Source organism: Vipera berus, assembly GCF_964194415.1.
Source record: "Vipera berus genome assembly, chromosome: 6".
NCBI lineage: Eukaryota > Metazoa > Chordata > Lepidosauria > Squamata > Viperidae > Vipera > Vipera berus.
In genome coordinates, this window is record NC_138208.1 from 45,380,331 (window position 1) to 45,524,509 (window position 144,179).

The 144,179-nt window shown below is 39.6% G+C and overlaps 3 protein-coding genes across 12 annotated transcripts; 2 read left to right on the forward strand and 1 right to left on the reverse strand.

The window, feature by feature from the left end:
* Positions 1 to 15,351: 15,351 nt before the first annotated feature.
* ZFC3H1 (zinc finger C3H1-type containing) lies at positions 15,352 to 73,342 on the reverse strand. 6 transcript variants are annotated; one of them, XM_081331190.1, is made up of 35 exons: positions 72,641 to 73,342; positions 68,762 to 69,175; positions 66,743 to 66,789; positions 66,287 to 66,485; positions 65,948 to 66,174; positions 63,443 to 63,566; positions 59,146 to 59,243; positions 57,994 to 58,197; positions 55,347 to 55,511; positions 54,908 to 55,045; positions 54,123 to 54,241; positions 53,181 to 53,327; positions 50,689 to 50,863; positions 50,418 to 50,549; positions 48,932 to 49,480; positions 48,595 to 48,704; positions 47,488 to 47,619; positions 44,176 to 44,297; positions 43,021 to 43,122; positions 42,790 to 42,906; positions 41,954 to 42,137; positions 41,184 to 41,370; positions 39,954 to 40,145; positions 38,636 to 38,873; positions 34,307 to 34,409; positions 31,750 to 31,948; positions 30,321 to 30,415; positions 29,313 to 29,423; positions 28,586 to 28,690; positions 27,920 to 28,085; positions 23,558 to 23,658; positions 22,025 to 22,126; positions 21,393 to 21,432; positions 16,435 to 16,497; positions 15,352 to 16,305 (listed from the first exon to the last, which is right to left on the reverse strand). In XM_081331190.1, exons 1-35 carry the CDS (start codon positions 73,194 to 73,196, stop codon positions 16,171 to 16,173), a joined length of 5,898 nt encoding a protein of 1,965 aa, XP_081187316.1. In that variant the 5' UTR covers positions 73,197 to 73,342; the 3' UTR covers positions 15,352 to 16,170. The 6 variants fall into 6 exon arrangements, 2 of the variants coding, with proteins under 2 accessions (XP_081187316.1, XP_081187315.1); XM_081331189.1 differs by having other exon boundaries at positions 15,352 to 16,308; XR_014026928.1 differs by having other exon boundaries at positions 16,269 to 16,308; positions 21,393 to 21,684.
* A 6,546-nt stretch (positions 73,343 to 79,888) lies between these two features.
* On the forward strand, positions 79,889 to 113,238 carry TMEM19 (transmembrane protein 19). 4 transcript variants are annotated; one of them, XM_081330190.1, is made up of 7 exons: positions 79,889 to 79,941; positions 94,195 to 94,348; positions 96,974 to 97,087; positions 102,161 to 102,298; positions 103,293 to 103,544; positions 105,924 to 106,133; positions 109,547 to 113,238. In XM_081330190.1, exons 2-7 carry the CDS (start codon positions 94,216 to 94,218, stop codon positions 109,708 to 109,710), a joined length of 1,011 nt encoding a protein of 336 aa, XP_081186316.1. In that variant the 5' UTR covers positions 79,889 to 79,941; positions 94,195 to 94,215; the 3' UTR covers positions 109,711 to 113,238. The 4 variants fall into 4 exon arrangements, with proteins under 4 accessions (XP_081186316.1, XP_081186314.1, XP_081186317.1 ...); XM_081330188.1 differs by lacking the exon at positions 79,889 to 79,941 and adding an exon at positions 91,864 to 92,123; XM_081330189.1 differs by lacking the exon at positions 79,889 to 79,941 and adding an exon at positions 91,889 to 92,160.
* A 17,231-nt stretch (positions 113,239 to 130,469) lies between these two features.
* On the forward strand, positions 130,470 to 143,870 carry RAB21 (RAB21, member RAS oncogene family). Of its 2 annotated transcripts, XR_014026955.1 has the most exons (8): positions 130,470 to 130,979; positions 134,817 to 134,876; positions 134,991 to 135,098; positions 137,628 to 137,691; positions 138,473 to 138,527; positions 139,668 to 139,756; positions 142,114 to 142,743; positions 143,499 to 143,870. XR_014026955.1 is itself a non-coding variant. In XM_081331382.1 (7 exons), exons 1-7 carry the CDS (start codon positions 130,782 to 130,784, stop codon positions 142,251 to 142,253), a joined length of 714 nt encoding a protein of 237 aa, XP_081187508.1. In that variant the 5' UTR covers positions 130,470 to 130,781; the 3' UTR covers positions 142,254 to 143,870. The 2 variants fall into 2 exon arrangements, 1 of the variants encoding a protein (XP_081187508.1); XM_081331382.1 differs by having other exon boundaries at positions 142,114 to 143,870.
* Positions 143,871 to 144,179: the final 309 nt, after the last annotated feature.

Here is a 144,179-nt window from a genome sequence, read left to right on the forward strand (position 1 = left end):
GCAACTGAGCAGGGACAGATTCTCCTATCTTTATAAGCAGATGACCTGACTTCTGATTGGTCTTTAGCTGAGCTTGTTTCAGTTTAGTGCAGGTGATTGGTCTTCACTAATGTGCTGATCAAGTAAACACTACCACATGTATATAAAAAAATTTCCTTAAAGACACCACCAACATATGCATTACACTAGTATATTGTTCACCTCTATGGGGAGAATGTTTTCTAACAAGTACATGACTGGAAGCTCTCAGAAGCAAGAAAACATATCTTATTTGTTCCCTCACATTTTTACTTCAATGCAAAGACTGCACAACAATTCTAAACTTCCTGAAAATGAAAAGAATTTTCAAGGATCCACAATCTCTTTTTTTTATTTAAAAAGTTTTACAATACATTTTAACTTTAATCCCCCCCTCCCCCACCCCTACCTAACCCTCCCTATCCCTCTCCCCCATTCCCTCCTCCCCCCCCCGACTTCCCAGAGCTAAATACAGGGTATAAAATCAAAAAACAAACATAAGCACCCCTATGTTATCAGCAATAAACTATTAATTCTATCTCCCTCTAGCTCATATAAAATGAATACAAACAATATTGATATTACAAATAAAGTAAAAAAGAAAAAGAGGAAAACAAAAAAAGAGCTTTACTCAAAATAGATTTTCTTAATCCCAGTCCTTATTCATATTAATTTCAAAAAAAAGAAAAAAAAACTTTCACCTACTATTTACATTCTCCAACCTTTCTCTAATTTCTAAACAAATTCTCAGTTACGCGCCAAAAGCACCTATCTCTATTAACCTTAATAATCTCCAACCAAACTAAACTATGATCAAAAATAGTTCTTGCATGTATCACGCCAAATGTCTCACAGTTCCAAATCATCCTTGAGTTCAAATAAAAAGAGTAAAAAAAAAAAGTTTAGGCAGTCTGTAAGACAACTTGTTGTTAATTAGGAGCTTGCATACCCATTCTTAGTTCAACACATACTTTTAGTCCATAACCCTAATATACTTTTCTAACAAGCAAATAACATCAATCTTAAATTGTGTTAAATATTTTAAAAAAAACTTTCTTTCTCCTCTATGATAAATTTAATCCATTGACATTCTAATTTAAAAATTTAATCACCAATCTTAACGCTCCAAAGCTTTTGGAGCACGTCTGTCATGACCCCCAAAACTTCTTTGGACCACGCCCCTCCCACAGCTTCACTGTAAGTACACTTTGGAGATTCCATAACTTTCTGCTGGTCTTGCTCTTGCTCTCGTCTCGCTCTTCTTAGGGCGGCACGCGTCATCCTCTGGCCTCCTGCAACATCCGATGAAACTGTATCTTGATCCCCTCCAACACCATTGTCCTCTATCTGTCTATCTGCAACATCTTGAAGCTTTCCCTCGCCGTATCCCTTTACAGCTTCCAAAAATGATAGGGGGGTTGCTTTTAACACATTGCTATAAAAATCACGTGCCTGGGCCACAGTAACCAGACGATGTCTTTTACCTTCATGCGTCACCACCAGTCCAACTGGAATCTCCCATCTAAACTTAATATCACATTTCTTAAGTTCCTGTACTAGAAATGCAAAATCTTTCCTTCTCCTTAAAATCTTCGGAGGAATCTCTTTTAAAACCAAGACTTCTTGCTCAGCCACTACCAATTTAGTATCATAAGCAGCTTGAATGACTTCATCTCTAATTACTCTCTTTGTAAAATAGACCACCACATCTCTGGGTAACTTCCTCTGTCTTGCAATCCATGAATTTACACGAAAAATTTTGTCCATATTTCCCTCAATTTCAGATGCTGGCTGGCCCAATACCCCTTCCAGAGCCTCAGAAATCAGCTGCTTTAAATCTTCTTTACAATTCTCCTTTAAACCCCTGATTCTAATAGCATACTGCATCTGATGATACTGAACAAGGCTCAATTCTCCGTCCATTTTATCCCTTATATTTTCATTTTCTAATACCTTTGCTTCTAATATAGAGTTCTTTTGACTGAGATCCTTCACTTTTACATCCAGCTGTTGCACACATTCAGCTACAGATTCAATCATAAACAACATGTCCACCCTCATTGCTCTAAACTTCTCTTCCATCTTCTTCTCCAATTTCTCCAATTTCTCCTCCATTTTCTCCTCCAGCTTTTTCAACTTTTCATCCATCATGTCAGACATCAATTGTGAATGCTTTCCAAGAGCATCTATGTAAATCCTTAAGCGTCAATGCCGGAGGAGGTGCAGGAGGAAGCAAAGCTTGCAATGAGGTCTGTTGCACCAGGGAAGACCCCGCACTCCGAAGAGCTTTAGAAGTTTTAGCCGCCATCTTCCCCCACTTTCACTTATTGCGCACTTTCACTTTAAAGCTATAAAATCCATTGAGCTAGAGAGTAAAGATAAGAGTCCACATCACCTTGACCTCCTGTACCGCTCTGCCTGCATCTTGACAATCAAAAGTATTTCCTTTTGGCAGGGGTGGTTGCTAACGCCTGGCCCTGGCTCCATAAATCCTGGAGCAGGGGCGCTGCGCAGCTCGGAGCAACCCAGGCTTCGGGGGGGCTCAATCCTTCAGCCGCCCAAACTCTCAGCTCAGGCAGCCCCGGAGAGCTCAACCCCTACCTGGGGCCTCACCCCCTCCTCTTCTCCCGAGGAGGGGGCTTCAAATCCATCTAAACAGCTGATCGGCGCTGTTTACGATGGAAAAACACAGCTGTGGAGCGGGCAGCCCGAAAACGGCTGTCCTCGACGTCGCGTCGCCACCGGAACAAGGATCCACAATCTCATCATATATACAGCCACATTGTAGTGCTGCCCTGCTCAATTGCCTGTGGTCTACATAACAGGTCACCTTGCATCTGAACATGTAACATTCCCTTGGTTTAGTATATTCATGGATATCTTCAGTGCAGGGAGATTGACTACGTGTGCATAATTGCATCTTCTAAATGCCTCAGTTTATATATTTGTATTAGACATTATGTAAGCATGTAATTGTATTGACATGAGATGATATCATTTCTGTTCAGATGTGTATTTCTAGGCACTAGAACAAATGAAATTGTAAATCTTTTCCCTTTGCAAAAAGCCCAGATACTCTGCAGGAAGTCACACTACAGTACATAATATTTTGAAAGCAGAATCTTAAGTGCAATAATGATACAATTCAGTTTCTTTCGGTCTAGAGTTTTATTCTGGCTATGCTATCTATTTCAGCTGTAGTCCTATAGTTCTCACTAGATGCTGCAGAGGAAGAATTTTCCTTTGGGGTAAAACAAGTGCCCAACCTTGGGGTTTATATTCTTAGTTTTCTTAATATCTGTGAAGTGAACATTGGCCAGTCCATGCTTTTTTACCTCTAGAAATCTTACGCTGAAGTACAAAAACAAAGCATTTCAGAATACTATTAGTTTCCGCCTAGCATCAGTAAGACAAATAAGTTAAAGAAATAACAAAATAAGCCATGCCCTTTGGAGTAAAAGTTGTCTACACCCCTCTGTCAAAGAGGTTAATAACCTAGAATCTTCAAAATGAATAATGTTGCTTGCGAACAAATTACTGAGTCCACACTGGAAGCACAATAGAACAATTTTATCAGATTTGGAATAGGAACAGAACAAACGGATTGGTAGCTTGATATGAAAAAGTATGCCTTTTCTGTTACATCCCCCTGCCCTCTGGAATACTCCCTCCTGGGGGGCTGACAGGTCCCCACTCTAACCTTCCACAGAGCATTCAAGACCTGGTGGGCACAAGTGCACGTTGCTTGTGCAAATGGAGCTGCATGCACATGTGTGCTTGCCCGCTGCTCGCGCAGAACCATCCCCTTCCCCACCTCACCGATCCACAAAGCCGGAAAGGTTGGAGAACTCTGATGTATTGTATGTTTTAAATTTCCTCACATCATACAGCATCACAGTCTGGTTTGGAAGCATCACTGCTTCAGACAGGAAGGCGGTGCAGAGTGGTGAGGATGGCCGAAAAGATCATTGGCAATTCCTTCCCTCCCATCCAGGACATAGCACAGAAGCGTTGTTTGAACAGGATCCGTAAGATTATCTGGGACACTACTCATCCTCTTCACAACCTGTTTTCCTTGTTACCTTCTGGGAGGAGGCTTCATGGTATCTGTAGCAGAACATCCAGATTCAGCCATAGTTTCATTCCATACAGCAGTAACCTTGTGAACTCTCAGGATTCCTCCTTCCGTTATATATTCAAGTTGGCCAATATTTAATATTTTATTGTTATGTATATGTAGGGGTGTGGGTCTACACATATGTTGTTCATAGTATGATTTAGGTGTGTGTCATGTATGTGTTTCACTTTGAGAGTAGGCAACTAAATTTCATTTTTGCTGGTGATGACCTATAAAGCCCTAAATGGCTTTGGTCCGGATTATCTGAGGGAACACCTGCTGCTGACTTTAACTCCCCATCGTCCTGTGCGCTCCCACAGGGAGGGCCTTCTTAGGGTACCGCCAGTGAAGGATTGCCGGTGGGTGACTCCCAGAGAGAGGGCCTTCTCTCTGGGTGCACCTGCCCTTTGGACAGTGGCGTAGCGTGGGGGGTGCAGGGGGGGCCGGCCGCATCGGGCGCAACATCTGGGGGGGCGCGCTCGACGGTGCCGGGATCCGGCACGGCGGAGGCACCGGAGCCCCAGCCGGGAAGGGCCTGACGCCCCACGGCACGCCACACACACACACACACACACAAACACACAACCACACAGCGTGACTCCTCCTTCGGGCCACTCCGCCTTCGCTCCGGCGCTGGACGGAAGCCTTCTCTCCCTCCTCCCCCCCCGCAAAGGAGAAGGCGGCTCCTGAGCGTGCACAGAGCGCGGCCCTCCTGCAAGCCCGGGGCTCCGCTGCGGAGGCTCTCCCAAGGCGCTCCCGGGGTTGCCAAAGGCGGGGGGGGCGCGGCAGGGCTTGAAAGAGGGTGGATTTCCCGCTGGGGGAGGATCGCTGCAGCGTCTCTCCGGGGGTCCCTGCTCTGGAACGAAAGCTGCGTCGGCAGGTTGCCGATCCAACCGTGCATCGGCGATCGGGACCGCCCCCCCGACACACGTCGCCAGCAGCGAGAGTTTCCAGCCAGGCCGGCGAATCTTTGGGGTGAGGTGCCAAAGAGAAGGAGGCGGCTTGGCTTGGATAAGCAGCGTCTGGGCAGAAAATAGGTCGGGCGCCGCAGCAAGTATGAATTCCTGGGGTTCAGCCTAAGCAGGCAAAGCTGCAGGGTGGGTTGGTTGGCTTTTCCGGCTTTGGAATAACCTTGGGAAGCTGAGGCATTGTAAGTTGGAAGTCATTGTTTGTCGCCTAACATGTTGGGTCAACCCCACGCCACATGCTAAGCCATAAACCGTGGTTGGTATCCAGGGTTTAGGACAAGATGGAGAAAACTAGCCAATTGTGGGATCATAAATCTTGATGAAGCCCATCATCGCTCCATGTGATGTATGCACTCAATCTACAAACGTAGTCCAAGCCTATTCACATCTGTTGTAAGGTCATTCTCTCGTGGGGTTTATCCTGACGTCCACTAAGAGTGGAACAAACATGCCCCATTAACCATTTTCAACGCCATGTCCTCTCTTTGTCTCATCCTAAAACACAGCTGAGGCACCTTAAAGTTGCCTTGTTTCAGTTTTAAACTAGCATTTTCCCTCTTCTCCAGAGACCCTTTTTTGCCTTGAACCTAACTCAGGGGTAGGCAACCTTGGCTCTTTTATGACTCATGGACTTCAACTCCCAGAATTCCTGAGCTAGTGGAAGAGACTCGAGTGCTAAAATCCACAGGTTAGGGGGCGCAAATTACTTGCCTTGCCCCGGGTGCTGACAACCCACGCTACGCCACTGCCTTTGGAACCAACTTCCTATGGAACTTAGGACTGCCCCCGACCTCCGTTCATTTCGCCGGGACCTAAAAACTTGGCTCTTTGAGCTGTCTGGCCTAGACTGAGGGGTTTTTAATTGGGTTTTAAAGTTTTAACTTTTGGGCTTAAATTTAATTATTTTAAATTTATTTTAACTTTTGTATTGTATGGTTTTAATTGCCCTGTAAATCGCCCTGAGTCCTATGGGAATAGGACAAGTCAAATTAATAATAATAATAATAATAATAATAATAATAATAATAATAATAATAATAATAATAATAATAATAATAATAATAATGTGTGCCATTGTGCCCAAAGTAAAAAATGACAATAAAGATTATCTTATCTTATATTCTTATATTCCTCTCATATTCAAATTTGGGGGCTGTGAAGGCCATTCAAAACCTTTATTCTGAGCTAGAAAAGTTCTGCAAAGTTGGGGGGGGGGCTGAAAATAAGAAAGCAAGAATTGATTGTAAGCTAGCAAAAGGAAATATTTGAAAACTGCTATTCCTGCCAAAAGTGGCGGTATAAAATTTTAACCAAAGAACTAATTATTTTGTCATCATCAAACTGAAAACAACCATACATAAAGTTTGTATTCAAATTTGTAGAGAATTTGAAGACATTCAACTTTCCTCTTGAGAAGGCCCCTATCTTTTCACTTTCTTTCTGGGCCACTTTAAAATGTTAATCCAACATCAGGTCAATTATCAAAGAAATAACTTCTTCTCAAGTAAAACGTTTGTTCTAGGTTTGAAATAGTGGCTATTTTGGAAAGAGTGTCTTGGTAGTATCCCTTGACATAGAACAGCTTGGTTGGCATTTTATGTGTGATTTTCCAGGCTTTGAAAATTGTGAGTATTAATATTTTTAACTGTAATATTTAATAACATACTAGCTTTCTGTGCTTTCCTTGATTTTTCTGCTGCAGACTTTTATATTTGAAATACATTTTTATTTTTGTTTTTTTAAGTATGGTGCTTTCATTTCACATTGGCTGTATACTGAGTAATAAGTTACTCGGTATATATCAATGCTATATTAACAATAAAGTTATAATTTTTTTCAGCACATACAATATTGTTTTTTAAATGATGAATGTGTTTAAAAATGAAATAACACTTGCAAGAGTATAGCTAGAAATTTTCTACTGTTTCCTGGGAAACAAAGGAAAACTCTTAAATGCTTCTTGGTCAATTTTGCTCCACATCAACAGGTGCAAATATGAAAGGATTTTATGATCTGAGATGACACTCCCTTCAGTGGAAAAGTAAATAAATCACAGAGCTCTTTGACAACAATTGCACAAAGACTGATTTCAGTTACAAATAATCTTGCTTTATTGTACAAGATAGGCAGGAGTTAATATATCCCCAAGTGCAATAAGTTCTAAAAAAAACCTTGCCCACCAAATCTTTCTACTTTACTTGAAACCCAAATCAGGACACAGCCCTTTATTTAAGAATGTAAGCCTGAATTATCTTTGGCAAAGAAAATTGTTTTTGAAAATTAGCACTTGATTTTTTTCAACTTTTCTACAACTGTGAGTTGTTTTCTCCAATGACTTAAAAATCAAACAAGAAAGGATTAAGTGATCTTGAAAATGATCTGAATTTTTGTTTCTTAGATTCTACTATATTGTACAGGAGCTAAACATAATGTATGTAGCAACCTTTTTCTATTTTTGGTAACAACCCTGAAAGGTAATATAGCTCCATTTCTTAGCATATCTTGTCACCTTGCACAAATTTTGGTGTGGCATGTGGACCTGCTTTTACATTACCAACAATGCTGCAAAGAATAGCATTGTGACAGGTCTACTGTTCTGACTTTACCTTTCCTACCTGTGCTGACTCTGTAATTTAAGCTGATTGAAATGTGATGACTACTTTTTTCAGGCAGATCCTTTATGTGATTATCAACCTTATTATCTGGGAGGAGTTTGATTCTGTGACCCCTGAGGAAGTGGACAGGATTATGGGGAGGTTGAGCTCCACCACATGTTTATTGGACCCGTGCCCTTCTTGGCTGGCTTATGCAGCTAGGGAGAGGACACGAGGCTGGTTCCAGGCAGTTATATCTGCTTCTTTGAGTGAGGGTAATTTCCCCACCATCTTGAAGGAGGCGGTGGTGAGACCTCTCCTCAAGAAGCCTGCCTTGGACCCAGCTGTGTTAAACAACTTTCATCCAGTCTCCAACCTTCGCTTTCTTGCGAAGGTTGTTGAGAGTGTGGTGGCGCATCAGCTCCCTCTGGTCCTGGATGAAGCGGATTATCTAGACCCGCACCAATCGGGTTTCAGGCCTGGGTACAGCACGGAGACTGCATTGGTCGCTCTGGTGAATGATCTCTGGAGGGCCCGGGACAGGGGATATTCCTCTGTCCTAGTCCTATTAGACCTCTAGGCGGCTTTCGATACCATCGACCATGGTATCCTGCTGCGGCGTCTCAGGGGATTGGGAGTGGGAGGCACAGTTCTTCAGTGGTTCTCCTCCTATCTCCTGGGACGCTCGCAGTCGGTGTTGGCAGGAGGGCAGAGGTCGACCCCTAGGTCTCTCGTTTGTGGAGTTCCTCAGGGGTCGGTCCTCTCGCCTCTCCTGTTCAACATCTACATGAAACCGCTGGGTGAGATCATTCTTGGTTTTGGAGTTGGGTATCATCAATACGCCGATGATACCCAACTTTTCATTTCGACCCCAAACCACCCCAGTGATGCCCTTGCTGTGATGTCCCGTTGCCTGGAGGCGGTTCGGGTCTGGATGGGGAGGAACAGACTTCAGCTCAACCCTGACAAGACTGAGTGGTTGTGCATTCCGGCATCCCGGGACATTCAAAATGTTCCATCTCTTTCTATGGGGGGGTGAGTTTTTACCCCCCGTGGATAGGGCTCGCAACTTGGGAGTCCTCCTAGATTCACGGCTTACTCTAGAAGATCACGTAGTAGCCGTGACTAAAGGGGTTTCGCTCAGGTTCGCCTGGTGCATCAGTTGCGGCCCTATCTGGACCGGGATGCCCTGTGTACGGTCACTCATGCGCTCGTGACCTCTCGTCTGGACTACTGCAATGCTCTTTACATGGGGCTTCCCTTGAAGACCACTCGGAGGCTCCAACTGGTACAGAATGCGGCCGCGAGAGTTGTCTTGGGAGTTTCCCGGTACTCCCATGTTACACCTTTGCTCTGCGAGCTGCATTGGTTACCAGTTGTCTTCCGGGTGAGGTTCAAGGTCTTGGTGATGGTTTTTAAGTCCTTACATGGCATGGGTCCGGAATACCTCAGGGACCACCTGCTGCCGGCGTCGACCCCCCTCCGCCCTGTGCGTTCCCACAGAGAGGGCCTCCTCAGGGTGCCTCCGGTCAGAGAATGCCGACTGGTGGCCCCCAGGGGGAGGGCCTTCTCTGTGGGCGCCCTGGCTTTATGGAACCAACTGCCGGTTGAGCTCCGGATGGTACCGGATCTTCGCTCCTTCCGGCGCGGGTTAAAGACCCATCTATTCGAACAAGCTGGCCTGGCCTGATGGGGGGAATGTTAGGGTTTTAATGTTTTTTATACTATGATTGTTTTAATCGGGCAATAATTTAATCCTTTTTTAACTTTTGTATTTCTATTTATATGCCCTGTTCACCGCCCTGAGTCCTTCGGGAGAAGGGCGGTATAAAAATTCAATAAAACTAAACTAAACTAAACTAAACTAAACCTGAATTTTTCTCTTTTCTCATTTTTTGCCCAATTTCAATTAATACTCCTCCCCCCATATTGTATAGGGTTAAATTTGCCAGCATACGAAGAACTAGCCCATGTAGAGATATATGCCTAATGTCATGTTAGTTATTTGTAACCCACCTTTATCATTTTTACAAATAACTCAGCAAACATATCCAACATACCTTCCTTCTCCTATTTTCCCCACAACTCCCCAAACCCCCATGAGGTGGGTTGGGCTGAGGGTGGCCCAAGATCACCCAGCTGGCTTTCATGGCTAAGATGAACTCACAGTCTCTTGCTTTTTAGCTTGGTGCTTTGACCACTAGATCAAACTGGCTACAGTATTTGGCACCATGTCAGACCTCATTATCATGACTAGTCCCTGAAAAAATATACAGAGCCAATTTGGTCTGGAGTAAGGTGCTGGCTTAGAAGCCAGGAGACTATGAGTTCTAGTCCCGCATTAGGCCTGAAAGATGTCTGGGTGTCCTTGAACCAGTCACTTTCAGACCAACTCACAAGGTTATTGTGGAGAAAATAGGAGGAAAGAGAAAGGTTATGTTTATGATGTTATTTATACAAATAAAGGCAGGATATAAATAAGTAAAAATACACTTTTCCAAGGATGTTCTATTATCCAAATCCTCCATTTTTATTTTATAATTCTAGTTTTTTAAAGTGTATTTTGGTATCTTCAAAATACTTTTTCAATATCTTTTCTACACTACCAGAAACAAACCAGAAATTCTAATTCTGTTAGGAATGCCAAAGGTAAAATCTGAAAGACACCAGAAAACACATCTGTTTTGTGAAATTTAATCAATAAAATTTTTATCCAAATTTTCTTAGACAGCTTTCAACCCAACTAAGATACACATAGAACAGTTTCTGGTATTTATTTCTACTTACAATGGGACTATACGTAATGCTATACTAGCTCCCTTGCTAATAATCAATTGTATAATTACCTTTCTCTGGAATAGCATCCCTTGAGAGATGACTTGGTACATTATTGGGATTTTAAACACCTTTTTTTTTTAAAGACGACCTTTGAATGTAAGATGAGATTTCTCCTGTGTAGGAATATACCACTCTACGAGTATTTGATTTTTTGTAAGTAAATTACAGGGGAACAGTGAAGGAAAGTGTAGCATAGAATAGGAAGCCCCAAGTACTGCTCTCTACTGTCAACACACTACTTCAGGATATGTTAGGAAAGGCGTACCAGTTGTGCTAAAAAATCAATTTCAATTAAAATTGATATGTATTAACTACGGTATATTACAAGTCGATTGCATTTTTTTGCAGCTGCTGTTAAAAATATGAGTGGATGATTGGTTTTGAATAGTCATACTTGAAGGATCACCACTCCCCAGTTATATCTACCATCCTAGCAGGTCTGGCAGGAGGATTCCTTCTCCTAAGGCAGTGGTTCTCAACTGTGGTCTGCGGACCACTGGGGAGTCATGATGTCTGCAAAAGCTTGAACAAATGTTATGATTTAAACCTTGAGTTAACTCTTGGTCTTCCGGGCCATGGTCCATAGCTCAAAAGATATTTAAAGAGGATCTGTGGTGAAGAAAAGGTTGAGAACCGTTGTCCTAAGGCATTCCATCTGACAGGACTCAGCATGCGAGTTTTATTCCATCTATGGATTATAACCCTGAGGTGAGATTGGTTCCAACTCTACTTATTTTCTGGAAATCGCTTAAAAGTGGGGGGGGGGGGGTTTCCCAGCAGACTTAAGAATACTGTGAAATGGCTACAGTGAAGGGAAAAAATATTTGATCCCCTGCTGATTTTGTACATTTGCCCACTGACAAAGAAATGATCAGTCTATAATTTTAATGGTAGGTTTATTTTAACAGCGAGAGACAGAATAACAACAACCCAGAAAAACACATTTCAAAAAAGCTATAAATTGATTTGCATTTTAATGAGTGAAATACGTATTTGATCCCTTTGCAAAACATGACTTAGTACTAGGTGGCAAAACCCGTTGGCAATCACAGAGGTCAGACGTTTCTTGTAGTTGGCCACCAGGTTTGCATACATCTCAGGAGGGATTTTGTCCCACTCCTTTGCAAATCCTCTCCAAATCATTAAGGTTTAGAGGCTGATGTTAGGCAGCTCGAACCTTCAGCTCCCTCCACAGATTTTCTATGGGATTACCGTCTGGAGGCCACTCCAGGACTTTAATGCGCTTCTTCTTGAGCCACTCTTTTGTTGCCTTGGCTGTGTATTTTGGGTCATTGCTATGCTGAAATACCTATCCACAATCCATTTTCAATGTCCTGGCTGACAGAAGGTTTCTCACCCAAGATTTGACGGTACATGGCCCCGTCCCATCATCCCTTTGATGGGAAGTTGTCCTGTCCCATTAGCAGAAAAACACCCCCAAAGCATGTTTCCACCTCCATGTTTGATGGTGGGGATGGTGTTCTTGGGGTCATAGGCAGCATTCTTCCTCCTCCAAACCTGGCAAGTTGAGTTGATGCCAAAGAGCCTGATTTTGGTCTTATCTGACCACAACACTTTCAACCAGTTCTCCTCTGAATCATTCAGATGTTCATTGGCAAGCTTCAGACGGGCCTGTACATGTGCTTTCTTAATCTGGGGGACCTTGTGGGTGCTGCAGGATTTCAGTCCTTCACAGCATACTGTGTTTCCAATTGTTTTGTTGGTGACAATGGTCCCAGCTGCCTTGAGATCATTGACAAGATCCTGCTATGTAATTCTAGGCCGATTCCTCACAGTTCTCATGATCACTGAAACTCCACAAGGTGAGATCTTGCATGGAGCCCCAGACCAAGGGAGATTGACAGTTATTTTGTATTTCTTCCATTTGCGAATAACTGCACCAACTGTTGTCACCTTCTCATCAAGCTGCTTGGCAAGTCTTGTAGCCCATTCCAGCCTTGTGTAGGTCTACAATCTTTTCCCTGACATCCTTGGACAGCTCTTTGGTCTTGGCCATGGTGGAGAGTTTGGAATCTGATTGCTTGCTTCTGTGGACAGGTGTCTTTTATACAGGTAATACATTGTATAAAAGACACTTGGGAGCCAGCTGATAGGGGATCAAATACTTATTTCACTTATTAAAATGCAAATCAATTTATAACTTTTTTGAAATGTTTTTTTCTGGATGTTTTTGTTGTTATTCTGTCTCTCACTATTAAAATAAACCTAAGAATTAAAATGATAGACTGATCATTCTTTGTCAGTGGGCAAATGTACAAAATCAGCAGGGGATCAAATCATTTTTTCTCTCTCACTGTATAACATATTTAAGATCTTGAAGGCATTCTCCCCTGGTTTTAGATAACGATTTTGATTTTATTGTGTGCTGCCAAATGTCACATTTGTGAGGTGGGGGCAGCTATATTTGATAAATATTCAGCAATAGCTCCTTCAGATTTAGAATTTTTTTTAATAGGATTTCTCCATTGTTATATACTACTCAAAAATTGCAAGTGTGTACTGGTGCTGTTCCACTACCCTCTCTCAGGCTTGAAAAAGTATTTTCCTTTGTTCTCTCTTCCATTCAACCTGTGCTTGAAGTTAATGTTTATGCCCCCCACCCCACCTTCAATACATACCTTTTGGGGTGATGGAACTATTAAAAATATATGGACTCTTGATAGCTTTAGTTAAAAAAAATCTGCTCAAGTGATACTTCACATTATAATCACCAGTTTTTGTGAAGATTTTTATTCAGGAGGAGGCTTAATTAAGGGAAACAGATACTTGAAAGAGTAACATAGTTGGGACTTAAAATATCCAAACTGAATTTGGGCATTCTTCTGCACCAAATTCACTTTTGAAACATTACCAATTTTATACATGCAGGCCCAGTTTTAAATGGGTTCCCAATCAAAATTATAGTATTTTGTGAGACTATTCAGACTGGTTTCTCTGGGAACAAACAGAAATAAGATGTCAAAGGTTTTATAAAGTAGGCTCAGTTGCCTGAAGAAAAGTTACAATTCTTTGTATTTATTAACCCTAACTGTTGCATTCACATTTCCGGTAAATACAATTCCATTTATGCACATAATCTTAATTGATGGGATAATCTGGATAAAGTCAGTTTAACTGAAGTATATTTGTTGAATGTTTAAATTAATAAACAATTGCCAATAAACAAAAAGGACTATACTTGGATCATCAGGCTATGAAACAAAGGACTCTTTTTCTAACTATAATTCCATGCTGAGTATACCAGTACACTTTGTATATCTCCGTGCTGCTGGGATGCAGGCAAGCTAGTAGTTTGCAAAGTAATGTCTAGAGATTTTAGTTGCATTGAACTAAACTAAGCATGAGCACACTTCAATAAAATTAGACTTTGGTTCCATTTGTGGTACACTGGCCCAAATAGGACTCTTAAGGAATGATGCATGTAAGCATGGGTAATACATCTGATAATCTGCAATGCACTGGATATAAAGTTGCACTGCCTCAGTTAGGACCAGTACAATACATAATCTTGGGTGGGTGGGTGGGTCCTCCTAGACCAGACATGTCAAACACAAGGCCCGGGGGCCGGATCCAGCCTGCGAAGTGGTTCCATGTGGCCCGCGAAGCCATCCTGGAAACAGTGAAGGAACGGCCCCCATTGCCTTGGCCCTGGCCCAGAGACCCTCCTTCTGCCAGAGACCCTCAGATCTGTCCCACTACTGCTCAGGCCCCCATAGGCAGCCTTGATGCGAATGATGTAGAGCTGGCCACGCCCACCCAGTAGGCCATATGCACTCTAGCCACGCCTACCCAGTAGGCCACACCCACCCTGGCCATACCCACCCGGCCCCCCGAGGGTAACCGCAATGCTGATGCGGCCCTCAATGAAATTGAGTTTGATACCCCTGTCCTAGACTCTCAAGACGAGGTGGCAATTGTGACTAAGAGGGCCTGTTCCTGGAACAGAACCTTCTGCTCACAGTCACTCATGCCTTAGTTACCTCCAGATTGGACTATTGTAATGTGTTCTACATTTGGTGGGTCCCAGGCGGCAAAAGCCTTCTCTGCCATAGTGTCCATCTTATGAAATATTCTCCACCCACCCACCCACCCACCCAATATTAGGTTAGCTCCATTCCCTGAGAGAGAATGAATTGAGAACAAGGGGAAGAGGAAGACAGTGCTGGAATTGGTGGCAGCCTCAAAGACAGGATTGAGGAGCTTAAAAATGTATTTAGTGTACATAGTGGAAGCAAGAATGATTTGTAAAGATAGAAATGTGTGGAATGCTATTGAACGCAGCTGATATAAACTAAATCTAGCTAAATGCTCTTTTCCTTCCTCTTGCCTTGTGTATTCAACTTCTTTTACATATTATTTACTTCTTTTGCTGTCTACATGACACCACTGATGGATAACCCAGAAAGGGAATAGCTAGTGGGTTTCTATATATGTATGCTAATCATGAATGGCCACAAAAGAGTAATTAAAACCTGCACAAGACAAATGCAGTGTGATTCTAGGATGCAAACATTTTGACTGTTTCTTATATTTTTTGTGGTACATATTTTCAGTCTGGATAAAAAAAACCACTGGAAAATTGTCTAGTAGCCTGAGCTACTACTATTACTACTAGTAGTATCTTTACTATTTTATCTTTATCACTACTTTAGCTTTACTATTTTATTACTTCTACTATTTATGGCTTTGTGCTCTGAAAAGATTGTTAGCTGTCCCACTGTTGTGCGCTGTTTAAAAAAAGAATGGAAACAGAAACCACATTTGTACTATCTAGTAAAAGACAACAAAGACAACAGATTTTTAAAAACGTATATTCAAAATATCTTTGTATAAACAGTAATACTACAGTGTAGTATCTTAATACAAATCAGTTCAATATTATTAACTGTTAAACTTTTATTATAAATTAAAATTTCTTTACAAAAATTGCACATAATAGAATTGATCACTCTTGAGGTTCTGATGCACTGGCATTGTAATAGAAACTGTATTCTTCAAGTTTTAGTCTCTGCCACAAGTCCAAAATGCAGAAAGGGCATTAAGCTCTCATAGCCTCCAAGTACAAAAATCATACTTGTGGCCATGGCAGGTATTTTGCTTAAGAACGGTTGTTTGTTTGTTTAAATCCTGCAATCAAAACAAATCTCTGAAAAAAAGGGACTGGGAAACAAGGACAGGGAAATAAAAAGTAAAACAAAACAGACTAGTTGTTTTTCATGTAAACAGGGCCCTCATTATTAACTCCAAACATAGATCTTTCAGGCATCAGTGTGAGTGTCAAGGGAAATCAGTAATAGCACGAAAGAAAATGAAAAGGAGCAAGTTTTTAAAAAATTAATACATTTTATGTCTGTCATTGGGATGAACTATACTTACGTACATGATGTTATGAGAGTCTGGCAGGGCCCAGAAGCAGGCCATAGAGGGCATCGTTTATCCAAGAAGGCGCCATGTTAATTGTTTCCAGGTTCAAGGAAAGCAAGCCAAAAGAGACTTGAGCTGCTCAGCACGGCTCATCTGCTTTACACAAGCCTAAAGCCAGAGATCAGCCTGGAGAATCACTTCAAAATGATTTTGGCATTTGAGAGGACTTAGTACTGACTGCGCCCAGCGTTCAGTGATTCGTGCTTTCTGTTCTGTAAGTGTTTAAATTTAAAAGCTCATCTAGGCTGACTCCAACCTCTTGGCACTTGGAAACTAGTTTTCTCAGGTTATCACTTTTACCTCCTTCTGATGCTTCAAATAGGAACTGCTGTAAGAGACGGGGAAGCAGACATGAGATTTAGCCAGAAGCTTGAATATCACCACATCAATGGACATGGGATATGCAGAAAATTGAAATGAAACCTTAAACTGAAACGTAAGGAGAAAACATTACATCTTTCCACAGGGTTGCACAAAGAGGTAACTTCTGAAAGGCTCTCTGATATAAGTGATGGACCTATAAAGGAGAGACAAAAAAAAAAACAATTCGATGTTATCACTCAATAAATATTTTTCTCATTCATCTCTACATCAAACTGTCTTGATCAGTTTATCACACTGATTATACACAACGACTAGTAACCTCATTTTTTAAAAAACAACCGTTAAATCCAGCATATTTGAATGAATACAAAAACACGATTTTCCATCTTAGAATAAAACTTCATATTGTCTTATTTTAAAACAAAAAACTTTTCTCTTTGTGCATCAAACCTTTAAAATGGCTTATCTGGGAATAAAGCTCACTAAGCAGGTATAGGTAGAATTATATTGTAAATGAGATGTCACAAGGCCAAAGGGACTGAATTTAAGTCAACCCAATTAGCACGTGAAAGGACACAAGGGCACTAAAGTGGTGAAATACAGTCATGGCCGAAATTGTTGGCACCCTAGAAATTTTTCCAGAAAATCAAGTATTTCTCACAGAAAAGTATTGCAGGAACACATGTTTTGCTATACACAGGTTTATTCCCTTTGTGTGTATTGGAACACAAGAAAAAAGGGAGGAAAAGAAGCAAATTGGACATAATGTCAAACAAAACTCCAAAAATGGGCCGGACAAAATTATTGGCGCCCTTTCAAAATTGTGGATAAACAAGATTGTTTCAAGCATGTGATGCTCCTTTAAACTCACCTGGGGCAAGTAACAGGTGTGGGCAATATAAAAATCACACCTGAAAGCAGATAAAAAGGAGAGTTCACTTAGTCTTTGCATTGTGTGTCTGTGTGTGCCATGCTAAGCATGGACAACAGAAAGAGAACAGAACTGTCTGAGGACTTGAAAACCAAAATTGTGGACAAATATCAACAATCTCAAGGTTACAAGTCCATCTCCAGAGATCTAGATTTGCCTTTGTCCACAGTGCGCAACATTATCAAGAAGTTTGCAACCCATGGCACTGTAGCTAATCTCCCTGGTCGTGGACGGAAGAGAAAAATTGTTGAAAGGTTGCAACGCAGGATAGTCCGGATGGTGGATAATTTATTTATTTTTATTTTATTACATTTATATACCGCCCTTTCCCGGAGGACTCAGGGCGGTTAAGCAGCCCCAAACAAGTTCCAAAGGAATGCAAGCTGTCCTGCAGGCTCAGGGAGCATCAATGTCAGCGCGAACAATCCGTCGACATTTAAATGAAATGAAACGCTATGGCAGGAGACCCAGGAGGACCCCACTGCTGACACAGAGACATAAAAAAGCAAGATTACAGTTTGCCAAAATGTACTTGAGTAAGCCAAAATCCTTCTGGGAAAACGTCTTGTGGACAGATGAGACCAAGATAGAGCTTTTTGGTAAAGTACATTATTCTACTGTTTACCGAAAACGAAATGAGGCCTACAAAGAAAAGAACACAGTACCTACAGTGAAATGTGGTGGAGGTTCAATGATGTTTTGGGGTTGTTTTGCTGCCTCTGGCACTGGGTGCCTTGAATGTGGGCAAGGCATCATGAAATCTGAGGATTACCAAAGGATTTTGGGTCGCACTGCAGAGCCCAGTGTCAGAAAGCTGGGTTTGCGTCCGAGATCTTGGGTCTTCCAGCAGGACAATGACCCCAAACATACGTCAAAAAGCACCCAGAAATGGAGACTTCCGCTGGCGGCGCGGCGCCGAAGACAGCCTCCCCTGGCTGCCCGCGGCTCAGCTGTTTGTTTTTTCGCCCGAAACAGCGCCGATCAGCTGTTCGGGCGAAATTGAAGCCCCCTCCTCGGGAGAAGAGGAGGGGGTGAGGCCCCAGGTAGGGGTAGAGTTCTCCGAGGCCGCCTGAGCTTCGAGCTTGGGCGGCTGAAGGATCGAACTCCCCCGAAGCCTGGGTTGCTCCCAGCTGGCCGTCGTCTCTGCTCCGAACTTCCTGGAGCAGAGCCAGGCGTCTGCGAACCATCCCTGCCTGAAGAAAGGACTATGATTTAAAGGAGCAGGCAGAGCGGTACAAGAGGAAAAGGTGAAGAGATGAAGAGGATTATTTTATTTTACTCTCAAGCTTGATGGACTATGCTTAAAACTTAAAGTGCAAGTGCGTCACAATTGTAAGTAAAAGATGGCGGCTAAACCTCCCCCTAGAACTTTTCGGAGTGCTGGAAATTCTCCGGTGCAACAACAATCATTACTGCAGGCGTTGCATTCTCCTGATGTATTGACATCGAAGGATCTTGAAAAACATACCCAGTTAATTTTGGAGTCAATGGGTGTTAAATTTGCACAGATGGAGGAGAAATTGGAGAAATTGGAGCAGAGAATGGAAGAAAGGATGGAGCAGAAACTTAGAGAGATGAAGGTAGACATTTTGTCCTCAGTGCATAAAGTAGCTAAATGTGTGGAGGTGCTGGATGATCAAGTGGAAGACTTGACTCAAAAGAATGCTATATTAGAAGCAAAAGTATTGGAAATTGAAGATTTAAAAGACAAAATGGATAGCGAACAGAGTTTGGCTCAATTTTACCAGATGCAGTTTGCTGTTAGAATTAGAGGCCTAAAAGAGAATATTAAGGAAGATTTAAAGCAGCTGGTTTCTGAGGCTTTTGAGGGGGTATTGAACCATCCAGCATCTGAAATAAAACAAGGCATGGACAAAGTGTTTCGTGTGAATTCCTGGATTGCTAAGCAGAGAAAGTTGCCTAGAGATGTGGTGGTTTATTTTGTAAAAAGGGAAATTAGAGATGAAGTTATACAAGCTGCCTATGATACTAAAGTTGTGATTGCTGGTCAAGAAGTTTTGGTTCTAAAAGAAATTCCTCCAAAGATTTTAAAGAGAAGGAAGGACTTTATATTTCTTGTGCAAGAGCTCAAGCAAAGAGATATAAGGTTCAGATGGGAGATCCCAGCTGGGTTGAGCTTCATGTATGATGGCAAAAGGTACTGTTTGGGTACTGTGAAGCAAGCGCATGATTTTTACAACAATGTTTTAAAAGCAACCCCATCAACACTTCTGGAAGCTGCAGAGGGCTCTGGAGAAGGAGAACATCAAGAGGATGAAGATGGACAGATAGACGAGAAGGGTACAGGAGGAGATCAAGCTGCAACTCTTTTGGATGATCCTAGAGAACAGAGGGTGACGCGTGCTGCCTTAAAACGCTCAAAAAAGATTAAAAAATAAGACCAGTAGAAATCTATGGAACTTCCACAATATACTTATAGTCAAGTGGTAGCTGTGTTTTTAAGAGTTTTGGGATGATATCTATGGTAACAGAATGTTCAATTTGGAATTAATGGACAATTTACTACAGAGGAAGAGGAAGAAAATTTTGTGGGTTAATGCGGGTTAATTTGTGTAAGAACTATCTATTATAGCCTATTTTGGCTAGAGAGGTTAATAGGGATAGGTGCTTGTGATGTGTAAGTGAGAATATGTCTAGGTAATAGTGAATTGTGGAAGAACATAGATGGGAATGATGCTAGTTTTCTTTTATTTTAGTTCTTTATACATATTTAGTATTGTTAAGGATTGGTTTACTCTATATAAGCTAGAGAGTGATGGATTTTAGAGTTTATAATTGTTAGTATATGATTGTTTATGATTGCTTTTTAGATATATACCTTGTATTTTGCTCTGGGAAGTCGGGGGGGGGGGAGGGGGGGAGGAGGGGAAGTAGAGGGGTGGGAGGCAGGGGAGGGAGGAGGGAGAGGGGGAGGGGGGGAGATAGGGGGGAGGTAGGGAGGGGAGGAGGGAGGGGGAAGGGGGGTTTTTCAAAGGAAAATTGTATTTTAAAACTTTTCAATAAAAAAAAAAAAAAAAAAAAAAGCACCCAGAAATGGATGGCAAGAAAGCGCTGGAGAGTTCTGAAGTGGCCAGCAATGAGTCCAGATCTGAATCCCATTGAACACCTGTGAAGAGATCTTACAATTGCTGTTGGGAAAAGGCACCCTTCCAATAAGAGAGACCTGGAGCAGTTTGCAAAGGAAGAGTGGTCCAAAATTCCAGGTGAGAGGTGTAAGAAGCTTATTGATGATAGGAAGCGACTGATTTCAGTTATTTTTTCCAAAGGGTGTGCAACCAAATATTAAGTTAAGGGTGCCAATAATTTTGTCCAGCCCATTTTTGGAGTTTTGTTTGACATTATGTCCAATTTGCTTTTTTTCCTCCCTTTTTTTCTTGTGTTCCAATACACACAAAGGGAATAAACCTGTGTATAGCAAAACATGTGTTCCTGCAATACTTTTCTGTGAGAAATACTTGATTTTCTGGAAAAATTTCTGGGGTGCCAACAATTTCGGCCATGACTGTATAGTGTTACTGCATCTGACAGAAGCAACTGAACCACATGCCTTTTCTTTTGCTTTTTCAAATGAACATAATGGATTGTTTGCAAACAACAAATTAAAAAAATCTGCTGGAATGTGTTTTAGGTACACATATGCACACCTAGCTTATCTGCTCCTGCTTCACTTTCTTCTTTCAAGCAAGTAAACCAGGAAGAGGATAGCTTCACCTGATGTCTGAATTATGGACTAAGGAATTAATTAAGAAGTATAATTAACACATGTAATTAATGTAAAGTTATTACTAAAAAGTTAATAAATACTGTGATTGGCCCAGGGGCCCTGGCTATTAAGTTTTGACATCAGATCAAACTATTTCACTTCTTGATTTATTTACCTGTCATATGAATGAAGAGCAAATTAATTCATATTTTGCAAAACCAGAATTCACGGTTTGTTGTGTAAAATGTATTCAATAGTACAAGCTCTGTAGGCTTTTTCCCTACAAAATAAACTACCATTGTTTTTTTTTATTCTTAACAGTATTGCTGCTGCTTCTTTTTTAATAGAATTTATATCAGAGATGAGACAAACTAAGAACCTTGGGAACAATTATTTTCAAATTATTTCTATTTAGTATATTTTCCTTACATACCTCTCTTTGTCCCTTTAAAAAGCATTCAGCAGCAATGGCTCTGAAGGGAAGAAATAAAAATGATTTATTTTTACTGAATACTGAGTATCTTGAAGGGAGGAACACTGGATATGGAATGAAACTATAAAATCCTGGAAAGCAATAGAGACTAACTCCCAATGATGACAATCTATAGTGAAGAGACAAAAAAGATCCATTTTATAAACACATCTTACATGAGCAAGACATTTCAGTTGTTCCCATTATGTACAAACACTGCAGACAATGATCAGTTCATCATCACTGGATAGTGCTATTATGATATAAAGGGGAGGGTAGAAAGGAGGAGGAAACAGAAGTCAATAATTTGAACAGTACAACACTCCAAAGTAGCAACAAGGAAATAAATCATTTTTTCCTTACTTATATACACAAATTATACTTACTTCTGAAATATTTTTGAATGGGAAAGCAAGGTCCTTGCTTTAATATCGTGTACATTTCTAAACCAAAGAGTGTGAACTGGATTACAATGAAAAACCTTTCTAGTAGAAACTAATTAGAAGGCTATTTCAGTTTTATGAAGCAAACCTTTTTAAACAATGAAAATTACAACAATATCTATCTTAACAGGTGTATGACTGTTGAATTACATTTTCCAGATGGCCAGGCAAGTTGGCATATTATATGTAAACATCTTGGCTTGCAGTTTCAAAATTTGAACATTGTTTTCTTCCCAATACTGCTGTAGCAACCTGCAATTACAAAGAAGTATATGAGAAAATGTAGTAATAGCTAAATCAACATGTTAAATAAAACTTTTTTTTAATCTCCAGAAAAAGAAAACCCAATGCAAATACAAGTTGAGGGTTCAAACTGATATGTATTGGGGGTTGATGCCAATTTCTGCTCAGGGCTCAATAGGTGATTGACCAGTCTCTGCTTAAACACTTCCAGTGAAGGGGGAGTTTGTAACTTCCTTCAGTAATTGGTCTATCGGTAAACCACTGTTACTGCTTGATACTGTCAGGATAACTTCAGCTAAAACCACCAGGCTAAATTACTCCAGAAAACATGTTACTAAAACACATATTAATATACCTTTTTATCTCTTTTTCTTTCGAAAGAAATTATATTGGGATTGGGACTCTGCTACTAGAATAAACTCTGAAAACTGAACAGAAAATTTGGTATGAATGGAGAAGTGATGAAATGAAAAGACTGGGATGAAAAAATTGACCTGGTCAGGCAGATAATTACTTAGAAATTGTCCCAATGTATGTCTATGGGCACTGGTTTTAATATCAGTAAATGCAGCATAATAAACAAACATTTCTATGAAGAGATAAAAAAATTGTTTACTAAGATTCCTATTAATTAGTTTTTGCTATTTGATACCAATTACTAATATTAATTAGTTAATTAATAGACAACAGGTAGGCCTACTCAAAAGACTGAAATTATTAAACATTAAATGCTGGCTGGCTTAATGCTAATGAAAACATCTCTTCAGCCATCTGCTTGCATCCATTTCCTAGTTTAATGTCAGTTTTTGAATCCAATGTATGGTATTTGCTTCTTTTAGTTCCTGAACAAACTTTTAATTGTGTGATTTTTAAATGAAATCAGGTTCCACCAAAATCCTCTTCTAGGTTGTGCAGTTAAGTCAAAAAGCAATGGGGAAAATACATTAACATAACAATTTGCTCAAGTTTATCTAAAAAGCACTAAACTATTACTGTGCCCAATATTTTCTTACAGACTTGCTGGATAATATTTATAGTTTAAGAACCATATTTATGTTTAGGGAACTAGGATGCTAAGATCATTTTCACCTTTCAACAAACTTTCTAAGCTATAACTCTATATAGGCTGAGGACACTGGATTGGATGACTGGGAGGGAGGAAAAAGCAGATGGGAAGAGTCACCAGTATTTTAAATGGTTGTCCAAATGCTTCTCCTACAGGTTTTTTTTCATAGCCCCCAGCCTGATCCAACCCTTTTCAGAATCAATTTTTCTATTGCCAGCTTCATCTCACACCAAATTCAGTATAGTTCAATTTTCGTAAGAGTTACTACTCACACAGCTCATTTACCTAATTTCTTTCCAACACTGCCCTGAATTTGAAAGAATAAAAAGAAGCACGCATATAAAATTTTAGATGCTCCCAGTAATATTTCTTACTTGAATGCCAGTCCAGGATTCGAAGGCATGGTAGAACAAAACCGTTCCAAAGCTTTGGAATGCTGAGTCTTTGGAACACAACTCAGATAAAAGGAAATAACCTGAAAGGTTGATTTTGAAAACATTAGAAGCTCCCATTTATTTATTTTTAAAACCCTGTCCTCTAGTGTAATGAATGAGAAAATAGCATGCACACTTTTGAATTCAGAGTTAGGTTGGTCTGACCGATACCTATCAAAATAAAACAATTGTGGGATATTCCATCATATATCACTTTACCTATAGTTGTTTCACAGAAAGGAGAGGCATGCCATCTAGCTTCAGACTGGCATGCATAAGCAACTCTATTGGGGATTTGTTTGTTTGTTAATCCTGCCTTTATTAGTTTTAAAAATAATTCAAGCAAGCAAGCAAACAAACAATAAACCTTCCTGGGCCCAAATCATGAGAGAATCAGAAGTAACATCATTGGAAGGTATCTGATTATGTTGATTCTTGTATTTTTTGCAGATTTTAATGGAAAAAACTCTGCAACTGCTAGCTTTTGATAAAGGAAGAGTAAGCCAAGATGAAGGTTGTGCTATGTGATGATGGTCCAGCTGAGCTCTGAAACAGAACTGATGCCTTTGCTATTAGCTTCAGACTCCAAGGACCCAGATGGAACTAACATTTTTCTGGGCACAGTCTGAAGAGATAAGGATATGGACAAGCTTCAATACCTGACCACACAAAAATATTCTCAGTCTTGAAAACCAACTGCATATGACTTGCTTTGTAAGGTTATTTCCTTTCCTCCAAGTAGAAAGGAGGCAAGTAATTTCCTTAGATAGTCAGCAGCTTACTACTGTATTTGGTGCACCTATTAAATGGTGCCTTCAGGGTTATCGGTACATGGCAAACAGTGAAGAGGAATAAAAAGGGGAAAATAAAATAAAAACACAAAGCAGAAAAAAATAGCTAGCAGAAGACGGAAAGAATAAAATAAAAGAATAAAAAGACCAAACAAATGTCCAAGGAACTCTCGGATGTACTACTACAGCAGTGATGAAAAGGAAATAAGGTAGATAGACACCAATCCTGCTAAAAGGCAAACCTTCCTAATTAATTCCACCTGAATGGAATTAATCCATTCCACCTGAAAGTGTTGATTTGAGCATCACATTTTCTTTTGCCCTCTCCCAAGCTCCGATGGGTCCTTATAACATTTTGGCTAATCAAAGATCTCAACTTTACCTACCACCTAATCGTGCAGCGGCGGCCCTACCCGAGCTACTCGATGTCCTCTCAGGGTTGGTGGTTGAATTCCCAAGACTCATGGTCTTGGGCGACTTTAATCTACCGTCCCTGGGAGGATCGTCCGAACTGGCTCGGGAGTTCATGGCTTCCATGGCGGCCATGGACCTGTTGCAAATAATTTCTGGGCCGACTCATGAGAGAGGCCACAACCCAGACTTGGTGTTCTTGTCTGGACGGTGGCGTGATGATATCGGTGGGGGTGCCACAACTGTTACGCCCCTGTCATGGACCGATCACCACCTCCTGCGGCTAGACTTCCCCCTTGCCACCCCCCACCGTGGGTGCACGGTGCCAGTCAGATGGTACCGCCCTAGGCGCCTAATGGACCCTGATAAGTTCCAGGCAGCGCTTAGGGACACGCATGCACCCCCTGCTCACAGCTCGGCGGATGCCTTAGTGGAAGCCTGGGAAAAGGCAGCCACGGAGGCTCTGGACCGAGTTGTACCCTTGCGGCCTCTGACCCGGCGCAGATCCCAGCGAGCCCCATGGTTCACCGAGGAGCTCCGGGAGATGAAGCGTCGGAGACGGGGCCTAGAGAGCCGTTGGAGATCCAGTCGATCCGAATCCGACCGATTGCGACTAAGAATCCTCACCAGGTCTTATCTCGCTGCGATAAGGGTGGCAAAATCCAACTACTTTTCCACCCTCATCGCGTCCGCAGATAATCGCCCGGCTGCCTTGTTCAGGGTGACTCGCTCCCTATTAAACCAAGAGGTGAGGGAGGAACCCTTGCAGGGTCGAGCCGAGGAATTTGGTCAATATCTGCTGGATAAAATTGCTCGGATTCGAACTGGCCTGGACTCCAACTGGGCTGAGATGGAAGAACAAGACATGGACAGTCTTGTCGACGTCATCTGGGAAGAATTTGATCCTGTAACTCCTAAGGAAGTGGACAGGATTATGAGAAGGTTGAGCTCCTCCACATGCTTACTGGACCCGTGCCCTTCCTGGCTGGCCTATGCAGCTCGAGAGGGGACACGAGGCTGGTTCCTAGCGGTCATCTCTGCTTCTCTGAGTGAGGGTCACTTCCCCACCGCCTTGAAGGAGGCGGTGGTGAGACCTCTCCTCAAGAAGCCCACCTTGGACCCATCCTCTTTGAATAACTTTCGTCCAGTCTCCAATCTTCGCTTCCTTGCGAAGGTTGTTGAGAGCGTGGTGGCGCACCAACTTCCTCAGATCCTGGATGAAGCGGTTTATCTAGACCCGTACCAATCGGGTTTCAGGCCGGGCTACAGCACGGAGACGGCATTGGTCGCTCTGATGAATGATCTCTGGAGAGCCCGGGACAGGGGCCATTCCTCTGTCCTAGTCTTATTAGACCTCTCGGCGGCTTTCGATACCATCGACCATGGTATCTTGCTGCGACGCCTCAGGGGACTGGGAGTGGGAGGCACGGTTCTGCGTTGGTTCTCCTCCTTTCTCCAGGGTCGCTCGCAGTCGGTGCTGACAGGGGGACAGAGGTCGACCCCGAGGCCTCTCGCTTGCGGAGTCCCTCAGGGGTCGGTCCTCTCGCCTCTCCTGTTCAACATCTACATGAAACCGCTGGGTGAGATCATTCGCAGTTTTGGAGTAGGGTACCATCAGTATGCTGATGACACCCAGCTTTTTATCTCAACTCCAAACAATATCAGTGATGCCCTAGACGTGATGTCCCGCTGCCTGAAAGCGGTCCGGGAATGGATGGGGAGAAACAGGCTTCAACTGAACCCGGACAAGACTGAATGGCTGTACGTACCGGCAAGCCAGGATATTCAGAACGTCCCACTGCTTAACATTGGGGACAAGTTACTTCCCCCTGTTGATAGGGCCCGCAACCTGGGTGTCCTCCTAGACTCGCAGCTCTCCCTGGAAGACCACATAGGAGCTGTGACCAAGGGGGCCTTCTCCCGGGTTCGACTAGTTCGCCAACTACGGCCTTATCTGGACCTGGATTCCTTACGTACAGTCACCCATGCCCTTGTGACCTCTCGCCTAGACTATTGTAACGCTCTCTACATGGGGCTGCCCTTGAGATCCACTCGGAAGCTTCAACTGGTGCAAAGTGCGGCGGCACGGACACTCTTGGGAGCCTCCCGATACTCCCATATCACACCTCTCCTCCGTGCGCTGCACTGGCTTCCGGTTGCCTTCCGTGTGAAGTTCAAGGTGCTAACAATGACATACAAAGCCCTACATGGCATGGGTCCAGACTACCTACGGGAGCACCTTCTGCCAATGTCAGCACCCCACCGTCCTGTGCGCTCCCACAGAGAGGGCCTCCTCAGGGTGCCACCGCTCAAGGAATGTCGGCTGGTGGCCCCCAGGGGGAGGGCATTCTCAGTGGGTGCGCCAGCCCTCTGGAACAGCTTACCAACCGAAATCCGGATGGCCCCTGACCTCCGTACCTTCCGTCGCGACTTAAAAACTTTCCTGTTCCAGCAGTCCGGCCTGGCATGATAGCGTTAATTGGGGTCCCAGTTTGTTTTCATTAGTGTTTCTTATTATTTTTATTGTTCAATCTGTATACATTCCTTCCTCTGTACACCGCCCCGAGTCCCTCGGGAGAAGGGCGGTTTATAAAAACTAATAAATAAATAAATAAATAAATAATAACGCAGGTGATTCTGATTCAGTTAATTTGAACCATAGGCACAATGAAAATACAGCCATGATACCTCTTTCAATGCAAGTAACCTGAAACTATTATAATACCATCAAGTTTCGATACAGGACAATATTTATATCTCAGGGTTGAAATGAAGGGTCCTTGGTACTCTCTAAGCTTGGTTGTGTTCTTGCAGACATTTCATTAAGGGTAGGTAAACATCAGCACTGATGATGTTACCTAATTGGGTAATGAAATATCTGCAAGAAAACAACCAAATTCAGAGAGCACCAAGGATCCCTCATCATTACGTTTCTTCCTCCATTCCACCTGAAAGTGTTGATTTGAGCATCACATTTTCTTTTGCCCTCTCCCAAGCTCCGATGGGTCCTTATAACATTTTGGCTAATCAAAGATCTCAACTTTGCTTGTAATGTTGCTTACATTAGGTGTGCTTTACTGTGGATTTTGAAATACTGTACCTTATTATGAAATTCATAGTTGGTCCAGTAATCAGCAGTGCTATATGGAATAGGGTAACGTGTTGAGACTGTAACAAGACATCTGTTCACAAGGTCAGTAAAAAGCTTGAATTCTTGAACTTGATTGTTGGATTTGACAATTTTGTCATTGATGAAAACAAGGTAACTAGAAAATACAAGTAAAACATATTTGAATACTTCTGAATGTGCTATTTTATTAAAACCCTCAAAACACAAGATTTTTCACAGCCTTGGGGATTCCATGGACAGCTTTCAGGGTTGTTACATAAGCTCAAGTGATGGTTGTTCATTTGCATTCTTGCGTTTTATATGAGAGATGAGACAGATGCCCACTTTCCTGGCCTTTCAGAAGAGTGTTAGAGTTGGCTCTGCCAACTTGGCCTGGGGGTCCAAGAGTGCCAAGCAACATGGGGGGTGGGGGGGGTGACTGGTGGGCTAAAGGTGCTCCCTCTACCTTTTGATTTTGCTATTGTCTCTTTTAACTTTGTTTTAATCTGGTTTTTAACTTGTTTCTCTTAATGTATCACTTAATGTTTTATCTATAAATTACCCAGAGGCATGCAAGTATGATCGGCAATTAGAAATCTGATACATAAATACGCTAGCTAAATAAATAGTCAAGTAATGTCTCATATTTATACTTACTCCATCCAAATCTGCTGAACTATTTCCTCTTGCATGACTGCTCCAAGTGCTGCCTCAAATGCATCTGTTGCTTCTATGGAATTTCCATGAAGAGATTGGTATAAACTATACAAAAAAAAAAATGTTTTTGTAACCAAACACATACTCCTTTTGCTAAAAGAAAAGGACAATGGAAGAAACTGACATTTAGAACCAAAAACTGTCACAAGATCAAAATATGCTCAAGTTTTGACACAACACTAAACTATGGTTTAATTTATGTGCACAGATTTGTAAAGAACTTGATCAAAGTTGAGCTCATTTTCTTCATCTTCCAAAACACTGCGTAGCAGAACAAAAATTCTACTTGCATTTATTTCATTGTTTACTAGTACTTTTTATATAAAAGATTATGTTTTAACACAATCTGAATTTTTTATTAAAAAATATGTACTCCTTTTCACTAGGTAGAATTTAGGATTGTAGAAAAAAAAACCCCTAAGACGTACCCACCGTTCCAATTTTTCCCAATCTTACCTCATAACACTAAACTATAAACTGAAATGCAGAAGGTCACTACACAAAGACATGATACAAAAAACTACCAGCATTTTTTCATACCACAGGAGAAAGCTGCATTCATCAAGTGTGATGAATACACCAGGGACGGAAGGGTTGCCTTCAAGAACTGGTTTAGTATAAGGCATCCTATGCAAATTTATATTAGCATTGAAACAAACAATCTCACCAGTATATCTGCCACAGGTAAGGAATCTGCTGGTTTAAAACATCTTCCGTAAAATTTCCCTTATACAAGGGTGGTGTAAATTCAATTGACATTGGAAAATTCAAAAAATACCTACAACAAAAATCTGCTTTTAGTATGAAAATGTTTACTATATAGAACTAATATTATGCAACAGGAACTTTATAAACATATAGCAAAAATGCTATGTTAGCTATTAAGTAGAAATCAATTTAGATTCTGCAACAAACACATATCTGCAAATTATGGCAGGTGAAACATTCCCCCATCCGTACTACTAGCACAATAGTAGAAACTGCATAGAATTTTAATTAATAAGAGGAATTGTTAATTACAAGTACTCAATACGTTGATGAAAGGACATACAAAACCTAAAAGGTGGCAGTTGCTAGGGGTTATTTCAGAAGTGAAGGAGTGAGAAAAATTAATTTTAACAGTTGCATCATTATTATTTTTCAGTTCATCTAATTAACTTGATTAGCTTAGCCAGGATTTTCAACTGAGAAAAAGAAGAGCTTCTCTGAGTAACTGAGTAATTTCAGGACTGCTTTTAGTAACAATTGAATTCAAACTAACAAAACAGAAAGAATACCAGAAGTGGCTATGTTCCAATAAAAACTGAGTGAAGTTAGTGAAGAAACTATTCTAAGCAAGACCTAGTATAATGGATTATAATAATGGATGAAGATTTATCTATGTGCAGGAATAAAATATTGGACATAATATTGACACAAGTATGAAAACAAAATTTGTTAGTAACAAAACTGTTGTCTAGTGGAATGATAACTAAATGCATGAAGCACAAACTAAATATGCAAAAACTTTTCATTAAATAGACAAATGGAAAAAAATGATTTTCCTGAAAATATGCTTGGTAGAGTGGAACCCTGACAATGTACGACTAGAATTTCTACAAATACACGTATGCCACAATTTCTACGGCAAAATTGAGGGTAATTCAATATAGAATAAAACAGCAGCCAGGCTTACCGTAATAAATCTACAGGATGATTTTCTTGAGGAACGTACTCAAAAAATGCAGCAACAAAAGCTTGCAACAGTGCAGGAATACTATCTGATCTATTCTGTCATAAAATAATTAAATTTGATGTTAGCTTACATTAAAGAATATCCAATACAACAGCATTATGTAAAAAAAAAATTAATGATTTTTGAAACTAATTCAATTAAATGAGCTGTCATATGGAAATATTAAAAGTAAAATTTTAGTAATTATATAAAAGCAGAAAAAGAGAGCACCTGAATAGTCAGAGAGATTATTCAGAAGCAACAACACAAGACCAAATTACCGCATTTTTCGGACCATAAGACGCACTTTTCCCTTCCCAAAAGTGGGTGGAAAAATGAGGTGCGTCTTATGGTCCGAAGGTAAGCGAAAACACTTGTCTCCCGTTCAGTCAACACAGTCCATCAGCTCCATTGGAGAGACGTGATTGAATGAAGACGTGGAATTCTCCGCCCCGCCCCTGTGATTGGTTGGCAGGGGAGGAAATACAGACGTGCCTGCCATGCCTTCTGACTGCCTCCCCCTCCCTGCGCGCGCACATTTTCTTTCTTTTACCTCGCTGCTAAAGAAATAGTTTTTGCTAAACTAAAACTCATAGGCGATTTGCCCCAGCAAAGCCGTGAGGAGTTGTCCCTGCAGGTTTCTCTGCAAAGTTTATTGGAAGTGATTTCCCATTTGCAAGATAATACTGCTAAATGTTTGAAATTGCTTCGGCATCTTAGAAAACCTATTCAGGGAAAAGAAACTACCGGTACCTACCTACCTACCTTCCTTCCTTCCTTTCTCTCTCTCCCTCCCTCCTTTCTTTCTTCCTTCCTTCTCCCTTCCTTCCTTCCTTCTTTCTTTCTCTCTCTTTCTTCCTTGCTCCCTCCCTCCTCCCTCCCTCCTTCCTTCCTTCCTTCCTTTCTTTCTTTCTATCTCTCTCTTTCTTCTTTCCTTCCTCCCTCCCTCCCTCCTTCTCTCTCTCTCTCCCCTCCTTCCTTCCTAGTATACCGGTACTATTTGGTTCAGAATATTTTTTTTCTTGTTTTCCTGCTCTAAAAACTGGGTGCGTCTTATGGTCAGGTGCATCTTATGGTCCGAAAAATACGGTAACCTTTTGTGATTTATACATAAAGAATACAAAAGATCCTTTCATATATATAAAACAAAGGTATTAAAAATCCATCTGGAATATTATACCTTTGTCACCAAGTTCTACATCATCCACCTAATAAACCAAAACATTCAGATTCATATCTCAATCTTGTAACATGTAAACAACTGATTCGGGTAAAACACATTTTTACTTTGTTCTACAGCAATCTCTACTATATCTCATGATAAAGTTATCATTTTGCACTGGAGAAACTGTAATAAGTAATAAATCAAATATGGAACAAGTTGTTTTACCTGCATCATGAAAAATTTGCACATAAAGTAAAAAACCTGGGCATTCTGAGGATTCTTCTCAAATGCTGAGAGCCACACATCACAAGCTCTTTCAATTTCTCCTGTTCTCAAATACAAACCAACTAGAATCTTCAAAAGATGACAGTCAAAAGGATTTAATTTCAGAAGTGATTTACACAGCTCAATAGCAGCTTCCCACCTTGAATGAAATCAGTGAAGTTTTCCATGAACATTTTTGTAGGTAGATTATTTAAAATATTAAAAGAATGAAATACAAAACCCTTATGCAATTTTTTAAAAATCCACTCCATTCTTATGGCAGCACTCAACTAATATTCACCTATCTAAAAACACTAAGAAAAGTTGGGTCTATTACTATTATATAGGAAACTATTAGGAAATCTAACAGCTAAAGAACTGAAACATCCCAGAAAGCAATGTCAAGCCCTATACGGGGTGCTGGATAATGCTGCCAAGAAAAAGTTTTGACCAATATCCAAAGTTCAGCAGGAGCTGAACTTGATTCAAATATATCAACAGAAACATGAACTTTATAGCTCATTAGGGTCCTTACGGCTGTGAGCTTGGCCACCTGCTCTTCAGACCATTCCCCTGGTCTTCAGACCATTCCCCTTGTTAAAGGGCTTTGGGGGGGGGGGCATGTCATGTGACTGAGGTAGAAGGAGGGAGTTGTTCCTTGACATCTTCAGGTTTTGATTCACTCCTTCAATACTGCTCCTTCAGTTTCTAACCTTCAGTTTTTAGGGAAGCTGGTTGAGATTACTGTGCAGTAGCTTCAGTGGATGCTGGATGAAATAGATGGTTTGGATGCCTTTCAGTTAGAATTCAGGCATGGGTTAGGGTCAGAAATGGCATGGGTCACGTTTTTAGATGATCTCTGTGGGGATGAGATAGGGGTTCTGCAACCAGGCTCTAGGACAACTCACTGTGGCTAACTCACTGTGTGACAATTCCACGTGAGATAACTCAACACAATGTTATCCACCATACTTTGACATTATTTCCGCTTCTGTGAATAGAAATATTGTCAAAAAAATAGTGGTGGATAACATTTATTGTGTTCGAGTTATCCTGTGTGGAACTGTCCCACCGCAAGTTGTCTCATGGCAAGTAGCTGTGGCAAGACGGCCATGCTGGGTTGGCTGTGGCAAGATGGCTGAGGTGAATTGGCCGCAAGTTGGCCGTAGCATGTTGGCTGCAAGGTGTCTCATTCTGATGCACCTATTGTCGCTCTGTTTGATAGCATCAACCAAGTTGTCTTTCACATGCGACTCTGTGGATTGCGCAGGAGGCACTATATTGTGCTGGTTCACCTACTTTCTTTGGGATCAATATCCAGTGGGGAGAAAAAGATCTCGGCCACTACTATTCAACATTTATATCAAGCCACTGGATGTGCTCACCCACTGCCACGGGATGACGTATCATCTGTATGCTAACGATACCCAGTTATGTATTTCTGCACCTTGTGAATTAAGTAATATTGTTGATGTCTTATCCTGGTACCTGGAAGCTTAAGATCTGGATGGAGAATAATAGGCTTCAGCTGAAGCCTGGCAAGACTGAGTGACTTTGGGTATTGGGACCTTCCATTTTTAGGACTATGCCCTTGAAGAGTATCCAAAAGCTTTAGTTGGTACAGAATGCAGCAGTATGGGAAATTAAGTGTATCCTTGGAATGGCAGACATTATATTTCTGCTCTATCAGCTGCATTGGTTGCCAGTTTGCTTCCAGGTCCAATTCAAAATGCTAGTTTTTACCTTTAAAGCCCTTCCTGGTATGAATGTCAGGCCCAGAACCTAGAATGACATGTAGTAATTCTTCCAAACTGAGTTCTTTATTGTTTCACATGTACAAACAAAATCTTGGCAGACTGAGTACTATCTGCATCTATAACATATTCTGTGAATATTAGGGAATGGCTCTCTTTGCCCATTTTTTTCTCAGACATGATCTTTGGACTGAATTACCTCTTACCCCCCTGGAATGTATCCTGGGGATCCAATTCCTCACTACATTTCATCACACTGGACCAGGTTATTTGACGGACTGCCTCTTCCCAACTACATCTGTCTGTCGCATCAGATACAACAAAAGAATTGCAGATGCCGTATATCCCATCTGCTAATTACTTTTGGCGGGACCCTGGAGGCCGACCGTTTCTGCCATAGTGACCACCTTATGAAACATCATCCCCTCTCTCTGAGATCAGCTTGGGTCATCCTGTTAATTTTTCACAATGTCATCGGGCTTGGGAGCTGAGTCCCTGGTGAGTTGCTGAGGTGATTTTACTGCTGCTAGTATCCGTCACTCTCTCCTTGCCTCTTAAAAAGTGTAATATTTTTTAATGGTTGACTGTTTTTATATAGTTTTTAATATTTTTATTTTGTGCCACCCAGACACATATTTTATGAGATGGGCATTATATACAGTATAATAAACCTCTTTTTAGCCTTCTAATATAACAGTTACATTAGGATAGAAACAGCTGGTCCTAGGAGCACACACAAAAAAGTAAGTTTTTCAGCAACAAACCTTTCTAACAGCTGCTGCAAAACAATCATGTTTCTGTACAAGGGAAGGCAAAAAATTGTTTTCTCAGTGGAGGCATCCTCACTGGTACATGATTGGATGGCATCTAATACAGAAACAAAAGAAAAATTACACACTTAGAAATATAAAATTTTGTCACTGAATAGATATGTACTTGCCATCCATATGTAGGGAAAAAGAACATCAGAATGCAGGTCTCAAAACTAATAAAGAATCAGTCTTTTACCATCACTAAAGGATTACTTACCGTATATACTTGAGTATAAGCCGACTCGAGTATAAGCCGAGACCCCCAATTTCACCCCCAAAAACTGGAAAAAGTTATTGACTCGAGTATAAGCCGATCCGCCGTTCTGCAAGCCTCTGCCGCCAGCAGAGGCTCGATCCGCCATTTTGCAAGCCTGAATACACAGGAATACCCTGTGTGGCCGCGGCTCGTCGGCAGGTCTCCGTTCCTCCTGCCGACCTTTGGGGAGGTTTGGGCGCCTCCCCAAACCTCCCCAAACCTCGGCAGGTCTCCGTTCCTCCTGCCGACCTTTGGGGAGGTTTTGGCGCCTCCCCAAACCTCCCCAAACCTCGGCAGGTCTCCGTTCCTCCTGCCGACCTTTGGGGAGGTTTGGGCGCCTCCCCAAACCTCCCCAAACCTCGGCAGGTCTCCGTTCCTCCTGCCGACCTTTGGGGAGGTTTGGGCGCCTCCCCAAACCTCGGCAGGTCTCCGTTCCTCCTGCCGACCTTTGGGGAGGTTTGGGCGCCTCCCCAAACCTCTGCAGGTCTCCGTTCCTCCGCGCAGACCTGCCGACCTTTGGGGAGGTTTGGGCGCCTCCCCAAACCTCGGCAGGTCTCCGTTCCTCCTGCCGACCTTTGGGGAGGTTTGGGCGCCTCCCCAAACCTCCCCAAACCTCGGCAGGTCTCCGTTCCTCCTGCCGACCTTTGGGGAGGTTTGGGCGCCTCCCCAAACCTCGGCAGGTCTCCGTTCCTCCTGCCGACCTTTGGGGAGGTTTGGGCGCCTCCCCAAACCTCGGCAGGTCTCCGTTCCTCCTGCCGACCTTTGGGGAGGTTTGGGCGCCTCCCCAAACCTCCCCAAACCTCGGCAGGTCTCCGTTCCTCCTGCCGACCTTTGGGGAGGTTTGGGCGCCTCCCCAAACCTCCCCAAACCTCGGCAGGTCTCCGTTCTTCCTGCCGACCTTTGGGGAGGTTTGGGCGCCTCCCCAAACCTCGGCAGGTCTCCGTTCCTCCTGCCGACCTTTGGGGAGGTTTGGGCGCCTCCCCAAACCTCCCCAAACCTCGGCAGGTCTCCGTTCTTCCTGCCGACCTTTGGGGAGGTTTGGGCGCCTCCCCAAACCTCCCCAAACCTCGGCAGGTCTCCGTTCCTGTTTGGGGAGGTTTGGGCGCCTCCCCAAACCTCGGCAGGTCTCCGTTCCTCCGCGCAGACCTGCCGACCTTTGGGGAGGTTTGGGCGCCTCCCCAAACGTCCCCAAACCTCGGCAGGTCTCCGTTCCTGTTTGGGGAGGTTTGGGCGCCTCCCCAAACCTCCCCAAACCTCGGCAGGTCTCCGTTCCTCCGCGCAGACCTGCCGACGTTTGGGGAGGCGCCCAAACCTCCCCAAAGGTCGGCAGGAAGAACGGAGACCTGCCGAGGTTTGGGGAGGTTTGGGGAGGCGCCCAAACCTCCCCAAAGGTCGGCAGGTCTGCGCGGAGGAACGGAGACCTGCCGAGGTTTGGGGAGGTTTGGGGAGGCGCCCAAACCTCCCCAAACAGGAACGGAGACCTGCCGAGGTTTGGGGAGGTTTGGGGAGGCGCCCAAACCTCCCCAAACGTCGGCAGGTCTGCGCGGAGGAACGGAGACCTGCCAAGGTTTGGGGAGGTTTGGGGAGGCGCCCAAACCTCCCCAAACGTCGGCAGGTCTGCGCGGAGGAACGGAGACCTGCCGAGGTTTGGGGAGGCGCCCAAACCTCCCCAAACAGGAACGGAGACCTGCCGAGGTTTGGGGAGGTTTGGGGAGGCGCCCAAACCTCCCCAAAGGTCGGCAGGTCTGCGCGGAGGAACGGAGACCTGCCGAGGTTTGGGGAGGTTTGGGGAGGCGCCCAAACCTCCCCAAACAGGAACGGAGACCTGCCGAGGTTTGGGGAGGTTTGGGGAGGCGCCCAAACCTCCCCAAACGTCGGCAGGTCTGCGCGGAGGAACGGAGACCTGCCGAGGTTTGGGGAGGTTTGGGGAGGCGCCCAAACCTCCCCAAACAGGAACGGAGACCTGCCGAGGTTTGGGGACGTTTGGGGAGGCGCCCAAACCTCCCCAAAGGTCGGCAGGTCTGCGCGGAGGAACGGAGACCTGCCGAGGTTTGGGGAGGCGCCCAAACCTCCCCAAACAGGAACGGAGACCTGCCGAGGTTTGGGGAGGTTTGGGGAGGCGCCCAAACCTCCCCAAACGTCGGCAGGTCTGCGCGGAGGAACGGAGACCTGCCGAGGTTTGGGGAGGTTTGGGGAGGCGCCCAAACCTCCCCAAACAGGAACGGAGACCTGCCGAGGTTTGGGGAGGTTTGGGGAGGCGCCCAAACCTCCCCAAAGGTCGGCAGGAAGAACGGAGACCTGCCGAGGTTTGGGGAGGTTTGGGGAGGCGCCCAAACCTCCCCAAACAGGAACGGAGACCTGCCGAGGTTTGGGGAGGCGCCCAAACCTCCCCAAACGTTGGCAGGTCTGCGCGGAGGAACGGAGACCTGCCGAGGTTTGGGGAGGCGCCCAAACCTCCCCAAAGGTCGGCAGGAGGAACGGAGACCTGCCGAGGTTTGGGGAGGTTTGGGGAGGCGCCCAAACCTCCCCAAAGGTCGGCAGGAGGAACGGAGACCTGCCGAGGTTTGGGGAGGTTTGGGGAGGCGCCCAAACCTCCCCAAAGGTCGGCAGGAGGAACGGAGACCTGCCGAGGTTTGGGGAGGTTTGGGGAGGCGCCCAAACCTCCCCAAACGTCGGCAGGTCTGCGCGGAGGAACGGAGACCTGCCGAGGTTTGGGGAGGCGCCCAAACCTCCCCAAACGTCGGCAAGTCTCCGTTCCTCCGCGCCCTGCCTGCCTGCTTCTTTCCGCTGCGGAAAGAAGCAGGCAGGCAAGGCGCGGAGTTTGGGGAGGTGCGCGCGCACCTCCCCAAACCTCCCCAAACTTCGGCAGGTCTCGGACGGCGGTGGCTTGGGAGAGGTGCGGGCGATCCCGGAAGCACCAAAGCCTCGGCCGCGCACAAGTCCTCGGTAAGTTTTTTTGTTGACTGGAGTATAAGCCGAAGTGGAATTTTTCAGCCCAAAAAGTGGGCTGAAAAATTCGGCTTATACTCAAGTATATACGGTATATTTATAATCTGATTATATAAGATGAGGAACAAAATTTATGTTAAATCATGCGATTTATCACAACTGATTCATGTAACCTTTTTTTAAAGTTATAGAATTACAATCCTATGATCCCTAGGAGTTTCTCTTAGAAAAACAGGATATACCGGTACCAAATCTCTACTTATAAGAATGGAAAGAGAAATTTTCTCGAAAAATGAGAGATCTGAGTTTAAAACAGCCTCCCAGATGCCATGGAAACTTAAAGAGATTAATGTTTTTTCCAGTGTTGCAATTCCAACATAAGGGATGGAAAAAGAGCTGTCAAAAAAAAAGTATATGTGAGGAACTATTTCAGCTCTAATCCATGTATCATGGATTAATTCTATTTCACTGAATATTTGAAATAGTCTGGAAATTTATTCATAAACATGCTATTTCATTGAAACAAACAGAATACACAATTTAGCAGGATTTTTGATAAAATATCCTATCAATCTATAGATCTTCACATTCCATGTTTTTTCTCTTCCTCCCCGCTCCCCCCCCCCCCCCCGAATATAGTGCATATACTTTTGGATACAGAATTGTAACAGTAAATAATGGATGTACATCTGTTATGATCAAGACTTGTAGACTTCAACTCTCAGAATTCCTGAGCTAGTCATTATTCTACTATTATTTACTACACTCAACTTTAGTACATTTTTCAACAATAGCTTCATAAAATTGGTTTCATGAACTAACTAAGATCACAGTGGTGCTTTCCAGTTGTATTGAGACTTCAGTTCCCAGAGTGTTTCTGGAGAAGAAGTGGTTTGCAATGCTGGCTTTCTAGATAATAATGTTATCTGTGCCTATTTAGAAAGAAGCCTCGCTATGATAAGATATATATACTGAGTTAATGTGAAAAGGATAAAATCAATGCTTGATAATCATTAATAGCAGACTGTATCATTATTACAATATACATACAACTATTTAAGAATTAAACCAGTTACCTTCAAACAAAGCTAACAGAGTATCAGGATTAGCTTTAACATCTTCCATTGTTTTCCAAGGTATCAAAAAGGACTCCTTTTTCATTAGTTTTGAAGAGTTGCTATTGGCAGGATCATAGAATTTAACTGGAAGATCTCCAAATTCAATCAAATGTATGTAGGATAGCCAAGCTAAGCAACGGTCACTTACAGTCAGATGTTGCACTATGATCTTATCACTTGCTGACTTCAGAGCATTCTGTGGAAGAGAAAGTGATATAAGCTTAAACTTAACTCTTTGTGATGCCTCCCTCAGAGGAAGTCTTATCTAGGAGGAGACTGAACCTTCACACCTGGAAGGTTCAATCATCTGGAGCAGATGGCTCTACAAGTCATAAACCTTGAAACTAGATCTTCTAAAGGCACTTTTTCAGATCTAGACTTTTTGGAGAACAACTACCCAGATCAAAATTTATTTATTTATTTTATTTTATTACATTTATATACCGCCCTTTCCCGAAGGACTCAGGGCGGTTTACAGGGTGATTAAAAACAAAAATACAAAAGTTAAAAACAAATTTAAAAAAATTATATTCGTCCCTGAATAAATAAAACCCCAGTTAAAATTAAAATTCTCAGCTTGGGCCAGAGAGCTCGAAGAGCCAGGCATAATTTCAACCAAGTTGCAGATCTCCCTGTAAATAAAAGCTGAATTGTGAGATTTACTTATCAAAGATGGCTAACAATTGAGACTGGGATATTTTTTGGAAGTATACCTTTATAAATCCGGAAGGAAGGAAGGAAGGAAGGAAGGAAGGAAGGAAGGAAGGAAGGAAGGAAGGGAGGGAGGGAGGGAGGGAGGGAGGGAGGGAGGGAGGGAGGAAGGAAGTAGTCTTGCTCATGAAACATCAGCAGCCACAGGAATAAAAACTGGAATTTCTGTATACTGATCCTGCCTTGCATTCTGAACTATTAACCATAGGACTGTAAACTTAAAGGGACCAATTAATCATAGGGCCAACAGTAAGAGTAAGTAATTTCATCTTCTAGAAAGGAAAAAAAGTGTGGCTATGCATTTATACATAAGATAAGTCTATTTTAAAAGTACTTTTACTTTCAGTCTTAATTCTTGTGACTTTTGTGCATTATATAGTAGACGATTAGTGAACAAATAGGGATTCTTGTTTCTTTCCACATTATTTGATAAAAATTAGCATGCTCCCATTGCTGCTCATTTTTTCTAATTTTTTTATTCAGAGCATCTACCAGACTCTGCAAGGTATCTCAAACCATCAATAAACTCTAATTATTTGGATGAAATTATATTATAAGCAAATACCTGAAATAATGCAATGGCGTTTTGATACTTTCCAGTAAAGAGACTTAAGTGAACTCTATACAGTAACATCTCCAGCAAGTGAAAGGACCAAATATCCATATTCTCCTCACTCTTTGGAGCTTTCATCAGGAATTGTAGCATTCTTCCACATACATAATCCTTTCCATCAAATGTGTTTTCAAGACTTAGAAACTGAACAATAGTTGGGAGAAAATATTCTCTTAACCATAAGAATCACTTTGGTTTATAAAGCAAAATTACACAACATTTCAAAAGATAAACTCTTAAATTTATTCAGGTTATTTCTGAGACTTTCTGTTCCCAACTTTCTGTTTGGATGTGCGTGCTCTGGGTCCTTCCATGATATAGTGCCATGTAATGGGACCCAGAAACATGATTTCTCTGCCACGGAACATGCCCTATGGAATAACATCTCCTCTGAGATCCAGACAGCCCTGACCTCATTAGCTTTCCAAAACACTCAGAACATTTGATTTTTCCATCAGGTTATTAATAGAGAGTTTGATATAATTCTTCAGCTTCCAAATTTTCATATCACACATAAAAAAAGTAATGCTCAATGTTTTAACAGGGAAAATATTTTGTACTAATTAAAGGATTTCTAGTAAAGAGTTTTTAAACATGTATCAATATATTTCAAAAATACTCCATGGTAACTTTCCATGCACATCCCTGACCTAAAATATTGCTCCCTTGGAGTAGAAAGTATGCTTTTTCTATGGTAGTCCCGGCCCTATGGAACATGCTTCCTCTGACGTTTGATAGGTCCCTGGCCTTCTGAAAAGCACTAAAGACCTGGCTTTTCCCCTAAGCACTGGAACAGGATAGATAACTGCATGTTGGAAGTTTGACTTGGCACCAAGTTTTTATTTCTAATGCTTATGGTTTTTATAGCTTTAATGAGGTTTCTATGCTGTTTCAATTCTTGACTGGGACCTACTCAGAGCTCGGTATAAGATGGGGAGGGATATATGAATATTTTAAATAAAGAAAATATACTTACTGTCCACCAAATCTTATACGTAGGAGCATATTCCACTGCTGTGGAGCTCGGTATAAGATGGGGAGGGATATATGAATATTTTAAATAAAGAAAATATACTTACTGTCCACCAAATCTTATACGTAGGAGCATATTCCACTGCTGTGGAGCTCGGTATAAGATGGGGAGGGATATATGAATATTTTAAATAAAGAAAATATACTTACTGTCCACCAAATCTTATAAGTAGGAGCATATTCCACTGCTGTCTCACACATTTCCTGCACTTCTTCCTTAAGCCCTCTTTTTGAAAACAGCTTGAGATAATGACACCAGATTTCAGAATTGTCTTTGTTATTTTCTAGAGCTCGGGCCAAAACATTTAAAGCTGAATCTAAGCATTCCACAGATGACCTTTGTAAAAATAAATGGGAAACAAGAAAATACTTTAACAACTTGCAGGTAGGCAGCCAGAATGTTGTTGAAAAAATGTACCTTAAATTAACAGATTTATCATGACATAAACTTTCTTGCAATACAGCATTTTGCAAATAATATTTGCTACCAGTTAATGTTCTTAAGAGTATCTGCCAGTTATTTTCTGAAAAAATTAAGTCTTCTCATGGAAGTTGTTCCTCAATTATCATCAGTTTTAGGCAAATATTTCCTATTTTATCCCATTAATTTTAAAAAAAGCAAAAGAGAAATATTTTACTTCCATATGACCTTTGAAACCACTGAATTGTGTAATCCATTTTTATAGCAGAGGAGGCTTCCTAGTATAAAGCAATGAAAATAAAAGAGACTTTATCTTAGAATATACCAATGTTTTATTACCTTTACACTGGATTTATAACACAGCAATACATCAAATTGTTTTTCAATTGCTTTTAAACAATAGCTTACTTATCTTTTGAGCAAGGAAACAAAAGACTGAGCATAGGTGAGAAGATACTGAGCAAAAGTGCAACTGATCTGCACAATAAGAATGACCTACCCTTCATTTTGATTCAGATACTTATAAGCAAGTTTGATCCAAAGCTGAACATTGGAAGGATTCTCAAGTACACTTGCTTCCAAGTTTGTAATGTCATCAGTCTCACTGGTAAAATACCTCACATCATCTGGAGTCACAACAGTATCCAGAGCGGGAACACTTGCTTTGTTTTCTACTGGAGGAGCTAGAAATAAAAGTAATATTTTTTCCATTGACTATCATAATATCCATAACTGAAATTATTCCTAATTGATTCATGTTTATAATGGTTGCAGTCCTGGGTCATGTGATCAGCTTTTGTGACCTTTTGACAAGTAAAGTCAATAGGGAAGCCAGTTTCACTTAACAACCGTTATTAACTTAGCAACTGCAGTGATTCACTTGACAACTCAGGCGAAAAAGGTTATAAAATGGGGCAAAACTCACTTAACAAATATCTCAGCAACATAAATTTTGGGCTCAGTTGTGGTCATAAGTCGAGGACTACCTATATTTCAGCAACTGGCCTGCCTTCTAAGTCAAAATGGGCTACAGAAGAGGAGATGCTCAATTAAGTTCCATAGCAAAAGAAACTGAAAAAATGTGTTTTCCCAGAAAACTGTTTTACTTTGAAAATGAAAGAGTTAAAGAGAACCAACTCTTGGAAGCAACAATTTTAATCTGTTCTACTAAAAATCTGACTAAATATGACTATTTGGTTTTTCTGAGGATGTTAACAGTTGCTGCTGAATAACTGTCATTAATACAAGGATTCTTCCATAACTGAAGTAACTGAGACATGTATTCTCTGCATCAAGTTAGAATCAGCTATCTCTCTTGCTGTTTTATGTTATTACCATATTTAATGGGGCCAGAAGATAACTCCTCTTCATTGTTACTATCACTGTCTGGTGTTTTTTTCAAGTACTTTACCCTCCATTTCCTTTCATCTTTCCAGGTTGTAAATGGAGGGGCTGTCAGTGAAAAGAGAAAGAAGAAAGTTTTGAAAAACAATGGGTTTTTAAAAGAACCTTAAAGCAAGATGCATCTTAAAACACCTATCCACTGATATTGTAAAAGTTACTTACTATGGCCCTTGCTTTCATTGACATTGCTAACTAGAAGAACAGCAATCTGATCCATTGCCATGCGATCTTTATTTACCCCAAACAGCTTTTCTATGTATTTTTCTGAAATGAAATGACAATATCAAAGATTTACACCACAATCAAAATTTTACAAGAGAATACATTCACACACCTAGGAAGAAATCCACAAAAAATAAATTTGTGAAACTTGTTGCAATGAAAACAAATGTAAGCAAATCTTTTATAAATTTAATTTTTAACACAGTGAGTCACATTACTAAATAACAGCTTACATGAAATTACACTGTGTGCACAATTATTAGGCAAGTTGTATTTTTGAGGAGGAATGTTATTAGTGAACAACTACAGTGCTCTCAGTCAATCCAAAATGTTAAGAAACCTCAAACCTGAATATTTAAGAAAATAAAAATGAGGTTTTGGTTTTCTTAGGAGAATATGTGTGCACAACTATTGGGTAACTATTAGTGTGCAGAATTATTATGCAACTAAATGAAAAACATTTTTTCCCCATCTCACTTATTTATGTTCATCTGTTAAAGTGAGAATAATACACTCAAAATTTAAAAATAAATATTTCTGACATTTCACACACAAAAAAAAATCAGTGACCAATATAGCCACCCTTCTTTCCAATAAGTCATAAGCCTTAAAATTCATGGAATCCGTCAGTTTCTTGATCTGTTGATGATCAACTTTTGTGCAGTAGTAACCACAGCCTCCAAGACACTGTTCAAAGAGGTGTACTGTTTTCCTTCACCGTAAATCTACCATTTTAGAAGGGCCCACAAGTTCTCAATAGGGTTTCGGTCAGGTGAGGAAGGCGGTCATGTTATTATTCTTTCATCTTTAAAGCCTTTCCTGGCTAGCCATGCAGTGGAGTACTTCGATGCATGAATAGAGCACTGTCCTGCATAAAAATCATGGTCTTCTTGAAAGATGATATGGTCAAAATACTCACTTGCCTAATAATTGTTCACAGTATGTGCTTTATATTTTCATGAATCTTAGTACAAAGTAAACTGGAAGCATTAGAAAGCCATTTGTTTTTTACATGTAAAGCAAAAAATGTGATCAGATTTAACAAGTAACACTACAGAACTGAAAAGCTTTACTGATATATCAATAAGCACATACCTGTTGCGGTACTTATCTCTTCATCAGTGCTTTTATCGGAACAGCCTATCAAACATAAATTGTATGAAATGACATCCTCAAATAGTTGTCTCCTGCTAAGAGTGCAGTCTTTCATGTGCTGCCTAAAAGTAAAGAATATACTTTTTACAAAATGTAAGAAAAAGTTGTGAACACAATACACAAACATTTATTTTAATTGAAACTAAGCTATCAGAAGTTGAGAACAAAGCTATCTAACAGTGCCCTTTTCTCATAAAGGACACATATTTACATTAACCTTCCTTTGCAATACTCGGCTATATTACCGTAATCTATTGTGAGGCATTCAACGTTAAAAAATGCCATTCTGATAGGATTTTTTATAGCCAGATGGGGTTTTTTTTGACAATCCAGCTGTATGGATTACCTTAATAAGCCAAAATTAAATCCAGTGAAAACAGGTTTTAACACATAAAACACAAATTCTGCAATAAAATGAGCAGTAATGATTCTCAATGTACTCCATCACAAACCAAATGTAACTTTTAGTATAGTTTGGTAGTTTAGTAAAAATATACTATAGGTAATTCTCAACTTACAATCATTCATTTAGTGACCATTCTAAGTTATAATGCAACTGAAAAAAGTGACTTGCAACCAGTCCTTACAACCATCACAATATCCCATGGTCACATGATCAAACTTCATTCCTTGGCAAGTGGCATATAGCGTATTTTCCGGCGTATAAGACGACTTTTTAAACCCATGAAAATCTTCTCAAAAGTTGGGGGTCGTCTTATACGCCCAGTCGTCTTATATGCCGGAAAATACGGTAGTCTTATACAGCGAGTATAGCCCAAACCCTATACCCGTATTTTTCAGACCATAAGACGCACTTTTCCCCACCAAAAGTAGGGTGGAAAACGAGGGTGCGTCTTATGATCCGAAGCTGATCCGTATGGCCAGCCCCAACCTCCGCAAGTGGAAAGCAAGGGAGATTGCCAGGAGCACAAATCGGCACGTGCTGAGAAACGCCGATCTCACGCTCCTGCAATCTCCCTCACTCGGTTTCAGCTTCCCTTGTTACAAGAGAAAGCAGGCTGAAACGGAGCGAGGGAGATTGCCAGGAATGCGAATCGGCTGATCTCGCGCTGCTGCAATTTCCCTCGTTTCAGCCTGCTTTCTCTTGTAGCAAGGGAAGCTGAAACCGAGTGAGATTGCAGGAGCGCGAGATCGGCTGATTCGCGTTCCTGGCAATCTCCCTTGCTCCGTTTCAGCTTGCTTTCTGCAAGAGAAAGCCGGGCCGCAGGGCCGCCTCCGCAGGTACTGCTCTAATGTGGAGAGGGAAGGACAAAGAGGGAGGGAAGGAAGAAAGGAAAGAAGGAAGAGACAATGGGAGAGGGAGGGAGAGAAAGAGAGAGAGAGAGAGAGAAAGAGGGAGAGAGAAAAGAAGAAAGAAATAGGGAGGGAGAGAAAGGGAGAGAGAGAGAAGGAGAAAAAAGGGAGAGAAATAGAGGGAGAGAAAGAGGGAGAGGGAAAGAGGGAGAGAAAGAAAGGGAGAGAGAGAGAAAGAGGGAGAGAGAGACAAGGAGAAAGAAAGAGGGAGGGAAATAGAGGGAGAGAGAGAAAGAGGGAGAAATAGAGGGAAAGAGAAAAATAGAGAGGGAGAGAAAGAGGTAGAAAGAGACCAGGAGAAAGAAAGAGGGGGAGAAATAGAGGGAGAAAGAGGGAGAAATAGAGGGAAAGAGAAAAATAGGGAGAGAAAGGGAGAGAGAGAAAGGAGAGAAAGGAGAGAGAAAGAAAGAGGGAGGGGGAGAGGGAGAGAAACAGAAGGAGAGAGAGAAATTAAATTAGTAACATGATTGTTAAGTGAATCTGGTTTCCCCACTAACTTTGCTTGTCAGAAGGTTGCAAAAGGCGATCACATGACCCTGGAACAATGTGACCATCATAAATATGAATCGATTGCCAAGCATCCGAATGCAAATCACATGACCCTGGGGATGCTGCAATGGTCATAAGTGTGAAAAATGGTCATAAGTCACTTTTTTCAGTGCCGTCGTAACTTTGAACGGTCACTAAGTGAATCATTGTAAGCCGAGGACTACCTGTACTTTATCATTTTTTTCCTTTTTTTTGGGGGGGGGGGTCAAGTTTTTGACACCTTGCTGGGCGACTGGTGGTACTCGGACACTGCCTTGTCCTAAAAGTGGTACTATGGATGAAAAGGTTGAAAAGCCCTGTTTTAGTATACCGGTACTATTTGGTTCAGAATATTTTTTTTCTTGTTTTCCTGCTCTAAAAACTGGGTGCGTCTTATGGTCTGAAAAATACGGTAATTTAACAGGAAAAGTAGGGGGTCGTCTTATACGCTGGAAAATACGGTATTTACAATGGTTGAAGTGCCCCAGGGTCATATGATTGCTATCTGTGACCTTCCCAACCAGCTTCCAACAAGCAAAATCAATGAGAAGCCAGATCACTTAATGATCTCATGGTTCACTTAATAACTGCAGTGATTTGCTTAACAACCATGACAAAAAAGCTGTAAAATGGGGCATGACTCACTTAACAACCAGGTTGCTCAGCAACAGAAATTCTGATATTGTAGTGGTAACTCAAGGACTACCTGTATAACCTTTTTCTCTATAAGACTTCTTATGTTCAATCAATAAAAGCTGTTTCAAATACACACATATGAATATGAGTCATTTATACAGTATTTTGTTATTGTTTAAACATTTTAAGCTTGGAGAGTTGTATTGTGGATGAATTTGAAATCTTGGCTGTTTCTCTTCTCTTTATACAAATCTTATTTATTGATTACTTTTATATACTATCCATCAAGTAACTCTTGATAGCTTACATTAACAAATTAAAAGCTGCTATATAAAACATTGAAATAAAAAACATTACTATTAAATTTAGCAAAATAACTAAGGAAAGAGCAATATACAGCAGGATTGAGGCAGAATCTTCTCTTAATTTACTAACCACCCCCAATATTGAATACCCTGATTGGGACCTCAGTTTGTGTGTGTGTGTGTGTGTGTGTGTGTGTGTGTGTGTGTGTGTGTTTGGATGGATGGACGGACAGATAGATAAGACAGTAGATCTTTTAAGTATGAATGTACATTCTTCAAGTTAATTTTACTGGCACAAATGAAAAACAAGCACATTTTAAGAATATGTTACAATATTTTAATAATTCTTAAAACTGCTTATGCTGTTTTTGTTTTGACAACCCGCTTAAACCAATGACAAATTCAATTCACCTTTTCAGGCAATAATCTGCAATACAAATCCGTTAATTTAAGATACAAAAGAACTCACCACTGGCAATCGTCGTCATTGCACGTGCCTGTTAAATCAAAACGGCAAAAACACTGTTTGGGTTCAATCTTATTGCTGTAGGATACTGAGCTGAGGTAAAGTTTCTCTTTTGTTCTAAAATAAGGACTAAACCTAAAAAACATAAGCAAAATCATATACTCATAATCAAGAAAATAATTTTCAAAGCAAAATGGGAAAGGTACTAACAGCATTCAAATTAAAGATAACTGTAGTCATAGCCAGATACCCAAAATATCATTTGTTATTCAGTCCAAAAGGAAGATCAATTGTTCTTGTGCACAGAACCTGTTACCATCGATTAGATGAGATTACAACCATTACCAAGGAGTTCAACGTCTCTGTAGGTCTTTTGAAAGTGCATTTGGGCACCAATCCTTATAAACCGTCTTTCCACCTTAGGACAGTAGGTATTTTAAATACATACAGGTAGTCCGTCACTTATCATCAATTGCTTAGCTACCATTTGAAGTTACATCAGAGCCCCCAATTGGGTACCAAGTTCCAACAGCTGCTCCTCCCCACCACTAGGTAACCATATTTTGTGCGTTTGGAAACTGGCCCACATTTACAGCTGTCTGTAGCATCCTGCAGTCAAATGATCATGATTTATGGTATGGTTTGGTTTTGTTACAGAAAAAAAGTATTTACTTCCATTCTGATTTTCAGTAAAAACTCCCAATAGTGAACAATGAGTCTGATTCCTTATCATGGCATTTACTTCACAATCATGGTGTTTGCTTTCTGATTGTCGCATTTGCTTTTCAAGCACTGCAAAAAATTAGTCATAAAATAGGGTTGGTCATGTGATGAGCCACTTTATGACAGTAATTGACAAGCTCCATCACGGCTGCAAGTTGAGGACTACCTGTACTTTTCTCTCTAATCCTTCCCCAATCCCTCTAATAGTGCAGTTAAGTTACATTTTTCCAGAACAACCCAGTTGCTCCTAAGACAACACATATTTTACACCGACTTTGACAACAGGACATTTTCTGATTACATTAGACATTCCCATCTACGTTCTAAAACAATCCTATTACAGTATCCCATTGATGGCAAACAACTTTAACAACCCCATGTTCATACCTGTAAGATTTAAAAACAAGAAGAGGACTATGATATGGTCCAAATGGGTATGGCTTTCCTTCGGTTTGTTTATTTGGAGTTGTGAATTGGTCTATATCCACTGTTATTTCCTAGGAAAGAGAGTATATGTGAGTATATGTTGAAACACTATATGAAGATCCACACCGTAGTAACTAAAAATGTAATGCACTGGAGCTAAGACTAGTCTTCCTATTTTTTTCAAGGAGAACAGAAATCAAGTAAGACAAGCTAATGAATAGTAGCCTAACTCCTATTTTAAGAATTATTAACTATAAGCTGAAGCCATCAATTTTCTATTATTTAATATACAACTTACTTGACCACAAGCATTTTCTTCATTAGAAATCAGGAATGGTGCATTTTTTTCCAAGACTTCTTTCAAGCCATCAGCTTTCACATAAAGATTTTTCAGTTCATCAATATTCAGACCCAAAAATAACTCCGGTCGTTCTAATGTCTTTTTAGAAAGTTTATTTGCAGCTTCTTGCTTGGGAGTGTCCACATGCTTAAAATTAGGTTTAGTAAAAGAATTTGATTCTCTGAAAGACCTTCTTCGCTCTCTACTACAATTGGACGAAATTTCATCATCAAAACAATTCTCTTCAATATCCAAGCTCAATTTGTCTTGTGTCAGATCATGAAGGGAAGGCTGAGGTAGTGCAAATTCAGATTCTTCTTCTACAGAAGGGACAACAGTTAACCGATCCTTACTCTGGTATGCATGGGCCTCTTTGAGTTGCTGAATTTTCAGAGCATACTCATGCTGCAATTGTTGCAGCCTTTTTTTCTCCTGTGCAATCAACTCTGCAGAATGTTTCTTTGGGCTTGATGAAGGTGATTTCTCGAGTTTCAATGTTTTGTTTGGCTGCAAAGAAGCAGAGATCTCTCACACGAACTCAATTATGGGCAAGATAAATTAGAAACACAACATTTGACTAACTTCATCATTACAATTTTTTAGGGAGAATTTATATGTTCAGCAGAAAAGTGCAACATTATGGCATATTTACAAAGGTTCAAACTCAACCATTCTACAATAAGTATATCTACAATGACCCACAGTTTACTGATTACAAGTGCTCATTTGGCCTCTCACAGACTGCCTCTTCACCCCGGTCATATGAGAAAGATCTTGTAGTTAGCTTGGGCCGGTCAGGTTTTCAGAACATGTACCAAATGGCTAGCAAGCACAGACCCAAGTCTCCATTTCTCTCATTATACTATGAAGATGTTGGAGGGAAGGTAAAAATTAGCATTTTGCTTACTACAAACTTTCAACTTTCATGGACTTGGTACAACTTCCTTTCTTTCCATTTTTCCTGGCAGAAACGGCAGGCAATACTTTTGGGGCTCTGTTATCTGCTGTATTCTGAGCACCAAACAGCTCTGTTCCTGCTAATTACTGGGCTGTATTGGGTCTGGAACATGTTTTGATACTGGATGCATCTGCTCAGGTCTTGTCTCAGTCCCAATGACAGTAGTACCAGGGGGGAGATGTAGCCATGTGTATTTTTAAGACATATTATAGAGATAGAGGCAATAAACTGCAAAATAAGCTCAAATCCTCCTTAAAAATTAAGGAAAAGTTGAATGGTTCCTGGGATCACACTAGACAATATTCAAATTGCAATATACCTTTCAGTTTTTCACTTACATCTAAAGTTTATGGTGTTTTTTTTTCCTAATAAGTGTATTTGTAAAGTAATTTTCATTCTGTTTCATCTTGTTTTCCGACTTCCAGCCTAGAACAGTAATGACTATTTCAGAACAATAATTCTTAAAATTTTGAAAAACAAACTTACTCCAAAATGGCTATGTTCAACTTTTCGTTTTCCGATTTCTTTGCTAGCCAGGGCTTTGGCTCGAGCAAGCTCTTCTCCATATTTTAATGCCAATGCTTTCTTAACTGTTACTCGCTGCTGTACTCTGTGAATCTGAAGAATTTAAACATTCTTCAACAAATTCTATATTCCAACCCAATTTTTCAAATTAAATTTTAAAGTCTCTTAAACACATCTGATAAGATGAACAACTCTTTAAAATGCTGCTACATGGCCTTCTTCACATACTTACTTGTTCTTGAAGTTTTTTTAAAAATATCTTATTAGCATTTAGCACTTTTTCTGTTGCTTGCAGCTGCTCATTAAGTTTAGCAATTTTGCTTTCAGCAAGACGAACAGATTCTTTCTTCTTTGCCTCTTGCTGCAGAAGATGTTTTAACACAGATTCATCCTTCATCAAGAGAAGTCTAAAGAGAACAGTTACATTCTGTATAAAAGCTCTGTAATATCAGAACCACTATCAAAAGCAGCTGAAATTTACCACACATATTCATGATTTTTTGTTACATTTTCTTTAAATTATCAGACTATGGTTAACAACAGAACATTATTATAAAACAATAAATTAAGGATGGAAATCTGCTAAAACTATAAAGAATTGGTACACTGATATCGCAATCAAATGGTTTTATTTATTTAAATTTATTGGCCACCCAACTTCAGAATCAACACTGCAATCTATGGCATGGGTCCGGAATACCTCGGGGACCACCTGCTGCCGGCGTCGACTCCCCTCCGCCCTGTGCGTTCCCACAGAGAGGGCCTCCTCAGGGTGCCTCCAGTCAGAGAATGTCGGCTGGTGGCCCCCAGGGGGAGGGCCTTCTCTGTGGGCGCTCCGGCTTTGTGGAATCAGCTGCCGGTTGAGCTCCGGATGGCACCGGATCTCCGCTCCTTCCGGCACGGGTTAAAGACCCATTTATTTGAACAAGCTGGCCTGGCCTGATGGGGAGTTACTTAGGGTTTTAATATTTATATATATTTTCTACTGTTTTTACTGTGGGCAATAATTTAATTCTTTTTTAACTTTTGTATTTTTGTAGTTTTATGATATGCCCTGTTCACCGCCCTGAGTCCTTCGGGAGAAGGGCGGTATAAAAATTTAATAAAACCTAAACCTAAAATTTGTATCTAAGTTAGCAAAAGTTGATTGTGAAAAGATATACAAATCTATAGCACTGAGCTTTACATACATTTACTATATATGTACCGCAATTCCCACCAAATGGGCTAGTGTATTTTTCAGTGGAAAAAACGGAGTATCACAACGAATATTTTTTAATAATGCAAGTATGTGTCTATAAATAAACTCCAACACAAAATATATAATACAAAAAAATATATTGGAGCGTGATGAAACTCTCTTTATCATATCCTATTTAGCAGAAAATTGTGTTATGGAAAAGAACTCTTAAAATGTGTTTACATAATTGCTCAGCTTTTCAACACTTAAGTTATATTAATAAATTAATAATACAGATCATAAAGTATCAAAATATATTTGGCATCAAACAGTACTTAAAGTGAAGCATCCAAAATTTAGTGAACAGTACATATATGTATGGAACTGTTGCATGAAAAAGTATTGCCATTTTTAAAATTCAAATATACATTATTATAACAATACAAATAGTTCCAAAAAGCCATTAAAGCAGCTGTTGGAAGTTGGAATATTCAGTTTCTCATAAATTATTAAGAGTCACATATTTTCCAGTTTAAAAATAACAAAAACACACAAGCAGAAAGTGCACAGATAACAACTATATAAACAAACTTATTCCAAAGATTGCAGTAAACTTAACTCCTTTCTCATTAGAGAGATATGTAGTTAGCAGTAGCACTTTGAGCAGATGGCATTTTACAGAGTATTACTCTGTATAGATTTCCATCTGAGTAGACCATCAGACCATTCACTCCAGTTGCACTGCTTTTCCTCCTTTCCATTAGGAATCTCATCAGCTGGGGTTACAAAACCAATTTCTGTTAGTAAAATAGTTTTTTTCCTTGCTCATAAGTAAGTCTTGTACAAAGACCAGCAAAGGCCAGCTGGTTCAATGAATTAAGGAAGAAAGAACCTTCTAACTTCCTAACATTTGCCATTCGATCAGCCTCCAGAGAAGACATTTCAGTCTTCTTTTTAATTTAGGAGGAATAAAGAAAAAGGCACAGGAAGATTTTTCATCCATTTTGTTACTAGAATACTCAGTCAAAACCTAGGAGTTGTCTGTGAGTCCTACCAGTCTCTACTTCTACAATCCCAATAAATATCAGGCAGAGCTAATTAGGATGAAAAATATATGAGTCTCAAACTGCAAGATAAGTTTAAAAGAATGTATTTAGATTAACCAGAAAGAAGTTATGAACATCTGCTCATGAGCACTTATCTGTCAAGGACAGATTGTAGACATTATAGAGCCAATTTAGTCTAGTGGTTAAGGCATCAGGCTAGAAAGTGGGAGACTTGAGTACAAATCCTGCTTTAGCCATGAAAGCCAGCTGGGTGACTCTTTCTCTCTCTCTCAGCCAAACTCACCTCACAGGGTTGGTGGGTGGTGGAGAACATAGGAGGAAGGTATGTTGGATAGGTTCAATACCTTGAGTTATTTGTAAAAATAATAATGGCAGGATACAAACAAACAGTGAATAAGCAGCAAAATATAAAAGATTGACACTTTTTTCCCATAAAACCACAATCCATAGAGATGACATCACAGTGAAAAGACTTACTTGTGTTTTTTGAGTTTTGCCTCTGCATCTGTAACTTGCTTTGTTACCATGGCTATCCTACCAACTCCATCAATTTCAACATCAGAGTTTACTGGAGATGAACTTGTCTTCAAAGGTCCAGCTATTATCAAGCGTTGCTTCTCCCGACTAAAAAGATTTGAAAACCATTTTTTAAAATGTTTCAAATTACAGAAATTCAGAAATCACAAAAAAAATTCAGAGAAAGTAGAACAATCTCTGAGAAATAAGCCAATCCCAATTAAATTAAGCTAAAATGACTGTCAGAATCCATTTATATCACATTCATAAATGTATGTTTAAAACATTATCCCCTCCCCCCCCCCCGGATTCTGCCATCTCCTGAGGAAGGAGGAGCAGATGTGGATTCAGCCTGCCTTAGGTTATTTCAAAGACCAAGAGAAACCTTTTGAACTGGGGGAACAAAGGGGAGGGTTAGAGAAGAAGGCATCTGGCCTGTGTCTCCATTTGAATCTGTAAAGGAAGAAGGCAATAACCATAAAAGATCCGAAGTTCCCTTTTTTCCCCACGAAAGGGATGACACGAAGTAAATGATGGGGGGCTGACCAAATGGGGTTGAGGGAAGGGGGGGGTTGAACCAGGAACTCTTTATAAAGTTTCAATCTGTAAAACAATACCAGGTCCTGTCTTGTATTTCCACAACCAAACATGTCCTAGTAAAAATTCCTTTTGGACTAGAACTGACTCCAAGAGTTTTTGTTTTCCTAAGACGTGAATTGGGGTGGGTCCTGACAATGACCAAATGAATCTGTTCAAACAAAAAGGGTAATAAGATTTTAAATAATAATTTGTTTTCTTATTTGTTGCAGCATTTATTTATTAAACTTATATGCTACTTATCTCACCAGAGGCAACTCTAGATAGTTTACAGACATATAGTATCATACAGTATATTAAATATACCTGGCAATCTCTTCTTTTAGAAGTCTATACTCTATTTTTTTATCTTCTGGTAGTGCCTCAGGGGTTCTCACTGGATTATTTTCTTTTTCTGACTTTAAAGGTGCTTTGGGTTTCGATGCCTGCAACAAAAAGACCCAATAAAGGAACCTTAATACAGTATTAGAAGTTCAGAAGAAAAGTTAATTTGAATTCATTTTTATATGGTATAGCTTTTTCACGTCCATATACAGTATTTCCCTTCAGCCGTACTTCCTGGGAATTCTAGTTGTTATACTTCCAACGTATATTGAGATTACTTGTGAATGTGGATTTAGAAGACAAGAGGACAGCAAGATAGCACTAATGCTGAGGAAGGGGCCAATAATATTTTAGGGCTCCTTTCCAAAATTATGTTCTGGAAAATTTTGAATGTTTTATTTGTCTCCTACTATGCCAGCATATGCCGTTCTAGGAACGGTCCAATTCCAAAACTGCCTATTTCAACCAGATCATCTCCAGAACACTTTGGAAATCTTCAAGTTTGTAAGATACAATTCTGAAAATTGCTCAACTGCAAATATGGCATGGTCCAGAAGAAACTGAAAGTTCTATTTCCTGATCAAAGGAATTTTCATATTCCCAGTAAGGAATAATAAAAACCAGCCATCTATCATAATCTACAACACAGAACAATAAAAGCAAGTAATAAAACACAAGAAAAAGTAAATACATGAAAACGGCCAGAGAAAAAAATGTGTTTTCTTCAAAAAAAAATATGACATACATGCCAGCACTCATCCATTTACCTCCACAGTTCTTCTAGCTTCTTTGATCATAGATTCCAGACCTCCAAATTCATTACTAGTAGAATTAGGTTGTTCTGCATCTGATTCACTGTCATCTGAATCATTCAAGGTAACAACAACTGACTTGTGTTTTGGAAGCTGCAGAAATAAAATTATCAGTCAAAGAATATAACCATTTTGACTGAAGATACAAGCAAAATCTAGTATTAATTTTTAATGTACACTGAACTTCAATTTATTACAGAAGAGCATGTTAACTTTAGCTTTTTTTACAGTAATGTTGACTTTACTTCTTACTGTAAATCTGAAATCAGCATTTCCTCAGCTTCCTTATATTATCAATTGAAGGCAGAAAAAACAAAATATTCAATTTTAGCCACTTTCATCGTATGACAATAGATAAGACGCTTTATGATGACATTTAAAAATGCTTTATTACCGCAATGACTGTTCGGGGGGGTCTTGGTACTCTAATAATTTTCGTGTTCTTTATACGAGGCTGACACACAGTATTAATACTGACTGCTGAAAGATTACTTCTTGGCACAGAATAAGAATTATTGGGAAAAGGTGGAGAAGGTGGACTGTTATTATTTGAGTTTTCCTAAAAAACAAAAATACAAATCACTGAAATATTGTATTAAAAGCTATTGTTAAGGTTATATATTTAAATCAATAAACTATACAAGCACATTATGAGTTTTTCCATGTATCAATATGGGTAAAGTACTGTATAATTATTTAAAGTAGGAAACTTATAAACCTTTCATTACCCATTAACTTTGATAATGTCTGCCATTTGACTAAAATCAGATAATCACCCAAATCCCCCACAATATTATTCAATCCTGCTAGATCCAATATAGTGTCTTTTCAAACAAATAGGCATCTGATTCAACAAATATCCAACTATTTTTCAAAAGCACTTTATGGGATTCAGGGACATACAAAAATTGTATTTATCTTATAGGCTTTAAGGGATGAGCAAAAAATGTCTATGTTTTACAAAAATAAGCCCTGAACTCTTTGAACAGATAAGACTTCTTTCTCATACCACCCAAAATCAGCATGTGATCATTCAACATATTCATTGTAGTCAATGTAGGAACAGTAGCAACATGTCCAATACCAGAAGAACCCCTTCTGTTTTAAAGCCCTTAGCTACTACTGTGTTTCCCCCAAAATAAGACCTGGTCTTATATTTTTTTGCCCTCCAAAAAAGGCGCTGGTCTTATTTTCGGAGTAGGGCTTATTATTTTCACATACAGCAGGCAGAGAGCGCAAGGGCCGACATGAGTGGGAGCGGTGTTACCGCCAGCCCCACCCTCTCCATCTGCTGGTGCCGCAACCATGAAGTGAGGTGAAGCAGGTGGCGTGGGGGGGGGAGCTGCTTCCCTCCATCTGCCAGACACCTGCCAAAGCTGTGCAAGGTAAAGGCCGAAAGTGGCCAGGGGCAGCCCCACCCCTGCACTGCACAGCTGGTATGAGACTGCAGTGCCTGCCAGGGCCCAAAGAGCATGGGGCTGCCCCTGACCCCAGCTGCAGCACCCAAAGAGCACCGGGCTCAGCCCGTAGCTCAGAGCCGGCAGCACTGAGTAGGCGTGCAGGCTGGTGCTCAGCAGCCAGAAGGCGGAGACGCAGGCAGCACAGTTCCACTGGCAGCCACTGGTGAAGGGGCTCTGATAGGCTGCCGGTGGGGGGTGCTCCGGAGGTTGAATGGATGATCTGGGATGACCTGCCCCACTCCAGGCAGGAGCAGCCCAGAACAGCGCAGCCAGGAGGGCAAAGAGCCCCTGCAAGGCCAGTAGCAGCACGGGTAGCCACTCAGTGACCAAACGGCATCCAATGCAGCCGAGAAATGTCCCAGCAGCATCTGGGTCAGCAGGCAGGGTGGACAGAGACCGGGATGTGCCAAAAGCTTGGTTGCAGATGCCACGAGAACAGTAGCAGAGCTGCAAATAGAGCCGAGGTCAGGCAAGGCAGGTCGTGCAGAAGCTGCACGGCCAGCACAGGGAGCCACTCCTGTCGCCGCCTGTTGGACTAGCTGAAGAGCACCCTGGTCCAGACGCCAATGGTCCCCAGTAGCAGCAGATCCAGCAGCCTGGCCTTGGGGTTTGACAGGTGGCAGCGGTAGCTTCTGAAATCGATCCAGGGTAGAACAGATGGCTAAGGAGACACTTTCTTCCCTTTCAGCCCCTTCTTCAGTCTCTTAAATAGCCAAGCGGCAATTGCTCATGGAGAAGGTAAGGGGGGGAAAGGAAATCTTCCTCGCCCCATAGGTGCTCTCAATGTCAGCTGACCATGCCCCCCCCCAAATCTGGCTGGCAATCGTACCATAGCTGTGGCTTATTTTTGGGTTAGGGTTTATATTAGGTCGTCCCCAAAAATCAAGCTAGGGCTTACTTTTGGGATAGGTCTTATTTTCGCGAAAACACAGTAGAAATGCACTGGACTTTCTAACAGTTAAAAAAAATTAGAAGGTATTTTTCATGCATTGTAAAATCTGCAAAGTAAGCACAATGATCACCCCATTCCCACAGATTTCTTTCCAGGATGGACAATACTGGCTGAATTTCATTCTTGTTAGTCCTTAAAGTGGCCTTTGTGCTCTCTGAGCTTGGTTGTTTCTTTCAGATGTTTCAATATCCAAACTAGGTAATGTCATCAATGCTTGACTAACATTTCTTCTTCCTAGCTAGTCTAGCATTGGTGATGTTACCTAGTTTGGGTAATAAAATGTCTGCAAGAAAACAACCAAGTTCGGAGACCACCAAGGACCCCTCATTTCAACCCTGAGCTACAAATATTCTCCTTTATTGGTAATCTTTATCCATACATTGTTATACCAATTTGATTCTAAAGCTCCCAATTTGATTCTACTACGGTTTACAGCAGAATTCTTTTAAATCCTTAGTAAATAGCTGAAGTGCAGAAGAATCTTTAAAATTCAAAATAACTGATCATCTTATCTGATTTCTATCATACATCCTACTTTTCCCAAAACAAAACAAAATAGCGAAACATATTCTAAATCAAAATGTACTAGGGCTGCCATCTAGTGGCTATTTTTAAAACCTATTAAATACCTCTGGTTTGAAAGCTCGTTTGTTGGCTAAAGATTTCAGTAGCTCTTCTCGTAGTAACATTTCTTCTTCCTCTTCCTCATCTGCAAATGGAGGTTTTGGGGGCTGTTCGGGTTCTTCAGGTGGAAGAGGAGGAAGAGGTGGTGGAGGTTCCAGAGAGACAGTAGAAATACCCTCCATGTACAATGGGCTAATTGGTGGAAGAGTCTAAAAGAAATTTAAAGAAAAAAATACATGTTATTGCTACTCAAGATTCTCCAGTACTATTTTTTTTGTCAGCTCACAGATGAATTGCTTTAAGACATCTACGCGGAGGTTGCCTTGGAAGATTCAGTAATTGCCCTATCCATTAAGTAGGGATAGTAGAGCTAGGAGTGCTGTACTCATTATCAATTTGCTTCTGGTTCCCTATAAAAATGGTGATCCCCTTTAAGGTTACAGTTTGGCACCCAGATATTCTCAAGAGTGCACTGTGTGGTTTCCAAGGTAGACCAAGTATTCCCACCTTGCATTAAGTGAAAGATCCCTTCAATCGTAGCTGCCTTTACACTTTGAAATATATTACTCCCAAGGAACGCAGCTAATTTTTTGACCTTCATAGACGATGCTGAAAGACTTCAGCATAAAGCCATTTTATAGTAGCTATGTTTTTCAATTTGTTTTGTTTCAACTATAAGACAATTTGAGTCCCTGAAGTAGTTGGTCTAAAAATATCTTATGTATAAATAAATAAGGGGAGGGGAGGGGGAATTATATTGCAAAAAGTCTGCCATTTACTTATAGAATTTTAGCAATGTGATCTTGAAGTGTTAGAAAGTTGCAAACTAAATGCTGATCACTCAGCATATGAGGATACAAAATTAATGTCAAATAATTATTAGTTACATAGTTTTATCAAGCTTTTCTAGCACAACTTGTTATTGTACAATACTGATGATTAGTAGTGCTTTCAGGCAAGGAGAGAACAGAAAAACTATTTTAGAACTCCTATTATAATGTGTTCTTTAAAAGAGAATTCCCAAGATAGCCAAAATGAACATACCAATGTAAAAAAAATGATACACAGAGAACTTCCATAAGTGTATGTAGGAGGCATAAAAAAATTGAATTTTCAGTTTTTTCTACTTCAAAAATTTCATCTTGTTCATCACTTACTGAAATCTGTGGTGTAATGGATAGTGAGATTTGTTGAATAGCAGGAGGAAAATATCCAGCAGGACATTCAAAATAAGAAGGCTGTACTGGAGAGGATGCTAGAAAATATTTATAAGAAAAAACTACTGTTACTACAAACTATCGTTTATTTAAAGGAATAACTTTATAGCAGAGATCCCCCAACCCCCAGTCTAAGGCCTGGAACCAGGCCACGCAAGTGACGGGTGAGCGAGCGAAGCTCCATTTGCACAAGCAGCAGGTGCTCATGAAACCATCCCCTCTTCCCCTTCCACCACCAGTCCACGGAGCTGGAAAGGTTGGGGACCACTGCTTTACAGTACTTACTCTAGTCATATACTTTAAATCATGCCATGACGGAGTAAAGAAAATTATAACTAAAATTATAACATTATAATGTCACAATTTTAATTCCAAGCTTATCTTATTCATTAATTGAAAGAGATGAAAAATACCAGGATTCAATTAAGAATTATTTTTATATGTGCATTATTCAGCTTCCTGCTGTAATTCTTCAGTTATATTTCCAAGAGGATGAGTGAGAGAAAAAAAAACTGTCTGTCTGTCTATCTATCTGCACAAACCAAGCAAAAAGAAATTCTAAAAGTGAATCTTAAATCTGTTCCATAATAAGACTACAATATAGTGGAGGATCCTCCAAAAATGGGGGGCTGGGACTACTTTTTTCCTGCCAATGAAGAGCTGATTTCACTGCCAAAGACGGCTCTCTGACAGCACTTGCTCCCTAGGTTGAAATAGTAGCAACTAGGAAAGACCACAGATGACTCTCAGATGACCATGCTACTTACCGGCAAAGAGAAACCTGGTTGGCTACAATTCACAATAAGAACAGCTAGAGAATCAGGTCTCTACCTTTTCCTATCAGCTGTTTGGATTTTTAAGGATGTCTTCCTTTTAACGTATCACTTTTTGAATTTGGTTTTGCTTTTGACCTATATTTTGAATGTTAAACATCTGGTTGAATGCCTAACTATCCTTTACCCCAGACGTGTCAAACACAAGGCCCGGGGGCCAGATCCAGCCCGTGAAGTGGTTTCATGCGGCCCGCGAAGCCATCCTGGAAACAGTGAGGGAACGGCCCCCACTGCCTTGGCCCTGGCCCAGAGACCCTCCTTCTGCCAGAGACCCTCAGATCTGTCCCACTCCTGCCCAGGCCCCCATAGGCACCCTTGATGCGAACGATGTAGAGCTGGCCATGCCCACCCAGTATTCCACACCCACTTTAGCCACGCCCACCCAGTAGGCCACACCCACCCAGTAGGCCACACCCACCCGACCCTGAGGGCAACCACAATGCTGATGTGGCCCTCAATGAAATTGAGTTTGACACCCCTGCTTTACCCCATGCTGTTTTATAATGTAATTTTTAAATTTGTTCTTGGTGGTTTTTATGGAGTAATGAAACACTGTCATTTTCACTTCATGGCAGTTGATGGCTGAGAGGTTTCTTTTTTCATAATGAAAGTGCTTTGATTTACAATGGACTGTTATAGTAAGGAATTTGTATTTCACTAGCTTTTACAAGAACTTTGCTGTATTTATTTCTGAATATTTCTCTGGTTCTTTTTTCCCCCCCTCAAAGAGACAATGAATTTTTCCCTTTGTTTCTTTTATTCTGCTATGGGAAAAATTGTCTCAAGCTTTCCTGCAGTCAGTTTGTTGTGTAACAGACCGTTCTTGAGAGGAATTCCCTGTTTTTTTTGGACTACGTTAAAGATGAAAATGAAAACACTGAAAGCTTCCTTGGAAGCCTTCAGGAAAAATGCTTAACTTACAAGCTTTCTTTGAAAATTTGGATAAAAACCTTAATAAAGCAATAACAATTATATATTAACCTGAAGGAGACATTATATAGGCAACAACAGAATTAGATTTGCAATTGGATGGATTGGCCAAGAGCGTGGCTTGGCCTGCTAAAACTCACTTCGCTATATTGGACAGAACTTCAGCACGCAGCACACACCAGGCTGAAGAGGAGCCCTCCTGTAAGCCAATCACCAAACTGGGCAGACCCTCCAACAAGGCAAAAGTCAAAGTAAACGAGCAAAACTTTTGCAGTGTAGCGAACCTGCAGCATCACGATGCCACGCATGGCAACTGAAACTCACCCAGCTGCTGCCTCAAAGCCATGTTTGTAGACCCTCCGCAAGAGAACAGTCCCAGAGAAGAACCACCGAGAAAGCAAGCCTACCCTTCGCAGGTGGAAATAGGTAAATGAGGAGGTGGTAATTAAAGTAATTAAAGGTAATTAAAGGAAGGAAGCGAGGTTAGGATTGCACGATGGGAAGGCGGGAAAAGAAATGAATAGCTGAGGTTTTGAAGTGGAAAGAAGCGTGGAAAGCTTAGGCCATGCTGAAGGAAAAGGGGAGCGATCCTTGAATTAGACCCACTAATATTCCATTTAGTCAATAGAACAGTGTAAAAGCTGAAAACACATTTACTGGTCACCTCGGACTAAATGGCTTTGATGCGGTAACAGTATCTTCTATCTCGTTTGTACTATGCAAAACTCCGTAGTTCCTGTGCTTCCCTGTGTGTGGCAAGGCAGGTGGTAGGGCAGGAGTGGTGCCATGCCGCAGCCCCTGCCTTCCAACCTGGTCTTCCAGCGAGCCTGCCACCCGCTACCTCACCCCTGATGGCCCTGCCTCCCCCCCCGCCTGCTGCTTGGAGGGCAAAAAAATAAGACATCCCTCGAAAATAAGCCCTAATGGGTCTTTTGAACAACAACAACAACAACAACAAAAATAAGACAGGCTTATTTTTGGAGAAACATGGTTCGTGTATACGCTTATTCTTGTTTCTGTCCTGCTTAGTTCTTGGTTTTTTGCGAGTTTGCATTTTAACTTTTGAATAAAATATTTTACAATATTTAAAATAACTCCACAAAGTAGTTTATGGCATAATTTAAACAAAACTGATTGGAAGGAATAAAACTGAGGGATTGAAAAGAGGACGATATATACACGCAAGCAGGGCCACAGACAAAATAGTATCTGAATACATCACTCAAACTAAGAAGCTATTTTCAAAACAAAACTGCCTATGTATATACTGAATAGCATACCGTATTTTCCGGCGTATAAGACGACTTTTTAACCCATGAAAATCATCTCAAAAGTTGGGGGGTCGTCTTATACGCCCAGTCATCTTATACGCCGGAAAATAGTACATAAATCATTCGAGCGCCCCCGACGCTCTTCCCTCTTGAGGCAGCATCCCCGAGGACTCCTTAGGAGCCGGGGAACGATGCTGCCTCAAGAGGGAAGAGCGTCGGGCGGGAGCCGGCAGGGCAGTCCTGCACACGCGCGCACTCCCTGGCTGCTAAGGAGTGCTCCTTAACAGCCGGGGAGCGTGCGCGTGCGCAGGACTGCCCTGCCGGCTCCCGCCTGACGCCGGAGGGCTCCGCCGATGCTGCCTCAAGAGGGAAGAGCGTGAGGCGCCTGCCATGGCTCCCCGAGGACTCCTTAGGAGCCGGGGAGCGTGCGCGTGCGCAGGACTGCCCTGCCGGCTCCTGCCAGACGCCAGTCTGCCCTGCTTCCTCCACAGTGTGAGGGGAGGGCGTGCCTTCCCGGGCTCGCTGATTTTCCGGCGTATAAGACGAAAAATCTTGAAAATCATCTCAAAAGTTGGGGGGTCATCTTATACGCCCAGTCGTCTTATACGCCGGAAAATATGGTAGTTATATATTTTAATACGTATCATCTACAACAAACAGAGAAAAATAAAATGGGAAAAATAAAACTGCCAACAAAGATCAAACAGAATAGGTGAAGATAAATGGAGAGGCTGGAACCTTCAATGAAAATGCCTTTTATTTCATTTACTGCATAGGCTTCATCAATATATTCTTATATAAACACTTCAGGGTTACGTTAAGCTAAGGAAATGCTTTTTCCAAATCTGTGTATCAAATTATATTGCCTGTTCAACAGTACATGGGGTTTAGAATGCTTATTAGAAAAAAAAGGCCTATGGTTTATTTTTTTTACCAACCAATCAAAATATGATACAATAATACCATTATAGCATTTTTTTTACCTTGGCTTGACATTCCTTAACCTATCTTCTTATTCATAATTTTTGTGTTTTGCATGGCACTTGGTGAAAATGCAAAATTGTTGAGGCGTTCTTTTTTTAATTTAAATCAACAAAAGACTTCAGTAGTATTGCATTCAGGAATAATAATTAGTTACATATAGGATGCAAATATAAAAATGACATTAGAAATATAGCATAATCAGCAAAAATTAGTACTTACCAGGTGAGTTAGTTTCACTTTCTGTGTCCATAGCAACTTCATCGTAATTGTCATACTGATAAATTCCTCCTGCACTCTCAGTAGATTGCTTATCTAGGGACCTTCTCAAATCTTTATCTGAAGACTAGACAAAGTATATTTATTAATTATATTTGAACTTCAAACAATCAAATACATTTTTGCCTTCTTGACTCCTAATAAAACTGTCAAAAAACTGCCTGCTTTACTACAAATTGTTTTCAGGAAAAAAGGCTATAGTGGTGCTATGCAAATTGGTTTTCTTTTCATACTTTTGTATACAACTCTCATAAGACCTACCTATAATGGCAGGTAATCAGATTATAGACACCATAGAGACCAAAATTTCTGAAGGCAATTATATTGCCAAATAACTTTGTATAGGTAGTCCTCACTTAACAGCCATAACAGAGCCCAGAATTACCATTGGAAATTGCAGACATTAAATGAGACACTCACATGAACGTTTTGCTGAATGACTACAATCCCAGCTCTCCCAGTTGTGTTCTTTAAGCAGACAGAATGAAAGAGCTGCTTGCCCTCCTTTGGCAGGTTTTGCTCCGTGCGTGGAAAGAAGCTCCTTCCCTGGACAAGCTGAATGAGGCTTCGACAGATTCAAGTCCCATTCACCTGCTCTGGAAGGAGTTCCCTTCCACTCACAGTGTGAAAGAGCTGCTTGCCGAAGGGGGACAGGCAGCTCTTTTGCTCTATATGTGGAAGAAAAACTCTTTCCCAGGGCAAATGAAGGAGGCTTGGATCTTTGGTTTAGCCTGTCAACACAGCCGTCGCTCTCTTCCCCTCATGTGCAGGACTCAGCTAGATTTTAAAGAGTGGAAGAGCTGCCTGTGAGATTGATTCAACAGCATGCAGGGCAGAGCTCTATGCCAAAGAGTTCATGACTATGATTTGGAATATTTTTTGTAACATCCATTGGATATACTGTATTCCCTTAATGACCACATGGTTTGCTTAAGAACCATGGTGACTTGCTTTATGACCATTGTAAAAATGGTTGTTAAATTGAATCGGGTCACATGGTGACCCAGTTAATAATTACCCCAGCATATGACCAAACTTCTGAGCGCAATTTTGTTCTAAATTGAGGACTACTTGTAATTCATGTCCTAGAAATAAGCATCTTTCTGCATAACCTCAACCACTCCCTTGTTCTCTGCCAACACTGCTTCTCCAGGCCAAGCTATGTCTAGTACATCTACTTGTGTTTCATGCATTGGTAGGGCAAGTGGTTGGCCCCTCTCTCCTAACAAGTGCCTCTGCAGAAGTACACACTGCTTGTCTCTTTTTAATAGGATTATGACCCCACTAATGCCATGAAAAACTGTTAGATAATACAAAAGGCCTTTTGTATCTTGAAGACAAAGCCATGATTGTTAAAAATCAGCATAGCTTTGCCAAAAAATTAACATGTGAGATACATATTGCATCTTTCTTTAATAAAGTAACAACCTTAGTGAACAAAGAATACTTTGAAAATAATCTACCTCATTTTTAGTAATAATTTACCTCAGGTTCTGACAAGTTTCTGCATGACATTCTCATGACAAGTTGTTAAAGTGAAATATGGTACGGTAAATTCAATACTTGGTGGCTAACCATACTGGTAGCATTAATGACTTTATACTGTTGGAGAGAACTAACTAATATAGTTCTTCAAAGATGTGCCCATATTATTCATTGATCTTATGAAATTTGCAGAAGAGGCATGTTTCATGAAATTGGGGTGAACTCCTGCACTGGCCCCAGTAAACAAAGATTGGATCACAACGATCCAAAACACTATATATACATACTAAATACATATACAATATGAATAAAAGCAGATTAAGAATAAATCTAGAAACAGGTGATCCTAGCTTTGAATTCCACCCAGTCAATGCTTTTATTCTCTACAGTACTAAAATATGAAATATCCCCATGTGTTATATACTTAGGATGTATTTCTTCAGAAGAAAATGCTGTTCTTATAAAAATACTAACACTACTTTTGGTAATTAATTTAATGCTTGGCAATGTTATTTGCAGCAAAGCAATACACCAACTTAAAATTTTGGTGCATAAACATTTACAATGTTGTCATCAATCTGAATCAGCATTCCCCCAAAATTCATGAACTTCACAGTGACTTTATTCAAAAAAATCATTGAAACAAGGACTTACTCATAAGCCATTTGGATGGTTACAGTCCTAAAGCATGTTCCTGTTGTTAAGGTATGTGCTGTCTTCTGTATTAATCTTTTGTTAATTTCTCGGTTTTTTTTTCATTGTTAACCTTGCATGCCTTCTAGAATCAATTAATCAATTAATTTTATCACCAACATCTCAAAATGAAAGATAAATTTCTCTCTCTCTCTCTGTCTCTCTGTGTGTGTATAGTATACAATACAGAAGTAGCAATATTTTACGTGATATCCTCAACAACCATTTAAGTGCTCTTTTGCTTACAGAAGGTAGCATGTAAGTAAATACCTTGCTTTTTGACCTCATCTTTCCACCAACCAGCTTCATGAACCTATTATACTGTTCTTCTTGATTTGAGAGATCACGGATTTTTCTAATTTCCTCTTCCCTTTTTCTTCTTTCCTCCTCTTCATCCTGTTTCCATTGTTCTTCCTCCTTCTGACGTCTTTCTTGTTCCTTTTGCTGCTGTAATTTTTTCCATACCTTTGTCTGCTGTTTTCTTAGAGCCTGCTTAGCTTTAAAAGAAAATTACTTAACTATACTTTAATTTCTCCAAAAAACTCCCCATAGAAAATCTACCAAGAATGTAGCTTGTGAAAACCACCATTTACTAGATTAATTATTTACCTGCAGTACTTGGCTTTTTGGCAGAATGAGATTTTGTACTGATTTTGCCCCTTTGCTGTATGGTTTTTGTCTTTGTTAGTTTTTCTTTGCTTTCTTTCATTACTTGCTGCTCTTTCTGCTGCCACTTTTTACTAGCAGACTGAAGAGCTAGTAGTCTTAACTGTAACTCTGATACTTCTTGTTCTTCATCCAACAGTTTCTATTATAGGAATAAAATAATAAATAAGCACTTTAATCCTTCATCCAATTCTAATATCAAAATATTTTCACTTGCAAGATAAACTCATTAAGATAGGTTATAGTGCCAGAGATTTTTTTTTCTAACTTGGAGCTTTGAAACATTTGCTAGGAATTACCCCCATTAAGCTCAGCTGTAGTTTCAAACTAAGATGCACTGCAAATTTATGTTATGCTTAAAGCTCCTGATTTCAGTGGCAAAAGCAATATATATTTTACCTTCTCTACTGCTGCATCAGAAGTGTCAAGCTTTTGTTCTTTTTCATCTGTTTGAAAAAGAGAACAATATTTTTCTAAATATATTGACAATATCATTCAAACAATCTGATTTAAAAATGTAGAACAAAACATGGTAAGAGGACTGAAAGCTAAATCCTACAAAGAAAAAAGGAATTTGGTACATTTAGCTTAAATAAGAGAAGGTTAAGGGGAGACATGACAGTAGTCTTCTGATACATGAGGGGATTCCACAGGAAAGTTTGAATACATTTATTCTCTCTAGCACCTGAGGGAAAGATAAGAACTAATGGGTGAAAGCTTTACAGAGACATCTGAACTTGAACTGAGGAATTTCCTGACTGTGAGAGCTATTAAGCAACAGTACAGCCTACTTTTTGAAGCTGGAGGTTTTCTATCACAGGTGGTTTTCAAGAAAAGACCAGACAGCAATTCGTCTGGAATTCCTGCATTTGGCAGGCATTGGACTACAAGACCACCTTCAAGAGTTATGATGGCAGAATGCAGAGTGGAGTATGGGACAATGGGGTGATGGGGCAGAAAATGTAGGGCAGCCAATAGGGCAGGGAGAGACAGGTGTGGGGGGAGCATGACAGGGGAGAAGTGTGAGGTCTTGACCTAACAACAGTGTGGTAGTGGCTTAATGATCACAACTGGGACTAGCAAAACTATCACTGAGCGGTGCAGTCATGTGATGATTTGCATAATGACCATATCACTTAACAATGAAAATTTTGGTCCCCATTAGGACTATTAAATGAGGACTACCCATATCTCCTAATTAATTCTTGCAGTAACTTCTGGGAGCCAACTTCAAATTTGAAAAATAACAGAACAGTAAAAAGAGTTCAGGAGGAAGGCTTCTAGCTCCTTTTCATCAGAATGGAGATCAGCACCAAAGCAACCCAATATAGTCCTTGGGACCAGAATTTTTGTTGCTAAGCAATTCAATCATTAAGGAGGATATTCTTGATTTTAAGATCCTTTTCTGCCACAGTCATTAAGTAAATTTGGCTTCCCCCATTGACTTTGTTGGAAGACCTCTGGGAAGATTGTAAATGCCAGTTACATCATCCTGAGATGATGTAATTGTCATGTATACCCATTGTCAAGCACTTGCATTTTGATCATGACACTGAGGTGACACTGCAGTTGTCATAAATGCCAGAACTGGTTATAAGTAACTTTTTTGAGCACTATCATAACTTTGAACAGTTATTAAATGAATCATCCTAAGTTGAGGACTTCCTGTTCTTTCAATGTAGCCAATTAAACCTCATTCTACTAACCATGGCTAAAAATTGTAATGATGTTCAAAATATATATACCTAGATGACAGATGTCCGATAAACAAAGCTTCATCTGAGTTGCAGGCTTTCCAATGGCAAAGTGGTAGAAAAATGGGTTACTACCAACACAATTGAACATTCAGGAAAAACTGCTGTATTCTTTCAATATATACTACCAATAAAATGATGATTGTATATATTGAATAAACGATGTTCAGGAATGTAGAAAAAGAAAGTTTCATGGTATACATATAACATAAATCTAGTTAATTTTAACCTTTGCTATTGTTTTTATGACTTTGAACTATGCAAACCCAGCCAACTGGCTTAATTCAGTAAATCAAAATTAAAATAACCCATACTTAGTTTGTTGTGAATGAAGCCTACATCAAAGAAACTTTTAATCTGTATGTTCTATGATTCATATTTAATATATTTTACTTCAACTATTGGCTTTTTCAAAATTGATAGCTTAATTCCAATAACCAGAAAATATCTTAATAAATCAAAATGTTTCTAAGCATTATTTACTGCTAAGCTTGTAAGCTGCCCTGAGTCTTCGGAGAAGGGCGGGATATAAATGTAATAAAAATAAATAAATAAAAATAAATTATTTCTAGTAAAATTTAAACTTTTTTCATTGAGAAATATTTTTAAAATGAAATTTAATTTCAAAAAGGTTGCATATAATCAGATCATGTTTTTTTATTACCTTCATTGGTATCCAGGTCATTTTTCTGTGAATGTTCTTTTATTCCATCTTTTGCTTTTTTCAACTTGCTCCTCTCAGCTAGTGTGGGCAGTTTTTGCCTAAGAGGTTTCAGTTCAAATGCCTGAAAAGTTAATACTTTATTCTCCTCAGGAGACACTTCATTTGCAGCATCTTTTGTAATACTGACATTCTCAATTGTTACTCGGTCCTCTGAACTGGCCACTTCACTGTTGCTTTGCTGAGCACTGTCTTCTTTATTATTCAGAGACAGTTTCTCATCTTTATTAATACATTCAAGTTCTAGTTGAATCTGTTTGTATTTCAACAAAAGGTCCTCAAAACTCTCTTCAACTGAGTTATCATTTTTAGAAGAATAGTTCTGCTTGCGAGATGGGGACTTTCCAAATGTTTTGGCTGATTCATTAATTAAAGAATTTATCTAGGATACATTTATTGATACCATTATAATGAAGATATGCCAATATTGAAGTGCAATGTTCAGTATTAAGAGATTTTACTGCATGCTCACACCATTATATATTCTAAAATATTTTCTTTTTTTATATTCAATTTTATTTTCCCATTTCTTCCACAAACAAGTCAACAAATATATCGCCATATATAAATACATACACGTACATTTGGGTGCTGCTCGTCCATTTCCCCTTTCACTGTATCCACCCTCCTTCTCTCTCTTCCCTCTTCTCTACTTTCTTTCTCCCTTTCTCCTTTCTTTCCTACTTCCCTCTTCTTCCTCTCCTCTCCTCTTTCCCTCACCACTCCCCTCCCGTTTCTCCCCACTTCTCCTCCTCTTTCCCTCCAACCTTCCTACTTTCTACAGATGAAGGAAGGAAGGAAAATATTTTCATAATAAAGAGAACATATTATACTGTAATAAATTCAGATTTATTCACCATCAATAAATTTTGAGTGGCTCTTCATTATACCTGCTTCTTCTCTGGCACTTTAGATATATCCCCTGAAGATATTGCCACAATCAAGTTTGATAATTTCTCATCTGAAATATGTCTAGCTTCAGTACACATCCCAAGAGATATTTTCTTGACGTCTGCTAGGAATTTGGGCAAGTAATCAGATCTAAAAAGTACTAATGGACATAGTGTCAAGATATGGGGCTACAAAATAATTCTGCAACACAATTCAAATTTATCTCATACAAAAACAACTTATTCTACTGTGTGTAAATTTTCTATATATGCAATCTTTCATATTTATTTGCCAAGTCAAACGTAGGCTCTTGATATTGGTAGATATTGACTATTCACTTTCAATTCTGATGTTATTTATACTTCTTAATGGCTCACATTTACACTTTTCAGCAGGTTTTCTTATATTTAATTACAAAGCATCCTAAACTATATGTTAGAAGAACTGAAGAACTATAAACCAGAGGGTTTTATACAGGAGTAATTGAACTGATAAAAATTGGAAGCTTCAAACTTACAAGAAAGTCTGACTTAGCTATTTGATAATTAAGATAAAATATGTATAAGTTCTTCAATATTTATCTTATTAAAATATTATTTATTGCTAAATTTTTTATCTATTTGTATCCTGCCTTATTTTTACAAATAACCCAAGGTGGCGAACATATCCAACACACCTTCCTCCTTCTACTTTTCTCACATCAATCCTGTGAGGCAGGGATGTCAAAGTGCCAGCCCGCGGGCCAGACACATCATCCAGAAGCTGCCCCCACCCCCTTTCTGGCAATAGCTAAACAGTCCCCGATACGTCTCGCGACATCACGTGATGTTGCAAGTTTGACATTTCTGCGTGAGGCGAGTCAGGCTGAGAATGTGACTTGTCCAAATACACCGAGCTAGCTTTCATGGCTAAGAGAAGACTTGAACTCATGTTCATGCTTTTTAACTTGGAGTCTTAACCACTACACCAAACTGGCTTTAGACCAATAGACAAATAGAACTCTCTTCTATTGAATTATCCCATTTTGCAAATTATCAATCCAATGGCCTAGTGCACAGGTCTGCAACCCGCGGCTCCGGAGCCGCATGCGGCTCTTTCAGCCGTCTCCTGCAGCTCCCAGTCCTCTGCCATGTGCAGTCCAAAAAAAAAAAAGTGGGACTAAAAAATTTCAACCAATCAATTCAAATATGCAGGGTAGGTGCATATCTCGCCTTGGCTCCACTCTTTAAACCTTGTTCTGCGCATGCGCGCATGTACACACATTTTTTGCAGCTCCCAGTTTTTCCTTTTGTGAGGGAACCGGTTCCGAGTGGCTCTTTCACTGTTTCAGGTTGCTGACCCCTGGCCTAGTGGCAGGGCAGTTTCAAATACAGATATCAATAATTTAGCTAAATTTAAGCTGGCTATTCTATTTGTAATGTTGAAATAATTCTCATAAGCCAAGATGATCATGTAAAACTATTTAAAGCAATTATACACTTTTAAAATATAATTGAATAAAACTTAATTTATTGGTGCATCCACTAAACTATACGAAAAATAAACCAATAGATGAGGAAGTCTCATATGTTGTTTGAGACTGTCTTTAGGTACTTTTATTCAAAATAATATAAAGATAAACTGCAAGAGAATTCCCATTCAAGAACAGCTTCTGAGGTTCTCGGTGATTCTTCATATATTTGAAATGCAAATAACACAGACCAAAACTACATCCTGCTCCATAGTTGCATGAATAAAACTACATAATTAAAACCAATCCAAACAAAAACAGATCTTCAATATATGCCATTTAAGTAATAAGTGGTTGTAACGTTTGGCAATGATATTCAATATCAGCTCAAACTCATTAAATGCACCTTCAATGAAAAGATATAAAGCCTCTAGTCAAGTGCAACAAAAATCTACCAGAATTCTGTGTTAATATGCTGACCTAATTGGGCCAATGCAGGTCACATGCTCCATATATTCTTAGTAACACAGGCTTAAGCTATGTAATTTGCAGTATAATCCTTTGACTGTTTAGAAATCATATTATACTAATATCAATATAGTATACAAAGTTGCACACTAAACCTCCCTGAATTATTCCTACCAAATACTTGAACGTTTATAAATAACAAATTAAATACTATCCTAATCACATTAGAACTAGAACACAGCCAATGGTCATGTTTTTTAAAAAAACGATTAATGTACAATATCCCACAGGGCTCCTATCACTAATAAACTCTTCCAAAACTGAAGTTAATAATCTGCATAAATATGAAATTGTTTTAAATATTTCAAAGCTAATAACAAAACAGAGCGAATTGAAAGCAACGAATCTTTCCAGTCTCTATTAACGTTCAATTCTACCGCAGCTTTCCAAGCGGTTCAAAGTCTAGGAAAACATGTCCCCCCCCCCTTCTGCAAATATTCGTGTGTTTGCACATTTCCTGTTTCTAGATCAGCTTTCCCAACCCGCTGACTTCTAGATCTGTTGAGAGCACTATTCCCATTCTTCTCGGCAAACCTCAACAACTCTGCAATTCAGACCTTCCATTACCCTCCGACTAGAAAGAGCCCTCGACTCTTTATGACAGGGGTCTTCAAACTTGGCCCTTTTATGACTTGTGGACTTCAACTCCCAGAATTCCTCAGCCAGCAAAGCTGGCTGAGGAATTCTGGGAGTTGAAGTCCACAAGTCATAAAAGGGCCAAGTTTGAAGACCCCTGCTTTATGATGTCGTCACTGGTCTCCACCCAACCTTTGAGCAAGCAGACAGCAAAAGGATTTCTCCCGAATTATCGCTCTGTATTAGCTAACAGACACTCAGAATCAGACTTAAAACGAAGAGAGCAAATTTCACTCGTTTCATGCACAGCACCCCTTCCCTCGAGATAAAACAGCCGCAGCAGCAGCAGCAAGAGGCACCAGTTGTGACAAGGATACATTTCCGAGGCGAAGGCTCCCTCCAGCCTTGGCTGCCGCCGCCGTATCCACCTCCTCCCGTGGGCTTTCCAGGGGAATTGCCACCTCGGCTCCTACCCCAGCGGCCTCCGCCCCGGTAGGCCCTGCCTCGAAAACGAAACCGGTCCAGCGCGTTGTGGCTGCGCTCCCAGAAGGAGAGTCTCGGGCCGGCGTCGGGGTGCGGGCCGGGTGGCAGCCGCGAGCATGAGGAGGAAGGAGGCGGCTGGGGACGGAAAGGCTCCTTGAGCCGGTACCCGCCGCCTCCGCCGTGCCCATGGACGTGTCCGAGTTCCGGGGGAGGCTGGTGGCGCAAATGAGGGAAACGGCGAGAGGAGGACGGGAGGCTGTTTCGCAGGTCGGGAGGCGGCCTCCGTCGAGCGTAGGGGCCCCGTGCGCCACTCCGGTCTCTGCCGCTGGGTTCAGGGGGTGCATCGTTATTGTCGTCGTCGCTGATTTCTCCGTCCTCTAGTTCCCCTTCCTCTTTCGGCGAGAGGTCGCTCGGGGTCGCCGCCTTCTCCTCAGCCGCCGAAGCCGCCATAAGAGTTACTCAGCGCTAACTGGGCCGCAGAAGAAAACGCCTCGAGCTGGCCCGCCCACAGACGTACCGCTCACTTTCGGTATCCTTTAAGAAGTGGCGCGACGGCCCAGTCAGACCCCAAACTTGTACGCGAAACACCACCCTTCCCCTTTGCTCTCAAGACTCTCGCGAGACTTAATTTTTTCTACTCTTCCCCTTCCTCAAAGGGTAGCGGCGGCGGCGGCGGCGGGGGGGGGGCAGAGGAGCATCATAAAAGGGGCAGCGAAGTGCACGTTGGGAATTGTAGTCCCCCGCCGTCAGGAAATTGAGGAGGTCAGTTGTGCTTCAACGAAGAACTGCGAGAGAATAACGGTTCTTTAACGGCAATTGTTCCTGCTATAAAAATTATGAGGAAAAGAATGTCTGAAGATCTAATAAAGTCTGCCTAGAGGTTAATTTAGGCGTAGATGCAGAACAAGACAGAACTCAGCTTTACCGGTGGGTTTCGTACAGTTCATAGTTAATTTGTGGGATCCTCCGCTATAAGATGTGGAGAGGATAACTATCATTTATAAGCTTTACATGAAGAATATGAAGACGAAATCCAATAAGAACAGTTTGAAAATGGCTATGTTTAGTCTAGAGAGAAAGCCAGCGGGAGAAGTGACAGCGTTCCTCAATTATTTAAAGGACTGTCATCTGGAGGGGGGAAAAAAGTATAGCTTTATTCTAAGCTCCAACAGGTGCATCAGAAGCTTTACTGTAAGGCGATCCAAACTTGAAATGAGGGATACTCTGACAGTGGGAGTTTATTAAACAGAATCTTTCTTAGAATCTGAGCATGATCCATCTCTAGAAAGAAACATTATAGGACCATGATTTGAGGAGCCCAGCTCAAATTCAGGAAGTTAGAAAAAAAAACCACTGAGTTCCTTTCCAAATCCTGTCAGTTTAAATCATGAAGCCAATACCATAGTATAGTGTTTTTTTTTTAAAATGGCAATTGCTAGAAACAGCTGGATGCTAATATCTTACTTCTGGGCTTTCCATATGTATTTGGTTAGTCACTGTAGAACCTTGGATGCAAAGCCAGATGGACTTAAATTAAGTGCTTCACTTCAGTTCATGATGCAGCGGAAAAGTGGAATACTTTTAATTGCCATCATAGCTTCAACAATGAGGCTAGTATGTAATAACTTTCCAATGTTCCCTAGGACAAGTTTAGGAAAGTGTTGATTCTTGTGGTTTGTTTCCTCTCCTACTCAACATCATCTATTGTTGGAAAAAAAACAATAACTTTCTTTAGCAAATGGAGAGGTAGGAATAAGTGAATATAATCAAGTGTAGATTTTGAATTTAGCCACCTATCAAGTTGCCCAACTAACATTTTGCAGGTACAGAGAGGTATGAAATGATAAAGGACAAAGCTGCCCTTGTACTTCTGTTTGACATAACCACTCCTATGCATCTGACCACCTGTAATTATTTTTGAACATGAGCCTAGACCTAGAGCAGGGGTGTCAAACTGCCGGCCCGCAGAGCGGACGCATCCCAGGCAATGGGGAAAAAGTTCTGATACGTTGCACAACGTCACGTGATGTCACGGGTTTGACATGTCTGACCTAGAGCAATTTTGAAATTTTGCTAAATCCTTGACACAAAACTAGCCCAGGTTTGGGGGAAGGATATAAGCTGACACAGAAGGAGCAAATTATACAAACCATCCCTGATTAGCATTGCCAGAGAGTAGCAACTCCTGGAATACTCTGTGGAGTACAGGTGGTCCTTAAATTACAATCCTAATGGAGCTTGCCCATTAGGGTCAGAAGTCAGGAAAACATTAAATGAAGTAACTCAAGTAACAACTAGCCATCCCTGCTCTCCCTAGTGTATTTGTTGAACTCTCAGGTCAATAAGTGGAGCATGGGGTGCCTCAGGGTGGGAGAGATCCTGGGAGGCCTAATGCAGGCACAAGCCCACCTGCCTTGGGCCTCCCAAAGCCTCCCTCAACACAATATATCCCATGCTCCACTTCCCACTCCATGCTTGCACTCATGCCCACTGCATAACCGACTGACTTGCTAGCAATAAACAATGGGGAATGAAAAGATTGGGTGTGCCTGCCTTTCCTGGTTCTGCCACTGCCCTTCTGGGGCAAAAACAGGATGGGTTTCCTAGCCTTTCAGAGCTTTCTGTCCTGCTCAGTTGGCTACCAGAAGACTGCAAACCTCTCTCCTGGCTCTTGCTAGGCTTTGGGAAACCAGACCTTACATGCTAAGGTGGCAGCTTCAGGTAAATTTCCCAAAAACCTTTCCTTGCTTTTACCTCCTCTCCCTGCAACTCCACATTTCTTCAATAAAGAAAAAAAAGCTGGGATTGATAGACTGGTCTATCTCTCCCCCACCCTCAATTAAGTGTTCAAATTAAATTCCTCACTTCTGCCCTCCAATCTCTATCCCCTTTAACAGCTTAGTTTGCTAAATATACTGCATGCCTGGAAAGAAGGTGGCAAAATCTGTGAGTTACTTACCTTGACTCCAGGCTGGAAAGTATGGGAAAGGGATGAACCGAGGAAATAAAATCTTTCTGCAACTAACTGGGTCCTAAAGGCTTTTCAAGGACTCAGCTTGCTGAATGTGTTGTGCTCTAGCCAACTAAACTTTTTGAGCTGAATTTTTTCTTCAACTCCTCAAGACAAAAAATTGCACTAGGGGCATAGGAGGATGCTTAAGGATTACTTCCCATAAAATACAAATATACAATTTCTATCAGCCTGAAGGCATGATGAAGACACAAGGCATGGCGCAGCTCCACTACATCACTCAAAACCTTACATACAATATCGAATGCTTCACTTCATTTAACTCTGGGTGGGCAAAGAAAGTAATAAAAGTTTGTAGACAGAGATTGTCTGACGTGTGTGAGTTCCGGCACCTTTTTTTTTCTTCCAAAAAAAAAAGCACTGGGTAGCATGATCTATAGCATAATAGAGGGGAGGGAATTGTTACATTTAGTTACATTGAATCCCTAAGGGGAATTTTACAGTTGGTTTAAGTTTTTACAGTACCGATATTATGTATCCAATAAATATGTGCTTTGGGAAAACTTCCAAGCCTTGGAGTTCTGATTTATTTGGTTTCATTAGTCAGAACCTTGGCATTAAACCAGGGGTCCCCAAGCCCCGGTCTGTGGACCGGTACTGGGCCGCAGCATGCCAGCAACCGGTTCACACAAACAAGCAAAGCCCCATCCATGGGATGCAGGCAGCACACAAAACAACGCACCCTCCAGTCCACGGAAAAGCCTCTCTCCACAGAACTAGTCCCAGGTGCCCAAAAGGTTGGGGACCTCTGCATTAAACCAACCCTCCCTAAACTTTTTACTGCTCTAAGATAGAAGGCTATCTAGGAGCAATCTTCTGGGTCCTGAGCCCCAACCGCCTACTCAATGTTTTTGGGAGGACGGTAAAGACTCAGTGAAGATTCCAAGGTAGAGAAGAAAGGAGCAATGGCTAATCCTGGCACAACTCCTGCAGATGAAAAGCAGACAGCTGCCCAGTCTAGGGACAGAGTTCCACCAGCTGGGGCTTGACCAAAAATCCATGTGGACAAGTCTGACAGGACAGTGGCGTGGGAGGAAGCTCTAGCCATCAGGGATCTCTACCGAGCAGAGGAAGATTTCTGGTACAGAAGGCTGCTGAGTTCTCCTTGGTCTCTTCCCACAGCTCTCTATCTCTTATGCCAGGGGTTGCCAACCAGGGGTGCAAGATGATATTTCAGGGGGTGTGAAAACTTGGGTTTTCAAAATTATAGTGTATATGCATAATTTGTTGCCGTTATTTCAAACTTTTGTAAGGGGAGCAAGAATATATCAGAAGCATTCTAGAGATGCAGGGTATAGAAAAGGTTGGGAGCCGCTGAGCTGCAAGCCCAGTAGGGCAATCGAGAGGGTTTCAGAAATAGATTCAACCTCAGCCACAGCTTCAGTACCAGCGGCATGACTGGTGTCCAGTGTACTGGGTTTCTCCACCCCCTGCAGACCCACTGCCAATCAGAGCCACCTTTGATGGAGATCCAGATAAGCTGATGTTCTTCATGAACCAGGTGTGGGTTCACCTAGATCGCTACACTCCTGCCTACCCTAATAAGAGGGTGATGGTGAATGCAGCGGCAACAAATCTAGAGGGGGAGGCTGCAGAATGGGTGATCAGTCTTCATGATGAAGACACACTGGAACTTGGAAACATAGACATTTTCCTGGAAGAGCTGAGGTCTACGTTTGAAGACAAATGCCAAGCCCTACAAACTAAAGTGGAAATACGCGACCTAAAGCAAAGGTGCCGACCAGCAAAGGAGTTTGTCCAAGAGTTCTGAAAAGTCACAGGCAAAATAAGACAAGGGGCAGTTGCTAATCCACTGCTTCAAGGAGGGCCTGGACCACAACCTGTATCAGGCATGCACCTACCGGAAAATTCCTGAGCAAATCTGTGAGTACTGGATGGAAGTGACCCTAGACATTGAGTTTGAGTGCTACAAGAAACCCAGGGCTCCTGAACTGAAGCCAAGGTGAAGCCAGGAAAGGCACCAGTTTGGAATTTTAGAGTTGGTTTTACTTTTGACTGTGCCAATATTATGTATCCAATAAACATGTGCTTTGAGGAAATTTCAAGCCTCAGAGTTCTGACTTATTTGGTTTCATTAGTCAGAATCTTGACATTTCCCTTGTCTCTATTCACCTATAGCAGGGGTGTCAAACTGCCAGCCCGCAGGTTGGACATGTCATCTGGAAGCCGCGCCCACCCCATTGCTGGCAATGGCAAAACTTTCCTGATACGTTGCATGACGTAATGTGACGTCATGAGTTTGACATGTCTGAGCTATAAAAATAAACCAGTAACAGTTCTTAGAACTCAACTTCTCATAAATCTTATGGATTTTCATCTATATTAGATTACAATATATCTAGATTAATGGATTCTAGTTTTGTGCTGAATTTCATGAATAATTTTATTTCAATTTTTCTAAAATTGAATAATTTTCTCAAAATTTTAAAAATGCTTAGAGTAGTGTAATAAATTTTATGTTTCAAATTATGCCCTAGTTACTGTTTGAAGTGGAAGTGCCTTAAATCAGGGAAAACAGGCCCTCTCAATATCATTGGATGTCCATTAGCTGGCCATATAGAAATTGAGATCAAACAGCATTTGGAATACCATAGGTTTCCAGTCCTTGTTTTGAATGATTTTGTAAATGAAAACTGTCTTTTTTGAATTGGGTTTTTTTGTTTTTTAAATGCTAATTATAAATTGACATTTGAATACATTAAGATATATCACATTTGCTCAGCCATGTGGCTGAAGAAAAACAGCAATTATGTATTACTCAATGATGTATATCTCTAATTCTATGCATTTAGACGCAATAATAAAACCTATGTGATACGATAAATTACCACTGCACCTGAATTTTGTGTGACTTACTTTTGATAAAAACATTCAGAGTACGGAATGTCTGGTATGCTAGATCCTCCAGAAAATGTACAGAATTGGGTTACACAGACATGAAAAAATGATGACAGTGGATAGTCCAGAATTCTGTTTCTGTGCCAATAAAATATGCTGGGTGGATCTCCAATTTTGCAAGAGCAGAATGATGGAATAAATTATAGATATTACTTTGATGTGAAGCCTACATATTAGGGCACACCCTCTTTCTTCTTCCAGTGCTGTTTTGTCTTTTAAGTAAGTGAGTCATGAGAGAGAGCCTAAATTCTTCCACATAAATGAAAGAACGTGAATGAAACGAATTTAGAGTGGGCGAAAAGGAAACCCAGATCATTTTTTCTATTCTATTAGAAATTATTGTTATTGACAACTTACAATGACACGTTTAACATTTTCCCAGGATTCCCGGTGGTGATTGTGAGATACATATTTCACTTGCATTCCATCGTTCTTGGATTTCAAAGCTGTAGAAGATTCTCAATAATAGGTAAGTAATATCAGTTCTGATATTTTACATATTTATTTCTTCTATTTCAATCTATCTTTTAGATTTTTCTTTCTACCTGTACCACTGTGAGAAAATTCTACAAAATTTTCTAGCTCAAATGAGGCATGTTTTCTTAATACAACTAGTGCAGTTAATATGCTGGCATTGAAATGTATAGCTGAGAGTCCTGAATGTATAGGTATTTGTACAACAGTCTCATTACACTTAAGACAATTTTATCCAAGGAATTTTATTTCAAATATTGGATTTCTATACATCTCCCTTCAGAAGCTCTATTGAAATCAGCAAGGCTTACTGCCAATTGGATAGAGATTTTTATTTTATTTTTATTGATTATTAGCAACATTTATTTCACACAATATTCCATATGTTCCTTTTTTACATTTGATGTGTGCTATATTTCTCATGTTATAGGTGTATAGTCAAAATGCTTACCAATTAACCAACATGATTATGAGAAATAGAATGGAAAAGAAATAAATGAAAACAGAACTGGAGGTCAACTGTGATGCTGAAGCTAGTGATAGAAATAGTAGCTTGCAACATGAATATATGCAATTGTAGAAAAGTGGTCTAAGATACTGCCCAAAACTTTTATTAAACTGTCAGTACTAGTGATGCAAGAGAACATAATCGACTAACTTCCTAGGGAAAACAACTAACAGGAACAGCTACCTAGGTTCTTTTCTGGTTCGCATTGCATCTGGTACTTGCTGATCAACAGCAGCTTGATTATTGCTGAGACTCTTTAGAAGGTAAGCTTTGCATCAGGCATTCATATATTTTGGTTAGGAATAGGCTTTAAACTGCTATTGTTTATCAACTGTGCATATTTTGACCAGCTTTTTAGATTAATTATTCAATCTTTTACGTTATGTGTTCTTTGAGTCTTGGGTTGTAGTCCTGTTTCTCCTGTGTACTCTCAAAATATTTTATTGTTGGAAATGGAATCTTAAATGTTCTCTTCCCATCTTCAAGTAGAGCCAAGGTTTTGCATACTTGGGTATTAGTTACTGTATTAATCTGTACAAGATATTTTCTTTATTGGTCTCCTGGTTTTAATTTAGGGTATTGTACTATTTAAAAAGTGTTTGGTTTAGGGGAATGTTATGTTTTTTTTAAAATATAAATCTTGGGCCAGCATTTATTACAAATTTAGTTTTCTTATTGACAGGTTTCAACAAAGCCTGTAACAGTAATACACATGTTAATGTGTCTGGCCAGAGGAGGCAAAAAGTTCAGGAAGAATTATGAAGTTCTGTGATAATATTGATATATGTAAGCTTAAAATAGGCAACCCAACATGTGATCAGAAAGAGGAGTCAAGACAGTAAGAAGGAAAAAAATTACGTAAAGCAACTGTTGAGTCAATAGTAATGGGATAATTGCCAAACAACAGTGACTGCTATCAGAAATTTAACACTTTCAAGAAAAAAGTATGACTACTTTTGATATTCAAGAACTGGGTTTTTCAGGTCAAATCTGGGATTAATTTGAGGACATCCCAATAAATAGGCAGAAGTATTAGGAATGTTTGCTGCCTTGAGTTGACCAAAAATATTTTTAAAAAGGGAGATGAAAATTATAATAATAAAGGACTCAAGTGTGAGACAAATCATAATATTACATTACATAACATTACACTGCATTACATTTGTGTCTGTGTATATATACTGTCTTGATGTGGTTATGGGGCTTGTGTGCTCTGAGAAAGATAAGAGCCATGCCAGGGGCTCAACCATATTGGAAAGGTCTCATCTGAGCCAGATGAAGAGTGCCTCTCCCATAAACAACATGGTGAAATGTAATTTATAAAAACCTATTCCAGATCATTCATTACCTGAGTCAACAAAGACTGTGTTATGTGTTGGAATTCCTGGACAAATGCTGAAAAATGAGTTACAGGACTTAATAATAATAATAATAATAATAATAATAATAATAATAATAATAATAATAATAATAATAATAATAATAATAATAATAATAATAATAATAATAATAATAATAATAATTTATTTATATACCGCCCTTCTCCCAAAGGACTCAGGGCGGTGAACAGGGCAAGAATAAAAAATACAAAGTTACAAAAGTTAAAAAAGAATTAAATATATGCCCACTAAAAACGGTAAATACAAATATTAAAATAACAATAAAAGACCCCACCAATCCCCCATCAGGCCAGGCCGGCTTGTTCAAATAAGAATGTCTTTAGATCGCGGCAGAAGGAGCGAAGATCGGGCGCCATCCGGAGCTCAACCGGTAACTGATTCCATAGCTCAGGGGCGCCCACAGAGAAGGATCTCCCCCTGGGGGCCACCAATCGACATTCTCTGATCGGTGGCACCCTGAGGAGGCCCTCTCTGTGGGAACGCACAGGGCGAAGGGAAGTTGATGCCGGCAGCAGGTGTTCCCTAAGGTACTCCGGACCCCTGCCATGTAGGGCTTTAAACACCATTACTAGTACCTTGAATCTCACCCGGAAGACAACTGGCAACCAATGCAGCTCACGGAGCAGAGGTGTGACATGGGAGTATCGGGAGACTCCCGATACTCCCATGTCTTAGGACCTAGGACTGTTAGCTGAGCATCTGGGGCCAGCAGCTGCAAAACTATTGGAAGAAAAGGTGTTTGTTCATCACAAATATACAAAGATTGAAAACAAAGAAATAATAATGTTATTTCAAGTCCAACAAGAAGAGGATATCTGAAAAGAATGCTCCAAATGTGGAGAGAACATTCAGAATCTAAAATAACAGAGGTTAGCCGATTAACATCGATTTATAATAATAAGTATTCACAGAAGCAGAATTGAAAGAACTGCAAAGGTCTACATAGGGGCAAAGAATTTGATGCCTTGCCAGAAGTAACAGATCTTAGAGGTAAACAGTGGGGACTCAGCAGTAGAGGAAGCCAGCATAGCTATTGAATTGTTTTCATTCCCAAACCAGGCTCCCTCTTTTTTTGTCTTTACCTAAAAAAGAAAAAAAACTCTCTTAACTAAAAAAGAATTGAATCAATGTATCTAGAACAGCACCAAAATAGCAGGAAAAGGTTGTCTGCATTGAAGCTTGTGCCAAAGAAATAGCTATTTTTTTCCCCTTTCAATGACCCTGAAATCCCTTGCACCAATGTGGAGTTGGGGCGACTGAATGGAGGCGAGTGTTTACTGGCCGGATGCCCTTCCTGCCACCTACACAGAGCTCACAGCAGATATTTTCTCTTTGCGCCCAGAGACAGGTTTCTTGAATACCCAAGAGACTAAACTGGCCTACAAGAAAGATCAAATGAAGAATAGAAAAGAGAGATAGCAAGGCAAAGTATTACATGACCACTACATTAAAAAAAAACCTAGCAGGCAAAGTAGATACCAACAAGACCTGGCAATGATAATAGCAAGAAAACTGAAAAAAGAGACAGAGGGGTTAATTCTGGCTGCACATAAGCAACCCTTGAGAACCAATGCATATAAATGCAGAATTGAGAAGACAACATATGTAATTTCTGCAAAGAAGCTAAAGAACAGTGGACTACCTGGTTAGCTGATGCAAGATCGCACAGACTCACTACAAGCAATGGCATGACAAAATAGCAATAATGGTGCCTTGGAAGATTTGTAAAAAAATACCATTTGCCTGCAAACAAGAACTGTTGAAAATATAAAGTAGACAAAGTAATAGAAAGTGAAGAAATTCTGGGACTTTAGAACTCAAATGGAGAACCAACTGTCACATAATACCCCAGACTTAACAATAGTTAACGAAGTCAAAGTTGTCTGGATAGTGGATGTTACAGTACCTGGAGACAGTAGAATAGAGGAGAAAGAACTGGAGAAGAGTAACAAATACAAAGACTTGGAAATATACTGTAAGTAGAATGGCTGTGGCAAAAGGAAGCAAAAAATAGTACTAACAGTAATAGGGGCCTCGGGTGCAATCCCAAAACCTCTGGAGTACTACTTGAACACCAACAGCATTGACAAAATCCCCATCAGTCAACTGCAAAAGCAGCTTTATTTGGAACAGCTCACATCCTGCAATGATACCTTTAACACCACCAAACATCAGTATCTGCCTTTCTCAGGTACTTAGGAAGAACTTGATGGTTGGATAAAAGCACCATCCAGCTTAAATATCTGGCTAACTGTTCAACTAACTATAATAACAATAATGCTTAAACAATCCAATCCAGCATGTCAGTAGTACAAAAATAACCATGACTGAACATTGTATGAATGCTAAACATTGAGTTCACCCAATATAGCTTTGTTATTGCTTAGAATTAAGTTCCTAGAGCCGCTTTGGTAATGCATCATTCTACTTTCAGTTTATGCTTTTATACTAATATAAAAATTATCACTGGAATTTTCATCATAATGTAACTCCTGCACATTATTTTTGCTTTACTGTATACCTATAGCATTTTTATTTACAGCCAGATCTTAATCTTTCATGCTCCTGTTTTCTACGTAGATCTTCATATCTGGAAAAAGTACCACTATTGGCACATAATTAACCATTTTAAAAGTTCACAGCTTTTATCATGATCACTATTATTTTAGATATAGAAGGCTACCCAGCTCCAAAATTACCTTCGATGGAAGTGCCCACCCTCCATAGCATTCACATGTAACACCCACCTGACTGGTCTCCATAGCGCCAACCTGTTTGTAGCTCTCAACTGCCAGTCTGCTTTCCTGGGACATGATTTTAACACCTCTTCCTATATCGTGGTCATGTAAGATTCTCACTTAACAATGGCAACAGGGACTGCCAGGCTTGCTGTCACTAAGTGATACAGTTGCATTGTGCTTTATGACCATATTGCTTAGCAATTGAAATTCCAATCCCATTTATCACCCTAATTCAAATCATCCAAATCACCAGGAAACACAGATTCCATGGAACTTTAATGGTATGCTTCAAAAACTAAACATGTTTGTAAGCTAATGATATGACTGTAACAAAGACAAATCTAATCAGGAGATGTTTATGTATAGAATAAATGATTCACTGAACTGAAACATTAACCACACTGTCCTGGATTTACAAGACAGCTAACATGCTATTGATAGTTTGGGATGGAATGTGCTAGGGAAACCACTTCCAGGGTGTTTTGCATTGGCATAATTGAGGTGTATTCAGATATAATAATAATGGTTTACCAGAGGACATGGAGCAATATATTAATCTGAGTGATAAGTGGAACATTAATGATTTCTAAATAATTGTTTACTTAGCTGTACCACCAACTGTAGTTGACAAAGAAGCCAAATTCTTAAGCACCAGTGTTTGCAAAAACCCTCTTGAAAATTAAAAACAAAGTATGTCTTTTAACAAAAAAATATAATACAATCCTATAGTTGTCCATTTACAAGAAGGGGTCTGCAGGAGTGCCACCTTTGAAATGAAATCCCATTTTGGCTTTGCAGGAGAGAGCAGGCCACAAGAGCATCTTCCTGACTAATTTCAAGTGGTCCTTTCCTTAGTTCTTGTGAAGACCAGTTGATTGATTATGTCCCATCAAGTCATTTTTCCATCCCTAGGAACCACATAGATTTTCTTCATGATGATCTAACCCTAAACTGTTTTTTCAAGCCTCCCAACTCTGCATTCATCACCACTGTAAGTGAATAAAAACCTATAAGCATAGTTATGGGTTTCTTCTGAAAAAATAGTAGGCTAGTCTTTAAACATGGGTTTAATGTTCTGAAAAAGTGCTGCTTCTATCTTCTGTCACCCATAACCAAGAACAGAATGAAACATTAATTGTCTGGAGATCTGTAATTTACTGAGCACAGGTGTACAGCATCACAATTGCTGTTCAGAAATAGCCTGACCAACAGGTTACAGGTACAAAGGAGAGATTGCAAAGATCACTGGGAGAGTTCCTAACTGCTTTACCCCACATCCTTTTATGCCTGAGCATATTACTTGAACCAGACAAGTTAGTTAAACCTGTGTTTTAATCATCCATCTAAGTTCACCCCATCCTGCAATCTCCCACGTTATGAAAAGAGATTGGTGGTTGCTTTCCCCCATCAGGATGACACGTGGTAGAAAGATAACTGAGATAGCCACAGATCCTAACTTGCCTGTGTTGTTACTCTGGCAAAGTAGATATCAACAATGAAAGCACACAGTATATGCCAATATGAATTTTTTGCCAGCTCAACGATGAATAGATTTTATGGTGAGGAACAGCTCATAGCAATATTCCTATGGATATTTTTATATAATAAAAAAAGGATTGCAGTAAGTGAAATATCAGTATCTGTATACTTTTAAAAAATATAACCAAGCCAATATAATCTTCATTAAGAGAGCCAACACACACTTTTTTTTACTGAAGTAATCTTTCACTTCTAACAGGAAAGATCATGACTTTGTCAGAATAAATAGGAAGGAAGAAGTAGAAAGATGATGGATTAATCATAATGTCCAGTTTATTCTGTGCTCTTTAGGTTTTAAATTAAGGTTCTGTTTCAGGCCTTCTGGAATGATTTGATTGTTATTGTTAGCACTGACAAAAATCTTTTCAGCCATATTGATAGTTTTAATCTCAGATTTCAGCTCCTTGAGTAAATTGACCAGAATTATAGCCTTAAATTCTTACTTTATGAATAGTTGTTATAAATGTATCTAATTTTGAACAATGAAAAGGTTAAGTGCAAACCTATGTTAAAACAATATAGCCTCAAGGTTATGAAAAAGATAAAAGAATTTGGAAAGGTGGCAGGACTGAAAATAAATAGAGGAAAGACCAAAATGATAACTAAAAATCTTACAGATAAGCAAAAAAAATCAATTGTCAGAAAATTACAGACCTTCAAATAGTTAAGAAAATCAAATACTTGGGGATATATTTAACAGTAATGTGCAACAATAAAAAAGACAACTACGTAAAATTATTAAAACAAATGAAAAGGTTAAAGTTTTCCAGTCAGACCTGGAAAAATGGAAAAATCTACAACTTTCAATGCTAGGGAGAATAGCAATGGTGACGATGAATATTTTACCAAAACTACTCTTTTTATTTCAAACAATACCCATAAAACTGGGGAAACACTTTTTTGATGAATTAAATACACTGATTTTGAAATTTATTTGGCAAGGCAAAAAAGCTAGAATTAGATTGAAAATGCTACAAGAAGCAAAAGAAAATGGAAGATTTGGCCTGCCACCTTGGGCTTTATTATCAAGCATCTGTATTAACTTGGTTAGAATAATTGATAACTCTTAAGAGATAAAAGATTACTATACCTACAGGGGCATGACCTACAACTTGGATGGCATGCCTTCTTATGGTATGGGAAGAATAAAATACATACTTTCAAAACCGCTACATAAGAAACGTACTTCTTCTAGAATGGGAAAAAGTAAAAGCTAAAATCTACATGAAAATACCTGGATGGCTTTCAACAATGGAAGCGTTTCTTCACCCAAACTTAACTATGAGAAAATTGTGACCTATAAAGACATTTTGAATACTGAAGGGAAACTAAAACCCAGACAAGAACTGAAAGAACAGGGCACTGATCTGTCATGGTGGCCACATTTACAAATTTAAACAAGATATGAAAAAGATGTTAAAATATCTGGATTTTATAAGAACAGATAGAATTTGAATATATATTTTTGGCATCAGATGAAAAATTGATTAAGAAACTCTATAAGTATATGTTAAATTTAAAGATGGAAGAGGAACAAGTTAAAGAAACAATGATAACATGGGCAAAGAACTTTGGGAATAACATAGAGCTAGAAAACTGGCAAACACTTTGGGAAACAAATTCTAAAATAATAATAAGTTGGAAGGGACCTTGGAGGTCATCTAGTCCAACCCCCTGCTAAGGCAGGAAACCCTATACCATTTCAGAAAAATGGCTGTCCAGTCTCTTCTTAAAAACTTCCAGTGTTGGAGCATTCACCACCTCTGGAGGCAGGTTGTTCCACTGGTTAGTTGTTCTAACTGTCAGGAAGTTTCTCCTTAGTTCTAGGTTGCTTGTCTCCTTGACTAGTTTCCATCCATTGCTTCTTGTCCTGCCTTTGGGCGCTTTGGAGAATAGCTTGGCTCCCTCTGTGGCAGCCCCTGAGATATTGGAACACTGCTATCATGTCACCCCTCACTCTTCTCTTCGTTAAACTACACATACCCAATTCCAGCAACCGTTCCCTATATGTTTTAGCCTCCTGTCCCCCAATCATCTTTGTTGCTCTTCTCTGTACTCTTTCTAGAGTCTCAACATCTTTTTTACATCATGGTGACCAAAACTGGATGCAGTATTCCAGGTGTGGCCTTATCAAGGCATTGTAAAGTGGTATTAGTACTTCATGTGATCTTGATTCTTTCCCTCTGTTAATGCAGCCTAGCACTGTGTTGGCTTTTTTGGCAGCTGCAGCACACTGCTGGCTCATATTTAAGTGATTGTCCACTAGGACTCCGAGATCTCTCTCACAGTTACTACTATTGAGCAAGGTACCACCTATACTATACCTGTGCATTTGATTTTTCCTGCCTAAATGTAGAACTTTACTTTTTTCACAATTGAATTTCATTTTGTTAGATAGTGCCCAGTGTTCGAGTCTGTCCAGATCCTCCTGTATCTTAAGCCTATCTTCTGGAGTATTGGCTATTCCTGCCAGCTTGGTGTCATCTGCAAATTTGATGAGTTCCCCATCTATCCCCTCATCCAAATCGTTGATGAAGATGTTGAAGAGCACTGGGCCAAGAACAGAGCCCTGGGGCACCCCACTACACACTTCCTTCCATTGAGGACCACACGCTGAGTATGGCCTGTCAGCCAGCTACGAATCCATCTGGTGGTGATGCTGTCTAACCCACATTTTTCTATCTTAACAAGTAGTAGGTTGTGATCTACTTTATCAAATGCCTTACTGAAGTCCAAGTAAATTATATCTACAGCATTCCTCTGATCCACTAGTTTTGTCACTTGGTCAAAGAATGCAATAAGGTTTGTCTGGCACGATCTGTTTTTGACAAACCCATGGTGGCTTTTAGTGATAACTTTGTTCGCATCAAGGTGTTCGCTGATTTGTTGTTTGATTATCTTTTCCAGAATCTTCCCAGGTATTGAGGTCAGGCTGATAGGTCTGTAGTTTCCTGGATCTATTTTTTTTCCCTTTTTTGAAGATGGGAACTACATCAGCTCTCTTCCAGTCCTCTGGTAGTTCCCCAGTGCTCCAGGATCTTTGAAAAATATAGTTCAGTGGTTCTGAGATCACGTCTGCCAGTTCCTTGAGAACCTTGGGGTGTAATCCCTCTGGTCCTGGTGATTTGAACTCGTCTAGGCTGGACAGGTGCTCACTTACCATTTTCTTGCCTATCTTAACTTGCGTTTCTATTCTGTTTTTTATGGCACTGGTTTTGGTAGGTTGGACTGTTTTTTCCCTTTATGTAAAGACAGATGCAAAAAACGAGTTAAATAGTTCTGCTTTCTCCCTGCTGCTTGTCACCTTCTTGCCACTTTCCCCCACTAATGGACCAATCATTTCCTTAACTTTTTTCTTGTTTCTTATATGTTGAAAGAAGCTTTTTTTGTTATTTTTGACTTTGGTCGCAAGCCTTAGTTCATTTTGACTTTGGTCGCAAGCCTTAGTTCATTTTGAGCCTTAGCTTCCCTTACTTCATCTTTGCAGGCAAAGGTGGTGACTTACAAAGAAAACCTATTAAAAAGTTCTACAGATGTCCCTTAACAACTGTTAGGTTAGCGAAAATGTTTAAAAATATATCTAGTAATTGTTGGAAATGTAGATAAAAACCAGGTACATACTATCATCTTTGGTGGACATGCCCTAAAGCCAAAAGATTTTGGTCAAGGAGTTTAACATGTATTCATAAAGTAAACATGTATTCGTAAACTAAACATTGGAACCCAGACAATATATTGTTGCTAAAATATTAAGGATTTATGTCTATAAAAATTAATAAAATATTGAAAAAACATAAGTTTTTATATATTTTTGAGTTTATCCAGTATTAAATACCAACAGTACATCATTTCATAAAACATTTCTTTTAAGCTATAATTTAATATACATTTTTGTCCACGTGTTTTTCCACTGTTTAAGCTTTATACACAAAATTCTTTGCCCACTGGACCATGCAATGCTTTTACACATTCAGTCTCCAAATTCAATTTCAACAGTAGTTTATAAATCTTGCAATAATGCTTTCATCATTACCACACAGTACAATTTCCAATTCATTTTTTACAAAGTCAAATCCATAATTTTATCTAATTTAAACCTCCTTTCAATTGTAAATATGTAAACCAGTGACAGATACATTCTTCTGATTCCAGTTCTTCTTTGGATTTAAGGGTAGGTTAACCTTGATTAAAAAGTATTATTTAACCGTAGGTCCACTAGTCTGGCCTCGCTGTCATTTCTTTTCTAAAAGAGGCTTTCTGAGGTGACACCTGAAGAGAGGTACTTTTGCAGAGATTATTGTATATTTGTTCCAAACCCTTAGGATGGCAGTGATTATTAAAACCAACATTTATTTTAACCTTGTCATACCATAGGTAGGTGCGCCATCCAAATCTTAGTTCATGGCCCTCTAATTCAAATGGTCTATTGTTTTCAAGTCGCCCACTCTTTTATCCAGACCAAACAGGCATCACAACACAATTTCAAATCTGGTAAACCCAAAACTTTTTCTTTAGGACAAAGTTTATATCTTTATTTTGGTGTTTTTTTCTTGCCATATATTACATTTGGAAATATCCATTTGCCATTGATTAAATGGAGTATCAGTTATAAGTATCAGTAAATTCTGAAATAAAAAATAACATCTTCGGTAAAACATTTATCTTAATTACAAAGATTCTACCTGATAAAGAAAATTGCAAGTTATTCCATCTTCATAAGTTTTTTTATATCATTCCACACAGGTACAAATTTGAAACAATTTAGAATTTGTATTTGTCAAAAGATATGTAACCCTTTTCTTCACCTTGAAACCTGACTTTTTTGTCAATATTTCATAATCCTGAAAAGCCATACGCTCAACATTTAGTTTCTTATCAAGTATTTGATTTCAGTTTTTGGATCTTGCAGAAATATAAGTCAACATCAAATGGTCTCAATTTATAAACTTCCTTTTTAATATCTATGGCTGTTATTTTCTCATCTAATATTCCTATTCAAAACTTCCAGTACCAAGATAAACAACAAAGGAGTTAAAAGAGACTCTTGTCTCATACCCTTTTGAATTTCACATACTTCAGTTAAAACTCCATTAATAATGATCTTTGCTTGGAAGTACAAATCACTTTAACTCCTTGAATAATTTTCTCCCTGAAGTTTATTTTCCAGGGCTTTAAACATACAGAGCCATTTAAATTGTCAAAGGCTTTCTCTGCTTCCAAAATATTATGCTGGAAGAAATTGTGCAGTAAAATGATGGGTCCAGTTATTGCTAAAACTAAAGTGAAATACACATTCACACACACACACACACACACACACACACACACACTCAGAGAATCATTTAAGTCAGGGGTCTTCAAACTTGGCCCTTTTATGACTCGTGGACTTCAACTCCCAGAATTCCTCAGCCAGGCACGCTGGCTGAGGAATGCTGGGAGTTGAAGTCCACGAGTCGTAAAAGTGCCAACTTTGAAGAGCCCTGATTTAAGTCATTCCCAGATGAATGTTGAATTATCACCCGTGAATTTGTCATTGAGCTTTAAACAAAGAAAGGCATCTTATGTTCACAGGTCTAACCACTTCAAATATTTAAGATTCACCATTTATAGCTTCTATTTATGATGAAGGGGAAATTCAGATAAAATGTGAACTTTGCTTAGAAAAAAGTCTCATTGAGCACTGTTTATGCATTTAAAAATGAAACTGATAAAACTAAATTCCTTTTCTACTTAAGGGATTTGATTTAGTTACTTAGGGAAGGACAGAAAACTTTTTAAGTACTGAAAATTGCTGATGGGGCGACTGAGCTTCAGTTGTGTATAGCAGTGGTAGGAAAAGCTAAGAATTTCAGGGATAGGCAACCTATAGGCAACCTTTTATGACTCGTGGACTTCAACTCCCAGAATTCCTGAGCCAGCGGAAGCAATGGAGCGCATAAAAAGGAAAAAGTGGTTTTGATGAGAAAGGAAGCATTCTAAAAAGCGCCCGCAGTGGTCTTGATTTTTCCTGATGAAAAATAAAGTTCTAAAGCTCAACTTTAACCCACCCACGAAAACGCATGCGCGTTAGAAGTAGACAGCTAGAGATAGGAATGAAGTAGAGTGATAAATGGTCTACGCTCAGTTCACGCTTGATTTGATACTGTATTTATTCCAGTATCCATTATCACAAATTGGAAAGCCTGGCTGTGATACTTTCTTGAACCATCAGTAACATTACAGATTAAGAAACAATTATAATTGTGGCGATTCATGGGGAAACCGCCCAAATGCAATAGTTTGAGTCGTCCTAATAAAGGCATCAATCAAGGATTCTCTGCTTTGCAAAATCCGACGTTACTTCAAATAACCTCGTTTGAACCTACAGATCCGTTGCATGCTTTTGGTGGAGATGCTTTTTTCCCCCATTATTATTATAACGCAGCCCTATCCACGTTGCTCGGAAGTTACTAAATTATAACTGGTCTTGACTAAAAATGTTCTCACTGAAGTTTAAACTAGAAGCTTCGCGTTTTGCAGTAGCAGCAGCAGCAGCAGATAGGAGGGCAAGCTGCCGTTCAAAAGCATTTGTACCTCTACTCGCTCATTATTCCCCGGAAGGACAAACGCGACCCTGCTCAAGATTAACTCGGAGGAGTGGTCTCGAGTGAGGGTTGCTTAGCGTTGCAGCGGGGTTCGGCACTGATGGGGCTTCCTTGCCGTCTTGCTGATTTGATCCGAGGCTCGCTGGGAAGAGGATGGAACAGTATCTGCCTCCCCAAGAAGGTCGGCTGAAGCCAGGCGAGGCCCCACTGGCCCTGAGGTGTGTCAGGAAGCTGAGATGCAAGCTCGGCAGGCTCTCGGCGCCTGTTAGGCGAGCTGCTCATGCTTCCCCATACCCGTCCTTACTCGTAAGGAGCTCCGTTTGCTCTTTACTGTGTACCAGGGGTAGGCAACCTCGGCTCTTTTATGACTCATGGACTTCAACTCCCAGAATTCCTGAGCCAGCATAGCTGGCTCAGGAATTCTGGGAGTTGAAGTCCATGAATCATAAAAGAGCCGAGGTTGCCTACCCCTGCTGTGTACTAAACATCTTGGACATCGAGCCCAACAGCATTTGCATCCAGTTTTGGTCACCACGATGTAAAAAAGATGTCGAGACTCTAGAAAGGGTACAGAGAAGAGCAACAAAGATGATTAGGGGGCTGGAGGCTAAAACATATAAGGAACGGTTGCTGGAATTGGGTATGTGTAGTTTAACGAAGAGAAGGGTGAGGGGTGACATGATAGCAGTGTTCCGATATCTCAGGGGCTGCCACAAAGGAGAAGGAGTCAAGCTATTCTCCAAAGCACCTGAAAGCAGGACAAGAAGCAACGGATGGAAACTAGTCAAGGAGAGAAGCAACCTAGAACTAAGGAGAAACTTCCTGACAGTTAGAACAATTAACCAGTGGAACAACCTGCCTCCAGAAGCTGTGAATGCTCCAACACTGGAGGTTTTTAAGAAGAGATTGGACAGCCATTTGCCTGAAATGGTATAAGGTTTCCTGCCTGAGCAGGGGGTTGGACTAGATGACCTCCAAGGTCCCTTCCAAATTATTATTATTATTATTATTATTATTATTATTATTATTATTATTATTATTATTATTATTACTATTAATATTACTACTACTACTACTACTACTACTACTACTACTACTATATAAATGATTGAAATTAAATAAGCCAGAAGTGAAGAGTAGCATGGGCGGATGTATCTTTAAACACAGGGGCCTGTATATACATACAGCAAATTCATCACAATGATTTTAACACTCCACCGTTTTGCAGAATGCCTGGAAGAAGATGGTGGCAATGTAACGTTCGTCGTAGTTTACGTTGTTGAGGGTTTTCCCTAGACTAGACTGTTCTGATTTCTGTGCTGCCAAAGTGTACTTTGTCCTGTCCTGTCCGTACATACTGGAAGTTTTTCAAGGGATATGAATATGAAGTATGACTATTTCCAATATTAAAATATATTGAAAGTAGCCAATGACTTGTATACATTCGGGATATCTATTTTGCTTAGAATTTTACTTTGACTTTTGCATTGAATTGGTAGTGGGTTATTAAAACCCATAGGTTAAAGGCAGAAAGGATAGAAGATGACTAACTTTTGACTCTCTTTTGTTTGCCCAAGTTTTTTTTTATAAAGAGTACAGTGACAACAGTTTATAGCATGTCACTCCAGACTTCATCTCCCAGTGTAGCTTTAAGTAGTGTAGGGTTATCAGGTATCTTGAATAGGCAAAGGCAAACAGACAAATGGAAAAGACAGATAGGGGAAAGAAAAGGAAGTGACAATGTTTAACTTTCTTGGCATCTGAAAATATTTATAGCAAAAATGTAGGCCTTCATGTATACAAAATCATTTTTTCCAGCAGCAAAAAACTGGTTCTTCAATTGTAAAATTTGTTTCAATAAATCTTTATTTTCAGGACATAAATAATATAATCTAGCTATTGATAGACAAAGAAAAAGAAGAAGAGAATTTACAGGGCCACAATAAAAGAAAGTCTGATCACTGTTATGAAAACAGTTTAAAATTTTTTAAAAACCCAGATACTCAAAAAACCCCTCTGCATTATACTTTTAAGACTATGCCTGACACATGTCCGAATGGTTGTCCCATTAAAGACTTGAAGATATTATATTATATTTTAACTGGGCAGATTTGCACACAGATATTTTCTTTTATCTCCACGAAGGTAACAGTCCCTCCATGAAAATATAGTTCATTCTTTCTGACTTTGCATGATTTTTGATATATTTTATTTATCTAAACAAAACATTTTCTGCTTTCTTCTGTGCACAGGTAATCAGTTCTGGATTTTCAATGCTGTTTTATTCCTGGAATGATTTCAATAAAGATTACTTCAAAATGATAACAAACATCATCATTTTGAGTATACTTATATGCATTTCTTTATCTTTCTGGATTGTGTCCATGACTGCAAGCACATATTATGGTAAAGTCATTAGATACTTATGAAATGTTTTAATTTATTGCATTCACAGTTTAATTACTTTCAGTAGCTAATGTTGATATGTAAGCATACTTTTGCCATATTCGCATCCCACCAGGCTCAAGGTTGACTCAGCCTTCCATCCTTCCGAGGTAGGTAAAATGAGGACCCAGATTGTTGGGGGCAATTAAGCTGACTTTGTAATAATGCCGCTTGGGGTGTGTGTGAAAGCCCTAATAAGCAGGCATAGACATAGAATGAAGGCTACTGCTAAGCTTGTAAGCCGCCCTGAGTCTTCGGAGAAGGGCGGGATATAAATGGAATTAAAATAAAAAAATAAAAATATATTTCTATAACTGAAATATTTTGGGTGACTGCTGAAGTTTATCAAAATGCATTCAACCACTCATGAAAAACTATATATTTTAAGAACTTTAATATTTGAAATATATGTATAGCCAGTAATTTAATTTTACTAATAACTAGAAATATTACAATGTATTTGAGAGAATCATATATTCTAAATATGAGTACACTTTCAGATGCTTCAGAATACATTGTCAATAATTTATTATAACTGATACTCCTTCCTCCTTCTACCTGCTTCACAATTAGTTATGTTCATCACCTTGAATTATTTATAAAAATAAAGGCTGTGTGTGTGCATGTGTAGCTGGTATTTTGAGAAAATAAAAATACCTGTTTTTTAAAATACTGTCATCTGTTTATATCACAGTGATATCTATCAGTTACAAGACCTTTTGCCAACAGATTTTGGCAATGTAATTTCAGATGGTGTGAGACCTCAAAACCAGTGTTTCCATCCTTAGTAACTTTAAGATGTGTGGACACCAACTCTCTAAATTCCCTAGCCAGCTTAAAGTTGCAGAAGTGTGAGAAACACTTCTATACAATGGTAACATATGTTAGCCAATAAACTGGTTTGTTGCATAAATAAAATGAAAGAAATTAGACAGGATATGGTTTCCTAAGCTTCTTCAAAGAAAATGGACAGTGTTACAACTGGTATGTTTGGAATCCAGGATACAGTGTTTGTGGTCTGATATGCATTTACTTTGTTGTCTTTCATAAGGCTTACAAAACACTCTATAATTTCTAATTCATTAAGCATATTATTATAGACTAAAATATGTTAATATATAGAATATGTTAAGGAAACTGAAAATAACCATATGAAGAGTAAAACGATTACAAAAGAAAATAGTTAAAAGATGGTACAGAAGGAAAAGGAAACACTGTGTGAAATGCTGAACAGGAGCGTTGTATACTGTGTTGTACTTTCCACTTTTTGTATGCTCATACTCAAACCTAATTTTGGTGGGGATTGTTGAAGACTACCTGAAACCTACAGTTGATGCAAAATGCCAGTGTTGTATCATTTTATGGTGCTGTATTGGTTGCCAGCAGGTTTCCATGTACAATTCAATAGCAATAGCAATAGCACATAGACTTACATAGTGCTCCATAGTGCTTTACAGCATTGTCTAAGTCAGGGATGTTAAACTGCCAGCCCGCGGGCCAGATGCGTCATGGTGAAACCGCCCTGGTTTAAGTGGTTTACAAAGTCAGCATTTTGTTCCCAACAATATGGGTTCTTATTTTACTGACCTTGGAAGGATGGAAGACTGAGTCAACCTTGAGCTGGTCAGGATCAAACTCCTGGCAGTGGGCAGAGTCAGCATCCAATACTGTATTTTAACAAGTGTGCCACATGACTCACAATTCTTTATGGTTCAGTCCCTAGCTACTGGCAGAGTGTCCTGCTTCAGGCAGAACCAACTTGATAAGTTCATTTAGGACCAAAAGGCCATCTTGAGAATCCAGCCACTCAAATCAATGCCTTGCCCCTATGCTTAACACTGGTCTCCAGAGATCCAGATGGCATTGTCCCTTATAGATTTCCACTTGCAGTCATGACAGAACTTTATCGTAGCACAGTTGATTGCTGAAAATATAGAGTTGCTTTTAGGGGGCTGTTGTGATTCTATGTATTCTGTTTGATTATAAACTGCCAGGAATCTGTATGAAGTTGTTAAAATAATTATAGTCAATAGGTAAGTATGAACATTTTGGTTGTTAAGTGATGTGGATGAAAAATATGTCTGAATTCAAAGTGTTTCTAGATTCCACAAAGGGTAAAATTACTTAAACTTTATGCCCTACAGCCAGCAGCCCCCAACCTTTTGGGTACCAGGGACCAGTTCCATGGAGAAAGGTTTTTCCGCAGACCATAGGGGGCATGATTTTGTGTGCTGCCTGCATCCCACAGATGGGGCTTCACTTGTTTGCATGGCCCAGTTGCTGGCATGCTGCAGACCAGTGCTGCTCCAAACAGACTGGGTGGGGGTTGGAGACCCCTGCCTTGCAGGGTATTTATTCAGTTGACCCATTTCCATTAGAGGGTGGTTTTTTTCATAGAACCTAACTGCTCCCCTATCCCACCAGAATATTTTACTGTACTAGTATATAAAGTGATACAATTTCAAGTGTATGTTACTTAAAAAGGAGTAAAAACTGCTTTTGCTCTTCAACAGTTTTAAAAACATGATTTGTACAATAGAATATTAGTGTTGACATTCTGTGTACTGTTTTCAACATACCTTTTAGGTAGTTTGCGGCCAATTTCTCCATGGCGCTGGCTTTTTTCAATTTTAATTCCGCTAATAATTGCTTCACGAGGATTTAAAAAGAAGAGTCTTGATCATAGTGGAGCAATAGGAGGTATGGCCTTATCTGTTTAATTTTGGTTGTCTTTATAGATTTTTGAAATGTAGGTATTTTCCTTCACCTTTCAACTTAGCATTAAGATGTGTTTGTGTTTATTGGCATTATGCTTTTTTTAAAAGTGTTACCTGGAGGTGCAAGCTTTCAGTTGAAATAATTTTCTCTTCTTATTGTGGCAATAATCTGTTCCCATCACTTTACAGGGATAAATATATGTAAATTATTTATTATTTGATGTATCATTTGCCAAATTCTCTTCTGCATCCAGAAAGTAGAATTCAGAGGTGGCTTGTCTCTAAATCTATGCAAACTATCTTTTATACTTCATATGATGGTATCTAACCTAGGGTTATGTTGGGCTCCATTGAACTGGATTTGTTATGAGTTACTCATTACTTGAATAGATATTTATGTTCAAATTGTGTAATTAATGTAAACATAAACATAAATAATGAGTAGCTCATAACAAATATGAGTTACATTTATGTATGTGTGTATGTATATATGTGTATGTATACCTGGTATCAGATGAAATTTGATTTGTGTATATGTGAGTGTGTATATGTAGGTATATGTATATATGTTTGTATGTGTGTGTACATATATTCAGTCAAGTTGTTCTATACAAATATTGAAAATAGCCTGAGGAATCTTAGATCCTGTGTCTGATCAACCACAATAAGGTACTGGGGTCCTTTTAGAAGAAATTTGGTATTTCTTCTAACTGATATCAGAATAGGTCAATAAAAGTTATTGGCAGTAAATTACTACAGCAGCTATGCAAGCATTTTTCTTTGTATTTTTCAGCATATTCAAAATAGTTTATTAATGTAGTCATACTAATACTTCATTAGTATAGTTGAGAAATTTGCCTATACTAGAAATACTCTGCTAAAGAGCTGAGACTTAAAGGAGGAAAGAAGCTTCCAAAGTATCCAGAGCATCCAACCTCACATAATTTGGGTAAGGAGGATGCTTGGTCTATATTGAATATTTATTATTTTATTTATTTATTTATTGATGGGATTTATATCCCGCCCTATCTCCCGAAGGACTCAGGGCGGCTAACAACAAAACATATAATAAGTACAGAAATCAAGATAAAAATGAAATTGAGAACATCAGTGCAGTAAATTAAAATTAGAGAATTTAAAAAAATGAATTAAAAATACTAAATATAAATTAATTAAAATGCCTGTCAGTCTAGGTCAGCCTGGTGGAACAGGTGTGTTTTGAGGCCGCGGCGAAAGGATTGGAGGTTTTGGGCCATCCGAAGCTCAGGGGGGAGCTGATTCCATAGGGTTGGCGCTCCCACAGAGAAGGCCCTCCCCCTGGGGGTCGCCAGCCGACATTGCCTAGCTGACGGTACCCTGAGGAGGCCTTCTCTGTGTGAGCGTACTGGACGATGGGAATTTGTTCCCGGCAGCAGATGGTCCTGCAAGTATCCCGACCTAAGCCATGTAGGGCTTTAAAGGTAAGTACCAACACCTTAAATCTCACCCGGAGGGCAACTGGTAGCCAATGCAGCTCACGCAGGAGGGGTGTAATATGGGAGTATCGGGGAGCTCCCATCACAACCCGTGCAGCTGCATTCTGCACCAGCTGAAGCCTCCGGGTGGTCTTCAAGGGCAGCCCCATGTAGAGAGCATTACAGTAATCAATACGGGAGGTAATGAGTGCGTGGGTGACTGTACGTAGGGCATCTCGGTCCAAAAAGGGGCGCAATTGGTATATAAGACGAATCTGTGCAAATGCCCCCCTAGCCACGGCTCCAATGTGATCTTCAAAACTGAGTCGTGAATCTAGGAGGACGCCCAGATTGCGTGCTCTATCAATGGGAGGTAACATCTCTCCTCCTATAGTCAGAGATGGAACCTCTTGGACTAAACGAGATGACGGTATATACAGCCACTCAGTCTTGGCCGGGTTGAGTCGAAGCCTGTTTTCTCCCATCCAAATCTGTACCGCTTCCAGACAACGGGACATCATATCGAGGGCATTACTGGGTTGGTTCAGGGTGGAGATGAATAGCTGGGTATCATCAGCATATTGATGATATTTCACCCCGAAGCTACGGATGATCTCTCCCAGCGGCTTCATATAGATGTTGAACAGGAGGGGATATATATATATATATATATATATATATATATATATATATATATATATATATAATCAGAATATAATAATTTGATGGCTTTTTACCCATCAAATTGGCTATCTCTATACCTGATAATTATTGTGCAACCTTTTCTTTATGGAATTCATAATCTAATTATGATTCTTAGCAAGTTTCATCTAACTTGTTTAACAGAAACTCATCTTGCTTATTCCGCACTGCCTCTTCAAAATGGCCTACAGTTTTAAGTTACATGGGAGGAGTGGGGAGTATAAATTATTTCATTTAGTTATGGTTTTTATGAGAGTTTGTGCGAATCTAGTATTTATAATAAAATTTCAAATACTGATAAAAACAGAATTTAGGAAACACACCAGATTCTATCAGAAACTCCAAATGCAGAATATAAGAAAAATTGATATGAATGTATCTTCAGAAAAATATGGGACTAAAAAGTTCCATTTAGCTTATGAGTAAATGTTATAATTTAAATTCTTTTTATTATTATTATTAGCTATAATAATATTTATATTATACGATATTATTGTATTAGTATAAGTTGGATATTTTTAGAGTGTTTGTAATTATGTTATACGCGGGTTAAAGTGTATTATGTATTTGGTTATTTATATAGTTGATCAATGTTAGTTAGATTATGATTATTATATATTTGTAACCCTGTAATCAGCTTTGGGAAGTGGGGTAGGGGGAGGGGGGTTTAGGGGTGGGTTGGGGATGGGATAATATTGTAACTTTTATAAAACTTTTCAATTAAAAAAAATATATCTTCAGATAGCTGGATTATGATTGGATGATATTCTTCCAGTCATATTAACATATCTAAGGGAACACCTGCTGCCGACATCAACTTCCCATCATCCTGTGCGCTCCCACAGGGAGGGCCTTCTCAGGGTGCCGGCGGTTAAGGAGTGCCGGCGGGTGATCCCCAGGGGGAGGGCATTCTCTGTGGGCGCGCCTGCCCTTTGGAATGATTTACAAGTGGAACTTCGGACCGCCCCCGATCTGCATTCATTTTGCCGGGACCTGAAAACCTGTTTTTTTTGATCTATCAGGCCTGGACTGAAGGGGTTTTAGCTTTTAATATTGTTTTAATTGTTGGGCTTAATTAATTTAATCTATTTTAATTTTATACTATTTTTATATTGTATTTTATGCTGCCCTGTAAACCGCCCTGAGTCCTTCGGGAATAGGGCGATACAAAAATTTAAATAAATAAATAAATAAATAAATAAATACATACATACATACATACATACATACATACCAGAATGTTGTGGCAGAAGGAATAGCCTGAAGAGAGATATAAACAGAACTAAAGGTGTAGTGCTGCTTTCCTCCAAACAAGATAAGAGAAAAATTAATGAGCATATTAATTGAAATGATGGCATTTAGACCATTACATATGTAATGCAGAAACATAGGGAAGCTAGCTTATATTCCCATAATATGTAAAAATACTGCATAAATACTGAATTTGGAGATCTTATTGCCCAATACTTTCATAGACCCCTGAAGACCTGAAATAGAAGATGTTCTTTGCTCATAATCTTTTGTTTTGTTTTCCTATTCTAAAGAAAAAAGAACGGGAAAGAGAAATGAAGTATTGGAAAAACTGTTCCTATTTATATATTGATAGCTGATATTGAGGTATAGTGTGTTGGAGAAGGAATCAAGATTTTACATACAACAAATCTTTTGAGGAAAATAACTTAAGACAGGAAGCCATATAAATCAGCTAAAAGAGAATTGAGTATGTTCAATACTATAGAAGAATGCAGTGGAATATCATAAAACAAGATATGGCTGGCTAGAAAACTGAATAGGAGTATTCCATATTGCAACTGTTTTGTGATTCTTTTTGATATTGCTACTACATACCGTATTTTCCGGCGTATAAGACAACTTTTTAACCCATGAAAATTTCTCAAAAGTTGGGGGGTCGTCTTATATGCCCAGTCGTCTTATACGCTGGAAAATAGTACATAAATCAATCGAGCGCCCCCGTTCTTGCAAAGCAACTTCAAGCCTCCTTAGTCCAGTCCCCCCTCCAATGTGACTCTCCCTTCCCACCCCCAAGAGCCTCTAAGCCCCTTCCCCTCTCCCTTGCAAACGCCAGACCCCGGGAGTGGCAGGAAGCCCCTCCCCCTCACCCAAGCGGCATCTGAGCATAAGCAGAGCGCGCCCTGCTACCCGCTATCCCGGCAGTCTGGACAGCGGTACTTGGCGGCCTGGCACCCCTCTCACCCGCAGACCACACTGGCCCTCGCCAGCCGGCCTCGGCATGGCCGCCCCAAGCTCGGCTCTCCAGCACGTCTTCCGGGCCCGCCTGGCCGACTGCCTCCCGGGCGGGGCTTGGCTCCAGACGCGGCAGCTGCTCCGTCTGCAAATGTGCTCTCAAAGCCAAATTGCGCTTGGCCATGCAGGCTGCCGAAAGGCGGGGACTCGGAGTTCCTGTGGTGGTTGCGGCTTCTGGCGTGCCGTTTGCAGAGTCTGGCCTGGAAAAGCGCGTCATGTGAACGCAGCTCTTGCGTTTATTCCAAAGGGTGGGTGGAAGGAAAAGCCCCTTTGGGCTTCAAAAGGGAGGCTTTGCACCATCTGCATCAGACGGGGCTGAATCGGGCTTGTGTCGGACACTTGGCAACTGGCATGTAAGTATTTTCCGGCATATAAGACGAAAAATCTTGAAAATCTTCTCAAAAGTCGGGGGTTGTCTTATACGCCCAGTCGTCTTATACGCCGGAAAATATGGTAGTGTTTTCCTCCTGCAAGATTGCTTTAACTTGCACAATCTGCAAAACGATAAAATTATTGGACTATTATTTCAGTGTAGGTTGATGCCAATTTCTTTTTAAAAGTCAAATAATTAAATTTCTAGAAGAGTGATTGCTAAAAGTAAATTGCAATTCTTTCTCCAACTTTCCTTCTTTCAGGTTTAATTGTTGGATTTATCCTCACTGTTGCGAATTACAGCTTTTTTACTTCCATGCTCATGTTTTTCATTACTTCTTCCAAACTTACGAAGTGGAAAGGAGAAGTAAAAAAACAAATAGATTCAGAATACAAAGAAGGTAAGCTTCTAGTTTTAAGAAATTTAATAATGATGATTTTCCCTATGATTTTAGGGAAGGAATGGTGTAAGGACCCTCCTCAGCTAAACACCCAAGAAAGCAGAACTCTTGAAACAGGCATTGTCGCAAAAGGAACTTTTATTAGGGGTTAGTGACAGTAGGGAAGTCAAGGCGAGATCTGGGGAAAAGCCCGCCTAAATGGTATGGTTACACTAGCAATCCTCCTCCTCCCACCAAAGTCATAGTGTCCATTTGAAATCTAGCCAATCCACAGGTGGTACGATATTTGGATAACTGGCACAGTTGGCGCACACCTCAAGGTCTTCTCCAGTTTCGTTTCTCCATAGCTGCCTCCCTGAGAAGGGAGACACAGTCTTCTCAAGTGGATAGGGGCGGAAGAGGAAAAGCAGAAAGTGAAAGTTATCCCAAGCGAAAGTAAACTTCCCCTCCCCCTCCCAGCAGAATGGCAGGCCCCAAACAAGAGCACATGTGCAAGGAAAACAATCAGGATTTGGGGATCTTTTTAATCCTTAGATTGGATCAGAGTAGGAAGAAGCTGTCCTTCCCCACTTCACTTTTGTCTTTTCCTTATCAGTCATCAAGATCCTGGAAATATTTCTTTGGGGAACAGGATTCTATTGAGAGAAAGGAATGGATATTTTTAGAATAAGCAAGCACTGTTGCAGGCCAATTTTTGTGATCTTTGGAAAGTTGCAAGTGGAATGGGTAAAAAAATACATTTAATCACCAATATCTAGTGAATTGGATCTGTAGGCTAAATAAATATTTTTTGACATCATCTTTCTAATGAATCACCTGAGCTAAGTATGAAAGCAATATAATTTTGTATTAATTTTTGCTTCGAGTCAAGATTAAAGTTTAATGATTTGAGATAAGCATAGTATTACTCATTTTTTCTCTTAAGTACATACTCTCCAGGCTATTAAATGTTTGTTTTCTCTTAACAGCTTATAGCTTCTCTGTTTGTATACAGGTGGACAAAGAAATTGGGTGCAAGTATTTTGCAATGGTGGTGTACCTGCAGAATTGGCTCTGTTATATATGATTGAAAATGGACCAGGTGAAATTCCAGTAGATTTCTCTAAACAATACACAGCATCCTGGATGTGTCTATCATTACTGGGTGCTTTGGCCTGCTGTGCCGGGGACACCTGGGCTTCAGAAATTGGCAGTGTCATAGGTCATGAACCCCGGCTAATAACAACCTGGAAAAAAGTTCCAGTAGGTGAGCTTGAATTTCAAAATTATCTCAGCTGAATGAATGATAATAACAGTCTCTCAACATTCTTTCTGTGGTGTTGGTTTAATTAATGTTAAGCATTTGGAGGAGATGGATAGATTATATTTAGAACAAATATGAGACTAAAAAGTTCCATTTAGCTTATGAGTAGATTTTAGTGGGATATTGTTATTGGTACTTTGATTGTAGTTATGTTAAAGGGGAGTTAAAGCACATTATGAATTTGGTTAATTGTATATTTGCATAATTCTTATTTAGGATATGATTATTATAACTATAATCCTGTATTTAGCTCTGGGAAGTGGGGGGGGGGAAGTGGGTGGTTTTGGGGTGGGGGGGGATTTGGGGATTGTAAAACTTTGTTTTTGTAAAACTTTTCAATAAAAAAATATTAATGTTAAGCATTGTTTTAGCAACCATAGTTCATTATATAAACAGTAATTGACTAGATTCCTACATGTTGAACTATAAACCATGGTTGATGGATTCAGAAACCAGTCATAGCAGGGTGTCCAAAATGTATCTCTGCTTACGCAGAGTTTATTGCTTTTTATACAGTTTTTAACAAGCAGCAAAGAGTATATAGCAACAGCATCGTTATTGGTGTATTCCCTTGTCAGTCTTTAAGAACATCCCAGCCAGGATAGAGTCTCACATATCTTGATGGTGCCTGGTGGTGCTAATTAGGGTGAGCTCATAGACATGAGGTAAACAGGTACTGAGGCATGGCAGTTTGCTGCACACGGCCCCTACGTAACCTTTATATGACCTCTATCTCTACACATGGTTTATAAATCATGAGTAGAATCACGTGCAGAAAACCAGAATCAAATAAACCCTCATGATTTAGCATGATGTGTAAATTCACCCATGAGTGTAACTTGAATAGTCTTGAATTTGGCCTGAAAGACTTGTATTAGTTGGACCTTTGCCTTCTATTTCCCAGTTACCATGTAGCTGAATCATTGATGCAGTAATACAGTTGGCCAAAATATCTCCGAAACTAACATGTTGTCAGTCCTTCCAGGTAAACCAGATAGGAAGCAGAATTAGATGACCTATTTCTACTTTATTGTAAGGCTACATTAACAGACTCTTGCAAACTTCCCACCAGCCACTTTTAACTGCCTGATCCATTAGAGCAGGTCCTTTCCCATTTTCTTTCTATGACAGTTAAGTAATTGTGGGCTCCTGCTCATCTTGTCTGATTTTTCCTAGGCAGCATCTCTCTTCTCCTTCCTTAAGACTACTAATGCGTTCCATTACAGATGTTTGCAATTATAAGTCTGTGATTAAAATGTTAATTTGGTGAAGGGGTGTAACTGCCAGGTAGCCCTTAAATAGAAAAATGTTTTTGTATGCCTAAAACCATACATTGGAGAACCTGGATTTGGACTGATGACCATGTGATTTGCTTAACAACCACGGTGACTTGCTTAACCACTGTAATAAAAACAGTCATACAATCAGGTCTGGTCACACAGTGACTTAACTTACAATCACAACAGCTTAGAACTAAAATTCTGGGTTCAATTTTGGTCACAAGTCGAGGATTACCATTGTCTTCCCATTGTGAACTGTCTATCAGAGAAGGCATTTTTATACACAGCTTTCTCATGTGCTTTCCGATTAAAATATGCCTGGTATTAATTTTATTGTGTTTACAATGCCAGGTGAAGACCTTTTATCCTTGCAACCTGCTGCAAATAAACTTTCAGTACTCTGTTGCTTTTATGTTATTTACGTACTGTGTATTAATCTGTTCTTGTGATATTGTAAGTCACCTTGGAAAACTTGGGTTTGAGCAAAAATGTACATTTATATTATATATTGATATGGTACAAATTTTTCTCAAGTTCAACTATAACAATATTATTCACCTTGCTAAAAGGATAATGCAGTTGTTTGATGGATTTGTGTCACGTATTAACCAAGGATATTACTATTTAAAACAAGTCTCAGTTTAATACAATATGATAATCCCGTCACTGAAATGAACAATGATTGGAATGCTGTTTGAAGTTGACTTATGGGTGTAGTTAATATCAGTATTAACAGTGCATTTCTGGAAAGAGAAAACTTGATGTTTGTTCCAAGTTTTTTAATTAGGTAGATTCAGCTAGAATGCTGCATCAGTGGTAGCACATGGCATTTGCTGAGGTTAGCTTAAAATGGAGTAAGGGTTACTGGGATTCTCCTTTTTTTTACTAGTTTGCTGTACTGCAAAAAGAATAAAGCTGGATATTGTCAATGTGATTTTATTTAAAATAAGAATTTTGTCCAAATATGTGCAGTATGTCAGGTCTTATGCTCTATTTAATGCAAATTTAGAATACTAATTTTGGAATATTTCATTTATTTTAGGTACTAATGGAGGTGTTACTTTAGTGGGTTTAATTTCAAGTCTGCTTGGAGGCACATTCGTTGGCATGGCTTACTTCATTTCCCAGTTGATTTTTGTGAATGATTTGGACATATCTGCTCCACAATGGCCAATTATTGTGTTTGGTGGTTCTGCTGGTTTACTAGGCTCTGTCATTGATTCCTATTTAGGAGCAACAATGCAGTACAGTGGTAAGTTTTAAAATATTTTTTTAGATTGTTGTTGTTAGTTGCAAAGTCATGTCCAACCCATCGCAACCCCATGGACAACGTTCCTCCAGACCTTCCTGTCCTCTACCATCTTCTGGAGTCCATTTAGGCTCAAGCCTACTGCTTCAGTGACTCCAGCCACCTCGTTCTCTGTCGTCCCCTTCTTCTCTTGCCCTCAATCTTTCCCAGCATTAGGCTCTTCTCCAGTGAGTCCTTCCTTCTCATTAGATGGCCAAAGTATTTGAGTTTCAACTTCAGGATCTGGCCTTCTAAAGAGCAGTCAGGGTTGAACTTCTCTAGTTTTTTTTTATTAGTAGAAAAGTAATGTAATCTTATCATGTAGAACAGACATGTCAGACACAAGTCTTGCGGCCCACATCCAGCCCAATATGTGGTTCCGTCTGGCCCAGGGACCTGCCCTGGGAACAGTGAAGGACCTGCCCGCTGCACCTCGGCCCAGCCCAGGCTGACCGGGCACTGATCTACAACCTGGTTGCGTCCATCAAAGGCAGAACGCACTTAGCCTTAGATCTACAGGGCAGCCTTGTCCCACCTCCTGGGCGCGCGTGCAAGTGGAGTCCAGCATCCCTGCTGGCTGTCTTGCCCCGCAGGCTGACTTCACCCAGGACGCTGGCACTGGCCATCTCCTGTACACACACCCAGGGGGGCACAGGCAGTGGGGCAACTCCTTGCTGATTCTAGGGCTGCCCTGTGGAACCTTCGTTCCTTTTGTAGCAGAGAGGGGAGCTGGAGGGGATCAGTGCTGGCTGGGATTGGCACTGGCTGGGAGGCTTTGCTGGAGCTCTGCGGATTCAGCAGAGAGGTCGGGAGCTCTGGTGGCCTCTGTGGTGGCTGGCGGTGAGGCGGGGCTCTTGGGGAGGGATTTTTAAAGGGGAAGAGGAGATTGACTGGTAGAAGAATTTTAAAAAATAAAAAGCCTTTTCGCCAACTTCCTACCTCACTCTCCCTCCTTCTGGCTTACCTCTCCGGAAAAGAGAAAATAAAACATCTTCCCCCAGTCAATCTCCTCTTCCCCTTTAAAAATCCCTCCCCAAGAGCCCCGCCCCGCCGCCATCCACCACAGAGGCCACCGGAGTTCCCGACCTCTCTGCCAAATATTCAGAGCTCCAGCAAAGCCTCCCAGCCAGCGCCGATCCCAGCCAGCACCAATCCCCCCCAACTCCCCTCTCTGCTACACTTTCTTCCTTCTCATCTTTTTGATTCCTCCGAGCTCAGGAGGAAGGAGGGAGAGAGATTGCCAGTGCTGCCATGTTGCCGCCAGTCAACAGGAAGGAATGGAGGGTCAGAGGGAGGGAGGAAGGAAGGAAGGGAGGGTGGAAGGGTGGGAGGAAGGAAGCAAGGAACAGAGGGTGAGACGGAGGGAGGGAGGGAAAAAGGGAGGGAGGAAGGAAGGAAGGGAGGATGGGAGGGAGGGAGGGGAAAAAGGGAAGGAAGGTAGATAGATTATAATGAGAGGGAAGAAGGGTCTGAGAGAAGTCCTGCTTTAGCATTTGGCCATGAGCAGCCCTGCTGCCCTTTTGCCATCCCCTTGTCCCATCCTCCTGATCTCTCCTGGTGGGTGAGGATGCTTTGGTTACAAAGCCGGGTATCCTTGCATGGAGAGGGAGTAGGCCTCCCTCTGACCCACACATTTTGCTCTCTTGCACACACCATAAGCAACTTGGCCAAGGAAAGCAAACACAGCAGGAGGAGGTAAGTGCAGCTGGGCATCCCCCTGGGGAAGTGGTGCTAGGCTAGGCTGGGCTGCAGGGTCCCTGAACATGAGGGCTGGGTGCTTGACGTCTGCTGTCCAAGGCTCTAGGCAGCCTACGCCACTGTCTGCGCCCCCCCCCCCCGCGCCCAGCCTGAGAAGGACAGTGAGACTCCTCCAGTGGACTATGTCCCGGTGCTCGCCCCAGTCTTACCCTCCACCAGAAATCCTCAGGTCTGCCCCAGTCCTGCCCAGGCACCCCTGACGCGAGTGATATCGACCTGGCCATGCCCACCCAGTAGGCCACGCCCACCCAGGCCATGCCCACCCAGTAGGCCACACCCATCCTGGGCACACACACCCCGAGGGCAACCACAATACTGATGTGGCCCTCAATGAAATTGAGTTTGACACAGCTGATGCAGAACATGTAGGATTGATATCCATAGAATATGTTTTATCTTAAATATTTTTATGTTTTATATTAAATAAATTAGAAATACTAGTTGATATTGCTATTTCATCATATGCAGCAGAGGTCCCCAACCTTTTGGACCCCAGGGACGGTTCCATGGAGAAAGTTTTTTACATGGACCGGAGAGCGCATGGTTTTGTGTGCATCCTACAGATGGGGCTTTGCTTGTTTGTGCGGACCGGTTGTTGGCATGTCACAGCCCGGTACCATTCCACAGACCAGGGGTTGGGGACCCCTGATATACAGCATATTCCAATTAACATCAGAAATAAAGAGTAATGCTGAAAAATGCTTAACAAGACATAACAAGCGTTATACTGAAGGTAAGCAACTGAGCTGGAAGTTATTAGAGTTAGGGTCAACATTTAGGGGAGGGAGAGTTGATATTTTACCTAAATCTAAACTATTAAAAATATTTTAATGAGAATGGAAACAAAGCATTTGTCTGCAACTGTTTAATGAATCAATGACTTTTCTTGGACTTGCATACATGCTGACTTAAAACTTGCAGACAGGTTGTCCATGAGCACTTTCATGCACTCCAAAGTGCCTAACTGCAGTCAGATACAAAGCTCTGCGCAGTCCTGCTATCTACAACATACAGATAATAGGAAATTGAGATTTATAAATCCCTTGGCAGAAATATAAACAATTGCACAACAAGAACAGATTTGTTCCCTTCATGTTTAGAAGTTGTTGAATCTAAAAAAGAATATTTTCCCTGTCTGAAATGGAATAGACTAAGATTAAAAGTTGAGGAGTGTTACAGAGCTGCTTTTGAAAAAAGTATATATAGGATTACAGCCTACACTTTTGACTTTTTTACGGTGTCTGCAACCTTATCCTATAATTTTTTCAATCATTTGCTGCTGTGACAGTGGCAATTTTCCACTAGCAATAAATCTCACAATATGTCAACAGTGATCTCGAAGTAAACTCTTACCTGGGAAACAACTTGAGAATGACAAAATGGGTAGTTTGTTGATTCTTGTTGATTCAGACTAAGAATCTCATCTTCAGTATTCTATCTTTAAAGGGCAGCTTACTACAGCAAAATTTAAATTGTAAATAGCCAGGTTTAGCCAAACCCTTACATAAGAATGAGGGCCAAATACACCTTTGACTTCTGTTTCGAAGTTGATGCCATATTGTGTTATTGAAGACTGTTTTCTCCATTTGGTTAACATGCTGTTTTTACTGTTTCTTCAGGTTTTGATAAACGTACTGGGATGGTTGTCAACCATCAGACAGAAAATGCAACACACATTTCTGGTAAACCAATCCTGGATAACAATGCAGTGAACCTCTTCTCCTCTGTAGTCATTGCTTTGTTATTGCCAGGAATAGCATGGGGATTTTGGCCAAGAGGATGAAGACAAGGTATCGGTTTGCATTTTTTTTTCTTCAAACAAGCTGTGACCTAAAAGAGTCTCCACCAAAAGTCTTTATAATTCTGGATTGGAATCCATTCCTGCAACTGTTCTGAAAGCATGAGGAATCAGTAGGTTATTAAAGTTATACTTCCTGCAGCTGTTTTAGAAATTGAAGCTAAGACAGACAGGAAGAGAAGGAGTCTTGATTTAATATTGTTTCTTAGGTAATAGACTATAGTTATTACTTGATAGAATACTTGACTGCACTTCATTCTCCATAATCTATTAGGGAAATGGGAACTGGGAAAACTAAAATAACCTGTGACAGAATACCACTACAGCTACCTGAAGAAGTAAAGGATCTCGGTCTAGTGACTAAACAAAATGCTAAACTTTCTATATTATTCTGACATCTATTTTTGTGGGAACCTATTTTACTATGGCTAGGGAACTGGCCACTCTAGGTACCAACATACAATACAATCATAATTTTGCTTTTTGCTCTTAAAATATTTTTTATAATATGTATGGTCTGAAACCTAGTACTAATTTGTTGGTGCTTAAAGTTTAAAATTTAATTTATTGGGTTTAAAATATTATGTTTAAAAACAAAAATGTATGCTTTGGCCACTGTCTGTAGTTATTAGCTATAGTTTTATCCTGGCATATGGAACAAATACTTTATATTTGTTTAAAATTTGTTTTGTCTTTGAGATGGATGTTGCTTTTTAAATCAAAGCTTGTAATAACTTACCCACTGATATCTGAACAGATAGAATGTTTATTTCTTCATAAAGATTGGGCCAAAAGGAAATTCAGGTTAACCAAAAGCAACTCTTACTGATAAATTACATTTTTCTTTTTCTTGTACTTTTTTAAAAATTATATTGGCAAGTTATGTTACAAATGCAGTGAAAAATTTGTCAGGTTTGTTTGCAACTAGATCCATTTTCCATAATCTTATATTTGTCATTTTATATAAATAAGATACTTTAATTTTTAATTTTACACTAATCTTAAAGGAAAAAAAGTAAGAGGTTGGTGGATGCTTCAAAGAGGTTATGCCTACAGACAATTTTTAACATTGTTTGTAGAAATGGATTGTTTTCAGTTGTTTTTCTTGTCAATTACAACTGTAGATAAGATTGCCTATTAACAGTGAATGTGCATAAAGCAAATTTGAAGAACCGTTTGTAGAAATTGATTAAAACAAGACGTGCACATATGTAATATAAGACACTTGGATTTTCTGTAAAAATTACTATACAGATTTCTGTAATATAGACACTGGAATACATGCCATAATAAAGTGAATACAGCACTGACTAGTGTTGACACTAATGTTGCATTCTAAGCATCTGAAAATTTGGCTATCTGTGGGTAATGACAAAATAGGTAATAAAATCTTAATGCAATCCAAGAAATTGATTGGATTGATGAAGATCTGGTTAAAATATTATAGAAATCAGTGAAGCATTGTGAACAAATTATAAATAAGAATGGAAAATACAATATTTAATGGGAATGTATGAGGTGGGGAGAAGAATGTAGATTGAAATATTTTCCCAGTGTATTTATATGTTGCGATAAATAGAGCAGTAGGCATCTTTTTTGAAAATACATGTAGAAAATGTGTCCCAAATGAGCGTTTATAAATATGTTCAAATAAAAATAACTTTAAAGTGGCATCCAATCTGTTTTGTTTAATCATTACAGAAACAACATTGATACGTTACATTGAGAAAAATCATACAACTTTGATATCACTTTTGTTTATAAAATTAACTTACCGGTAATGCCTTAATTAGGATCAGTTCTAAAAAGTGACAACCCTTTTTGCTACCGAAAATCATTACAGAAAAGCAAATTATCAGAAAAGATGGACATTTTAACAAACACAATTTAAAAGTCAAGAATTATTTTCTATTTCACTTTGCATCAATTAACAGTCAAATAATGAAGAAAATCATCAACAAGTTCACTGAAATATGTCTTCAGTGTTTCCTGGAGTTTGCCCAATTTCATGTTTGTTGCATCAATGACACTATCTAACCATCTCATCCTCTGCCACCCCCTTTTTCTTTTTGCCTTCAATCTTTCCCAACTTTAGAGATTTTTCCAATGAGTCCTATCTTCTCATATGAAGGCCAAAGCACTGAGCTTCAGCCTCAGAATCTGTCCTTCCAAAGAACACTCAGGATTCATTTCCTTTAGGAATAACTCCTTTGATCTCCTTTCAATTCAAGGGACTCTCAAGAGTCTTCTCCAATACCACAATTTGAAAATATCAATTCTTTGTTGCCCAGCCTTCCTTATGGTCCAACTTTCACAGCCATACGTTACTATTGGCAACCTCATTGGCTGGTTCATGTAACAATATGTAATAGCAAAGAGGTACTTTTGGAACTGTGCATTTGTTATAATTATCTTCACTTGGATTCCTGTTACCTAATCTACTGTCAATGACTTTTACTTCCTTTTCTAGTTACTGTAAATTGATAGTAGCAATAACGCTTAGCAATAGCGCTTAGACTGCCCCATAAGGCTTTACAGTACGGGTAGTCCTCGAGTTGTGAGTGTATTGGAGTCTGCCCATTCCACTCGTAAATCAAAAACTCGTAGAGTGAATTTTGTTTGAGATACGAGATCATTCCCTTTGTCATTAATACGCATGAGCCTTGTTAAGCGAACATGAGGTATTTCAGGATGGGGAAGACCATGGAGGGCCTAGTGCTGGAACAGGCCCCCAAGGCCTCCCCAACCCACTAAGATACCACATGCTTCCCCCTCCCTTCTTGCTGCGCTGGACTCACCTGGAAAAGATCCGTCTCCTCTCTGCTGTGGTTCCTGCTGTCAACTGGATTTGAGGTGGAGGAATGCTTCCGCACATCCCACGCCGCCTAATTCAGGCACTTATCGGTTAACTTTGCCATGGTCATTACGGGTCCTTCTCTGTAGGCGCCCCGGATTTATGGAATCATTTGCCAGTTGAGCTCCGGATGGCGCCCAACCTTCGCTCCTTCCGACGCGATCTGAAGACTTATTTGTTCGAACAAGCCGGCCTGGCCTGATGGGGGATGGGTTTAGGTTTTATTGCTATTTTAAATGTATTTTAATCTACTGTTTTAACTTGGGCATCTTGTTTAATTCTTTTTTAGTTTTTGTATTCCTGTACTTTTATATGTTTGCCCTGTTCACCGCCCTGAGTCCTTCGGGAGAAGGGCGGTATACAAATAAAATTATGATTATTATTATTACATCTGGTCTTTCACCAGTCTCTCTTGGTCCCAGAACAACCGGCATGTCCACTCCGCCGATCAGAATGTCCCTCACCAGAACAACGATGGAGACAGCGCTCCCAAGTATGAGGTTGCCAGTATTTAAGACTCCTGTTGGCTGAAAGGCTGATTTTAGTATTTGAGGGGGAGGGCTATGGACCGAAGGAGTTCGCCTGGGATGCTCCTGCTTTGGTGACGGCATTCCACAAACAGTTCCCTTCACAACTGTATCCGGCCCATTAGACCTGGGGGAAGGGTCCTGCAGTGCAGGATAGTGTTGTGATTCCTCGCCAGCCAGTGGATCCGGTGGCTGAATCTGAGGACTCAGATGAGGAGGAGGGGCCTGGAGTGACATTAGAGTCAGCAAGGCTCTGAGGAGCTCCAAGATATACAGTCGGACAAGGAGCCTAATCGCACTCGGGCTGAGACACAGCTGTGCTGGAAGCCTGAGTTGGACAGTGATGAAGAACAGCTGGGACAATGCACAGACAGGAGAAGAGAGTGGAATGCAATGGGGCGGCTCCAAAGGCAAAGGAGAAGACATTAGGAAGCCATGCCTTGGCTGAATTATAAAAGGGGAAGGTGTAGGAAGTGCTGGTTGCCAAAGGCAACCGTTCCTGTTGAGGATCGAGTTTCTGTGGACTGTGTTTGTTTTCCTTGGACACTGAGTCAGGTCTGTGAGAATAAAAAGGGTTGGCTTTTTCTTGCGGTTCCTGCCTGTTTCTTGGTAGAGGGGTTTCTCCTTGTGAGCACAACAAGGACTCATGTAGGTCGGGACAGGACACCCCGGCAGGTGTGGGGAGGGAGGGAATAACCAGGGTGAATGTTGCAGAGCCACTGTGGTCACTCGTAAGGGCAAATGACTGCCGTGGTGCTGCTGCAATATTTGTAACTTTGGGACTTGCTCGTAAGCGCTAGGGGGCGCTCATCACGTATCTTCGAACAAGCGTTAAGTGAACGCTCGTAACTCAGGGATTACCTATACCCTCTGGGCAGTTTAGAGAGTCAGCATACTGCCCCCAACAGTCTGGGTCCTCATTTTACCAATCTTTGAAGGGTGGAAGGCTGAGTCAATCTTCAGCTCTGTCAGGATTGAATTCCAGCCTGTAGGCAGAGTTTCCTGCAATATTGCATTCTAAGCTCTGTGGCACTAGATCAAGAGCTGCTAAAGAACCAGGCTGGTTAATTTTGCTTAAACTTTCACTTGAGTTGACTAGCATAAACAGGTTTCGTCTTTTCGTCTGCAAAGATACCCATTTACCTCATTTTTGAACTCATGAACATTTATGAACTCACATCTCATGTCACAAGGTCAGGGCTGCAAGCTATTCATTCCCTACAAAACCAGAATACAGTAGAAAATTGGCAGAGAAATATACAGAATCAGAGGTGAAAATGCCTAAAATAGTCTTTTTTTTAAAAAAAAAAATCCTTTAACTGTCCTAGCAAAAGGACAATGTGGAAAACAATGGCCCAAGGCCTTTTTATCCTGAGCCTTTCTGCTGTAGCCTCATCCCTCCAGAAATGACTGCTCTTGTAACTACCACCTTTTCTGATCCTGTACTAGACTATAATGTGACTTGTGCTATGTAAACCTGATCTATATGTAGGATTATCTAGCTACATTTGTAGAATTATAGCTATTGTAGTATTAAGAAGGGGTGGGGGGGAGAGAAATCCATCTGTTGCATGTACATATAGTCCTGGAAATAAGGGTCCTAGCTTAGTATCTTCCTGATAGTCTAATGAAGGGCAGCATTACTACTTTAATGTAGCTCCTATTCAGATATTTTGTCTTTAGCCACTTTTTGAAATGGAATCTGAAAATACAGGTATTTTAGGCTGATCCAAATATTACGTTTTTAACCTTCTATTGAAAAAATACTACTCGTGATTGATTCTTCCTTTTTCCTAAAGCATTTGTGAACGCATTGTCCTTTTATATCTAAGAAGTACATTTGAATGTTAGTGAAATGGAGTTATGTGTTAAATTCATTCTGTTAGATCCATTGATATAAAGTCAATATTAATTTCCTCTGGTGTTCCAGGAGTAAACATACTATGTCTTAAAAAGGAAGCCAGTACTACTGTTTTTATATGTCAAAATTCAGATCTTTCATCAAGCAAATGTGGCTGATATTCCTTCACACATACCATCGTTGAATGAACAAATTAATCATATCTCTGAATATGGAGTGAAAATGCTAGTATTATACACCTAGTATAAACATATTACAGAGCCTTTAATTCTGCCCCCAAAATTTAGAAAGTTAATGATTTTCTTAAAGAAAATCAGAAACCATGTTTAAGTCAATGAAAATATTTCAGTACTTCCAAGTGAAAGAGACTAAATCCAAAACATTGTACCATCCTATTTCTCATAAAACAGAGCAAATAATTTGTTATACTAAAATGTTCTACACTAAAGAAATATTCCATAATATGCAAACTTATACACCTGAGTTTTATAATTATTGTAATAAATGTAAACAAAAATAGTTTAAATAATGTTAATATTTTTTTCTATTGCTAAATAGTAAGGGATATTCCTCATTCAAAAATTATTCTATGGATTTCTAAGTTTAATAGGCATTATTTTAAGCAACAAATGACAAGGAACTGCTGCCCTTGGAATAGGTGGAACTTGAGACTGCTAGAGAGCCTCAATCCTGGTGGGATTGTCTTAAGCCCGTGATGGCGAACCTGTGGCACGCGTGCCACAGGTGGCACGCAGAGTCCTCTTTGTGGGCACCTGCGGCATTGCCCCAGTCCTAGGCCTTCATCTGGGTTTTATAAAACCTTTTCGCTTTAGGCCTCTGCTGCCACGTGCAAGAAAAAAAATGGTTCAAACAATCAACTTCAACTTCTCACGGGAAAAAACAGATCTTGCAAAGTTGGAGTTGATTCATTGAACTTTTTAGTCCCACCCAGTCTGCCGTTACCACCACAGCCACGCCCACCTGGCACCCGACAATACATAAGTGGGTTTTGGGTTGCAGTTTGGGCACTCGGTCTCTAAAAGGTTCGTTATCACTGTCTGAAACTATGCTCAGGAGCAGGTTTGGCCTGTTGGCAGAGCCGTTGCTAGGAGTATAAAGGCTGTCAAAGGAACACCCTGATCCAAGGAAGGAGTTCATACACGTATTGCTGGGTTGCTGCCAGACTGCTCTTGCTCTGGCCAGACAATCTGGCAGGAGTTCTGTTAGAACATTGTCTGATAGTTTTATTTATTGCAGGCCACACTATTTATTGTCATATTTTTGCTTGGTCAAAATACACACTAAAAGTCTTGTGCATGTACTTTGCACAATGAAGTTTGAGAATTCCTGTATGTATCACATATTTCCCATGGGTGTCAAATGAATCCAATTTGTACTATTTAGGATCTAAACTGGATGTCATGGTTCCGAGAAATGAAACTCTTCAAAGAACTTCAAGGCATTGTTTACCTTAAAGAATCTTTAATAGAATTGCATAGCTTCGGCACATACATCTGAATTCCCCTCCCCTAAACACATAATATCAAAGCACAATTCCCATCTCTAATTTGCAGTCATAAATCACATTCTCCAAATAGTTTGAAATGCAAGCTTTCCCTGTTTCCAACCCTTTTGTTATCATCTCTTATTTCAAAAGCCCCAGAATTGTTATGTCTAATTAACTCCCATCACATTCCTCCTCCTTTTCGAGTGTCATCTAATTCTTTTTTTTTATTTAAAAAGTTTTACAATACATTTTAACTTTAATCCCCCCCTCCCCCACCCCCATCTAACCCTCCCTATCCCTCTCCCCCATTCCCACCTCCCCCCCCCCCGACTTCCCAGAGCTAAATACAGGGTATAAAAATGAAAAACAAACATAAGCATCCATATGCTATCAACAATAAACTATTAATTCTATCACCCTCTGGCTCATGTAAGATGATTACAAACAGTAATAATATTACAGATAAGAAAAAAAAGGAAGAAAACAGAAAAGGAATTTTACTCAAATGCTAAATAAAATTTCTTAATCCCAATCCTTATTCATATTAATTTCAAAGAAAAAACTTTCATCTACTATTTACATTCTCCCACATTTCTCTAATCTCTAGACAAATTCTCAATTACGCACCAAAAGCGCCTATCTCTATTAACCTTATTAATCTCCAACCAAACTGAACTATAATCAAAAATAGTTCTTGCATATATCACGCCAAATATCTCGCAGTTCCAGATCATCCATCTATACGTCTAGAACACCATTCCAATCTCCAATAAGAATAAAATAAAAAATTTAAAAAAATTATAATCCAATTAGGTAACCTTTGTTTATAGTAAGTTAAGAAAAATCAACTTGTTGATTAGAAGCTTGCATAGAAATACTTTTAGTCCACAACCCTAATATACGTTTCTTGCAAACAGATAACATCAGTCTTAAATTGTTTTAAATATTAAAAAGCTTTCTTTCTCCTCTATGATGAATTCAATCCATTGACATTCTAATTAGAAATTTAGTCACCAATCTTGACACTCCAAAGCTTTTGGAGCATATCTGAAATGACCCCTTCAACTTCTTTAGACCGCGCCCTTCCCACAGCTTCACTGTAAGTACGCTTTGGAGGTTCCATAACTTTCTGCTGGTCTTGCTCTTGCTCTCGTCTCGCTCGTCTTAGGGCGGCACGCGTCATCCTCTGCTCTCCTGCAGCAACCGATGAGACTGTAACTTGATCCCCTCCAGCACCATTCTCCTCTGTCTGTCTATCTGCAACTTCTTGAAGCTTTCCCTCACCATATCCCTTTGCAGCTTCCAGAAGTGGTAGGGGGATTGCTTTTAACACATTGCTATAAAAATCACGTGCCTGGGCCACAGTAACCAAACGGTGTCTTTTACCTTCATGCATCACCACCAGTCCAACTGGAATCTCCCATCTGAACTTAATATCACATTTCTTAAGTTCCTGTACAAGAAATGCAAAATCTTTCCTTCTCTTTAAAATCTTTGGAGGAATCTCTTTTAAAACCAAGACTTCTTGCTCAGCAACTACCAATTTAGTATCATAAGCAGCTTGAATGACTTCATCTCTAATTACTCTCTTTGTAAAATAGACCACCACATCTCTGGGTAACTTCCTCTGTCTTGCAATCCATGAATTAACACGAAAAAGTTTATCCATACTTCCCTCAATTTCAGATGCTGGCTGGCCCAATACCGCTTCCAAAGCTTCAGAGATCAGCTGCTTTAAATCTTCTTTAGAATTCTCCTTTAAGCCCCTAATTCTAATAGCATACTGCATCTGATGATACTGAGCGAGGCTCAATTCTCCGTCCACTTTATCCCTTATATTTTCATTCTCTAATACCTTTGCTTCTAATATAGAGTTCTTTTGACTGAGATCCTCCACTTTTGCATCCAGCTGTTGCACACATTCAGCTACACTTTCAATCATAGACAACATGTCTACCCTCATTGCTCTAAACTTCTCTTCCATCTTCTTCTCCAACTTCTCCTCCAGCTTTTTCAACTTTTCATCCATCATATCAGATATTAATTGTGAATGCTTTTCAAGGGCATCTTGTAAATCCTTAAGCGTCAACGCCGGAGGAGGTACAGGAGGAAGCAAAGCTTGCAACGAGGTCTGTTGCACCGGGGAAAACCCCGCATTCCGAAAAGCTTTAGAAGTTTTGGCCGCCATCTTTCGTCACTTTCACTTATTGCACACTTTCACTTTAAAGCTATAAAATCCGTTGAGCTAGAGAGTAAAAATAAAAGTCCACATCACCTTGACCTCCTGTACCGCTCTGCCTGCATCTTTATACTCAAAAGTATTCCTTCTGGCAGGGGTGGTTGCTAACGCCTGGCTCTGCTCCAAAAATCACGGAGCAGAGACACTGCGCAGCTTGGAGCAACCCAGGCTTCGGGGGGGCTCAATCCTTCAGCTGCCCAAACTCTCAGTTCAGGCGGCCCCGGAGAGCTCAACCCCTACCTGGGGCCTCACCCCCTCCTCTTCTCCCGAGGAGGGGGCTTCAAATCCATCTAAACAGCTGATCGGCGCTGTTTACGATGGAAAAACACAGCTGCGGAGCGGACAGCCCGGAGGCGGCTGTCTTCGGCGCCGCGTCGCCACCGGAAGTCAAGTGTCATCTAATTCTAAGAGTAAAGCACAGAAAGAAAAAGGCTGCATCTCCCTATGTTGTCAAAGCAAGAACATCTGATGTTAGCATTGACCCTGGAGTGTTTTCTATGAAAAGATACATTGTGCTGAAACAAACAAAAGAAATTACATGTGACCATTGACTTCAATGATTTTTCTCTGTAGTAGTCTATCCATTGTAGTGAGGAGGTAGCAGCTAAGAGTTTGTCTTTTAAAATAAAATAGAATTTAAGCCATTTCACTATGTTAAGGCATATTCATGCTTGGTCAAAATACCAGTACAATACTAGAAGTCTTTTACATGTATTTTGCAATGAACTATATATACTTGTTACTATGTGTGCATTTACGGCTTCATTCCTAGCCATTCACACCCTCCAAGATTTTCCACAATGGTTATGAGTGAACAGAATACAGCATTGGTGAGAAACACCATAGAAATTTGGGAGTGAAAGCATGGTTAGTTTTAATTACGGTAGATTAGCTCCATCCCTTTCATATTTTAAAAGTCCCTCAAGACTTGGTTATGTAATCAGGCTTGGGGCTGCCAGGAAACCAAATGGTCTCTTTGTTAGGTGTCTATTGTTATCTGCCATTTGTTTAGGGTTGGTATATTTGTTTTTATAATTTCTGTTTTAATCTGGATTTTATATTTTTATATTGCTTATTTTATACCTGTTATTTGATTGTTTGTACACTGCCCAGTATCACAATTTATGAAAAGGGTGGCTATATAAATTTGATTAATAAATACATACACAAGCATCTCCTGCCAAAAGAATAGAGGTTCATAATGCATATTTTTGTATTACACTTAAATTAAATACAATTTCTTTTTATTTTACACATGTAAAATGATTTGTTTCAAGTGCTTCTATACTGATTTGTACAATTCTGAGCAGCTTATTTATAAACAACCTCTTCTGGCTTTGCCACTTTTAATTACAGTGATAAAATGCTAATTCATATCTTAGTTTCTTGTTCCCCTGCAGCCCATTTTCACAGCTTAAGCCATGTTATGAGAAATCTAAAACCTGCAGATGGAAGAGTTGAACTGTACCTCCAAATCAAACATTACCAAGGGTAAGAGACATTGCAAGTTATAGTTCAGCAAAAACTCATAGATTCTCCCAGTGTGATCTAAAAATACATTTTATTAGAACAAGCAATAACAAGGAAGACAGTTTTTATAATATATTTGAACAAAGAACTTAGATGTGATAGTGGCACAGAACATTAAAACATGGGAATAATGCTATATGCAGGACATTACATCATTGCCTCAATTTCTGGTGCTGACCTTTTTGTATCTATGTGATTATTTTGGTTAAGATTTTTTTCCCCCTGTCCTGGCTGAAACAGTAACCGTACTCCAGTCATAAAATAGCTAGGCAAAGAAATACAAATGCTTAATGCTGTCTCACTAAATGTTTCAGAAAGTTACCTGATACAATTTTCAATCATGAGTAAAACTGGATTACGGTATAGGCAAATTCTGGTACAATTTTTTTTATAAGACTTTCTCATGTACATTTTAAGTTCTACATTTGCTTAAGAAGAAATCCCTGCTCATTCCATCCCATATGACTGTTGATATGTACTATAAGTTCATTAAAAATCCATCACAAGAATCATTACAATTACTGATTTTCTAGGTCAGGGTGTTAAACTGCCAACCTGTGGCCCGGCTGCATCATGCGGAGGCCGCACCCACCCCAGCTCTGGCAATGGGAAAAAAGTCGTTATAACGTCACGACACGTCACATGATGCAGCAAGTTTGACACCTGTGTTCTAGGTGCATTGCCTCAATCTGACTTCTCATTAATATTGCATGAGCTGTCATTTTAAACATGAAAAGATGTTTTATTCAATAATGATTTACCAATGGGAACAGCACCACCTACTGGTTTCTTTATGAACCAACTAGTAGTATGGAAAAATCAAAATGTGAAATCTCATTATAGCCCAATAAGCACTCTATTTGCATCCTCTTTCTCCTTTGTAGGATATCAGCTTGACAATGATTGAATATTTTTAGTCAAAAATATTTATACCCCCAAACTTTTTGCTTAACTAGAAATAAGTAGCATTTATTTGAACATTATGCTTGCACCAACCCCCTTATAAAAAAACATATTTGTCAGAAAAAAGTAATCTTGATTTCACAGCTAAAAGATGTTGACAATAAGAAATTCTAACATACTATATTTCTGTTGCAACATGGGATACAATTTCTGCATAAGCTTAAGAAGCTCTAAATCTTTTAGGGAAATATTTTTCCCCCCACAGAAATAGATTTACCTTGTCAAAGGTAAGTTTCCCTCAAATCAAGCTCCTTTCCTGGTATCTACAAATCCAAATTCAATCCATACTATTAATCTAGCTATTAATATATTATGTTGATAGCTATAGAACTTTGCTGACATTCAATCTAGCCTACAGCTTTGGGAATTCGAATTAAATCTTTCATTCAAGTACTAACTAGTCTGACTTGATTTTCAAGATCATTCAAGGCTGGGTAGCTGCTACCCTGTGATGAAGCCTTGATTTACCATGACCAGAAAATTAAAATGGACTGATATTGTCCAGAGTCATGAGTTCTTGTCATAAGTATTCTTTCTATAAAAAAATGCCTGTAGCAATTTGTCTGAAATTAGAACTTTTTACCTTAAAAACATTTCTCCCTTTTTCTTCAAAGACTTCTTTCAAAGCACACTGGATTAAACAATTAGCCACCCTAAATCTTCTAAAGTAATCTTGAACAAGACTTAGTTTGAAATCTATGAGTAATTTAAAACTATGTTGTAGCCAACTCACTTTTGATAACTGCCCTTTGGTTTGCTTTTGATCTCTTATTTGGAGTTCCTAGTTTTCCAATGCTTTTATAAAAGCTGTATTTCCCATTTGGAAAAAATAAATAAAGACGTGTACAATTTAAACTTCATTATTATCACATTGAAGCCATGTTTAGCACTGCATCATGTGAAAAGCCATTATTGTTTATTTGACCAACACAATTAAAACAAGGGGAAATCACAGTAGAATGGACTACCATATCTACCATATTCAGCTTATTTCACTATGTGCAGCATCAGAAATATATAAAAATGCTTTTCAAAGTTACATGGCCATAACTGAAGGCAAAGGTAAAGATATAAACGAACTTGACTTATAGTACCTTCATGTTGTATCTAATTACATTATTTAATGGTCACTCCTAAAAATGGAGCCTTTGTCATCCTAGCTGGATCATAAATTTCATGTTAAAGAAACAGGTGCAAATAGATAAATGTACATATTTTTAAAATGTATGCAAATTAATCTATGTAACAGCATGAAATGTACTAGAAAGGTAAGCATCAAGGCTGACGGGGTTTCGGAATTTATTTTTCAAATGGACAATAAGCTGTGCCCTTCATTTCTTAATCAATTTATAAGACTATTATCTTTATTAGCTAAAAGAGGCTCTATTTAGTTACAGCTTATCACTCTTTTTTGAAGCTATGCGCCATTTTTCAGACTCCTTTATTGTTAAAAGACAAGGAACAGGGTTGCTGGAGGCAGCTAAAATAAGGAAGCGTAGAGTACTTTCTCTTCAGAAATATAAGGATAACAATTGTGGTCTTAATTTACTATTTTTAGAATAATCTGCAGCCCCATATTGTGTTGTTGTGGTTGAAATTTTCCGATTTTCATGAACTCTGATTGGCTAGAAAAAGGAATAAAGAAATAAATAACATTTTTTGACCACTAGAGGGAGCTATGAAGATGTTTAACTCTGAGCTGGAATCTGTCACAAGAAAATTTCTGAAAAGTCTATACAGAAAATCATTTATACCATAAATCACTTAGGGTCCAAAGGTACTAATTATACAGAGGATATTAAAAAAGAACATTATCAACCCACTGTAGAAAATTATCAACCCACTGTGTCAACTCCACAAATGATGGACAGTGCAAATAACCTAACTACCTTTGAAATATAAATCTGACACCAGTTTTTATTATAATGATGGTTTGAATATAACCCTCCCAGTGCAACTGAAACAGGAGTGTTAAGTAAACTCACAACTTTTAAGAGGTCAAGTTTGGGATTTTTTCCTCATGGATACCAATAAGGTCAAAAACTCTTTGAGAAAAAAAGATATGATAGACATCTTAGAGAAGGAAACTATTCTACGAGCATTTGCTCCAGGTTAATCTACAATGTCTAATAGAATAAACTAGGGACATTTTTTTTCATGGACATAAATAAGGCTGAGAATTTCTTGAAGAAGAGACTTGATAGACACCCCTGAGAAGAAAAAGATTTCATTCTATGAAGACAAGCTGTAGGGAGTGACTTAAATTTAATGATTTAAATAGTTAGGATGGATTTTTGATATATGTATTGAAAGAAAGCTTTAAGATAGCTTTGTATGTATAAAATGAGTTTGTAAATGCATGTCTTTTTATGTAATGCTAAATAACTCCCAAAGTTTGTAAAATACTAATGATTAAATTTGAAAATAAGAGAAGAAAAAGATCCTCCATGAGGATAAACTCGAGAAATTTGAACTCATGTACAAATTGGAGTTAATTGGACTTATATTGGTGTGATATTTATAATTGGATAAAAACTCTAATGTAGTTTTGTGTTTTAGATTCTGGGTTTAAAATGAAGAGGGTTTTCCCCACTTTCCCATATATAATACTTGAGTATTACTTAAAGTTAGTAAAATATCCAAACTACAAAAAGTTTTTTCTTCCTTTAGGGTTAAAAAAATTGAAATAATAGAGAATTGATTCTCTTAATATGAATTATGATAAAGATTAATGAGTTAATAGAAGTATATATTATTCCCCAAAGCAAAGAGAAGCAGAGATGGTCAAATTGATTCTTTTATCCAAAGAAGAGAGCATATTTAGCCTTGTTTCTATTTTGAAATTGCTTCTGGATTTTATGCTTGCAGTGAAAAAAAATGAAACTTTGATTTTGTTTTTGCTAATTAGGTTTATTGTTATAAGAATGGCTTGTACAAATTGTAGAAGTAAAAAGTTGCGGTTGTAATGTTATCTTCTACTATGCTAAAGAGAGTCAGAAGATGAACTTCTGGTTTTGCACAGTAGCGAGCAGTTGCGGGCTTGCAGATTCTCCGCACCCCCGTGGGTAATTTCTCCCTGCCAGGGAACCCTAAATGGCTCTAAGCTGCCCCACAGAGGTGATGAAAAAAGAAGGGTGCTCCAGCGATTCTGGAAAGGCAGTGGCCATTCCGTTCGACTTGGGGAAAGCCTTCTAACCTGACAGGAGAAAGGCTGGCCATATTGCATTGAGCAGCTCAAGCTACTAGCAATCGAAGTCTAAAAGCACTAACCAGCACAACTGTGAACAGCCTGTTTGAAACTGGATGAGGAATTTGATCTTTACTTTTCTATTCTACATTTAATTTCCTGGAAAAGATTCCCCAAGGAGCAAAATACCTCTGAAAGGGAAGGAGGGGGATTTATGCCCTACCCTTATACTAACGGAAGCAGCGAATTAATCTTTTTATGGAGGATCAAAACATATGGAAGTAAATAAATATAAAACCTGAAATTTAAAACTTAATTCTGGATAAATCTAAAATTGTTTGAATGGTTAAGACTCTCATTCTAAAGATAATTGTTCATTTTGGAATTTGAAAAACAAATAGTTGCTGACACCTAGTGTTGGATGAAGACTATGACAGCTATGACTTTAATAGGAGACTTGGCAAAACCTGGGAAAAGCTAATCTGTGTTTGTGACCTTCAAAGCTTTAACAACAAAGAACAGCTGTGACAAAAAAGACAATAATCTGGGCTGTAGACAAAGAGAGAATTATAAATTTCAGAAAAAAATCTTTTTTGAACTATTTGGATTACAAATATCTATTTAATTGGGACTCTAAAGCTATTTGCAGAGAAAAGAAAGGAAGAGAAAAACTCAAATTCTTGGCCATCATGGATCAGAGACATGTAGAAAGAACATATCAAGAAAACATAAATACTTCACAGGAGGAGATATATAGTATACTGCAACTAATTCAAACAACAATGACTTTAAACCACAAAGAAATCCAAAATAACTTTGAAAATATAAATCAATCTATTTTCAAGTTAACTCTACAACAAAAATTTTTCCAGAAAACAACAACAGAGAAGGAGCAGATAAAACAGATAAATGGATATAGAATTTAGAATAGAGACTTAAAGATGGAACTTAACAAAACAAGGAAACGTGATTTAATCCTAGTGGGGAAAAAAATCACAAAAATTGGAAAAAACAACTTATCCCTTAAGACAACAAAATAAATCTGAGGACAAGAAAACAGATTGGATAAAATGGACTGTAGAGATGTCAGGAATATCAGAGAGAAAGGAAATGATAAGAGAAGCGGAGAGAAAGAACAAGAAAAACATTTTCAACAAACATGGAAAGACAGAAGCCCCATACAAAAACACGTCACCTGATTTACTTTTTATATCTACAGTAACATTTCTGAACATATGGAAAAACTTTTTGATTCAGCAAAATACATTAAGAAAGATACTGGCCAAAGGAAAAAGGCTAAAGTGGAAACCAAGAAAATAGATGATGGGACTTACCAGAGAGAATACTTAAAAAAGAAAAATTTGTTTGAATATGGTTAAAGAAATAGAAAGGTTTTGGAATATATACAGTTGCAAGAAAAAGTATGTGAACCCTTTGGGATTACGTGGAGTGTTGCATGAATTGGCCATAAAATGCGCTCTAAACGTCATGTAAGTCACAACAATAGAAAAACACAGTCTGCTTAAAATAATACTACACAAACATTAGCTGTTGTCATGTTTTAATTGAACATAAGATGGAAACATTCACAGTGCAGGGTGGAAAAAGTATGTGAACCTTTGGACTTAATAACTGGTTGACCCTCCTTTGGCAGCAATAACCTCAAACAAACGTTTCCTGTAGTTGCAGATCAGACCTGCACAACAATCTGGAGTAATTTTGGACCACTCCTCTTCACAAAACTGTTTCAGTGTAGCAATATTCTTGGGATGTCTGGTGTGAATCGCTCTCTTAAGGTCATGTCACAGCATTTCAATCGGGTTGAGGTCAGGACTCTGACTGGGCCACTCCAGAAGGCGTATTCTGTTCTGTTGAAGCCATTGTTTTGTTGAATTACTTGTATGCTTTGGGTCATTGTCCTGTTGCATCACCCATCCTCTGCGGAGCTTCAGTTGGCGGACAGATGGTCGTACGTTTTCCTGCAAAATGTCCTGATAAACTCTGGAATTCATTTTCCCATCAATGACAACAATCCGTCCAGGCCCTGAGGCAGCAAAGCAGCCCCAAACCATGATGCTCCCTCTGCCATGTTTTACAGTGGGGATGAGGTTTTGATGTTGGTGTGCTGTGCCTTTTTTTCTCCACACATAGTTTTGTGTGTTTTTCCCAAACAACTCAATTTTGGTTTCATCTGTCCACAGTATATTTTGCCAGTAGTGCTGTGAAACATCCAGGTGCTCTTTTGCAAACTTCAAACGTGCTGCAATATTTTTTTTGGACAGCAATGGCTTCCTCCATGGTGTCCTCCCATGTACTCCATTCTTGTTTAATGTTTTCCTTATTGTAGATGTGTCAACAAAAATGTTAGCATGTGCCAGAGATTTCTGTAGGTCTTTAGCTGACACTCTAGGATTCTTCTTTACCTCATTAAGCATTATGCGCTGTGCTCTTGCAGTCATTTTTACAGGACAACCACGCCTAGGGAGAGTAGCAACAGTGCTAAACTTTCTCCATTTGATGAGTAATATAAAAAAGTTGAAATGACTTAAAGGAAATGTTTTAGATATTTAAATGTGATTGAATTTAAGAAAATTATAATGGATAAAAATGTTTTGAATAAGACTTAAAGGACTAGATGACTAGATGTATTAAATGGAATGTTTAAAGATTAAATATATTTTTAATTATGGTTAAATGAATAAGAAATTTAGGAAATAAATATATAATAGCTTAGGAGGGATATATATTTTAAGTAGTATGTTATTTTTTATGTTTCTTTACTCTCTCTCCTTTTTTCACTGTTTTATCTATCCCTTAAGAAATGTAAATGTGTGAGATGGTTCATATGGGAAAATAGAGTTAAATTTTTAAATGTAATTATTTTTTGAGAAAATCTTAACCAGTAAGAATACCTAGAATTTGCTGGGAGAAACAAATTAAAATAAGGACTGTAACAGGATCTATGATAAGGCAACCAGAATGATTGGATAGAAAAGAAATATATTGATGTGATTATTATTTTTAGGAGTATTGAGAAAAATTATATATTTAATTGTTATCGATCAAAACAATAAGAATTGTATTAACTGGTGCAGAGTGCAGCTGCACGGGTAGTGATGGGAGCACCCCGATACTCCCATATTACACCCCTCCTGCGTGAGCTGCATTGGCTACCGGTTGCCCTCCGGGTGAGATTTAAGGTGCTGGTACTTACCTTTAAAGCCCTACATGGCTTAGGCCCGGGATACTTGCAGGACCATCTGCTGCCGGGAACAAATTCCCATCGCCCAGTACGCTCACACAGAGAAGGCCTCCTCAGGGTACCGTCAGCTAGGCAATGTTGGCTGGCGACCCCCAGGGGGAGGGCCTTCTCTGTGGGAGCGCCAGTCCTATGGAATCAGCTCCCCCCTGAGCTTCGGATGGCCCAAAATCTCCAATCCTTTCGCCGCGGCCTCAAAACACTCCTATTCCACCAGGCTGACCTGGACTGACAGGCATTTTAATTATATTTACAATTTTTAATTTATTTTTAGTTTTTAATTTTAATTTATTGCACAGATGATTTTAATTTTATTTTTATCTTAATTTCTGTACTTATTATATGTTTTGTTGTTAGCCGCCCTGAGTCCTTCGGGAGATAGGGCGGGATATAAATCCCATTAATAAATAAATAAATAAATAAATAAATAAATAAATAAATAAATAAATAAATAAACTTAATGTTTGCAAAAGAGGATATTTTGGGAAAAGAGGAAATCAACTAAAACCATTATGTAGATTATGAATTATAGAAATCAGTTGTTAGTGATTGTTTTATAAATGTAACCCGGCAACACACCAATTAAGTGATTTGTGTTTAAAATAATCAATAAAATATATATTACCAAAAAAGAGTCAGAAGTTGGTGCCTTTTTCTTTTCCTTCTTGACACCTTTCCTTTCCCTCCCCCTCCTCCTAGTTTTCTACTACTTTTTTGAATTTCTCTTTATAGTTTATATTTTGATAAACCAATAAAAAACTATTACTGGAAAAAGGCTGACAGTGTTTGTTGTATACAAATCTTGCAACCATCCTTGAATTAAAACATTCTAATCAAAATGAAAACTTAAAAAAAAGCTTTTTCATGTAAGAACTTCTCAAGAATTTGTAGGCACTATCAGATGTAGGTAACTATAATTCTCATCCTACTAGGAAATGTGTAAAGGACTGATACAGTTTTTAACAAGCTTTTTTCAGGCTGTTTGGAAAACACAGAAAATGATCTAGAAATGTTTAAAACAAGAGTTGGGAAAAAATATCCAGTTTTGGATAATTACATAGCTCAATCTCTATAATGCATTTATACAAAGATACTGCGTCAAAGCAAGTTTGCTGAATAAGCCACAATAATTAATTTGCATATTATTCTAAGGTATACTGTATGCAGGTTCAAGTTTTACATGCAATAGAGTGGCAGCTGGACTTCACAGGATCACAGCATCAGGTCGACAATCAGAAAAGCTTTTAATTTTGACAGATGGCAGCCTAGAAAAAGTTTTTCCCAGTACTTTCCGTTTGATAAATTTGTTTCATTTTTGTTGTTTGCATCAGGTTGGTAGAAGCAGTACGTTAGGAACAGATATAATCTTAGACATGATCGCACGATTAGAATTACTGTTTGAAAATCTTTAAGCAGGAAATATGTGGTCACCTTTCTTGCCACCAGATGTATCTATTTTGATAATAGCCACTAGCATAACAAATTACAAGGTGTAGTGTATGAATTCCTATAACTCTAAATGAACTATCAATGGAAGGTAATCTGCATCTTATCAGCAACTGTTTGTAAGTGGGTGCTTATAAATCAGCACTAATTTCTTCCGTTTCACTTCCTTGGGCTTCCCTCTTGCTCCCGAGTCTATGCGCACGCATATAGTATGTAGGATTACTACATACTTCCCCATCTGATTTAACTACGTTTATTAGCCTTGAAGAGACCCAAAACTTCTTCGTGGAGTTACAGCAATTTTTTTTTTGCAGCAAACCGAAAAGATACAGTACGTATTTCTCAAACTTTGCAAATTCTCTGCAGGCTTACCAAGACCAGAAGCAAATGTCATGGAAACAAAAGTCCTGCAGACTTTCTTTCCAAGTATGAATACAAAAGCATGGCCTCCCCCACCCCGCTTCGCTTGTTTCTCGTTAGAACCCCTGAGCACGAAACATTGCTTAAGAAGACCAATTTAACAACTGTCAAATTGGCCTCTTCTACCGCCGATAGCAAACTCAGCAACTACCGCAGTCCCAGCGCCCGCCCCATAGAAAAAGACGAAACTTGACATCGGCTCCGCGGCCCTATCGCGTCCACTTAACAGATCTCACGTTACCCAACGTCATCTCCGCCCGGACTCCTCTAGGCCAGGGGTAGGCAACCTCGGCTCTTTTATGACTCATGGACTTCAAGTCCCAGAATTCCTGAGCCAGCTTGGCTGGCTCAGGAATTCTGGGACTTGAAGTCCATGAGTCATAAAAGAGCCGAGGTTGCCTACCCCTTGCTCTAGGCCAGGGGTAGGCAACCTCGGCTCTTTTATGACTCGTGGACCTCAACTCCCAGAATTCCTGAGCCAGCCATGCTGAGGGGAAAGGGAGAGGCTTCCAAGCTGAGCCATGCTGGCTTAGGAATTCTGGGAGTTGAAGTCCACGAGTCATAAAAGAGCCAAGGTTGCCTACCCCTGCCCTAGGGTCTACACACCATTTTAGAGAAGTGGCTGTCCAGTCTCTTCTTAAAAGCCTCCAGTGATGGAGCATCCACAACTTCTGAAGGCAAATCATTCCACTAGTTCAGGGGTAGGCAACCTCGGCTCTTTTATGACTCATGGACTTCAACTCCCAGAATTCCTGAGTCATGCTGACTCAGGAATTCTGGGAGTTGAAGTCCATGAGTCATAAAAGAGCCGAGGTTGCCTACCCCTTGCTCTAAGCAATCTGTTCCTCCTCTCCCTCTTGGTTTTTCGGGCGGCGCTTCGGGATGCCGAAACATCAGCAGCCAACGGTGTGTCGCGTGACCACCCGTCGAATGACGTAGGAGGAAGAAGAAGACGCCATTAGAAAGGAGGCTGAGCGAGACGCCTCGGTGCGGGAGGAGGGTTACTCGGGTTTTTTTTCCCACCCACCCCTCTCTCTCTCTCTCTCTCTCTTTCTCTCCTCCCTCCCCCCCACCTTTCGTCTCTCCTTCTCTGATTTGCTTCCTCGCAGTCTTCCTCCGCGCGGCCTCCTCTCCTTTTTTTTCTCTCCCCCGCTCCCCTTTTACGGTTATCTTAGACTCTGCTCAGCGCCCCGTATCAAAGCGGAGCGGGGTCCGGCGGTTTGCCGATGTGAGGCCGCGGGAGCGGCGGTCACTTGGCTGCGGATGGCGACGGCAGCGGCCGCTTCTGGCGCGGGAGGTGGCGGCGGCGGCGCTGCTGCTGCCGCCGCCGCCGCCGCTGCTGGCGGGCGAAGTTTCTCCTTCAAGGTGGTCCTGCTCGGGGAAGGCTGCGTGGGAAAGACTTCTCTAGTACTGCGTTACTGTGAGAACAAGTTCAATGACAAGCATATCACCACTCTGCAGGTAGGCCCGGGAGGCAGCAGGAGGCCGCTCGCCGGCTCCGGCAGGGGTGAAATTCGGCTTCCTTCTTAAGATGGGCTTGTTTCACCTATCGCACTGGGTCCTTTTGAGGAGGGGGCGCGGTTGGACCCCCGAGCTGGTTTCTCCCCCCCCCCCACCTAACTTGAACAGCGAGAGAGTGAAGCTCTTCGAAGTTTCCAGCCCGGACCGCGCACTCTTTAGAAAAATAGCCATTAATGTTTTTATCAAATCCACCTTTTATTGGAGAGAAATAAAAATGATTTTGTGTCAGACAACCTGGAAACACAAAAGAGGTAGTACCGTAGAAGAGCTGAAAAACAAAAAACAAAAAGGTACCATCTGTTCTAGTTTAGAAAGGCTGTAGTAAACTGGGTTTGCTGTTTCTCTGGAATTTGAACACGTTGGGTATTTTAACGTATTGCAATGCGTGAACCGAAGCCCACTCAATGTTATTGAGAATAGAAGTAAAAGGAAGTGACTGTGTGGCCTTCTTGCTGGGCAGAAATACAGTGTTCAGTGCAATAGCAGGAAATAATAAAACGTTGTGCTAATTGCAGAAATCTCTGGGCTGCTTGTTTTGTTATAATTTTTTCTTTCAAGAATTTTAGATGACCATCAGATGTTCTGGATAAAAATAATTCTCATACCCTGTATTATTCCTTGTCTGACCTTAACAACACTCTTTTTTAAAAAAAAGTTTATTTACTTTCAGCTGATGTCTTTACAAATTGGTTAATATGTTGATTTACATATAGTAAAATATTGAATGGTTCAGTAATTTGAAACCCTTGTTGCTACAGTTCATTCGCTTTGCATATACTCTTTAGAGAATGGTGATGGAATATGTTGTCAGATCCAGTGTTTAGTCACATGCAGAGCTGAAATAGACACTGAATAATTCAGATTACAGAAGGATATATTTGTAATGATGTCTCTCCAAGGATACCAATAAGACCACTGTTTAAAGGAAGCTGAGGTACCACTTATCACTTCCATAAGTAAACTTGATTAAGATTAACTTCCACTTTAAGCTATTAGGGTCCATGTGATTCTTCAAAGTAATAGACTTCTTCCATACCAAAATTTTGTGTTCTGTCTAAATGTCTGTTTAAGATGGCATTAAGGATAATTATACTGAGTTTATGAATTGCAATACAGCATTGCTTATCTTTTTGCTTTGTAAAACAAACATGCAAGAGAGAATAGATTCCATCTTTGCAAGCCAATTAATTATTTTTGTCTACAGAAAAACGCTATTCCCATTACACTGTTCATTGATAAATCACAGGTTTATTTTGTTTTTTACTAGTATATATAGAATATCAGTACTTTTTTAATACAAGATTTAGACAAATCTGCTAGAGTTGTTAGGTGGATTCTTGGGATTTCCCTTTTATCACTATTAGTTCAGCGAATAGAAACTTTGTGCACTTTGATGTTAAGATTGTTTTCTCTTGCAAGTGACCACTATAATGGGAAGCATTGCAAACTAGCAGTCTGCAACTAAGAATTAGGTACTGGAAGGCAATCCATGCTGGATATAATAGTTAAGGACTTTTTTCAAAATTGTCAGTTCACAATTGCTAATTGTAGCTTCCTCTGAAGATTACATTTGTTGTTATTCAACTCTTTAACATCCTGCTCTTTCTCAGAGAAGTCCCAGGAGACTTACATAATTCTTAGTTTCCATTCCACACCAGTTTTATTGCAACACTCCTTCCTATAAGACAAGTTATGTCTTAAAGTAGTCGATTATATTGTTTTTTTTTAAAAAATTACTGCAGTATAATCTGAAATGCAGTATTCTACAATTCTGAAAATCTAAATTGTTTCATACAGTGATTCATTAACTATGAAATTTGTTAAGCAAATAGTGCTCAACTTACAACAGTTCATTTAATGACTTCAAAGTTGCAATGGCACTGTACAAATGACTGTTTTTCACACTTACAACTCTTGCAGCATCCCTATGGTCACATGATTAGAATTCAGATATTTGGCAACTGGTTCATGTTCATGATGGTTGTGATCAGCTTTTGCGACTTTCTGACCAGCAAAGTCAATGGGGAAGCCAGATTCACCTAGCAGCAGTGTTACTAACTTAACAACTGCAGTGATTCACTTAACAACTGTGGCAAGAAAGATTGCAAAATAGGGCAAAATTCACTTAACTGTTTCACTTAGCAATAGAAATTTTGGGCTCATTTGTGATTATAAACTGAGGACTACCTATAATATGCTTAATGTAAATTGAGACTAAATAAATAAAAGGACCGCTTTGATATGATTCAATGTACTGGTGATTGAAACAAAGTTCATTTCTTAGATTTAATGTCATTTTACATTCTTTGAAGTGCCATCTAGAACATATTACAACAGATTTCTCTGAGTTGCTTTATTATAAACTGAAAACAGATAAAAAGTACATCTTTATTCATTTAAATATCTCAAACCAATGCTGGGTTGCAAGTATTTGTCTTCTGGTGTTAAAGCAAGAAAAGAGAACAGGAGGTTGGTAGATCTCATAATTAAATGTTTTTCAAACAGTCTTAACTTACAGTGTTACATGTTATCTGCCATTCATTTTATTTTTGGTTTGACATCATTGTTGGGAAAGGCAGTGAGGTCTCTTCGTTGAGGAAATATCTTCATGCCCCTTTCTGAAATGATATGAACCTTAGTATCTTAACACTTTGTCCCAAATCAGACTATTGTCTGATTAAATTGGATTTAATTAGGCAGCCAGTTTTTATATCTTACAAAATCTGGTTCAGACTGTTAAACTAATGAAACATTTTCCAGTTCTAAAATATTAACAGTTTATTTAAAGTTTGCTTTATTACTGCATAAACATGTATTTTGTATACATTAATGCGTTAAACTATATATTTTGCTGAATATAAAAATTTACTTAGATCGTCAGCTGACTCAAGGTAGTATATCAAACCAGGTAAAACACAATGTAACAATAAAAGAAACAAAAATGATATGGTCGAGTTTACAGTGGGAATGAAAATATAAAGAAGCATCTGCCCATTTGGGATGTGCAGAACTTTAGATATGATCTCCAAAATGTTATTTTGAATAGAAACGGCAACACCTTAAAGCAACTGCATCTTTTTGTGAGACTGGGAGCTTGAAGGCAATTGTGCAATATTAGAAAAGGGTGAGATGCTTTAAGGTGCTGCAGGTAGTGTTTCACTTGTTTCTTCAGACTTCAAGGTATCTTTTGGAGTTTGAGTCCAATATGCAGCACAGTCCTGTTCTTCAGTGAAAGAAAGGTTTTATTCACTAGCCTTTATTTCTTTTCCGTTATCCAAAATAAGAGGTACAAAATAGAGTTTGCAACACCATTACATGCATCACAGACAATAACTCAGAGTGTTGAAATGTCTTGAAATGTTTCTCTGGACTAATCAATAATTTTGAAAAAAAAAAAAGAAAATTTAATCGCCTACTTATTAATATTGTTCACCCCAGACCTTCATTTCAGCAATGGCCTTTCATATAAATAACATTGTGCAAAGCGAAGAAAAGAAATAAGAAGTCATTAGTCAAAACTATAATATTGAAATAAATTGAAGGAATTGATAAATCTTATAAATTAAGAGGAAAATATAGGTAACTCTAGTTTAACACCATTCAAAACCATTTTTTTATTCTTGCAAAACATATATATTAGTCATATTTTCATATGTTAGTTACAAGGACCTCAGGTGCGTGTTTTGTTTTTATATTTACAAAAGTCATTGAAACATATTATTCGTATGAATTGGGGAAATCTGGGTATTAATGTTATGAGTGTTTTTCCACTTGCAGGCATCTTTTCTAACGAAGAAGCTAAATATTGGAGGAAAAAGAGTAAACCTTGCAATATGGGTAAGTGGTATAATCATGTTGCTATGATACTGCATTTAAATATCAAACTTTACTTAGCCAAATAATTTACTGTTTGAATAGATTAAATGAGATCAGTATTTTTGTATCATACAGGACACAGCTGGACAAGAAAGGTTTCATGCACTAGGTCCTATTTATTACAGAGACTCTAATGGAGCTATTTTAGTGTATGATATAACAGATGAAGATTCTTTTCAAAAGGTAACTATACCATTTCCCTGTAACAAATAAGCACACAGCAAGTACATTTTTTTAAAAAAAATAAAGTTCAGTCTTATATTTTAGAAATAACCTGGTGGATAAACTTATCTTATTATACTGTGGGCTTGGGTTGAATAAAAAGTGGTATCTAAATGGGCTTATACCCTGGAGGAATACTATTAACTAGTGAAATAGTGCTCCTGGATTTCACTGCATGATTCTGAATGCAGTGTTTATTTATTTATTTATTTTTTATTAATATTTCTATACCGCCCTTCTCCCGAAGGACTCAGGGCGGTGCACAGGGCAAGAATAAAATACAAAGTTACAAATATTAAAAGAAGATTAAATAGTTGCCCATTAAAACAATTAATACACTACATTTATAAAAACCCCAAAAATACAACAATAAAAATACAAAAATAAAAACCCCACCAATCCCCCATCAGGCCAGGCCGGCTTGTTCGAACAAAAACGTCTTCAGATCACGGCGAAAGGAGCGAAGATCGGGCGCCATCCGGAGCTCTACCGGTAACTGATTCCATAGTTCCGGAGCGCCCACAGAGAAGGATCTCCCCCTGGGGGCCACCAATCGACATTCTCTGATCGGTGGCACCCTGAGGAAACCCTCTCTGTGGGAACGCACAGGGCGCAGGGAGATTGATGCCGGCAGCAGGTGTTCCCTGAGGTACTCCGGACCCCTGCCATGTAGGGCTTTAAACACCATTACTAGTACCTTGAATCTCACCCGGAAGACAACTGGTAACCAATGCAGCTCACGGAGCAGAGGTGTAACATGGGAGTATCGGGAGACTCCCAGCACAACTCTCGCGGCTGCATTCTGTACCAGTTGGAGCCTCCGGGTGGTCCTCAAGGGCAGCCCCATGTAGAGAGCGTTGCAGTAATCTAGACGAGAGGTCACGAGCGCATGAGTGACCGTGCATAAATCATCCCGGCTTAGATAGGGCCGCAACTGGCGCACCAGGCGAACCTGGGCGAAAGCCCCCCTAGTCACAGCCACTATGTGGTCTTCCAAGGTGAGCCGTGAATCTAGGAGGACTCCCAAGTTGCGAGCCCTATCTACAGGGGGTAATAATTCATCCCCCATAGAAAGAGATGGAATATACGAATAGACCCGGGATGAAGGTATGCAAAGCCACTCAGTCTTGTCGGGGTTGAGTTGAAGTCTGTTCCTCCCCATCCAGACCCGAACCGCCTCCAGGCAACGGGCCATCACGTTGAGGGCATCACTGGGGTGGTTTTGGGTAGTAAGAAAAAGCTGGGTATCATCAGCATACTGATGATACCCAACTCCAAAACCACGAATGATCTCACCCAGCGGTTTCATATAGATGTTGAACAGGAGAGGCGAGAGGACCGACCCCTGAGGAACTCCACAAACGAGAGACCTCGCGGTCGACCTCTGCCCTCCTGTCAACACCGACTGCGAACGTCCCTGGAGATAGGAGGAGAACCACTGTAAAACCGTGCCTCCCACTCCCAATCCCCTGAGACGCCGCAGCAAGATACCATGGTTGATGGTATCGAAAGCCGCTGAGAGGTCTAATAGGACTAGAACAGAGGAATGTCCCCTGTCCCGAGCCCTCCAGAGATCATTCACCAGCGCGACCAATGCCGTCTCCGTGCTGTACCCGGGCCTGAAACCCGATTGGTACGGGTCTAGATAATCCGCTTCATCCAGGACCAGAGGGAGGTGATGCGCCACCACACTCTCAACAACCTTCGCAAGGAAGCGAAGGTTGGAGACCGGACGAAAGTTGTTCAATACAGCTGGGTCCAAGGCAGGCTTCTTGAGGAGAGGCCTCACCACCGCCTCTTTCAAGACGGCAGGGAAGATACCCTCACTCAAAGAAGCCGATATAACTGCCTGGAACCAGCTGCGCGTCCTCTCCCGGGCTGCATAAACCAGCCAGGAAGGGCACGGGTCCAATAAACATGTGGTGGAGCTCAGCCTCCCCATAATCCTGTCCACTTCCTCCGGAGTCACAGAATCAAACTCCTCCCAGGTAATATCGACAAGACCGCCCGTGTCCTGATCGTCAGACTCTGCCCAGTCAGAGTCCAGACCGGTCCGAATCCGAGCGATTTTGTCCGACAGATGTTGGTTAAACTCCTCGGCACGACCCTGCAAGGGTTCTTCCCTCACCTCTTGATTCAGGAGGGAGCGAGTCACCCTAAACAGGGCGGCCGGGCGATTATCTGCGGACGCGATAAGGGTAGCGAAGTGGTTGCATTGGAGAAAAAGTGCAAAGGAAATCCCATTTTATATATAGAGTAGGCCTATGTGTTGATAATTGATCTAAAAGCATTTTTTAATGTACAATCCAGAAGTAAGTTCCCTTAAATTAAATTCAGTAGGATTTGCTTCCAAGAAAGTAGCTTCAGGATTGCAGTTTCTGTGAAGACAATGAAAAGAGACTGGGATTTCTGATTAGAAAATTTTAAAATAACTTTTTTAAAAACTTAAAAATTATAATATTGAAATACATTTTCTTGTCACTTTCATAGGTAAAAAACTGGGTAAAGGAATTAAGAAAAATGTTGGGAAATGAAATTTGCCTATGCATAGTTGGTAAGATTTGGGTTTTTACATCTTATTAAATGACTAAGAAATCTTGTTCAATTTTAGTGGAATTTTGCATTTAGGTGATTGCATAAAACCTATAATTGCTTTTTTAAAACCCCTTTTAATTTTGGTACTGGTTGGCTTCAGTAAGAAAAATAATATTTCAGGATTGTAAAAGTAAAAAGGAAAAAATAGAAAGCAGAATGCCAGTAGCAAGAATGTGAGAAAGTTTTCTTGAGAAATTTCTGAATGTGTTTTAATCCTTATTAGAGCCCATGTAGTTCTAGACAAGATAGTCTTTGTGAACAAGTTAGTATAAAACTGCTTTAGAAACAGGATTGAAACTGCTTTAGAAACAAGATCAGAACTATACAAATTACTTGCCATTTTGGGAAATGCTTTGGGATCTCAAATTAAGTTTAGCTGCAACTTATCTGTTTGAAATAACCACAGCTTTCTGTGTAATTACACAAGTAAATTACACAAAGATTTCAGGATGGAGTAGGATTCTATCATGCGATTTAATATTTTCATGGTAAAGAATTACAAAAATGTCTGAGCGTGTTGCTCTGTATTCTTGCTGCTTAATTCATAGTCTTGACAATGTGAAGTTAACTTTGATAATTAATTCTGGATACCTGAATGGATATAGATGTACAAAAGTAAATGCTGCTCGTGCCTAGAAACAATGAAGACTAGAAGCCAGTTAGAAAGAAATTGTTGATGTTGAGTAGATTGTATCTTTCTGATTTATTTTGGATAATAAGGAAATCTGAATTCTTGACAGGTAACAAGATAGATTTGGAGAAGGAAAGACATGTGTCTATTCAAGAAGCAGAATCGTAAGTTTTTGACTGTTAATTTCAATACTACATTGAAGATGCCATCACTTATATAGAGCATACAGGTAATCTTCATTTAGCAACTGCTTGGACAGCAACCGATTGCAGTTGCAACAATCTCTTTCACATGTGCATCATACACAATCAGTAACCTGTTGCCCCATGCCTGAAAGCATATTTCTTTCACTGTGTATTCCCCATTGAGTGCCTGCTGTCTTATAGTTCTTTCCTCACCAAAGAATGTAAATACAAGCATCAGTTCTGCTAATTACCCAAGCGCTGGGGTGACTATTCAGAAGGATCCCAGAGTGGGGGAAAAGGCTGTAAGTACCTTTTGTCCAGGTTCTTCATGAGTTGAGTTCTGGAAGCTTTCCCCACAGTTTGGCCTTATCTGGCTGTTTGCTTGTATCCTTCGGACAATAAGTGATCTTGCTTATTTTGGCCATGTCATGTGGGGAAATTCACTTATGTTAGGAACAGTTAGCAGTAAAAAGGAAGTCAATCCACCAAAGAACAGGATGGCTGGACACCATCAAAGCTGACACCAGTCAGAACAATTCAAAGAAGTGGTGCAAGATTGGCAGATGTAGGGAGACCTGGCTCAGAATTGCCAAGGTTTGGACATAACTGAATGGATAACATCATCAACAACATCATTATCCTTCTTTTCCTCCTTCTGACACTGTAAAGCAAAGGAGTGGAAAGTGAAGTAAACTTGTAAGGCCAATCATGGTCATGTGATTTTTCATTTAGTGACTGCTTTGCTTAACAATGAGTTGCCAGTCCCAATTATGGTTGCTAAGTTAGGACTGCCTGTATACACATTTAAATTAGGAAGTATTAAAACATTCTATGGAATTAGTGCAACATAAAATCTACCTTTTCTGCCTCAATTCTGCTGTCACTTAATGTTATTTTCCTAGCTAATTTTAAATTGTCTGTATTCAGATCCAAATATTTTACTATGATCAATGACCAGATGTAACTATGATTCAGTTACAATATTACAGGGAAGAAAAGGCAATGGGATGTTTTTTGCTTTGCATTAGATGTATTCAAATTTACACGGTCTGTATAATTTGCTTATAACATAGAAAATGTATGCAATTTTCAGTCACAAGATAAAGTTTTTTCTTGCAGATATGCAGAATCAGTGGGAGCAAAACACTATCATACATCTGCCAAACAGAACAAAGGAATAGAAGAACTCTTTCTTGATTTGTGTAAAAGTAGGTTTGTCTAACATATGGGTTGATGTTTCTGTTCTGAAAGCTAATGCCTCCTGAATGATGAGCTATTGTTTTATAGCCAATTTCATTTGCACTAGATTTAAACTATGTACGACAATTTGCATTATGAATTTCTAATTTTTTATTTAACATTCTTAACAAACAATTAACAAAACAATCTTTAAACTTAAGGAACAAAATTAATAGAAACCAAAAAAAATAGAAAAGAAACAACAGCCAAACTAAGAATGAAAAAAACCCTTATATTTTATACTTAACAATAGTCACTCATTACTAATAAACGCACTATTGTAAATATACTACAAAACATTATCATAAAATCACAAATTCTCTGCCATAGTAAACACATATTGTTACATCCTTTGGTTAGTAAAAAATATTGCCTTTTCCAAACAGACATATCACACATTTCTGACAACAATTCCTTAACATTTGGAATAATACCACATTTCCAGTTAGCCAATAAGATACTTTTAGCCATTTCCCATTCTTGATATAACCATAATTCTTGATCATCAATCAGATTCCAAAGCCTTGGTATATAGTTCAACATCACACTCATCCTTAACATTTTACAATTTTCCCTATCTATACATTATCCCAATAAGATACTAAATTATCACATGACCATGTGATATAGAACAGCAGTTTTTCATATTAAAATTATATAATTTTAATTAAGCACAATAGTACAGAACCTCCTGTCCACATTAGTATTCTGACATCAAACAGTGGTTATTACGCAACTCTGAATATTTTCAAATATAGTGGGATGCCATTGAATGTTAAAATGATATTACTATTTAAAATCGAGCTACAGCACTTATAAACTATTTAACTTAAAATACACACACATAGACATATATATAAAATATTTTAAGAACATAGATAAATAGTTCCTTGCTTAACTGTTGAATATTTCTATCTTCAGCAAAATGCATGTGCATTGTTAAGATTTTGGAGTACTGTATATTAATATCACTGGTAATGCTATTTTGACTTACTAAGTATTTCATACAGAATTATAAAATAATGTAGCTAAGTTTTTTGGACCAGAACAATGTATGGAGGGAGCTACCATGTTTCCCTGAAAATAAGACTCTTGTCTTATAATTTTCCTATTTTTGTCTTTGTTTTCTGCAGTAATACAGGATGAGGAGGATAATAGATTGAGCAGTAATTGTGAGGAAGACAATTGTAGATCAGAGATGGCACTGCTTATTAAAGCTCATAATTTGTAGCATGAAGCCATGTTTCCAGTAGTATGTACTTTGATTCCTGGCTGCTAGATCCATCCTGAAACATGTGTTGGATAATATATGGAGAGGCAGGAATCTCAGGTCTGCTAAAAGATAAATAATATAAGCCTAACTTGCTAAATTGGTGCTTGGCAAGTGTGATATTCTTTAAGATATAGCCTCTTAATTCCATATGAGAAGAAGGTGATCCAGTTTCTGCTTATTGCTAGTGAAAGGTTAAACTTAATGCATGATATATAAAAATAAGACAGAAAAAAATACATATGACAGTAACGTGGGGCATCAAAATACAGTTCTACAGAAGTTAAATCTTGTTAAATAATTGGATGAATGTGCATATATAGTTCACATCTTAACAGTATTATAACTGACAGGTAGCCTTTGTTACAACAAACATTTCAAAAGAATGGCAAGGATGAGATGCTGGCAATGCTGATATTTAAATTATAATACAGTTTATGGACTAGAAGGAAAAGGATTTCCTTCTGATCTCCTCCTTCCAGATTCCTTTTGGTGGAGTCCATCCAGCATTCAGATTAGATTGAAGTCATAATCATAGGTCCTGCAGTTGTTTGTTCTTATTTTGCAGTAACCATATAGGAAGATGTGCCAGGAAAATTAAAGACCACTGCTTATTACTAATACTGTGCATGTGATTTATCAGGCGCATCAGAGTTCAAGAATACAGAAAAATGGTAGTACTTGTCAGCTAATGGGCTGCTGTAGAATAATCTGGGATGGTAATAACTGAAATAGAATGGTTACAATCTGAAAAGTGATAAGCTCTCTGTAACAGTGACATATTCAAATTGATTTTGATAATTATCTTTGCTATTCGTATTTGATTCTTTGGAGACAATTTGTCTTTAATTTTAGTTGTTCAGTAGTACACATGGGTTTCAGATAATATTGGGTATTTAGAATTAGGTTCTGTTTATAAATTAACTTATCAGTAGTATGTGTATTTAAAGAATCTTTTACAAAAGTTGCATATGTTACATCTGTATAAAATACGATTTGCTTTTTTGTTCAATGATTAGAAATTCTCCAATCTAATACAATATTTTTGTATTGTAGGAATGATAGAAACTGCGCAAGTTGATGAGAGAGCACGAGGCAATGGTTCTAGTCAATCAGGAGCTGCAAGACGGGGAGTACAAATAATTGATGATGAGCCAGCAGCTCAGAGTAGTGGAGGTTGCTGCTCCTCTGGATAATTGTACAAGAGACTGTGCTCCTTGCCCTTTAGTGAAGACTGCCACATTCAGAGTCTCATTCTTTATCAGCGGAGAATTGGAATTAACAGTATTTAAAATCACTTGTAACAATTCAATTCAATACCATTAAGTGCTAAACTAGCAGAGCCAGAGAATTGGCATTTTCTACAATGATTAACAAAGCAAACCAATGGCCTTTTTACATATTTCTTTAATAATGAATAATATTGCATGTGAGAAAGACTTATGGCTTCATTTATATTTTAAATGAGATCATTATTTAATAACTTATACACCTTATTGGAATTAGACATTTTTTGCAGCCCTTTGTATTTTGTGGTAGATCAAGTTGTATCTCTTCACAATTGCAAATCCATTTCTTTTTAATTAGCAGATACCTGGGTACTATTTTTGCAGGGGTACCATTGATATATAACTGCTTGACTACTTTGATATATTCATCCTGTACTCCATGCTGGTAAAATAAATGGTAAATTACACATTAAATATTTTATCTGCTTTTATAAGTGCAGGTGCAGAAATATGTACACAAGTCTTGTCAGTAATTGTGAGGTGAAAAATGCTGGAAAGATACAAGTTCTATTACTGCTTTCTCTTTGTTAGATTATGATAATTATTTTTCCTTGCTCTAAACTTTACATACGTTTCTGAATATTTTTCTAGCAATTATTGATCTATAACAAGTCCAAAAAATCTAGTTGGAATGATGTGAACTGTTATGTTTATTTTTACTGATACAAGTTTGACATGGCTACAATAATGCTTACAACACACAGAAATTATATCTGTGAATTGGCCTTTTCTATTTGATCATCTCTAAGAAAGACCTGCTCATAAAACTTCATTTGTCTTTATATTCTTGCTTCCTTATATATAGTGTTAAAAACAGAAATTAAAATAACTTAGCTGCAACACATAAAATCCATTAAAAATGGATAGGAATTATTGAACTTCAATCAGCTTTGTTTAAATCCACCTTTTGAGAGCTTCCAGTTATCAAGTATGTCTAAGGTATTTTCTGAAAAAAATAGAAATACAGGTACTTGAAAGTGTTTTTGTTTCAAAATTACATTACATAAAAATAGGATATTGTTGACTTCCTAAAGGAAATTCCACATGGTTATATGATAAATGAGAGTATTTTGGCATGGAATATACATGATTTTGCTTTTAGAAATTTTATTGTTTGATTCTAACTTCACTTCTGATGGCTTGAATTTTCAGTACTATGATGAATATAATGAATATGCAAGCTCAAACACAGAACACTGCAAATTGGATACACATCCCATAAAGGTCACTTTCCAGATACTGACACAGAACCTTGTAAGAGTGGCGTTTTAGAAGACACTGCATGCATTTATAATACTATTAAAGTTGATGTATGAAAATCAGTGGAAGTCAACAGGAGGAATTAACTGTCACACATGGCCATAAACTGGGTAATATATAAGTTATACTCTGTACCTTAACCCCACTGAAACTGTAAATTAAATGATTTGTTAAAATACATATGTTCAAGTAGCTTGGTTACTGTGACTTCTACCTTGTGCTGCTGTAAGCTACCCTATATTCATTAAATATTCATATTTAGTATCTTCTTTTTACAGCTATTTGTCTGAACTGTGTTTGATATAGACAGTTATGAGTATCTGTTCAAAGGCAAAAATGATACCTCTGCTGATTTTAGAAAAGGTTTCATCTTTCATCTTCATTAGTCTAAAAACAATCCTTGGTTTTTGCCCTTTTTTCTCTCCTCGTCTGATATGCTCTTGCAATGAGCCTTGGTGCGTTATTGTAAAATACAAATAGGGCATTGGATGATTTAGAGCAGGAATTTTCAATCGGTGGTACGTGTACCACTGGTGGTACTTCGGCACCTGGCAGGTGGTATGTGACCTAGAC

What these genes read in the sequence shown, in the direction of transcription:
- ZFC3H1 (XM_081331189.1), bottom strand. Translation starts at nt 73,196, where the DNA reads ATGGCGGCTTCGGCGGCTGAGGAGAAGGCGGCGACCCCGAGCGACCTC. An exon ending in TTCTGGCCCCATTAAATATG is followed by an intron (nt 42,138 to 42,789) that starts GTAATAACATAA and finishes TTTTATTTCTAG; the next exon opens with CTCCTCCAGTAGAAAACAAA. An exon ending in GTTCAGCAGATTTGGATGGA is followed by an intron (nt 28,086 to 28,585) that starts GTAAGTATAAAT and finishes TGTATTTTCTAG; the next exon opens with TTACCTTGTTTTCATCAATG.
- TMEM19 (XM_081330188.1), top strand. Translation starts at nt 92,043, where the DNA reads ATGGGGCTTCCTTGCCGTCTTGCTGATTTGATCCGAGGCTCGCTGGGA. An exon ending in GTATCTGCCTCCCCAAGAAG is followed by an intron (nt 92,124 to 94,194) that starts GTCGGCTGAAGC and finishes TTCTGTGCACAG; the next exon opens with GTAATCAGTTCTGGATTTTC. An exon ending in TCATAGTGGAGCAATAGGAG is followed by an intron (nt 97,088 to 102,160) that starts GTATGGCCTTAT and finishes TCCTTCTTTCAG; the next exon opens with GTTTAATTGTTGGATTTATC.
- RAB21 (XM_081331382.1), top strand. Translation starts at nt 130,782, where the DNA reads ATGGCGACGGCAGCGGCCGCTTCTGGCGCGGGAGGTGGCGGCGGCGGC. An exon ending in AGCATATCACCACTCTGCAG is followed by an intron (nt 130,980 to 134,816) that starts GTAGGCCCGGGA and finishes TTCCACTTGCAG; the next exon opens with GCATCTTTTCTAACGAAGAA. An exon ending in CTTTCTTGATTTGTGTAAAA is followed by an intron (nt 139,757 to 142,113) that starts GTAGGTTTGTCT and finishes TTTGTATTGTAG; the next exon opens with GAATGATAGAAACTGCGCAA.